The sequence below is a fragment of the Myodes glareolus genome, chromosome X (genome assembly GCF_982192425.1).
Source record: "Myodes glareolus chromosome X, mMyoGla1.1, whole genome shotgun sequence".
Lineage (NCBI taxonomy): Eukaryota > Metazoa > Chordata > Mammalia > Rodentia > Cricetidae > Myodes > Myodes glareolus.
Window position 1 is genome coordinate 21,064,492 of NC_142053.1, and position 144,179 is coordinate 21,208,670.

A 144,179-nucleotide genomic window follows, 5' to 3' on the forward strand; every position below is an offset into this window, starting at 1 on the left:
GGTTACTCGGATTCTTTATCACACACGCTTAGGAAAAAAATGCCTTCACAGAATAGGCAATCAAATATTCCTGGAGGTGCTGAAGTGATTAAGTGCACACACTGCCCTTCCAGGGGACAATCAGGACACTTAAAACCACCTGTAACTCCATCTCCAGGGACATCTGACACGCCTGGCCTCAGTGGGCATCTGCAGTGCCCGCAGATGGACACATACATATAATTTTAAAAATTCAAATAAAATTTAAAAAGAAGCAGTTGTGTGGGGCTGTGATGACACACGCCTTTAATCCCAGCAATCAGGAAGCAGAGTCAGGCAGATCTCTGTGAGTTCAAGGCCAGCCTGGTCTACAAATTGAGTTCCAGGATAGCCATAGCTACAAGGTGAGATCCCGTCTTGAAAAACAATCAACCAAACAAAAAAATAAAAACACAACCAAAACCAGTCAACTGTTGTGGGACAATGGTATGTACCCTGTTACTTATATTTTAAATAAATGCTAATTAGCCAGTAGCCAGGCAGGAAGTAGAGGCAGGGCAAAGAGAATAGGAGAATCTTGGGAACAGGAATGAGTGAGTCTGCAGTCGTCACCCAGACACAGAGGAAGCCAGACACAAAGCAAGCAAGATGTGACTGCCTCGTCGAAAAAGGTACCAAGCCACGTGGCTAATACAGACAAGAATTATGGGCTAATATAAGCTCTAAGAGTTAATAAGCCTGAGCCAATAGACCAATTAGTTTATAATTAATGTAGACCTCTGTGTGTTTCTTTGGGACTAAATGGACTAAATGCAGGACCGGGCGGGACAGAAACCTCAGCTAAAAACCAAACAAACAAAAAGAAACACTTCTTGTGCCAGAAGTGGTGGCCCACACCTTTAATCTCAACACTCAGGTGACAGGAACAGGCAGATCCCTGTGAGTTCTAAGTCAGTATAGTCTGCAAAGTGAGTTAATGATCAATCAGGACTACACAGTGAAACCCTTTCTCAAAAAAAAAAGAGAGAGAAGAAATAAAAGAAAAGAAGAGAAATACTCATTGAGGCTAGAGAAATTGCTCAAAGGTTAAGTGAAATTACCTGGCACAAGTGAGAAGGAAACACGGAACACACAACAAACCTGCTCAGGAGTTTATTAGAGGGGGTGTGTACAGGCCTACGGAAGTCAGTGTGCAGAGAAAGAGAGGAAGATGGCACATCCAGCTTTTAAAAGCTGCCTAGCTCATGTGCACAAGGGATTGGCATGGCTACATCATACGCAGATGACGGGGCTCACGCATGTGCAGAAGGGCTTAGTTGAGTCATACGTGGATCACACAGGGCCTTTTAACATCCCCAGGGGCCATTAGGCACTTCTGCCTGAGGGCTTGTATGCACCGCATGACCCCCTAGAACCCCAAAGTATCAGCCTTATTTGACTGAAATCATTACATTCCACCCTTTTGTTTATTATAAAAATTTGGGGATTTGGAGGTCTTTAATGGGTGGGAGTGGGGCATCATCTCTCATGGCTACTTCCTGCTGATTTTGTGGGCCACGGAGAGTTGAGATGCTTGAGCACGTCCTGGGGTGGCTGATTACTTTTGTGTTTTTTCCAGTCTCTGTGGAACAGGCTGGCTGACAGCTTGGACCTCGCAAGATACTGGAAAGACAAAAAAATTATGTCTGGAAAAAATTTTAGATCCCGGTGAGTAAGGGAGGAGAGTCCCAAGATGGAAAATAGAGGGTTTTTTTGGGTGGGGGGAGAGGAGGGAATTTCCCAGGGGTTCCTGAGACTAGGAATGATAAGGGAAGAATTAAATGATACTTATTCTGGGCAAGTCTGGTCCATTTAGATAGGTCCAATTGGCTTCCTGGAGCTTATGAAAAAAAATGTTTGAAAAGAAATAAATTATAGACATATTAAAAGCTTATGATTACGATGATATAGTGTTGGAATGGAAGACAGTGGGGAAGAGGGAGGAAAAGAAGGGGTGCTTATTGGAAAGGGGAATTACTAGACCCCTTAATGTTTTACCTGAAGCAAATCTTAAGATATTCGTTCTCTTTAGCATCATGGTATTACCTTAACATCCAGGAGACACTGCTGCAGTCAGTGATAAACCTGTTATGTTAAAGTCTGTTTTGTGAGTTTTTGGAGTTTGGAGCTGTGAATGTCCCTAACTTCATTGTTTTCTACCACCTGGGCTTTTGACAGTCCTTGTTCCTCCAGCTCTATGTTTAATGATGGTCCCTGTAATAACAGCTGAGTGGTTAACTGGAAACTTAAGCATGACATTGGAGATGTGGAGAAGTTGGTAAAGCAGATTGGAGAAAGAGGAAGAGGGAGAGTATATAGAGTTTTGGCACAGGAAAGTTGAGTACGGTGATGAGACTTATTTTTCTGGAACTGGAGAAAGAGTAGCTGATCTTGGTACCCTCTGGAACTTAAGGGAGAGGAGCCCTGTTTGAGTTACCGGATACAAGGGAGTATTTTGAGCTGGAAGAATAAAAAGTTTAAGATGCATGCAACAGGTGAATCAGTGAGGAAGTCCCTTGAGCTTGGCAGCTGTGGGAGTTACAAAAATTATTTTAAAGGGGCCATGCCATTTAGGGGAAAGGGATGAGGGGCATTGGTCTGAGGGAGAGAATAACACCTGGTCCCCTATTTTAATCAGCGGTGGGCATGAATTAACACATGGTTGAGGTAACGAGTAATCGGTAAAATTCCATAATAGGGAGCGAAGATGGGATAACAGCGGAGTAAGCAGGTGATCAGGAAGGGGAGAGGTTTTAGGTTAGAGGCCAGGGGTTAAAACTGGCCTCCTATACATGAGTTCAAAGGGCAAAATGAAAAGGGGGCTTTTGGGGAGAGCCCTATGCCTAAGAAGGGCCAGGGGCGAAAGTTTAACCCAGTCATGGTGAAGCTCCTGTGACATCTTAACAAGAACATTTTTAAGGAACAGTTAGTTTGTTCTACCTTCCCTGAAGACTGAGGGTGGTATGGGATATGAAAATGCCAGGGAATGTTAAGAGCCTTAGACAAAGTTTAAGAAATCTGGGAAATAAACTCTGGGCCATTATCCAACTGAAGAGAGGTTGGGATTCCAAATCGGGGGATAATTTCCCGGAGATGAACATCGTAAACTGTCTGGGCCCTCTTGTTAATGGTGGGAAACGCTTCAGTCCACCCAGACATGGTGTCCACCATGACCAGGAGATATTTAACTCATCTGACTGTGGGCATATGAGTAAAATCAAGCTGTCAGTCAGTTCCTGGAAGGGAGCTCCTGACCTGGTGGGTGGGAAAGAAGAAGCTAGGAAACAGTCTTGAGAATCCACTGCTCCAATTCCTTTAACCTGTGGTGCCTAACCTCCGCTTTTTTAATATAAAAAAGAGATGGGAATATAATGATCTGTCGTGTCCCTTTAAGAGACAAGACACATGCACTCCCTCTCCTGTCTGCCTAGGTGAGCTGATCTTCAGCTTCCAGCCTGAGTTCCTCTCTCTTTTCTGTCTCTCCCCGCCAAGAGGCAACTTCTGCCTTGCTCCATTCTCCCCACTTCTCCTCTCTCCTCTCTGTCTCTCTCTGTTCTCTTTGCTCTTTCCCCTTCTTTCCTTACCCTGCTCCATGATTTCCTTCCTGAATGGGACCTCAATCTGCCCAAGTCTGCAAGTTCAAGACCTCAGAGCCTTATTGTGATCTCTACTCTATCATTCAACAAGGCAAAGTTTCTTTCTAAGCGGCACGGCATAAACCCACTTCCCAAGCTTATGAACATCTCTATCATCTCTAATGTGGGGGACTCCCCTAACTCGCCATTAGTGATTAAACAAAGTAGACACCTTCAGGGACATGTGCCTGTACTAATGCAACTTCGGAATATCCTTTTCTTTATTTACAGTTAAAAATTTATGAGAAAACTGGGCATGTACAAGAACATACGTACTCTCCCCAAAGTGCCTCTCTGATATGAAAATGTGTAGGCCTCCCTCAAAAATTCCTTACCCTTCCTGTGTCAGAAGAGCAGCTCCTCAGCCAAGATTCTCCTGCCCTCCTCGCACTCTTTTGTCTCGGCAGTGCTTGTTTCAGCTCTGCGAATCCACCGTGTTCCGTGACATTGCTAATGAGCCTCTTGAAATTTCAACTTCTCAGCCAACCGTATTGTCATGAAGTTTACATTTGAGTGAGGCAGAGAGAGAATACAACTAATAAAAACATATTAGAGGCTGGCTTCTGCCATGTAGCATTAATGAAGGTAACTGACATCTCCACGTGCAGCTAGAATGCTGTGCAGGACTGACAGTGTTAATACAGGAAACACTTTCTGGGGCTCTGGGAGCCTCAGTGCGCTGGGAGTCACCTAAGTTCTAAGAGCAGGACCAGTCAGCATGATTTTCTTAGTACTTGTAATGGAAAACGTCTCCCATTGGCTCATGTATTTGAGAGCTTGGTCCCTTTCTGGTAGCATTGTTTGGGAGGGGAGGTACAGAGGATTAGCATGTACAGCCCTGCTAAGAAGAATGTCTCTGGGGTGGGAGTGGCCTTTGAGAGTTCTCAGCTTCCACTCACTTCCAGTTTGCTCTCTCTGCTCCAAACTGGCCTTGGAAGAGGCAAGCTCTCAGCTTCCCGACCCTGCCATTCCTGCTCCCACATTTCCCTGCCACAGCGGACTCTTACCCCTCTGTAAAACTTTCTTCCATAAGTCACCATTGGTTGTGGTGCTTTATCACAGCAGCAAAAAGTAACTAATACAGCGCTGGTCCACTTTCAGTGCTACAGGTCCGTGTCCCGAGAAACGCTTGCTCAGGTGCAAATATTCTCAGTTTTCAGAAAGTGTTGATTAAATTGTAAAGGAAAGGTAGTATATCCATGTCATGCCCACCTACACAGAGCCTGAAATCAATTGAGCACAAGGGCATGATTTAGGTGGTCCAGACTGAGTTGTTGTTTGTTAACCTTGACTACTAATGCTGGCATTCAGGGTTTGTTGAGTGCGATAATAAGGCATCCTTGGTTGCATCCCTTCCACAGTTGCAGCTTAAGTGTTCAGTTAAAGTAGCTCTCGATCACAAACTTTAACTTTCTGGCTTTGACTTTGCCTGTAAACGAACTACTGTGCTTGCGTACAGATGGTGCTGTTTGTAGTTCTGGAAAGTGAACCCAGAACCTTATACATGTTAGGCAAGGACTGTACCACTAAAGTACACCCTGTTGTGGATTATTAGCTAAAGCTGTATTATATTCGTTTATGTTGTGGAACATTTGCTTAAAGATGCAAAGATATGTTGCATTCTTTTGTGTTGCTTTTGTTTGACTCTGCGAAGCCGTATTACTTTGCTTGTCTAAAACACCTGATTGGTCGGTCTAATAAAGAGCTGAGCGGCCAGTTGCAAGGCAGGAGAGGAACAGGCAGAGCTGCCAGGCAGAGAGAATAAATAGGATAAAAAGAAGAGATCAAGGATTGAGAAAAGGAGGAGAAGAGGAGGCTAGAGGCCTCCAGACATGAAATAAGAAGGAAAGAAAAGATATATAGAAATAAAGGTAAAAGCCCAGAGGCAAACTGTAGATGGGATTAAGAAAAAGCTAAGGCCGGACATTCATAAATAAGAATAAGTCTCCTTGTATATATTTGGGAGTTTGGTGGCATACCCCCAAAGAGTAAAGAGTGAAGAGTGAAAAACAACCAACTACAGCCGGGCAGTGGTGGCGCACGCCTTTAATCCCAGCACTGGAGAAGCAGAGGCAGGCAGATCTCTGTGAGTTCGAGGCCAGCCTGGTCTACAAGAGCTAGTTCCAGAACAGGCTCCAAAGCTACAGAGAAACCCTGTCTCAAAAAACAAAAACGAACAAACAGAAACAACCAACTACGACCCCCTCCAGCCTTTTAATTTTTTTTTTTATTTGAGACTGCAGCTATGTGTTCCTGTCTGTCCTGGAGCTCTCTATATAGACCAGGATGGACTCAAACTCATAGACATCCACTTGCCCCTGCTCTCAAGTACTGGGATTAAAGGTGTGTGCCACTATACCCAGTTCTTTAATTCTTTTAGCACTGTGAATATCATGACTGTGTGGTCCATGTGCTCAGATAAAGAATGTAATTGCGACACTCACTCTAGACTGTGATTTCTAGTCACAGAAATCATTTAGAAAAGGAAATGACCACATCATCTTAACTGCAGATGAGAGGACATATATAAAAAAATCCATGATGTTTGACAAATATTTACAAATCAATTAAATGTCTGTTATTTTTCAAAAAACCACTGATGTGCTATGGAAATTGGTGGCTACTAATTCAGCCAATGCACACCACATAAACAAACGTGCATTGTTGCACTGCCCCCATCGGGTTACTTAGGATATGGAATAGGGTACCCTTTCCTGACTTAAACTTCACAACCAAAATTTCTTGTGGGTGAACAGGAAGTCAGGGTATTAGATGTGCTGGTCTACTCCAGTGTAGAGCTGGTTCTGTAGAATCTTAACGAAGAGCGGGCTCATAGCTCTATGAAAAGTTATGTGTCAAATTACTGTTTCTCTGACCTTTTTAGGTGCTTTTACATTTTGAAAAAGCAAGTTCCAAATCATCCTGATTTCTATGAAGATCATAAAGAACCTGCCAGATATATAATGCCAAGAAAAATTGTTGACATCTTGTCCAAGTACAAACTAAACTTTGCTCCTCTATTTGCATATTCAGCAGACAGTGAAAATGTAAATTTTGGAAATCAGACAGTTTTAGAACTGAAAATAAAATGTCACCAGAAAGGGCAGTCAACTTAGGCAGGACTTTCAAAAATCCTTTACTACAACTCTAAATTAATTGAAATCTAGTTTTGATTTTACAATTTCATGTTAGTTCTGTACTTTAGCATGGTTACTCTAATTGAAAGAGCAAGTTCGCTTATGTGAAATGTGATCTTTAAATACCATAGGATTCTATATATGAATAACAGGGCATGGTGAATTTATGGATACAGAGGAGCTATTGAACAAATAACTGATCTACCAAAAGCAAAAAGAAGATACCTAAGAACAGACTCTTTTGAAGATGTATAAAATAATTCCTATAAGCCTAAAAACCCATTTGTTGTGACGGCCAATACTGATTGTCAGCTTAGCAGAATTTAGAATCCCTGAGGACACAAACCTCTTGTCAAGCTATGAGGATATTTTGAGATTGAGGTGGGAAGACCTCCCATAACTGTGGGCTGATCTAGTCCATGGGTTGAGGTCCTGGACTCAATTAAATGGAGAAAGCAAGTTTGTTGGCACATGCTTTTAATTCCAGCTCTGGAGAGGCAGACTCCCTGTGACTACAAGCAAGTCTGGTCTGCCTAGCGAGTTCTGGGCTAGCCAGGGCTACACAGGGAAGAGGAGAGAGAGAGAGAGCGCGCGCTGAGTTGTATCATCAGTATTTGTCTTGCTCCTTTTCCTCCTCGACTGTGAATACAGTATGAGCATCCCGATGCAATGCCTTCCCCGCTATGACACATGGTACTCTCAAACTGAAATGAAATAAACTCTTAAGTTGCCTTGTCACAGCAGTGGCAAAACTAACACCTTTAGTGTTGGGGATCAAACCCAGGGACCGTAAACATACTAAGCACATGCATTACCACTGAGTTACACCCAGGCACCCCAGATCCTGGTGGCTTTACTTTGTAAAATCTTTTGATTTCATATCCAAGTGCTTTTAGACTACCGGTCAACTGTGAGTGAATTTTTGGGTACAGGGGAAGGTAAGATCCAGTTGAACTCATTCACACAGGCACTTCCAGTTGGCCCAGCACCACCTGATGAAAATACCATTGCTTTTCATTCACTGAATTGATTTGGCAACATTTATAAAAATCAATTGTTTGTAAATGTGAGAGTTGATTTCTGTACTCCCAGTGCTATTATATTGATTCATGTACGAAACTTATGCCAATATAATTAAATATTATGCTTATTTTTTGAGGCAGGGTTTCATGTAGCACACGATGACTTCAAACGAATTATGTGCTTCAGGATGACCTTGAACTTCTAATCTTTCTGCCTCCACCTCCACAGGGCTGATATTACAATCATGTACACACACCTGGGTTTTATATTTATTCAGAGGCTATGATAAATGGGATAATTCTTTTCATCTATCCATCTGTCTGTCTGTCTGTCTGTCTGTCTGTCTATCCATCTATGTGTAGATCAGAGAAAGCAACCCGTGGGGGACCCATTCTCTCCTTCCATCAGGTGGGCTCTGGGGATCCCCTCAGCTTGCAGGGGAGAGCCTGTCATCTGCTGGGCCATCTTGCCGGTCCATCCTGGTTTCATAGATAATTACTCACAGGCCTGTCAAAGCTGCATAGTGAAAATCTGACTCAAGAAAAGTATAGAAATCCTTGTGAGTTTTATATTTTCTGTATTAATTGCTCTTTAGGTGTCAAACAACCTGGTAATCCTGGGACAAATTCCACTTGGTTAGATGTATTCTGTTTAACAGGTTCCTGGGCTCAGTTTGAAGGTTGTCATATTGAGGGCTATTTTTTTCTATTTTATCACGGTTATTAGCCTTTAGTCTTCATTTCCTGATATGTCATTGTCTGATTTTGCTGTCAGAGCAGTATGAGCTTCTAATTTTTGTAGAAATGTGTGAAGCTCTCTCTGAAGACCTGCTAACACTTATCTATGCATCTTTCTTTGCAGTAACTTTCAAACGAATTTGATCTCTAACTACTGAGTGCATTTAGATTTGTTTCTGTTCTCTCTTCCTTCAGTTATGGCTCATGACTTTCTATTAATTTCTCCATTTCATCTAAATCATCAAATTTGTTGACATTTTGATTGTCTGAATTACACCCTTAGACGTCTTTGTATATCTGCAAGGTTTGTGCTGACTTCTTCCCTCTCACCCTTGTTTTCGGCATGCTGAGCTTCCTCACTTTGTCCAGTGTTTTCATTTTTCTTGAACATGGCCCAAAAAAATCCTACCATTTTTGTCTCTATTGGGTTTTCTCAATTATTTTTCTATTCTCAATTTTGTCAGTTTGTACTCTTATTCTATTCTTTATTTCATTAATGTTGAGTCTACATTATCCGTTTCTTCTTGCTTTGTGTTTGGTTCGCTCCTGTTGCTAGATTATTTATTTGCGTCTTCATTTTCATTTTTACTAGTTTTAGTTTTTGCTGTAGCTCAAACCAAGGGCATCACACATTCCAGGTAAAACTCTCTATTACTGAGTTATATCCTCACTTTCACTTGAATCTTTTTTTTAATTGCAACTAATCATTTTATTTTAGTGTATACACGTGGGTGCACATGCGCTATGGCAGCAATGTGTGGAAGTCAGAGGACAACAAATGGGAGCTGGTGGTTTCTATTTACCATGTGTTTCTGGGAATCTAACACAGGGCGTTAGATTTGGAGGTGAATACCATTGCCCCCTGAGCCATCTCGCCAGTCCTGAATCTTGCCTTTTGTTGTTGTTGGTTTTATTTTATTTTATTTTTTATGTGCTTGGTGTTTTACCTGAATGTATGCCTGTGTGAGGATGTCAGATCACATGGAACTGGAGTTACAGACAGTTGTGAGCTGCCATGTAAGTGCTGGGAATTGAACCTGGGTCCTCTGGAAGAGCAGTCAGTGCTCTTAACAACTAAGCTATCTCTCCAGAACCTGCGGTTGTGTTTTTATTTTGTTTTCACACAGTCTCAACATATATCCTTGGCTGTCTTGGAACTTACTCTGTAGACCAGGTTAGCCTCAAACACATAGAGACCCACCTGCCTCTGCCTCCTGAGTTCTAGAATTAAAGGTAGGCATCGCCTTATTTGGCCCCAGAATCTTGGTTTTTTTTTTAGATTTGCTTTTTTATTTTAGATGTACTTATTTGATATGTATAAGTGTTGTGCTTACATGTCTGTGTGTGCACCTGATGCCCATCAAGGTCAGAACAGGTGTCAGAGTCTCCGGAACTGGAGTTACAGATGGTTGTGAATCACCACGTGGGGTCTAGGAACTGAACTCAGGTCCTCTACAAGAACAGCCAGTGCTCTTAACCACTGAGCCATCTCTCCAGCCTTGAATCTTGTTTTGTTTTGAATGTAAGTATTTATACCTATAAAGTAAATCTTCCTTTAGCCATAGCCCCTAAATTTTAATAGGCTATGTCTGCATTTCCATTCATCTGAAAGTATTTTACAATTTCCTTTGTGGCTTCTGCTTTGTCTCATTGTTTACTTAGGAATATGTTGTTTAATGTCTACATATTTGTGTCTTTTCCAATTTCCTTATGTTATTAATTTCTAACTTCATTCCCTTGCGATCAAAGAACATACTCCGCATGGCTTCAATCCTCTTAAATATATTTAAAGTACAGCTTATTTCAAGACTTAACATATGGTATATCTTGGAGAACACTCCATCTGTACTTCAAAAAATGTGTATTTTGCTTTTCTGCAATAACTGCTAGTTTATTTATTGCACTATTTAAGGTTTCTATTTCATCTGGGTATAGTGGCATACACTTATGATTCTAGCCCTTTGGAATCAGAGGCAGGAGTATTGCGAGCTCAAGGCCAGCCTAGTCTATATAGCTACATGGTAAGAGTCAAAACACTGAGGGCTAAGGACTGAACAGATGTTCCAGCAGTTAAGAGCACTTGCTGTTTTTGCAGAGGTCCTGAGTTTGATTCCCAGCACCAGTAACAGAAGGTTTACAATCATCTGTATCTCCAGTTCCAGGGCATCTAACAGTGTCTTCTAGCCTCTGGGGGCACCAGGTACATGTAAAGTGCTTGTATGCATGCAGGAAAAGTGTTCATATATATAAAATAAATGGGTTTTTTTTTTGGTTTCTCAAGACAGGGTTTCCCTGTAGCTTTGGAGCTTGTCCTTGAGCTTGCTCTGTAGACCAGGCTGGCCTTGAACTCACAGAGGTCTCCTGCTTCTGCCTCCCGAGAGTGCTGGGATTAAAGGCCTGCACCATAACTGCCTGGCTTAAATAAATCTTTTAAAAAAACACAACAAAGGTGTAGTTTAATGATAAAGTGTTTGCCTTGCATGTTTAAGGCCTTGTATTTTACCCCTATCACTGAAAAAATAAGATTTTTATTTCCTTGACCCTTCACTAATTTGATACATCAACGAGAGTTATGTACCAAAATCTCTGACTCTTCGATTTGTACATCTCCCCCGTTGCCACTGTTAGTTTTTTAAAAGCCATTTCACCTTTAAAAAATTTCATTTAATTTTATGTGTATGTGACTGCATGTATGTATGTGCACCGAGTTCATGTAGAATACTTCTGAGGTCAGAAGAGGCTCGAATCCCCTGGAACAAGGAGTACTATACTAGGTGGGTCTGAGCTGCCGTGTGGGTGGTGGGAACTGAACCTGGGCCACCTGCAAGAACAAATGTTCCTAACTGCTGAGCCATCTCAGCAGCACGCATTTCATCTTTTTTGTTTTGTTTGTTTTGCTTTTCAAGACAGGGTTTCTCTGTGTAGCCTTGGCTATCCTGGAACTTGCTCTGTAGGCCAAGTTGGCCTCAAACTCAGAGAGCTGCCTTCCTGTGCCTCCTGGGTGCTGGAATTTTTAAAAAAATGGCATCTGCCACCACTACTCAGTTTTCTTTTTCTTTCTTTCTTTGTTTGTTTCTTCTTTTATTTTTTTTTGCTTTTTGAGACAGGGTTTCTCTGTAGCTTTGAAGCCTGTCCTAGAATTCGTTCTGTAGACCAGGCTGGCCTCGAACTCACAGAGATCCACCTGCCTCTGCTGGGATTAAAGGCGTGCGCCACCACTGCCCGGCCCTGTCTTGTTTTTTGATTAGCATATATTGGTTATACATATCAAAGTTGTCAATACATCATGTCTGTGGGATTTACTTCATGTGTTTTGGTACCTTGTGGTGGATATACACATGCTTATATTCAATAGAGGTTTTTGGTGGATTGACTTTTTAAATTAACATGTTACTGGAATTAGCAGGGTCAGATCCTGGATCCTGGCAGCCCAAACAAGCCGGACTCAGCCACTCGTCCTCAATAAGTCTATTAAAGAGACAAATTAATAGTGAAAAGCAATAAAAAAAAGATTTATTCGATGTGGTCACACTGGGAAGAGGAACAAAGGGACCCAGTAATTCCTCAGTTCCATGTCTGGGGACCTGAAATGAGGTTAATGGCGAGAGCCACGAGTTTGCACAACTAGGAATTCTTGCATGGTCTAGTTTCATCCATCGTTAGTCCGTCATTGTCTTGGCTCTTTCTCTTCTGCAGGGTGGTCTGACAAGTTATCAGAACCGTGTGACAACTTTTACTGGAAGACAAGTTCCTCCTCTGCCTGGCACTAGGCTTCCAACCCGTTCCTTCTCTCAGCCTAAGACTCCTAAGGAAACTCTAATTTCTTCCATTGTTTCAAGAGTCTGATAGCCAAAGGGAGGGACACGAGTGTCTCTTTAGAATATCCTCCTTCTTGCCAGCCTGGTTAAAAATACACAATATTCTCGACTTTTGATGTTGCTGTTGTTTGAGATGGGGGGGGAGTCTTCTTTTATTGCTCAAGCTAGCCCTAAGTACCTGTACTCAGGAGCAGTCCTGCCTTAGCCTCCCTAGATGTGACCACAGGCACCAGACCCTGTGCTTCCCATGGCGTCTTATCCATCTGATGTCAGCATCTCTACGGCAGCATTCTCCTGCCACTACAGCTTTCTCCTGGCTGCCGGGTACAGGATGCACCTTTTTTCATCCATACTTATGTGAATATGTTTCTGGCCCTGTTCTGCTTTGTTAATTTATTTTCCTTTCTGTGCACACCATATTTCTAAATGGTTATCCACACTGTTCTTAATTATCTGTGAGAATTCTTTCTGTATTTCAGAAGCAAGCAGCCCCTTTGTCGGCTACACAGTGACAGTATAGTTTCTCACTTTCTGAGCTGTTTTGCATTCTCTCCATAGACTCTTTTAAGAAATGGAATTTTTCCAATTTAATGGAGTTTCATTCATTCGCTTTGTCTGATGCCTCTGTTTTTTTAAGCAATTGCCCCTTTGCCTATGTTGCCCACAAAGGTGGCCACCATCAACTTGACATTACCACTACTCTCAGACCTTTCGTGAAGCTGAAGACAATGAAAAAGACCAAGAGACTCATCCCCCACCAGTCAGATGGATATGTCAAAATGAAGTGCAATTCCTGAAAACCCAAAGGCACTGACAATCGGGATGCATTGATGACTCAAAAGCCAGATCCTGATGTCAAACACCAGTTTTTGGAGCCCCAAGAATGCAGACCAGTGACTTCTGGGAGCTCCCGGTTCCTTGTGTCAAGGAGCTGAAAACACTGCTGCTGTACAGCAGATCTCACCGTGCTGAGTTTGCTCATGTTTCCTCCAAGAACTACAAAGCCAACAGGGAACTGAGCAGGTGAGTCGGCCACTAGACTGACCCATCCCTACGCCAGGTTGTGCAGTCTAGGAAAAGTAGACAACTCAAGTGCCTACTTATTTATTTATTTATTTATTTATTTATTTATTCTTAGATGAAACCACAAAAGTTACTCTCTGGAGAAAGAAAGAATGTATCCCTTCCGCCAAGGCCATGAAGATATTCTCTTTGGTTTTATTTATTTATTTATTCTCGTTTTACATTTGAAGCTGATATTTGTGTGTGATGTGAGGTAGGGGATAAATATCCATTTATTTAAAATTATAAGAGTAGCATCTATTGGATTTATTTCCCCACATTTTACTTCATCAACACCTTTGTTATAAACCAAATGTCAATGTGTGCTCACGCGTGCACGTGTTCAAGTGTGTGTCCTTCACCTGAGATCTTAATCTGTTAATCTTTCTGTGCTACCTGGTTTAATTGCTCCAGATTTATAATTACCCTCAATGTATTACAATATTATTTTGTGATGTCACACAGATTTGAATGATTGGAGAAGAGGACTTGGAGTTAACAGTTTGAGAACGGCTGAGACCCTGGGTTGGGAGGGGCACTTTCCCTTTCCCTCTTCTGTGCCCAAGTCTCCAAATAAACAATAACCAGCTGTTAGGGAGCAGGCCAGATAGTGACCAGGGGACAGAGGAAGGAGGCAGAGTCAGAGCTACAGTGAAGAAACAATTGTGTGGCCAATGTCCAAGACAATGGCTGAATGAGTTTGCTTTCCCCTCTGGGCTTGGATAAATTATAGAGATAAGCCATTCTTGCCTGGAGATGAGGCTCAGGGGAGAAGCCATTCTTTCTCTTTTGTTCCAGAGCATTTGCATCCATCCCAGCTTTCCTTTACCTTAGGGGAGAAGGGAATAGTTGCTTTCCTGAATTACAATCAGGCCCGGGGCATCAAATTCTGGATCTCCCCCCCACCCCCCCCCCCCCGTGCTATTATGGGATTCCTTTTAAATTTAAATTTAATTTTAACATATATTTATTTGGGGTGTGTGTGTGTGTGTGTGTGTGTGTGTGTGTGTGTGTGTGTAGTACGCCACAGCAAATATCTGGGTTGTTTCTTTCCTTTGATCAGGTAAGTTCCAGGTCAAGTCCTCAGGCTTAGCTGCAAGCACTCTTCCCAGCCGAGTCATCTTGCTGGCTCTATCATGGCATTCTTTAAGTCTTCTCTGAATGCCTGAAATGAAGGTAGGTATCTTTCAACAGCTACTTCAGGGGGAGCTGCATGACCTAGTGATTCATCATCAGCCACAACTTAGGTCACCCACGGTCATTGTCTTCACATCTTTAGGGCTGCCGTATTGGTTTGTGCTGCACCATTATGCAGTGCTGGTAACCATCTCCTGGCTCTTTACACCCACTGTCCAGATCATACCCATGGCTCTTGCCTACCCCTCTAAGTCTTCTCAGGCAGCTGCTTCCACATGTAGCTTACGAAGCAGGTCAGCTCCAGATGGGTCCGTTCTTCAGAGTGTGATGAAACAACCAGGAGCTTGGTGGAGCAGACACCTCCATGTGCAGTTTGGCATATCAAGGTTCTGGTTAAGAGCTTCCATATAGTGGTTTACAGCTTGGGGGTAGCCCTTTTCTGAAAGTATTGGCCACCACTGTTCCTCTCCAAAGCAAAGTGGGAGTTTAGGTAGACCACCAGTTCTTGCTCCTTCCATTTCTTCCTGCCTGATGCCATTTCTTTAGATTCATTTGTTTTTATTTAACGCATACGAAGGTTTTGGCTGCATGAGCATCATGTGTATGCAATGTCTGAAGAGGCCAGAAGAAGTTTCAATCCCCTAGAACTGGAGTTACAAGATAGTTGTGGGTGTTAGGAGTTTTAACCTGCATCCTCCAGAAGAGCACTTAATGCTCTTAACCTCTGATCCATTTCTTCAGCTCCCTGTGGCCATTTCTTGAGAAAGTCTGGGGTTTAGAGCCAGAGACTTGCGGCAGAAGAGGATGGCATCCTTGTACTTTGCTTCTTTGTTTTAGGAACTGCCAATCTGAGCATAAGCCTCGGCAATCTAGCCATAGTCTTCTCTGCACAAGGACTTTCTCATTCAGCACTAGGTATTTACTATAGTCTTCTTTCTTAAAATACAGCACTGCATCACTGGTGATGCAAGCCATCTTGGTTGAGTCTACATCTCAACTCTGTTCTAATGTTTCAAGACAGTGAGTGACCTTGGGGTGTAAGTCAGTTGGTAGAGGGCCTTTCATCAGGTAGGCAGCTCCTGAATCTCTTTTAATGCCTGCTTCTTGTTCTCTGGTAGAACATTGTCTCTTAGCTCTAAGTTGGTCTCCTTTCTTGGGGAGGAGGAGCAAGCAGCAATGGTACCACAGCTTCTTTCTCCTCATCTGTACTGTCCAAATCAACCCCGGAAAGCAACCCAGAATGCAGGGTCCAGGACCTTGTAGTCTCATGCCTAGGTTCAAAGGCCTGTTTTGTTTTGTTTTGTTTTTACATAATTCTTTATTGAGTCTTTGGGAGTTTCACATAATGCACCCAAATCCCACTCTCCTCACAGTTCCTCCATATCCTCCCTCATCCCTGCAGCATCACCCCACAAAAGAAACACTGCCCCCCCCAAATCAATTAAAAATAAAACACACACAAAAAGCTACCTCATTCCTCTATCTTTCCAAAACCTCTTCATTCATCCAAGTGGCATCCGGAACTGTGGTGTGTCATGCAGTATATATACGCTTTTGTCCAATCAGCCACACCTGCAAAATGTTCATTGCAATGAGTCACTGGTCTGGTTCAAGGCCTCCGACACACCATCATCACTGACCCCTCGCCAAAACTCCTCTCAGGTATCCTATGTTGCTGAGTCATGGAGATCCGGCGGTTCTCATTTTGCAGGACCAGTTTCGTCACACACCCCAGTAGGTCATGGGTGGGTAGATTTTAGGGTGGGCCAACCCAAGACCCAGGATGTGGGTCTGGGTGGTAACTGAGCTGGTCATTATGGTCACTGCGACCCCCCCCCCCCCCAGGTGAGGGTCAGAGTCAGCTCTCACAAGCCCATGGTGAGAGACGGCCTGTTTTGGAATACCTCTGTCATTTCCAGGTGGGCAGGATTACCAAGAAGCATCCTGATCCCAGGGGTCACTTTCTACTGAGTCACATAAATCAGGCATGTAGAAATGACTCAAGAATTTTCCCTCTGCCAACAGGGCCTCATATTCTGAAGAGCCTCGTTAGCCTGAGGCTCGTAACATGCTTTTATGTTCTCCTCATCGGTTCGCTCGGCTTCTTCACATTGCATTAAGGACTCAAGAATTGGACTGCTTGTGGTGGTGTTTATGTTTAATCCCAGCACTGGGGAGGCAGACATAGGCAGATCACTGGGTCACCGTGAATTCAAGACAAACTTGGTCTATATTGCAAGTTTCAGGACAGCAAGGGCTACATAATGAGACCCTCAAGTCAAAGAAAAGAGAAGGAAGAGAAGGGAGAAGAATAGTAAAATTCAATGTAATACATACAGCTGTAATTGTAGTATGCCTAGAGCAAAACGGGAGTCTGAGCTAGGAGGCTCCCTAGAGGCTTGCAGGGCCAGAGCAAGATGGGATTCTGAGATAGGAGACTTCCTAGAGGCTTGCTGGGATGGAGCAAGATGGGAGTCTGAGATAGGAGATGCTCTAGAGACTTGTAGGACTAGAACAAGATATGAGTCAGAGATAGGAGACTCCAGAAGCTTGCAGGTCAATTACCCTGACTCACACAGCTGCAAACAAGAGACCCTGGCTCAAACAAGGTGGAAGGCGAGGGAAACACCTCACCTTTGTCCTTTGATCTCCAAGTGTGCACCATGGCATGCACGAACACAAGCATGCACGCTCACAACATATGCATGCGTATCATAGGAAAAGACGAAAAGAACTCAGGAGTTGCTGCTTTTGGCAAGTAGCACTGGCTCCAGTCAGACTTCTGCTCACCAGTTTTGCTGACATTCCCATACTGCTTCCGCTAGTTCTCTTTCTTGGCACCAACTGCAGGGTGATTGCTGCATGGCTTGTGGTTCTGGGAACCTAGTTCAACTGCCTCAGAGTAGCACTGTAATGCATGGTCACTGTCATTGGCAACCAGGACATTTTTGCCTTTAGCTCATCCACCTGCTTCACAGCCTTGCCCAGAGTCCCACTGAATCAAATCCACTAGCTAATACTGTTCTTTTTTGATATCATGTTGGCTATTCTTGGCACTTTTCATTTTCATATTAATAATAGAATCAATGTGCCAATTTTTATAAATTAGCATGTGTTAACTGTATATATAAAATAATGAGATTCATTATGGCAGCTTCATAGTTTCATATATAAATATACATACTTGAATCATGTTCTCAGTTATCTCCCCCTCCCTGACTTCCTTCTACATTCCAAATAATCCCTTTCTGCCTTCATGTCTTTTATTTTTATTTGAGATGCCACATGAGAATAAACATATGATTTTTGTCTTTTGGAGTTTATTAAATTTAATTTGACATTGTGATCTCTAGTTTATCCACTTTCCTGCAAATGATATGTTGTATTAATGGTTGAGTAATACTCCATCGAGAACACACATTACATTTTCTTTGTCTACTCATTTGTTGAGGGACACCAAGGCTAAAGATGTTGAATCATTTTTTTCATATTCTTATTGCCCATTTATACTTTAGAAATTTGTCTGTTCAGTTTATTTGCCCATTTATTGATTGGATTACATGCTCTTGGCGCTAATTTTTTAAAAAATATTTTATTTATTTATTTAATTATTTATTTAGTATGTAGGTGTGTATATCTTGGTGTGAGTGCATGCACATGCGTGGGGACTAGGTATGCACCTGTGCACATGCAGAGGGTAGAAGACTGGTGTCCTCCTCTATCTCTCACCACCAATTCCTTAGTTTCTTTGGGACAAGGTCTCCCTCTGCATCTGAGGCTTGGCTTTTCTAAACTAGGCCAGAAGTCAGCAAGCCCTAGAGGTCCTTCTGTCTTCTAATTTCATAGACTTTGTGGTTACAGGTGTGTGTCAGATGTCCAGCTTGTTACATGGATATGGAATTCAAACCTTGGTCCTCATGATTACACAGGAAGTGCTCTTACTTACTGAGCCATCTCTCCAATCCTGCCTAACTTTTTAATTTGTTTACATATTCGGTGAATACCTAACAAAGATTCTCTTCTATGTAAGTTGTCTTGTTAACATTCATTTATTTTTTTTGTGGGCAGCGGAATGCATATACCACATCAGCAAGCATATGAAGGTCAGGAATTAACTCTGTCCTTCTACTGTGTGAACTCTGGGTTTGAACTGGGTCTTTAGATTTGGTAGCAAGTTCCTTTACCCAATGAGTGAGTTATCTCAGAGGCCCAGAGAAGATGCTTTTTCATTTGCTACAACTCCATTCATCAGTTCTCACCATTATTTCTTGAGCTAGCGGTGTCCCATTCAGGATGTCATCTTTTGCTTTAAATTGAGACAGTCTCATGTAGCCCAGGGTTGCTTTCTTTTTTTTAAGATTTATTTGTTTGTTTTTTGTTTATTATGTAAACAAGACTACATGTATACCTACAGTCCACAAGAGGACATCACATCTCATTACAGATGGTTGTGAGCCACCTTGTGGTTGCTGGAAATTGAACTCAGGACCTCTAGAAGAGCAGTCGGTGTTCTTAACCCCTGAGCCATCTACCCAGCCCTCCCCCCCAACACACACACGTGCTTTAAACTCACTATCTAGCAAAGGTTGGCCTTAAATTCCTGATTCTTTCCCCTCTACCTTCCTAGTTCTGACAGTACATATGTGCACCAGTATGCCAACTTTATGTGGTTCTGGAAATGGGACTCAGGATTTTACACATATTTGGCCAGCACTCAATCAATTGAGCTCCTCCTGCATCAGCATCTTGACATGTCTGTCTTGTGTTTTCCACTAGGAGTTCCAATATTTCGGACCTAACTGTGGCTCTGTGGTATAACTTAAAACCAGAATTTGATGTTTCCCTGGTTAATTGAGCCTTCTACCACTATAAAATGTTCTTCTGTATCTCCAGCAATGCTTTTATAGTGTGACAGTTTCACCAACTTTTTCAGGCTTTAGTGTATACTGAAGGTACCCCTCTCCATTCTTTGCCTTTCAACATTGTATTTAAGATAGATCTTTTGTATGCTGTGTGGAGTAGTTGGGTTTTATTTTTATCCTGACAATTTGGATTGTTTGATTGGCATGTTTAATATATTTACATTAAAAATAGTCTTAGTGAGATAGAATTCAGATATTACAGGATTCATAGGAAGTGTACAGTTCAACATCTTTCCACGCATTATGAGAGCTTCAAGTGCATCAGCAGGCTAAATTGCAGAATTTTTCATTATCAGTCTATTCACATTGAATTAAATGAACAGCACTTAGGCTTGTTTCTCAATGGAAGCCCTTTGTTGTTTCAAAAAGATCTTAAATTGTTCTTCTGATTCAGGACCTTGGATTAATCCAATCTTATTTATCAGCCTGCTGCACGGTTCCTTTTTCAGAAACATAGACCTATTCAAAAAGCTTTAGGATCGTCTTGCTTTTGAGTATTCAATATTTTCTTCCAAGTTTAATTTAAAATCTATGACCTCCATAAGCTCATAGATTTAAATGCTTCATCATTCGGGAGCAGTGCTATTTGAAAGGATTAGGAAGTGACCTTGTTAGAGGAGTGTGTCACCGGAGGTGGGCTTTGAGGCTCCAAACTCCAGGCTAAACCCAGAGTCTCTCTTTTTCTCTGCCTGTGGACCAGGATGGAGCTCCCAACTACTTGTCCAGTGCCATTGCTATGTGTACTGCCATGCTTCCTGCCACGATGATAATGGACTAAGCCTCTATAACTGTAAGCACGCCCACAATTAAATGCTTTCTTTTATAAGAGTTGCCTTGGTCATAGTGTCTCTTCACAGCGATAGAATAAACACTAAGATACTCTCTAAATCAACACGATTGGCATACACATGAACTCACAGAGATTGAGGCAGTGTGTCCAGGGCCTGCACTGGTCTGTACCTGATGGGGACTTAGAACTAAAAGGAAAAGTAGACAGGCCTTCATCCCTAACCCAGAAGCTATTTCCAATTGATAACCACTTGAAAGTCAAAATTTAGTTTCCTCTGAGGGAGTCTCACTGGGGAAACAAACTGCTCTTAAGAGTAGGCTGCGTGCCCACTGGTAGATGGCCAGCGGAAAATGAATTCAATGGTGTCTGTGGAGGATCTTTGGCTCATACTATCACATCAGGGCTTTTCTTTTTCTTTTTAAAAAATTTTATCTTGTTATAGTCGCTGGTGGTGTACGCCTTTAATTCCAGCATGTGGGAGGCAGAGGCAGGTGGATCTCTAAGTTTGAAGCCAGCCTGGTCTACAGAACTAGTTATAGGACAGCCAGGGCTACAAAAAGAAATCTTGTCTCCAAAAACATATATAAAATCATATTATTCTTTATTGTTATTTTTATTATATATATAATATATTTTTTCTCTCCTTTTCCCCACAGGTCCTTCATGTATACATTATGACTTTCAATTTAGTATTTTTATAGGATTCCTGAGCATGTGAACAAGTAACTCTCTGCTCCTCGCGTCTTCTCTTGGGCTCTTTTCCTTTCATTTGTTTGTTCTGTCCTATTCCAATGTGTTAGGTTTTGTTTTAGCTTACTATGTTTTATTTTATCATTATTATTATCCCTTAGAAGCCTGTTTGTTTTCTAATGAGAGACAGACAGAGGATGGGTCCAGATGGAAAGGGGAGGTGGGGAGGAACTGGGAAGGAGAGGGAGCCGTAGTCAAGATATATCATGTGAGAATAAAATCTTTCTTCAATAAAAGAAAAAACTCCTTAGACCTTCTCCAAAGGCCTTGGACCTTCCCCAAAGCAATGTGCCTTACCCTCTCTGAGGAATGGATAGGGGTAGGGGGAGATGGAGGGAGTTGGAGGAGGGGAAGGAGAGGTAACTGGTTTTGGTATGTAAAATGAAAAATATAGTTTGTTTTCTTAAAAATAAATGGGAAAACCCCCAATTTTGTGTTTGTGTACGTGGGAGCCTGGAGACCTGCATTGTATGCCTGCTTCAATCAGTCTTTACCTTGTTTTTGTTACATTTATTTGTGTGCTTGTGCGCATTCACGAGTGCACACCTGTGTGGGGGCGGGGACAGGAAGAGAGCAGCTTTCAGGGGTTGCTTGTCTCTTCCCACCATGTGGGTCCTGAAAATCAAACTCAGGTCGACAGACTTGGCGGTAATTGCCTTAACCTGCTAAGCTATCTCACCAACCTTTCACCTTAGCTTTTGAGACAGGGCCTCTCACCAAACCGAGTGTTTGCTGACACAGTGTTGCTAGTGTGCTGCCCAACAAGGCCCAGAGCCCAAGGGTTCTCCTGACTCCGCTTCCCCAGGATTGGGGTTACAAGTGAGCACCTCTTTGCTCAGCTTTTGTTGTTTTCTGAGACAGGGTTTCTCCGTGAAACAGCCCTGGCTGTCCTGGAACTTGCTCTGTAGACCAGGCTGGCCTCGAACTCACAGAGATCTGCCTCTGCCTTCCGAGCACTGGGATTAAAGACGTGCACCACCATCACCCAGCTATGTGCTCAGCTTTCAGGTGGGTGCTGGGGGTCTAGACTTAGGTCTTCCTTCTTACATGTCAAGTATTTTACTGACTTAGACATTCTTCTAGTCTGCCTTTAAAAAACTGCTTTGAGACAAGAACTCAGAGACCCCAGGCTGCCACTGAACTTACTATGTAGCTGAGGATGAATTGAACTGGGCTTTCCACTTGTAGCTCTTGGATGCTGGAGTGGCAGATGTGTGGTATCACCTGACTGGAAGATATTGGGAGGCTGTGTATGGATGAGGGCAGGAGTGGCGGGTTAGAAGTCTCTGTCCTTTCCTCTCAATTTTGCTGTGAATCCTAAAATCGGTCTTCAATTCTCTTTTTAAAAAAAACTAAACAAACACAAAGAGGACACTGACTGCATTTTCTAGAACATTTCTATCATAATAGATACTGGAGCGAAAGCAATTTTCCCGTAATTGCCACACCAACCCTCTGAAGTGGATACACTGCACTGATGAGAAGCATCCCTGCACTTTAGAGAGGGGAACTAATTTGCCCAAGGTTACCCAGCTCGCTAGAGGCAGAATCATGCTATTTCCACCATGCCCTAATGCCTCCCCCTAAGTATAGACCTCAACCCGGAGAGCCCGCTCATCATGTGGAAGGCCGCAGCACTGAGACCAGCTGTGTTGACAGCAAATGGGAACCGTAATGAAACGGCTGGAGGCATCGCCATAAATATGTCCTCAATTTTAACCTTAATAAACTGTAGAGAGTTTTGAGGTAGGGAACAGGTGCTAGTTTTAAGACCTGGCCTGCTGCAGCTTTCGAAGCTAATTCGTTTTTCCCCCCTCTAGTTACTCTTAGGATGGTTGCCTTTAAGTAAGGAATGGTAGTGTTTGCCTGTAATCCTAGGATTTGGGGGATGGAGGCAGGAGGATTTCAAATTTCAGGCCAGCCTGAGTTATATAGAGATACTCTGAGTCAAATTTTTTTTTTTAAAAAAAAAAGTCTTTATGTGTGTGTACACGCATGCATGCTCTCCCTCTCTCTCTTGCATACATGTGTGCATGTGCTCACCCATGTAAGCATGTGTAGGGGCCGGAGGCTGAGTCAATGCCCAGCGTTTTCTCACCTCTGTTGCTCTCCACCTGATTTTTTTGAGATGGAGTCTCCCTCAGAAACTGGAGATCACTGCTGTTTTGTTAGCTAGATGGGTTGGCCAATGAATCCCTGAGATCTGCCTGTCTTCATCCCCCCAGTGCCGGGGTAACAAACAGATAGGTACAACCACACCCAGATTTTATGTGGGTGCTGAAAATCTGAACTTAGTTCCTCAAACTGTGCAGCAAACATTTTATCTACTGAGATGCCTGTCCAAGCCAAGATTTCTTAATATATGTATATATATATATATATATATATATATATATATATTGAGAATTTCATACGTGAGTAGTGTATTTGACCATTTCCACCCCTTTCCCTCCTCTGGCTCCTTCTGAGTCCTTCCACACCTCTCAGATTTATGACTTCTTCTTTAATTATTATTATGTTTCATTTATACATCTATATTCATGTGTGTGCATGCACACGCTTGTGTGCATGTCTGTATTTGTGTGTCTGTGTGTGTCCACGTGTGTGTCTGTGTGTAAATGTTTGTTGTGTGTATGTGTATGTTCTGGGTTGACTATGTGGGGTTGGATAACTGACTCTTCTCTCAGCAACCACTGACTGCCTGTTGCTCAGCATTTAGGAATGGGACCTTGGGAACTTGTGAGACACCCTCCTCTCATCAGCATTGTGGATGCTACATATAAAAATTACAGGGACTTTTCTTTCATTGACAGTTGGCATTCTGACTGGGTTGAGATGGAATTACAATGTAGGTTTTATTTGTATTTCTTTTTTTGATGACTACAGGTCAGAACATGGTCCAAGAATGGAGCCATATAAGGAGAATTCTGAATGCTTGTGAGAAAACTCCAAGACACTAAGACAAGGGTCTTATGACCTCAGTTTCTTCAAAAACACAGAACTCTTCTTGGGATATGCTTTTCTGTCACTCCTAAAAGTAGCAGACAGGAGTGAGTTTACTTCAGATTATTTGTTAGAACTGGCTATTGTTTTTTGTTTATATGCCTCTATGGGAAAACATGCTTTTGCCTCGTGCAACTTGACCTTTGCATGTGACTTGCCCTTCTATCTGTACACATTATTCATATGACTCCTCTTAACCCTCAGAGGATAAATTGTCTGATGCTTTAAATAAAGTTGGCTATTGCATGAGACTTTGGTCCACCTCATTTATTGGTTCCATTCTCCCAAGTTCCACCTCCTCTAGAGCAAGAAATTTGAATACATTTCCATTTGTTTATTAGCCATTTCTACTTCTTGTTTGAGAACTGTCTGCTCATTTCATTAGACCATTGGTTGATTGAGTTGCTTGACTTCTTTAGTTTTAAAAATATTTTCATGTTTACTTTATGTATATGGGTGTTTTGCAGGCATGTATGTCTGTGTATTTCTTGTGTGCCTGAGGTCCAAGGACATCAGAAGAGAGTGTCAGATCCCCTGGAACTAAAACAGGAGTTATAGATGGTTGTGAGTCACTATGAACCAATCCCTCCAGGTCTGTAATTTCGTTTTTTGAGTTCTTTGCATATTCTAGGTATGACTCCTCTTTCAGATGTATAGTCTGCAAAGACTTCCTCCCATTCTGTTTGCAATCTCTCCACTCGGTTAATTGTTTCTTTTGTTGTGCTTAAGATTTTTAAACTCAGAGGATTCTATTACTGGAGACAATTGCATGAAGGGAATCAAGTCAGCTTCAGAAAGACTAATGTGCCATATTTTCTCTCATTTATGTCTCCTAGATTGTATGATACACAAAATCATCTATGTTCAGATGAACAGAAAGTACAAATAAAATGTCTAAGGGAACAAAGAGCTCTCCAATGGAGAGAGGATGATAAAGAAAGAGACCAGAGTAGCAGAGTGTGTAATGAGAGGAGAAAATGCTGAAAGCACATGATATGTTTGCATGCAAATTATTTTACATAACAATGTAATAAAATTTAACAGGAAAAGGAGGGGTTCAGACTTTTAGAATGATGGGTGGAATGGGTGAGTCTGATCAGTCAGATCTAGGCAGAATGTGAGCTCTGGAAGGTTCTGATTCAGTTTGGATCCCTCTTGTTCCACAGCAGTTCCTTCCTCAGGGGACTGTAAGGCTTCCTGCAGTTCTCCCTCTATCAAGTCCTCATGTTCTTTGAGACCCTGGTAGTAGCCATAAAAACTTTGCTACGATTTTCAATTTTATCTGTTAGATTTTCGTGTGGTTGTGGGACAATGGTCTTGTGCTCTGCAACGATTTGTCACTTGTACTGGTTTAAAAAAATGCTGCTTAGCTAGTAGCCAGGCAGTAAGTACAGGCAGGGTGACCAGAACAGGAGAATTCTGGGAAGAAGAAAGACTCAGTCTGCAGTCATCACTGAGACGCAGAGGAAGTAAGATAGAATGCCTCACTGATAAAGGTACTAAGCCATGTGGCTAACACAGACAAGAATTATGGGTTAATGTAAGATGTAATAGTTAGTTAACAAGAATACCTGAGCTAATAGACCAACCGATTTATAATTAATGTAGATCTCTGTGTGTTTCTTTGGGACTGAATGACTGTGGGATTGGGCAGGACAGAAACCTCTGTCAGCACTCATGTAGCATCATCTTTATCTGTCTTTCTGTCTCCACCCAACTTATTCTCCATTCTGCTTGCAGACTAGAAAATAAAACATGTGCCCCATCACCCTGTCCTCCTGCTTGAAGTGGTCACTTTATGCATAGGTGTCCAACCTTCTGACATTGCAACAGCAGGCCATCATCTACATAGTTCACACTGCAGAACACCACCACCAAGCTAAACAATAAAAATTGCAGCCAGGTGGTGTGGTGGCACAGGTCTCTAATCCTGGCACTCGGGAGGCAGAGGCAGGCAGATCTCTGAGTTTGAGGCCAACCTGGTCTATATGAGTTCCAGGTCAACCAGAGCTGTTATACAGAGAAACACTATCTAAAAAAGATTACAAAGAAATCTCTAAGTATATTAGGTAAGTTTATAATCTTGTGTTAGGCCATATTCAGCCCTGTCCTGGGCTGCATGGACCCATGGGATCTATCTACAAGGTCCCGTGTGTCTGAGACCCAGATTAGTGTTCCCCTTCCAACAACAGCATGCCTCTTCTTTCAGCCTACAGCCCAGCATGCCCAAACACATAAAACTAAGTCAATCCAAAAAAAAAGAAGAAAAGAAAAGAAAAGGAAAATAATGGATGTAAGCTACATGTTTTAGATTCCTGTATGGAAAATGGAACTGGCTTCACTAACTGTTATTGCAGATATTTAAGCACTAGTTAGACAACAATTCAGTGAGCACATCACAAGGGGCATTGTAGGCAAACATGGATACTCCCGAAGACCCTTAAGATCGGTCAGTTCTTACAGCATCCATAAGCAATGCTTTGCTGTGTCCTAGAGAGAGACAGCCTTCACAGTTCTTCATCAAATAGTACTTGGAACTGAATAGAATGCAGCCAAGTGTAGGTAACTTTGTTTGTATCACAGCTATTTACAAGTAACCACATCATTTTAATCCACCAATCACTACTCCACCTCCTCTACTCCTGGATGTAATTTCAGACCAAAATGATGGCTTCAACTTCTTGTGCTACAGAGGCTGAGGGAAGTCTGAAGAGTTATTACAGAAACATTCAAGATGTTCCTGAGTTCTTTTTAAAACCAGAGTAATTTTGGAAGGAAAATATTGTCTCAAAATGTTCCTATCTATCTATCTATCTATCTATCTATCTATCTATCTATCTATCTATCTATCCATTCATTTATTTTTATTTTTATTTTTGGTTTTTGAGACAGGGTTTCTCTGTGTAGCCCTGGATGTTCTGAAACTTTACTCTGGCCTCAAACTCACAGAGATCCATCTGACTCTGCTTCCAGAGTGCTGGAATTAAAGGCCTGTGTCACTTTCACGTGGTTAAAATGTCCATCTAAATTCAGGAGTGGCTCCTGAGACTAAAATCCAAGTTTGGCTGAGTCTTTTTGTTTGTTTGTTTTTTAAGACAGGGTTTTTTCTGTGCACCAGGCTGACCTTGAACTCACAGAGATCCACCTGCCTCTGCCTCCTGAGTGCTGGGATTAAAGTCGTGTGACACCACCACCTGACTTGGTTGAGTCTTCTTCAAGAGTTCAAAATGATTAAGAAAGCTCTTAATTTTGTAGATTTTTATAGACTATGGCTTAGGAGTTCATAAGCTGTGACTACTACATGGAGAAAACGTGGGCCAGGGATTTTGACTTACTAAATGACCCAAAGACCTGCTTTTTGTCATTTGAAATATAGTGAGAAGCACAATGAACCAAAACACATGGTTTCACAGAAAAACGTATGATGCTTTATTTTCATTACTCCCAGAAAGAGTAATGCTCCAAAGAGAAAAAACATTCTCTTGTAAATATAACAAATAAATGAATAGATAGCGACTTGACTGCATCTTTCTGATGGGGTGCTTAGCTCATGTCCACAAAACCAATATATAGCAAGACAATGCTATTTTGTTAATTCTTTGAGAATTCATACTGTGTAATTTGATCATACTCATACCCTACTCCTCTCCCCAATTCCTCCTAGATCCACTTCCCATCTTCCCACACCATTTGTGACTGAGCATTCCACTGACGCTTATTCTTGAAATCTGAACAGTTATGAATTTTTTACATTAACCACTGACCTGCACAAAGAAACTTCACTGTTGAGGTCTTAGCCCAAATGGGGTGCAATATTTGTTTACACTGAAAAGATGTGTCCTTGCCTAAGGTGCCTGCTGATTAGCTTAATAAAGAGCTAAGTGTCCAATATGTAGGCAGGAGAGAAGAGGCAGAACTTCTGGCCAGAGAGAGAGAAACTGGAGGAGGAGTCTAGGCACGTAGTTTGTCAGCAAGCCCAGAGAGGAAACAGGAGGTGTGGGATGGGAGAAAGGTAATGTCACGTAGCAGACTATAGATTAATATAACTAGGTTAATTTAAGCTTTAAGAGATAGTTGAGAACAAGCATAAGCTAAGGCCAACCTTTCGTAGTTAATAATAAGTATCCGTGTTGTTATTTGTGAGCTGGTGCCCCATAGAAAAAAATCAGATATACCCAAACACCTAAGTATTCTGTGAGCACAGAGATAAGAATTTAGAGGATTAGTGTCCATTTAGCAGACTCATAGTAATAGATTCACCTGGGTCCTTTGAGGTTCTCAACTATAAGTTCTGGGGCAGATTTTCAATACCAGGCATGTGCTTCCTTGTAAACAGAAGTTTCTGTTCTGCCCAGTCCCACATTTGTTCACTCCCAAATAAACACACAAAATTTATGTTAATTATAAACTGTTTGGCCTATTTCTCAGGCTTATTACTAACCAGCTCTTATGACTTAAATTCACCAATAATTCTTGTCTATGTTTAGGCATGTGGCTTGGTACCTTTTCTCAGTGAGGCATTCTCATCTTGCTTCCTCTGCAACAGGCTGGTGACTCATTCTCTGTCTTTTCTCTTCCCAGAATCCTCCTAGCCTGGTGGTCCCACCTATACTTCCGACCTGGTTACTGGCCAATCAGCATTTTATCAAACCAGTATGAATGACAAATCTTTACAGTGCACAAGAGCATTAGCCCACAGAACTTCCAGTTGTAGAATTAGCCTTAAATCCAATCAGAAAGTGTTGGTTGCCCTATAACATTCACACCACTGCTGCGTCAATGGGCATCAATGCCACACTGGTCACAATTGGAGTTCACAAGTTTCACAGCCAGGTAAAACTACTGATGACTTTTCTCCTCCAGTAGCCGACACAGCACCTTCCAGTACCATGAAAGCTAGCCATCATGCAGGAAACTTGCTGGTCAGCACCAACATGGCTTTTTCATGTCCTGTGACCAGAGTGGGTGGTGTCTTCCACAATAGTGCTGTATTATCATGGTCTGGCAAAGAGCAATGACAATACCCTGTATTGTCTGGGGATCTTCAGGACACCCTGCACCAAGAATTTGAAGAAAGGTATCCCACATCTGACACTGGGCTTTTTATTTGGCAGCCTATGGATTCTAGGAGGAACATCATCCCCAATGTAGGATAGCTCTAATTAGACTCACTTACATGAATATGAATGATACCTACTATATGTATGAATATATATATGTGAGTATGAAGCTTATAAAATAGTAGTTTCCATGTGACTTTTTCAAATATCTTTAGCATTAGTTTTACATTCCACACCCCCTCCTCCACACTACTCTCCCATCCCTTTCCCCCACTTAAACCTCATTTCACATCAGTCCCCTTTTAGATGGGATATTTAAACCATATCCACAAAACCACTATATAATAAGGAAATTATTAATTGTTTAATTATTTTGTTTATTATTCTTTTTTAGGGGTGTTTCTCTGTTTAACATCCCTGGCTGCCCAGGAACTTACTGTGTAGACCAAGGTGGCCTCAGACTCACAGAGATCCACCTGCCTCTGTCTCCTGAGTGCTGGGATTAAAGGCGTGCACCACCACCACCTGGCTATTTATTATTCTTATTCATATGTATGCAATTGTGTTTGAGTGCAGGCACACCCATCCGTGATACATGTGGTGGTCAAAGGACAACTTTGTGGCATTGATTCTCTCCTATCCTCTTTTCATGGGTTCCCAGGGTTGAACTCAGGTTGCCAAGCTCATATGGCAAGCAGTTTACCCGCTGAGCCATTTCCCTGGCCCTGTAACAAGGCATTTTAAATGCTTCTATGACATTGATTACTTTCGCATATATATATATATATATATATATATATATATATATATATAAAAGAGATTCAGAGATCTGGAGAGACGGTTCAGTGGTTAAAAGTAATTACTGATGTTGCAGAGGACCAGAGTTCAGTTCCTAGAATCCACATCAGGTAGCTCACAACTGCCTAGAACTCCAGTGCCAAGGGATCTGGTACACTCTCTTTTTAATTTAAAAAAAAAAAGTTTTATGTTTGCCTGTTTAGTCCGCATGTATGTAGGTACATCACATGCATGAAGTGCCTACAGAGGGCATCACATTTTCTGGAACTGGAGTTACTGCCGTGTTGGTGCTGGGAACTAAACGCTGGTCCTTTCCAAGGGCAATAACTGGCGTTAGCTGCTAAACACTCTCTCCAGCCTCTAAACCATTTTTTTTTTTTAGATTCAGTGATAGTAAAATCCTTCAGTTTTTTTGTGGTTCTGGTGGTGGTTGTTGTTGTTGGTTCTCTGCGTGTGTGTGTGTGTGCGTGTGCGTGTGCGTGTGTGTGTGTGTGTGTGTGTGTGAGTGTTTAAAATAGGGCCTTTTGTAGCCCAGATTGATCTTGAACCATTACAAAGCCAACACTGGTCTTGAAGTTGTTTTGTTCTTCCCACTTTTACTCCATAAGTGCCACCACATGGAGTTCATGCAGTGATTCAACTCAGGATTTTGTGTGTGTTAGGCAAGCAGTCTAATAGAGCCATACCCTCAAGGCCATCCTGCTCAGTTTTTGAAAATTTTGGGCAACATACTAATCACACTTAAAATACTATATATTCTTTATTTATTTATTTTAAAAATATTTATTTATTTTTTATTATGTATACAATATTCTGTCTGTGTGTATGCCTGCAGACCAGAAGAGGGCACCAGACCCCATTACAGATGGTTGTGAGCCACCCTGTGGTTGCTGGGAATTGAACTCATGACCTTTGGAAGAGCAGGCAATTCTCTTAACCTCTGAGCCATCTCTCCAGCCCCTCTATTTTTTAAAAAAAATATTTTTTTTACAGTTTGTTTAACTTTATTTTATGTGCATTGGTGTGAAGGTGTCAGATCCCCTGGAACTGGATCTTCAGACAGTTGTGAGCTGCCATGTGGGTGCTGGGAATTGAACTCAGGACCTCTGGAAGAGCAGTCAGTGCTCTTAACCATTGAGCCATCTCTCCAGCCCCAATACTATATATTCTTAAACTGTCCCAAGAAAATATACTAAATACCTTTATTTTTAAAAAAAACGACTTTTGTGCTGGGTGGTGGCGCACACCTTTAATCTCAGGACTCAGGAGAAAGAGGCAGGTAGATTTCTGTGAGTTTGAGGTCAGTCTGGTCTACAGAGAGAGTTCCAGGACAGCTAGGACTATTACACAGAGAAACTCTATCTTGAAAAACAAAACAAAACAAGAAAAGAGTTTCTGTGGCAACAAATTTATTAATAACTTGATATGCATATTCTATGATAAAGTAAAAAATGTTAAGACATCATATTGCAACCCATATAATTCTTATATAGATAATACATATATAATTTATACATAATTGATTATACATTTATTATATAATTATATATAATAGAGTTTATATATTTTGTATAACATAATAAATATTTATATAATTGTTTGCAAATTAAATTGCTTATGGCTCAAAACAGTGGGAAAGACTTTATCACCAGGAGAGTGACTAGATAGTTTTGAGGAGCGGTAGCACAGGGTGACAGGATCCAATAAAATTGGGGTAATCGCTCTCACGGGTGCATTGGTAGAGCACTTAGACAGCATGCACAGGGCACCAGGTTCCATCACAAACACCACAAAAAGACAGACAGACAAACAGACTTTTATGATGTTGACTAAACTTAAAACAAATGATGTAAGAATTATTTGATCTCTAGATGTATTTGCCATCAGTGTTTATTATAATTTTTTAAAAGCCCAGAGAGATAGCTCAGTGGTCAAAAGCACTTGCTACTTTTTCAGAGAACCTAGGTGCAGCTCTCAGTACCCATATGTTGATTCACAGAATCTGTAACTCCAGTTCCAGGGTACCTGACGCCTTCTTCTGATCTCTGTGAATAGTAGGAACATACATGTTGCATGCACACAAAACACTCATACACACAAAAAGTGAATAAAAAAATAAAAAGAGGTGAATTATTAATATAGACTGCACTGTAGAGAAACCTTGAAAACAGTATACTGAGAATGAGAAGCTAGGCTCAAAAGGTCACACATGGTGTAATTTCATTTATATGAAAAACTCCAGCTAGGCAAATTCACAGAGACAGAAAATAGGTTCGTGTCAATCAGCGGCGAGAATGGGTTTGTGGGAGCAGGGTATAAAGAATGCTTGCTTAGTGGATACATGGCTCCTTCCTGTTCCAATATGTGGGAATGGCACAGAGGTGTGCTTGAACAATGCAAACGTACAAAACATTATTGAAGTGTACACTTTGAAAGAGTTCACTTTAAATGATATGAGCTTTGGCTTAATAAATAAAAGAGACCAAAATGGAAGAAAACAAACAGTTCAGTGGAAGAGTTCAGTTCCCGTGTATCGGTTTTTTTATTAACTGTAAATGTGGGTGAATCTATTGAAAGACCCAAACTGGCAGAGTGGGTAAATGAACATGACTCTTTACAAAAGCCCACTTCAAACATGCTGATATTGGCAGGTGGGAAGTGAAAGGCAGGGAGTCATATGCCACCTAGTCACTGAGCAAACAAAGCAGGAGTAGCTATATTAAAATCAGATAAAGTCAGCTCCAGGGTGGATATTCAAATATTACCGTGGATGAAGACATACGTTGTATAATGACAAAAGGTTCAGCATACCAAGATGACACACTGATCCACAGTATACCTCAAAGAGCAGGGCTTTGAAACGCAGGAAGCCAACACGGACAAACTTTAAGGAGAAATAAACAAACCTGCGGTTCTGCCTGGGCTCTTTGGCAACTGCAGCAACTGCTAGGACTATTGGGTCGACTTTCAGCACACACGCAGAACTGACGAACATCCCTGCAGTCGGCAGGAAGACATCTCCCTGTGGACAGTCATGTTCATGAGCCAAGGAGCATAGGTGGCCTCTGGAACCTGGAAAGTGTAAGAGCTTTCGAATGGAATAAAGCCCTGTTCTGTACAACCTGGCAGGACCTGTTTCAGACTTCTTCTTGTGCATGTGGAGGAGTCATTTTCTGGACTGCCATCCATGCGCCTTTGAGAACAGGATCTCTTCTTTGCCTGGAGCTCATCTACTTGAATAAACCATGCAGTGGTTCCGTGAAAAATGCCTCCTATGGTTTCTAGTATTTGAGCATTTGGTTCCTAGTTGGTGGTACAGTTTGGGGCGGTTTAGGAGGGAAGGCCTTGCTAGAGGAAGTATGTCGGGGGTAGGTTTGGAAACTAATAGCCTTATACCATTTCCAGTGCTCTCCCTCCCCTTCCTCCTCTCGTTCTCTCCCTGCTTCCTGCTTATCCTTGAAGATGTGAGCTCCCATCTTTCTGCTCCTGCAGCCATGCCTGCATGCTGGTTGCTGCCACGCCTCTCTGCCAAGATGGAGTCTCTGATCCCTCTGGGACCATGAGCCAAAATATACTCTTTCTCCCATAAGTTGTTTTTGGTGATGCTGTTTCATTCCTGCAATAGAAAAGTAATACAGACTGTCTGCCCAGTGAGCCCTGGGGATCCTCCCTGCTCTACCTTCTTGTTGCTTGGCTTTTAAGTGTATGCACCTGTCTTAGTGTTCTACACCTGTGAAGAGACACTATGGCCATGGCAACTCTTCTAAAGGAAGGCATTTAATTGGGGCTGCTTTACAGTTTCAGAGGTTTAGTCTGTTGTCACCTTGGCAGGACTTTGAACTTCCATATATCAGACGTTAAATCTGCATTGTTTTAGCCAACAAGCCTGGAGCAACTCTTATATAAGGCATAGCAAACTAGCCCAATCGCTGAACAACCGTGTCTAATGCATTGCCCAACAACAACAGAGCGTGCTTTCTTCTGAAATGTGCATGGCACACGGACCAAAGTCAACAAGAAAATAAATCATGAAAATCACTAAAAACTCTAAAAAATTGCAGTCATAATGGTTTTGTTCTGGCAGAAGAGATCCAGGACTTTGCCTCACACTACCTTTCACCATCGGCGGGGGGGGGGGGGGGTGTCTGGTATTAGGTTTCAAGCCTGTCTGTACTGGTTTCATACTAAAAATCAGCAGAAAGATAAAAGGAAAATTTCCAAGCTCTTGGCAACTAAACAGTGTATATCTAAACCTTCCAGCTCTGAGAAGGTTCCGAAGACATTTCACTGAGCCAGTGAAATGCGACACATCCATGTTTGTGGAGGGCAGCTGAGATGTGGCTGAGAAAGAAACGCACAGCAGCAAGTACTCAGAAGAGAGCTCTCCACCCATGTTCCCCTCCCAAGATTCTGGGAAAGAAGAGAGAAGTAAGCTTCAAGCACGCAGAAGAGGAAGGAAATAATAAAGCAAAGAACATGAACTAATGAAATTGAATAGGACAAAGCCCACAGGGAAAAATAAACTAATCAAAAGTAACATGAATCTGTACTGGTTTTGTTTTTATTTTGTTTTTTGAGACAGGGTTTCTCTGTGTAACAGCCTCAGCTGTCCTGAAACTTGCTCTGCAGACCAGGCTGGCCTCAAATTCAGAGATCCGCCTGCCTCTGCTTCTGAGTGCTGGAGTTAAAATCATGTGCCACCATCACCTGGCTATGAATTTGTAATTTTAAAACCCCCGTAAATGACATTCCAAGGTCCAGATGTTTAGAGAATTAACACAATTTCTTCTGGAAGATGGAAATAGATGAAACATTTCTTCTTCTTCTTCCTCTTCCTCTTCCTCCTCCTCCTCCTCCTCCTCCTCCTCCTCCTCCTCCTCCTCTTCTTCTTCTTCTTCTTCTTCTTCTTTTCCTCCTCCTCCTTCTCCTTCCCCTCCTCCTCCTTCATTTTGATTTTCCAGGGTTTCAGTTTTACTATATAAGACTGACTTTCCTGGAACTCTCTGAAGACCAGGCTGATCCCAAACTCAGAGATCCGTCTGCCTCTGCTTCTGAGTGCTGGGATTAAAGGCTTTGCACTGCCACCACTGCCTGGGTAGAGGCGGGTAAGATTTTTAGACCAAGAACACATAATGTGGTACAAAAAAGGAAGGGAGAGGGAAGGGGAAGAAGGAGGTGGAAAAAGAAGGGAAGAAAAGGGAGGGGAAGGGAAGAGAAGGGGGAGGGGCACAGAAGGGTTGAGCTGGCCTGGAACTAAGATAGTGGCTAAGGTACTCTAAGAAACTCTTTCAACAAGCCCAGGGAGTCAGGAGGGCTAGACAGTGCATGCTTTTGATACTAAAAAAGGAAAATACATATTGAAGAAGGCAGGCAGAAAAGGGTTTCCTTATCATCCTTGTATCTCAGTTCCAAGCACTGTAGAGCAGGGAAGGGTGCCACCCCTTGGGGACAAGAGAGAGTTGATGCAAGCCTTAGACTTGAAACCTAACCAGTAGGCCAGTGAGATGGACCCACATGCTGAAGGGAAGACTCTTGCAAGTTGTCTACACACACACACACACACACACACACACGCGCGCGCGCGCGTGTACTTGCACAAGAACAATCAATAGGTCAATATAACAATTTTAACAGAAATTTTAAAAATTTAAAAAATTTTAAAATTTAAAAATTTTAAAAATTTTAAAAGAAATCTTGTATCGGGCCCACCATAGGGAAAGCTGGTATCAGACAAAGCTCTCAGATCATTACTGCAAGGCCTTGCCGTACCAAAACTTGCAGACATTGCTTTGGGAACTGTGTTAGGTCAAGTGGTGTAGAGAACACTTCCATCCTCATACCCCAGGAAGCAGAGCTGGTGCCAGCCCCCCTGTCGTGAGAGCACTTACATAGATGCAGAAAATGTGGTAGGCCTTTTGTATGAGTAGAGCTCACTGGCAGAGAATCTAAGAGGCTCCAGAATCAGGGTGAAATCTGTGTGCCTGGGTCCCAGACTTGTCTTTTCCAGCCTTGGAGGTGACTGAAAACTTTTGCCCTCCTCCTGAGACTGTGCAAGCCCCTCGGATGTAAGATATCCGTGTGATCTAGCTTGACTTTGATCTTTGTGGCCAAGACATTTATGTCCGTGGCACATCCTTAACCTCAGGTAGGTCAGCTATTCCAGGCCAGCGCTCATGAACAGGATTCTGGATTGGCTCCAGCACCCGGCAGAGAACTGCACTCCAGTGGGAAGGATTAATGGCTCAGCCTGTTCCCATTGGCTGGGGCATGGGCTTCAGTGCTCCACTGAGTGAGTGAGGGCCTTACTGTCATGAGACTCAGGCACAGTTCAGCTTAGCATCAGCTCCAGTGGCCAAACGTCTGTTTTTATCCATGCTACCCCGACCTCGGGGAGCATAGCATGGTTCAAGACCCCATATCGTGGGAATAGGATTAGGTCATAATCAACAGATTTTGTTCTGAATTTGCTCCTGGGATTAATGAAGACTCACACTGGGGAGAAGCAAAGCCCCTCATTCCCAGGCTTACCTATGAACAGAGCCTCTGGCAGAGCTCCAATGTCAGGGGAAGACATGTGACTTTAATTTCTCAGACCTCTGTTATAGTTAGTATCACTTGTGGCTGCTTGCAAGGACTGAAGCTCAGATTCTCAGTTTAGCAGTAAGCAGCCCCTAGAAATATGGTCCTCGCCTGATCACCAAAGCTAAAGGCTACATGGATGGTGTCCTAATGCAATATTGAACTGATTTTGTAGGCTGTAAGCTTAGGATATGGTGCTGCTTGCTGGGTTTGGTGGCCACCAGTGTGACTTGGGAGCCTGGACTAGTCTGTCTCCAGTGGCCAAATCTAGGTAAAATTTTCAGAGCCTGATTCGGTGACTGCTGATAGTCATCTGGGCATATCCTGACCCTAGGGATTATGGGAACAGACAAGTCTCTAAACACTCTCCTGTGTTTTTCTGTTTACAACCATAGAGAACCGGAAACAAACCTGGGCTAGGATTACCTTCTAGCATTGAAAATGTGACCACAGGGCAACAGGCGGCTATAGGCAAATCTGGACCTTGGCGCCACCTTGTGCTGAAATAGTGGAATTGACTATAGTCTCAGAGAAGAGTTGCCTGCTTAAAATTTCTGAGAAGACAAAAAGGATATTAGATTCTTCAATGTCCAGATGATGTCACATGTCAACATTGTGAATATCTTTTGAAAAACTATGGAATCATGCAGCAGTCAAAACAATGCGCCAGGTACTGACCAGGCACGAATCCGCATGGCAGAACTTTCAGAGAATGTAAAATAGCTGCTTTGGGGATTGAGACTAGGAATAAATAATAGAGTGCTTGCTAGCATGTCCAAGGCCTTGGGTTCAATTCCCAGCACAGCAATTAAAATAGTTTTAAAATGGATAAAACAGTTGTTTTAAGGAAACTCAATGAGTGCAAAGAGAAAATACAAACACTTGAAAATTTGAACAGGAAGTCTTAAACTGACAAATAGATTCTACTAATAAAGAACATGATAGAATCAATAGCAGGATTGATCAAACAGGAGAAATAATTTATCTATTTATTAAATATTACTATTATTATTTGTGTGGGTTAATGGTTGCACATGCACACTAGGACACGTAGTTATGTCTCTTCATGGTTTCCCAAAGTTCATATATTTTCTAATTCCTCATTGTTCTTCACTGAATGCTTCAATTTCTTTCATTTGCTTGCTTTTGGTTTTGGTTTTTGAAACAGAATTCTTTGTGTAGCTCTGGCTGTCCTGGAACTCACTTTGTAGACCAGGCTGGCCTTGAACTCAGAGATTCACCAGCCTCTGCCTCCTGAGTGCTGGAATAAAAGTCATGCATCAGCACCGCTTGGTTATGATCCAATTTTTTAACCTCATCTTCCATCCCACACTGTTTTCACCATGGTCCATTCTGTTGTTGGTAAGGCTTCCCACTGAGTTTTTGGTTTTTTGGCTTATTGAGTTATTTATTTCCAGCGTCACTTCAGTTGGCTTTCATTTAGCAATTCTAAACAGTGCATTCTGCTCTCATAGTTTGCATCAGCATTAGCATTTCATCCAGCTTCTGTTTTCGGGCTTCTGAGTATATTCATATCCTCTTGGAGTTATTTGACACAGGCATAATCACTCTCTTGAATTTGCTGTCTGGAAGATCTTCCAGGTCGTTCTCATTGGGGTTCGTTACTATGGCATTAATCATTTTGGAAGGGGGCACGTTGACTTGGTTTTTTTTTAAAGTTGTTTTTGTTAAGCTGCACATTTCTCTACTCCCCCCACCTCTGTCTACCATTTCCCGTGACCCCGTGCTCCCAATTTACTCAGGAGAGCTTGTCTTTTTCTCCTTCCTATGTAGATCCACGCATGTTTCTCTTAGGGTCCTCTCTGTTGTCTAGATTTTCTGGGGTTGTGGCTGGTTTTTTCTTTGCTTTATGTATGTCCAGAAGCCACTTGTGAGTGAGTACATATTATATTTGTCTTTCTGGGTCTGGGTTTCCTCAGTCAGTATGGTTTTTTTTCTAGATTCATTGACTTGGTTTTTGGTGTTGCTTTTGTTTCTGCACTGGGGCTTGCACATGTGATGAACTTTGCTTGCCATGCCTTTCTTTTTGCTAAGATCACCTTTCTTCTTTCGGTGTAGGCATGCACAATGTTTGGGGGGTGGCTGCTTTGTGAGAAGGTGAGATGTTTTCTTTCATGGAACTGGTACTGAGAGCTGAAGGGTTTTTTTCCCTAGGCTTCTGTTAAGAGTCTGCTACTATCCGCAAGAACAGGCACTCTCCAAAGCTTAGCCCACTTTTGCTGGTCCTCTACTTTGCTGACTGCTAGTGTGACTTGCTGTACCCCAAGTTAGTGCTGGTCAAGCTGGGTCTGGAGGCAGGAGAGCTCGAAAATCTGGGCCTATAGTCCCGAGGTCTCTAGGGTCACCACAGACAGGGTATACCTGCGAGTGTTGGGAAGGAAGATCCCAGAGGAGACGGTGGCTTATCGGATAAGAAGCAGGGATCCCAGTATGAGTATGGAGACTAGAGATCCTGGAGGAGTCAGGAGGACTACGGTGTAGGGCAGTAGCATAGTCAGAGCTACTGCCTATGGGGTCAGATCCTACCTGATGGCACTCAGAGGAGGAGGGGAGGGAAGGTCCAGGGAGCCTAGGAGGTCTATGGGCCAGGAAGGAGCAGGCCTACCTGATGGAGTAGGGAAAAGGAGTCCCAGAGGATGTGAAAGAAAATTTGGTTGATGTTGGTCTTGGTTTCTTGATAATGACATTGAGAACCCAAGAAATGAAAGGAAAAGTAGACAAGACTATTTTAGGCTAATATGTTTTGGCACCGAAAAAAAGGCAGAGTGGAAGAACAACCTATGAATTGGGAGACGTTTTGCCTGCTATGTGTTTGATGAGAGGTTTGTGGGAAAATTAGGAAAGGTGCTATTTCAACTCTAAGGCAAAACAAAACAAAGAGCAAACAAAAATGCAGCTATTGTCCCCTCCCCTCTAAAGAACAGTTTTAAAATGGGAATGGGGGGGGCAACTTAGCCGTTAAGAATACAAGCTTTGCAATTATGAGGATCAGAGTTCAGACCTCAGCACCCACCCATGTAATAAGCCAGATGTCCCTGCAAATGCCTGTAACTCCAGCTCGGAGGATTGCTGGGATTGGCTGGCATTCAGCCACACTGAGACACAGAAGTCAAAGTTCAAGAAAAGACACTGACTCATAGAAACAGGTAGAGAGCAGTGGAGGATGCTCAGTGCCCTCTCTGACCTCCACACACATGTACAGGCAAAAGCACAGTTGCATGTGCCCCACCATGTACAAACTCAGAGACACATATAAATAAGTACCCAAAAGTTTGTTAGGATGACTGTGGTTAAACAAAAGCAACAGAAAAGAAAACATAGCGAGTATTGCTGAAAATGTGGAGAAATTTGAACCTTGCACACTCCAGGCAAACATGCATAATGGTACAGCATTTCTAAAAATGATATGAACATTGTTCAAAATTAAAATTAATTGAAATTAATACTAACGTGTTCCAGGTGTCTCACTCGGTATATCTACAAAGGAACAGGGCTGGAGATCATAGCAAATTCCAAGCAATGGCTTAGGTTTGCCTGCAACTCCCTAAAGCTGTGCCCAGCAACTGTGACAGCTGCAGACTGCTCCAGCAGTTTGCAGATGGCTATGGCTCAGTGGGGATGCTGGGGGCTTCCTGTATAGACATTCTCAACCACGTGATGTCCCTCTTGGTTCAGGATTGAGTTTATCTGGGGCTGTGGGACGGTAGGTGCCACGTACTTTGTTCCTGTCGTCAAAGGGCCTTCATGCTCTGAAGCATCTATAAGGGCGTCTCTTCTCCCTCCAGCACGCTTCCTCAAACACTCCTATGGGCTAGCAATCATGTTGCTTTGTTCTGGTCCTCTTTTATGGAGAGACATGCAGCAGACACTTCTCATCAGCCACAGTGCTGATGACAGCTCCTGCTTCATTATTTCTTAAAAAGGCTTTCTGTCCTTTTTCACCCCTTTCTGGAATTTCTGTGGTGTATTGCTTAGTTTATTTCTTAAAGATCCTGTAGACTTTCTCTCTTTGTTCTTTTTTTATTTTTTTTTACTCTGACTAGATAATTTTAAAATAATCTGTCTTTGAATTTTCTCACTCTTTTTCCTCATTGGTCTTGCCTGCTTTAGAGGCTCTGGACTGAATTATTCTATTCATTTGTTCTATTATTCAGTGCTAGAAGTTGTCTAGTGTTCTTATGTGGTTCACATTTCATCTTGCTGACCTCCTTTAGTTGTGCATGTGTGTTGCAGAGGTGCAGGGATACTGCACATCATGGAGACCCAGAAAAAAATTACAAAGACGTTCTTTAATAGAACTATTCTAAATTATTCGTCATGTCAATCTTAGATCTCCATGTGGATTAAGCTGCATTATCAACTTGGCTGATTTGGAATCACCTAGGAGACTCTAGTATTGTGGGATATTTGTACACTGTGTGAAGATGCATTGCTGTGATTGGTGTAATAAGGAGCTGAATGGACAATAGCTAAGCAGGAGATGTAGGCGGTACTTCCAGGCAGAGAGAGGACTCTGGGAAGAAGGTGGCAATGATGTTACCAGCCAGATGCATCAGAAGCAGTATGGGCAGTATGGATATGAGGTAACACGAAGTGGCAGAATGTAGATTAATATAAATATGGTTTGATTTAAGTTACAAGAATTAGTTCGGGGCCGGGTGGTGATGGTGCACACCTTTAATTCCAACACTCGGGAGGCAGAGGCAGGAGGATCTCTGTGAGTTCAAGGTCAGCTTGGTCTACAGAGTAAATTCCAGGAGAGGTTTCAAAGCTACAAAGAAACCCTGTCTCGACAAAACAAAACAAAAACAAAAACAAAAATAAAAAAGACTTAGGAACAAGCTTAAGCTAAGGCTGAGTTTTATACTTAATAATAAGTCTCTGTGTCATTTTGTGCAGGTTGACAGTCCTGATGAAAAAGTATGGCTATGAATCTAGGCGTACCTGTGAGGGTATATGTCCAGAAACATTTGCCTGGGGATGGAAGACATTAAGGAAGACCCTCAGTGTGTGTGGTAGCATCATGTGGGTTGGTGACCGAAGAGGGAATGAAACAGAAATGCTGGCATCCATACTTATCTTCTGTCTGACTGTGCATGACCCATGACCAGCCACTTCACACTCCTGCCAGCGTAGCTTCCCTGACAGGATAGATTTTGCCCCGACCCGTGAGCCAAACAAATCCTTCTCCAATTAACTTCCTTCTTGCCAGATCACAGTGATGAGAAAAGGAACTAGTGTATTTTTTTTTCCAAAAAAGCTTTTTCACATGTGTTTTTTGGAGGATTGGTGTGCACATCTGGACATCAGTGGACAAGGTCCTCAACCTTGGCTGCAAGTGTCCTTAACCACTGAGCCATCTCACCAACCCTTGAATTTCTTTAATGTTAGCTGATTGAGATTTATTTTGTTCCATTGGTAATATAATGCTGTGTATGAAACTTAATCCATAATGCAATCACGTCAATACAGTTAGATGATTAGATCATGGGAACTCTTCTCCCATGAATAGATTAATATTGTTATTTCAGAAGTGAGTTCATTATCATGACAGTGGTATCATAGAAGCAAATTGGGCCTGTTCTTATACTTTTCCTAGCATGCATGTATGGCATCATTAGACATGAGGTCCACCCCCAGCTTTGTACTCCCCAGCCTTTCAAATTGTAAGAAAATGAGCACGAAAGTTCTGGCTCAGGAGAAGAGATAGAAGAACTAGATACAGAAGAGGAGGCAGAATTAGCCAGTGGCAGGGCCATGAGGTCATCCCAAATGGCCCATCCGCCTCCTTATGAGCTGCGCCCTCCCCCAACCGCCCCTTCGGCGCCTCCTTATGAGGAACGCCTTGGGCCAAAGACCTTTTCATTTATCCCTGACAAGGTCAAGAGAAAGTTACACTTGGCCTTCCCCATTTACGAAGGGGAAAACAGGTGGGTGCATGCGCCTGTGGAGTACAACCAAATAAAAGAGTTAGCAGAGTCAGTCAGAAAGTATGGAATGACAGCTAATTTTACCTTAGCCCAGTTGGACAGATTGGCCTCGACTGCCATGACTCCGGCGGACTGGGAGACAGTTGCAAAAGCGTCGCTCGTCAGCATGGGTCAATATTTGGAGTGGAAAGCCCTATGACACGAGGCAGCCCAGGAACAGGCTAGAGCTAACGCTCAGGCCTTAACTCCAGAACAACAGCAATGGACCTTTGACCTCCTGACCGGGCTAAAGAGCATCGCACAGAGAATGGCCCTCTCTGAGAGTTATGTCGCCCTGCATAAGGGTTTCCTGCCACATATTCCCTTTCCCCCAAAAATTGCAGAGGGCAGGCCGGATAAGTTCCAGATGTCATGAACCTAGGGGCAGATTCCATGCAAGCCCATTTTAATGTTTCCGCTTTGGGAAATGCGCCCTCTATCTTTGTCTTCTGAGGGAGTTGCCTTTCTACACAGAAGTAAAAAAGGGGGAGATGTAGAGGACCGCAACCACATACTCCATTACAAGATGGCGCTGGCATCCGGTTCCACCGCCAGGTGAACTAGGTAACTCACACGTGCTTGGTAATTTTCCACTGCTGCGTCCCCACCTACTCCCGAGGCATCACCTGGGATAATGGACAGCGGGCCAATCCAAGGGTGACACGTCCGAAGCGAGAACTGTTTCATATATATAGGGATGGGTTCCCTCATATCGGGGTCCCCACCATGTTAGCTTATGCTCTCTCTCTCAAGATGCATTAAAGCTTCTCTGCAGAAGAATCCTAGTGTCCCGCATGGTTCTTGCTGGCGAGACGATAGCATGGGGCAAGAAATAAAGCTGTATTCTTCATAAATTACCCCATGTCCACTATGTTATTACAGAAGCACAAAAGGCAAGAAAATATGTCTCTTATTCTTTAAATTTTGATAGCTTAGCTTGCTGTCCACACATCTGAAGAAATGGTGTGGGTAAAGTGAAACAATAGTCCTTTGTACTCAGTCCAAAGCACTGATGCTCAGTTTAGTGCTTATTTGAGACACGGCAACTTCCTTTCTATTTTTTAACATTGTGTGTGAATGTATGCAAACATGGTATTGGTACCTTCCAATGCCAGAGAGACCAACAGACCCTTGACTCTGGAGTTACAGGCAGTTATGAAAGAAATATCCAACATGGGTGCTGAGAATCAAAGCCAGGTGCTGTGGAAGAGCAGCCCACACTGTTAGCTGCTGAGTCACCTCCGCAGTTCCTATGCCAATTAGGATTATTAGATTATTATGGGATTAGATTATGGGATTCTTGCCAGGCGGTGGTGGTGCACACCTTGAATCCCAGAACTCAGGAGGCAGAGACAGGCAGATCTCTGTGAGTTCGAGGCCATTCTGGTCTACAGAGTGAGTTCCAGTGCAGCTAGGCCTCACAGAGAAACCTTGTCTCAAAGGACAACAAAGAATTATAGACTTCAGGGTATTTTGACCGAAATGTCATAGACTGTCCTTATTACTGAAGGGAGACATTGTCAGAAATTTTTATACTGCTTTCTTGCTGTCAAATTCAGTTAGAACTGGTTTTAAATTCCTGCTGTGGAGATAGCTATGCTTAGAAATAAGTAGAAGAATGAGGTAGAAGTGTTTGTCTCTCACTTAACCCTTCTTTTCATAAATAAAATACAATAAAAATTTGCTCTTAATTTTTATTTCCTTTGGGTCTGTCTCTGTGTCTGTCTGTGTGTCTGTGTGTACATGTACTCGCAGGAGAGGAGACCCATGTAGGCCCGAAAAGAGCATCAGACCCTGTGGAGCTCTAGGTACCGGTAGCTGGGAGCTGCCTGATGGTGAGCACTGTGACTCCACTCAGGGCCTCTGCAGGAGCAGCAAGTGCCCTTAACCACCGACCACTTCTTCAGTTCTTCCCTCTTCATTTCTTGAGTAATGCCTATGTGGATTGTTGGTTGTCACAGAACTCTTGCTGCTCAGGTGCTTCTAGCTCATTTTGACACAAACAAGGCACTTGCAAACAGACTCAGTGACAAAGGGACTTAGCTGCAGCCATGTCAGAACTTGGTAGCCGAGCGTCTAGGACCAGGAAACATTGTGTACTCGTGGATAAAGATCCACCCAAGGCTCCAATCCAAACAGCAGGAAGAGTGCAGCAACAAAGAGAATTTGACTACCAAATAATTCTGTGCGGGGTTGTCAGGAGCAAGCTCTGGATGTTTCAAGTACAGGTAATGTTCACACTTGTGTTTCTAGTCTTTTCAATACACTCCCTAAGAAAGGAAGTAAGGCGCTACTGAAAAGGTCTAGAAACTAAGGTGGTCAGGGCAAGAACTTCAGAAACCCAGGCCACTACCACCCTCAAGAAACCCATTAAAAATGTCAGGCAGTGGTGACACATGCCTTTAATCCTAGCACTCTGGAGGCAGAGGCAGACGGATCTCTGTGAGTTCGAGGCCAGCCTGGTCAACAAAGTGAGTTCCAAGACAGCCAAGGATGTTACACAGAGAAAGCCTGTGTCGAAAAACAAATAAATAACAAAAAAAGGCAATACAAGCAACTTGTAACTTAAAAGTGATCTTCCTTATTCATCAGCTGCTACAGTTGCTAAGACTCAACTTCTTTTTTGATCATGTCCTAAACTATTTTATCAAGATTATTGTAGTCCATTTCTCCTCCCACAGTAAGCTTCTGTTTAGCTTTGAATTTGAGCTTTGAGGCCTTGAGAAACTATACTCTGAGGGCTGGAGCTAGAGTGCTTACCCAGCAAGCAAAAGACTCTGGGGCTCAGGTTCTCAGCATTCCATAAAAAGTCAGCTACAGACCTACAGGGTTCTCCACTGTTAGAGCACATACAGCATTTGCAACAGACCTGGCAGCCACACAGCAGTCATCTGTGACTCTAGTTCACCAGGATCTGATGCCACGTTCTGACGTCCGTGGGCACCAGGAATGCACATGGTGCACATGCATGCATTCAGGCAAAATACACATACACATTAAGTAACTAAAAATGGACAGAAACAGACTCTTATAAATACGTACATACATTCCAACCCAAGGAGAAAGCTGCGTTCAGGATGTGGTGCTAGGAGATGGTTGTTTGAAGAGGAAGTCGAGTTTCAGTATCCGACCTGATACCTGTAAAGATCTAACCCTCATTATTGCCTGGTTTGGGGATCTAGAGTTCTATGTCCCCTGTCCTTGGCTAGGAACATTCCATGACATTCCACATTTATAAAAACTCGTGCTATGTCACTGCTCCTCTGCTTCCTGGTATCTGACTTCTCTTTCAAATTATGATAGACCTAATGTCTTGGTGACTGAGTCATGATATAAAGTATTTGTTTATGATTCTTTACCACTTAAGAAAAAGAAAAACACATCACTCCACCACACAGTACATGCTTCTTCATATGCTACAATAAACGGAATTCTGTCAGATGGCAAGCTGACAATGTGAGATAATTGCTACTGAATTGGCAGGAAGCCCATCAATATTCCCAACAAATAAGTGAAGTAGTGATTTTTTTTTTACTGATTAGCCTAATAGTTGGCAGAAATAATTACACAGAAACCTAAGTCTTCATAGTCTCTCATTTCGGTGTAAAAATAAATGCCATAATCACAAGCCTATGAGATTAAAATCAGCAACTAGAGCATTTGAACTGACGACATTGCGTTAATCCTCTTTATAGAGCAGCGATTTTTATAAATGAGATTCAGCTCCTTGCCAATAATAGGATGGGCTCCTAGGCTCGCCAGTATTGGAACTAGACATGAAAACAGCTTTTAGAGAAGCCTATACCTCTGATAACCTTTGCTTTCAACAGAAAACAGAAAGCATTGTGCTTTCCCCAGAAAGATCAGAGAAAATGTACTACTAAATTTCTGGAGAAATTGACAAATTAATTCACCGAATAATGCTACTAAAGCTTATGCTGCAGGGTCCTAGAACATACTCAACTCAATTATATGGTAGGACAGGATGTAACTTTATATTTTCCTAGGATCCTCAGTTATAATTTGTTAGTGGATACACTGCATAAAATAGATTTAAATCGTGACAAAGAAAAGAGAAAATTTTGTGGGGGAATAAGAGAGTAGGAGGGTTTTTTATGTGATCAAAGTTATTCGTTCAAAATAGCTTTTTTTATAACTGTGTGATATTTATGTAAGCCCCATGGTGATAACAAAGGGAACATACCAATGTTAGATACACAAGAGATAAAGGTATGGGTACAGAAGACCACCATATCACAAAAGCATGAAAGGATACAAAGGATCTATAAAAAGACAATGAATAAAATGGCAACAGCAAGCCCTTAATAATATCCTTGAATGTAAATGCATTCAATTCTCTGATCAGGGGACATGTGAAGTGATTGAAAGTATATAACAAAAAGACACAACTACGTGCTATCTACAAGAGTCTACTTTACCTTTAAGGGCATGCAGAAACTGAAAGTAAAATGATGGAAAAGGATATTTATGCAAATGGAAACAGAAGGAGAGCTTGAGAGACAGCACTTAGACAAAATGAGCTCTAATTCAAAACTTGCCACGAGAGACAAAGATGGGCAGCCTATAATGTTAAAAGGTTCAGCTCACCAGAAGGATATAGCAGCTATAAATGCATATACACACAACACAATAGAATCTACCTATATTAAGCACTAGTAAAACTGAGGGAGATATTGACAACTATGCAATAATAGTAGAAGACTTTGATACTGGGCTTTCAACAATGGATGGATCTTCCAGACACAAAACCAATAAGAACATATTGGACTTGAGCTATATTTTAGACCAAATGGACCAAGACGACATATATAGAACATTCAGTCCAATAGCAGCGCAATCCACATTCTTCTTAAGTACACACTAAATATTGCTCCAGAATAGATCATATGTTTAGGCCGCAAAACAACTCTTAGTTGATTTAAGAAGACTGAATTCACAGCAAGTAGTGCTAGATATCTATCAATAGCAGAAATATTGGAAAATTCATAGAAGAAATGAAGCCATGTATTCCTGAACAATCAATGGGTCAAATAAAAAAACCAAAAGGTACAAGAGGTTAAATAACAATACCTAATTAACAATAAGACAAATGAATGTGAGATATAAAAATATCAAAACCTATGGGATGAGCATAACACTGTTTACGACACGGGTTCTATTATTAAGTACCTACATTAAAGTAGGCTCTCAGGGTGAGGAGATAGCCCAGTGGATAAATTACTTGCTGTGGAAGTGGTAGGACCTGAGTTCGGATTACTAGGACCTGTATGAGGCGAGACATGGCAGCAAGCTTTTTTCTCTAGGAAAGATGCTTAGCAATCCCTGTCCTAGTTGCTTTTTTTTCTGCTTTCATAAAATACTAACCAGAATCAAGTTGTGGGAGGAAAGGGCTCTTATTTGCCATCATCAAGGAAAACCCAAGCAGGGACTCAGAGCAGGAACCTGGAGGCAGGAACTGAAGCAGAAGCTGTGGAAGAATGTTGCTTACTGGCTCGCTCCTCACGGCTTGTTCAGCCTGCTTTCTTATACAACCAGGAGCACCAGCCCAGGGATGACACTGACCACAGTGGGCTGGGGAAACTGTAGGCTAAAAAAGGAAACTTTTAAATCCCCTTCCCATCCCCACTTCCTGTGAAAATTATAAAGTACCCTTATGCTGCCACATGGACTAAGCTCTCTTCAAAGTCCCTGCCATCCTGCTATCTGCCTTTCTATCTATGGCATCGATATCTCATCTTACAAACTTCTTAGTCTATCTCAGTATATCCCTTGAATTTCAAATCCAGAATTTTTTAGGGCCCACTGAGTTAACGTGTATCCACCATATCTGGTGTACCACCAGAGACCATGGCTCCCTCAGAGTTTGTCAGCTTATAGTATGTACACAAAAATCATCTATGGGGAGGAGAGATACATCAAAAATGGGTATAACCTGAGAACTGTCTTTTCTGGGATCTAACATTCACAAAATAGATAATGTAAAAGAAATGGAAAGGGCCAGCAAGATGGCACAGACACTTAGGCACTTGCTACCAAGCCCGAGTTCAATCCTTGGGACTCATATGGTGGGAGGAGAGAACTGACTCCTGAAATTGGTCCTCTGACCCCCATACCTATACCATGCATGCACCCCTCCCACACTAAACAAAGAAGCAAACCCATAGATAAATAAATAAAAGTTATTTTAAAGGATTTAGAAGAAATGGATGAATTCCCAGATACACATATATGGCTGTTTATCAGTCAGTACTCTCTAGAGAAATGAGCCAATAGGGGTAGTGTGTGCATGTGTGGGTGCTAGTGTGTGCACCCACACATGCACACACATGTGCTTCCAAGCATATATTATGAAAAATTGGTTTACTCTCCTGATTTTGTAAGTAGAAGTCCTACAATCTGCCATTTGTAACTTTGAGACCTGATAATGCCAATGACGGATTCCAGTCTGAGTCCTAAGACCTGAAAACCAGGGGAGCCAGCAATAATCCCTGTATAATGGAAGGAGGTAGCAATGGATCAACTAAACTGAGAAGGTTGAAGTCCTCATGTCTCTACTGTTTTTGTTCTATTCAGATCCTAAGGAGACTGTGGAATTCCCATGCATACTGGGGAGAGTAATGACTAAACCTATTCAAATGCTAACATTACGTGGGTGCATGCCCACAGGAACATCATGACATGATGTTTACTATGGAAATTCTATGATGTAATCAAGTAGGCAAATAAAATTATCTTAAAGATTAGAGAGATGTCTTAGTTATTAAGAGCCTTGACTGCTCTTCCAGAGGTTCTGAGTTCTGGTCCCAGCAACCACATGGTGGCTCACAACCATCTATAGTGGGACCCAGTGCCCTCTTCTGTCATAAAGATGTGCATGCCTAAAGATGTGCATAAAGAATACTCATATACATAAAGTAAATAAATAAATCTTACAAAATTGTCTTAAAAATCCACCCTTTTCTAGCTTGATACCCATATGTATCCCATTAAGTCATGATCTCCAAATAAAAGGTTGTAAATTTACTTCCTACATTATATTCAGTTAAAACATGGTGACCCCTTGCCTAAAAGAGGTGGCAAAATTATCAACTAAGATTTATTTTTTCTTGATAACCCATAACTCAAATAATACAATATTAAAAAGCTTTACTAAGGAATGGGCAGTGGTGGTGGTCCATGCCTTTAATCCCAGCACTTGGGAGGCAGAGGCAGGCAGATCTCTGTGAGTTCAAGGCCAGCCTGGTCTACAGAGAGAGTTGTAGGACAACTAGGATTGTTACACAGAGAAACTCTGTCTCTAAAAAAAGAATTACTATGGAGCTGGAGATATAACACAGTAGTTAAGAGCACTTGATGATCTTACAGATAACCCACATTTAGTTCCCAGAATTCATATTGGGTGTTATATAGCTGTCTACCTGTAACTCTAGTTCCAACATCCAAAACCCTTTTCTTGCCTCCTTGGGCTCTCTCTCTCTCTCTCTCTCTCTCTCTCCCTCCCTCCCTCCTTTCCTTCCTCCCCCTCCCCTTCTCTCTCCCTCTCTCTCTCTCTCTCTCCCTCCCTCCCTCCTTTCCTTCCTCCCCCTCCCCTTCTCTCTCCCTCTCTCTCTCTCTGTGTGTGTCTGTCTCCCACATACACACACACACACATTCTCACACACCAATAAATAAAAATATAAACCACTTTTAAAAACAGTACTAAAAGATTACAATATATCTTTGTTACAAGATGCATAATTGACAGAAAAAACCAAAGATGCTCATACATAAACTAGGTGACATAAATGCATTCCTAACTGTTAATGGTCAGAATAGTCTTCATTTCTATAAATGACTACTTGGTTATCGCTGGTATCCATGACTACCTTCTCCCCACTGTTCTCTGTTCCTTTTGACTTCGGCAGATACCTCAGCTGAACACAATTCTTTACTTAGTGGAGTAACCTGAATCTCCATTCTGAAGGGTCTCTTTAGAAGTCCTTCCTGGGTTTGGTTGCCTTAATCTCCCATTTACCCTAATCCTAGGACAAGGAAACGTAAGCAGGTGCAAAGAACTACCCATCCTTCAGGCACACTTGGGTTTGACTGCGGAATAATGGTTTGATGTCATCTCAGCTAACACCATAGTTTCTCCCTGGTGTAGGAGGTCCTTCTGTCTGTGTGTTGCTTTTATTGGTTAATAAATAAAGAGACTGCCTTGGACTGTTGATAGGGCAGAACTTAGATAGGTGGGGAAAACTGGACTGAATGCTTGGAGAAGAAAGGTGGGGAGAGACATGCCATGGAGCTGCCAGAATCAGACATGCCAAAACTTTGCCAGGAAACCACTACCACATGACGATACACAGATTAATGGAGATGGGTTAAATTAATATTTAAGAGCTATCCAGTAAGAAGCTAGAGCTAATGGGCTAAGCAAAGATTTAATTAATATAGTTTCTGCGTGATTATTTCAGGTCTAAGCTAACCGGACAGCCAGGACGAATAAGCAGCCCACTACACCTCCCTTAGCATGTTGTCTCAGATGGATAAGGAGCCCCAAGTAGGCAGCTAAACTTTTTTTCTTCCCGGAGACAGGGTTTGTCTGTATAGTCTTGGCTATCCTGACAATCTGTAGACCAGATTGACCTCAAACTCAGAGATCTGCATCTGCCTCCTGAGAGGAAACAGATTCAAGGGGTGTGCCACCACCACCAGGCCTGCTCACCATTTTTTAAATTAATTATTTTGGGACTAAAAATTTGGCTCAGCAGTAAAGAGCACTTGCTCTTGCAGAAGATCCAGGTTCAATTCCAGCATCTACCTGCTGTCTCAGAACTATCCATAACTCCAGTTCCAGGGGATCTGACACCCAGTTCAGACACTAGGCATATACATGGTATATGTAGGCGAAACACTCATATACATAAATTAAAATAAATAAAAATTTGAAAATATGCATTATTGGTATGTGTGTGTGTGAACACTAGTGTAAATGTGCCATGGTGTACAAATGGAGGTCAAAGAAAAAATATTTGTTGCTGTTATTCTGAATTTTTTTGAGAGACAGAAGGTGTCACTATGCATCCCAGGCTGGCCTGGAAATTGATATGTAGACCAAGTTGGTCTCGAACTCATAATATTCTGCTTACCTTAGCCCCTGAGTGCTTAAATTAAAGCCATATTTCACCACACCCAGACACATGTTTTTGTTGTTTTGTTTTTTGGAAACAGTTACGGCTGCCCTGGAACTCACTATGTAGACCAGATTGGCCTTGAACTCACATAACATCCTGTCTCTGCCTCCCAAGTGCTGAGATTAAAGGCATGTGCCACCAAGTCCGGCTTTCAGAGGACAATTTTTACACGTGACTGCTGTTCTTCTGCCTGGTTGAAGCAGGCTCTTTGTTATTTCTGCTGCATTGCGTACACCAAACTGGCCTTCAAGATTCCTCGTGTGTCTACTGTCCCTTCTTCCCACAGGAGTCCTGGAATTACAGATGTGCACCACTGCATCCAGCTTCTTCATTTTGAAATATGGGTTCTAAGCTCAGGTCACCAGGCTTGCATAGCTAGCATATTGGTCATCTGATCCATCTCACGTCCCCGAGATAACAATTTTAACGTCCCATTAAATGGAACACTCTGAGTCAAGACAATGGAGGCCCCGGGAGCTGGAATTATGAGCTACATAGCACTAGTGCTGGCAGCTGAACCTGGGTCCTCAGCAAGAGCAGCAATCCCTCCAGCTGTTCTAATTATGCATTCTAAAAACTAGGGAAATAACTACAGGATGGATTCAGGCACTCTTTAAACTCATTGTGAGGTGGAATTGGGTGAAATTACAATCCTCTTATGCCTATAAGCCTGTGCTCTGACCGATGGACCACAGTGATGTTTTAGAGCACATGGAACTAGTGTCTATGTAGATTAAGTGCCTACTAGTCCCCCAATTCTAATTGTTTCCTTTCACCCAGTGTACAGTTACTCTGGAGAATGTGTATAGGTACGTCCCTTTGGAAAAGGAGGACAGATGAAGGCCATACATTTTCAGTAGTGTGCCAGAGTCCTTCAAAGGGTGAACCCTAAATTCAAAAGGTTCTGTTCTAAATGCTCTGGATAGGACTTCTAGTGCTATATAGAATAGACATAGCAAAGGTATCAACTTGGTCTTATTCTTTTAAAAAGAGACTTGTTTTTATTTATGTGTCTGTATGAGTATTTGCAACATGTGTTTCATGGGATTGCCCATGTGTTGGATCTACAAGAACTGGAGCTATAGGCAGTGGTTGCAAACTGTCTGATGTAGGCACTGAATTTTGGTTCTCTGCAAGACTCTTGAGCAGCTGCTATCTCACCAGGCCCAGCTTGGTCTTATTCTTGGTCTTAGAAGAAAAGCTCTGGTTTCTGCCATTGATCACGATGTTGGCTGGGAACTTTTCATATATACCCCTGTAATTGTTTGAATGAGAATGATCTGATTTTTTATGTTTGATTACTTGGTACCTAGTTGGTGGAACTGTTTAGGAAGGGTTAGGAGAGAGGTTTCAAAACCTCAGACCATTCCCATTGCACTCTCTCTCTCTGCCTCCTTCTTGTGGACCAAGATACGCTCCAGCCACTTGCTACTATGGCTTCCTTCTACCATCATAGACTCTAACCTTGCCGTAAGAAGAATAAACTCTTTCTTCTATTAACTGCCTTGATTATAGTGTTTTTATTACAGGAATAGAAAAGTAGTAGAGTCAGCCCTTTCTTAAGCTGAAAAGTTTTCCTTCTAGTCCCGATTTAAAGAAAGTAGTTACCATAAAATGACCATAGATCTTGTCAAATGCCTTTTCTACATCTAGTGAGGAAATCAGGTGAGTTTTAGCCTCCATTATAATGTAGAGTCATTTTCACTGTTTTGCATATGTTGAGCCATCCTTGAACTTTGCTTTGTTGTCCATTGCTTTCTATCTTTTTTTTAAAAAAGTATGTGTGTTTGTATGTAGAAATGTGTGTGTTGTATATATGCATAAATGTACAACATGCACACATATAATGTGTATATATATATATATATATATATATATATATATATATATATATAAAACTCAACTCATGAAATCCAGTCTTGTGTTTATAGGTGTGTGTAGGTATATGTGTGTGTGAGGTGTATATGTAGGGGTGTGTGTGTGTGTGTGTGTGTGTGTGTGTGTGTGTGTAGGTGTGGGGGACTGCATATGGAAGCTAGAGGACAGCCTCTGGTGTCATCCTCCGGAATACTGTCAGCTTTCTTCAAGACCGAGTCTCTTTACTGCTGCAGAGCTCACAAATTAGGGTATTTTGATTACTCAGCAAGCTCCAGAGACCTTCCTAACTCTACCTCACCAGCACTTGGAGCCAACACGTGCCCCTTCCCCTCATGCTTGTAAGACAAGCACGTTATTGAAACTGAGCTATCCTTCAGTTTTACTTGATGTCTCTTAATTGTGGAAATCAAACCGCTTACATTATTGATAGGGAAAGACGTATTATTTCATTACTTTTTACCATTTGCTGACTTTAAAAACTATATATATTTGTGAGTGTATACCCAGGAGTCCTTGGAATTCAGAAGAGGGATTCCCAGGGACTGATGTTGCCAGTGACAAACCATCTCCCTACCTTGCCTGTATTTTTGCCCATTTTCACTTTTTTTTTTACTGTATTCTTTTGCCTCCCTAATTACTTTTGTGTTGAGATACTTTGGCAATTAAAACTTACTGTTTTTGTGCATGGATGGTGTGTGTGTGTGTAGGTCAGAAAATAAGTTTGTCCGGTGGGTTCTCTATCTCCACCTTTGCATAGGTTCCAGGGGTCTATGTCAGTCTAGCAGGCTTGTGCAAAGAGCATCACTTCCTGCTGAATAAACTCATCAGTCCTTGATACACTGAAAATTACTTTTTTATTATTTAAAAATTTAAATTTAAGCCTGGCAGTGGTGGCACACACCTTAAATCCTAGCCCTCAGGAGGCAGAGGCAGACAGATCTCTGGGTATATTATCCTTTCATCCAACTTCAAGAACTAATTTATTATTACTAACTGCTATTAACAGGTATCATGGTGGTGAATTCTGAGTTTTTACTTATATTGGAAAGTCTTTATCTGTCTTTTATTTTATATGTATGGCTGTCTGCCTGCATGCATGTCTGTGTACTACTTGTGTGTGCTTGCTTACCCATGGAGGTTGGAAGCAGGCCCTCCTGAAACTGGAATTGCAACTGGTTGTGAGCTGCCATGTGGGTGGTGGGGATTGAACCTGTGTCCTCTGGAAGAGCATCCAGTGCTCAACCACTGAGCCATCTCTCCAGCTCTTATTTGTCCTTCTCTGCCAAAAGACAATTTTGCTGGATATAGCATTCTCCAGTGACAGTGTTCTTCCTTCATCGTGTGTCGTTGTAATACGATATTGCTGTGTCTTCCTGGCTGGCTTATTACTCACTATGAAACCCAGGCTGGCCTTGAACTCATGACAATCCTCTTTCCTCTGCCTCCTGAGTTCTTTCAACACTTTAAATACATAATGCCACACTTTTGTAGACCAGAAGGTTTCTGCTGAGAAACCCACAGACAGTCTTACAGAGTCCCTTTGTTCACGAAGAAGTTACTTTTTCTTGGAGCTTTCGAAATCCTCTGCGCGTTGATTTTGACAGGCTGATTTAAAGTGCCGTTCAATTCATCACATTCTTGCTCTGCTGGCTTTCTTTGGTCTAGGCGACTGCTTCATTCCCCAGATTTGTGCAGTTTCTTTGAATGAACTTTCTGCCCTTTCTTGCTGTCTTTGGAATATCTTTGAATGCATCCAGTGGTTCTATAATTGTCATCATCTCTGCTTCATTAAGATTGTTTTTTGTTCCAGCACTTGGGAGGTAGAGGAGGCAGATCTTTGTGAGTTTGAGGTCAGCCTGGTCTACAGAGTGAGTTCTAGGACAGCCAGGGCTGTTACCCAGAGAAGCCCTGTCTCCAAAAACCAAAAAAGAGATTAGTTTTTGGAGTCCTGTGTCATTTTTGAATGTCATGTTTTTACATTTCTTGATTTTTCTTTATAATTAGTGTTTACATATGTTTATTAAAGTTTCCCAATTACTGAACTGGCATGGTAGAGGAAAGAACTTTATTTTTTATTTAATTTTTTGAGACAGGGTTTCTCTACAAGGCTCTGGCTGCCCTGGAACTCATGCTGTAGACTAGACTGGCCTTGAACTCAGGGATCCACTTGCCTCTGACTCCTAAGAGCTAGGATTAAAGTGTGCACCACCACCTCCTGGCTGGAAAGTACTTTTATCATTCAGTTTAAATAGAGGCTCTGAACCCTTCCCTATGCATCTAACTTCTCAAGATATTCCCCATCCTACCCCCTCAGCTCTTTTGTGTGGTTAAATTTCCAATTAGAGGGATTTGCTGTTGTTTGTCTAGAGTTCCCAATATATTGTACGAAACAAGTGACCCTCCAGAGCACTATATTAGGTGACCAACACAACACACAAAATAACACAGATTTTATAACTCCCTGTGGTGGTCTCATGCAGTACTGTAGGTCTTCTGAAGTACCTGCTTGACTTACATTCTTACTTCTGCTCAGCGAGGTGTACTGGGGTGGCAGGGGCTCTGGTTTTGTCAAGAAAGTGACAGATGGGCCCAGGTTCTATGGAAGGTAAATCAGGCAGCCTTTGAGAAACTGGAGAGCTTGGTGCCTCCTGAGGGAGGAGCTGGGATGTGAGGGTTTCAGTCACTTTCTCTTAGCATAAGGAAGACGGGTAAATAGTGGCTTCACTGGGCCCCACTTTATGGATACCTTACTGCCAAAATTCCTTAGCCTGTGCTCATTTTCAAGGCAGGGTTTCTCTATGTAACCCTGACTGTCTTGGCCCTTGCTCTATAAACCACGGGGGCCTCAAACTTGGAGATCCACCTACCTCTCCTGCCATGTTTTGTTGGCAATCATCTAAGTCAGTGTTTTTAGTGTAAAGTTTCATAATCATCATCGTAATGGATTTGAGATAATCTTATTATCCTAAAAAATCTTTACATATTTATAGACCTAACTGATTCACCTTAGTCACTAAGCCTGGTTGACCGGAGTCTCCTTTCTTGAGACAGAGGCTCTCTCCATACAGGCTGGCCTCAGTTTCCCTGTGCTGAGATTACAGGTCTGTATCATTCTTCCTGGCTTACAGATCTACTTCCTATCTTTCTCTCTGCTTGCCTTTTTTGACATTAAAAAACAAAGAGGTTCTAAAATATGTGCTATTTTGTGTGTGGCTTCTTTTGCCTAGTGCAGTGTTCTGAAGGTCCACTGATGGTAAATCACATACTGGCCGTTGATAAAAAAACAAATCTAAGTCTCAGGGCACTGTCCAGAATACTGTTTTCTTTATTCACTCAACATTTGATAGATATATAATTTTTTTCATATTTTGGATAGTATGAGTCATGCTGCTTTGAACACTCACAGGCAGGATATGCTATGATCGATTGCTTTAAACGCTTACTCATCTTCTTCTTTAGATGGTCATATATTTTATTTCATGTGATAGACTCAAAGGAATGGACTCTCGAGGTCACATATCAGGTTTATGTTTAATTTTTAAGAGACTTCTAATGTTCTTCCAAAATAAGTATGCCGTCACACATCTGCACCAACAAGATAGGAGGGTTTCAGTCTCTCTGTATCTTCTCAAACATGTACTGATTTATTTTTGTGATGTTTGATCAAACCCAAGGACTCATATATTGTTTGTAGTGCTCTACCACTGAGTCTTGTTATAATCTTATTTTAAATTATCGACATTGGAGCTCACGAGATGGCTCAATGGTTAAGAGCATTTATTGCTCTTGAAGAGGACCAGGGTTGATTCCAGCACCCATATAGTGACTCATAACTGTCTGTAACTCCAGTTCCAGAAGATCCGATGCCTTTAAAGAAAATCCTTACCGATTTTCTCCTTTACTTTAAAACTGACTCTTTATAAAACAATTGGCTTCTAATATATTTTTTAAGACTTATCTTTTATTTTTATATTATGCATACACGTTTCTACATGTATGTATTGCACCACATGTATGTTTGGTGCCCACAGAGGCCAGAAGAGGGTGTTGGGCCACCTGGAGCTAGAGTTACAGATGGTTGCAAGCCTCCTGATGTGATTGGTGGGGACTGAACCTGGGTCCTCTCAGCACCGTATTCTTTCTAAGCCTGACGCTTTTATCCAGTGCATTTTCTCCCTCCTCCCTTCCCTCCCCCCTCATTTCTTTTTTTAAAATTGCACTAATTTATTTGTGTGTGGGAGTGGGGTGGCCAGAGGACAACTGTGGGGGTCATTTCTTTCCTTCCATTACGTGTGTCCCAGGGAATGAACTCAGGGCATCAGTTTGGCAACAAATACCTTTAGCAGTTGAGCTATGTCGCAGGCCAGTAATATGTTTCATGTTTCAAATACAGGGATCTTTTCCGGCATTCTGTTTGAAATTATTTCCTCCCATTTTATACGCTGTATTTTTACTTTATTTTTTAGGTATACAGACTATAGATGGACTAGGTTTGATTTTTCTTGGCAATATCTACAGTCTGGAGACAGTAGTCACAGTGAGGCATCACCTCATTTCTTCAGAAATGGTTATTATAAAAAAGAGTAAAGAGTGGAAGGGAGGATGTGGAGGAAAGGGAACCCTTACACACCGTGGGTGGGAATGTAAATTAGCACAGCCATTATGGAAAACAGTATGGAGGTTGCTCAAAACTCAAAAATAGAATCACCATATGATCCAGCAATTTCATTCCTGGGAATATAGCCAGAGAGAATAAAAGCAGTCAGTCAAGGAGAAATCATCTGCATCCCCACAGCTATTCCAGCCCTAATCACAATAGTCAAGAAATGGAACAGGGACTTGTGTATGTACGCCTTTAATCCCAGCACTCGTGGGTTTGAGGCCAGCCTGGTCTGCAGAGCAAGTTTCAGGACACCCAGTGCTACATTGTAACACTGTGTCTCAGAAAGGAATGAAGAAATAGAAAGAGTCTAAGTCCTATTAGCTGATGAATGTATACATAAAATATGGTGTATATGTGAAATCTTATTCAGTCGGGAAAATGATGGAATCTTGTCATTTGTCACACACAACATGGTTGGAATTGGAGTCTGTTGTAAATCTTACATGATCTCACTTCCATGAAGAATCTAAAAAAGGTGATCTGCAGAAATTGAGGGTCAATTAATAGAAGAGACTGGGAGGATCAGAAGGCAAAAGTAGATAGAGGAAGGTTGGTCAACAGGCGCTGATTTACACTTAGACAGGAGCAGGAAGCTCTGGGGTGCTCTTGTATATTTTAAAAAGCTAAACAGCGAATTTTTAATGCTGTCACCATAAAGACAGGGCAAATATTTGAAGATGCTATTATGCTATGTACACTATATACATGTATTGCAACATCACGTGGTACTCCATTAATAAATGTAACTTTAATACTTTGTGTATCAGTTAGAAAAAAACTACAACAACCTGGCTAGGGTCGTAGTTCAGTTGTCCCATGCTTGCTGGGTATGGACGCAGCCCTGGGTTTCATTCATAGCATCACTTAAACTGTCGTGCCAGCACTCAGGATGTGAAAGTAAGAAGATCAGAAGAGTTCAAGGTCATCCTTGACTATATAGCTAGTTTAAAGCCACCCTGGGATGTGTGACATCCTATCTCAAATAAATAAATAAACAAACAAACACAATGGTATACATGAAAATATTTGGGAAGAGAAAAGCACACATATTGATCAACATTGTGAACTGCACCTGGCTCGGGGTGCAGAGGAAAATGTCCACAGGAGTGGTCTAAGCCTGGAGCTTCGGCACCATTCTCTCACAAAGCAACTCATCGTGGGAAGTGACTCCCAATCAAAAGCTGCTAAAGGAGTCTGCAGGAGACCGTGTAGTGTGTTCTACTTTTGGGGAACAAATGAACAATAAAATGTATTTACATAAACACATGGAGAACGGAGAAAACAGGGAGATAGAGGTAAGAGAGTGAGACTTGCTAATGTGTGCCTTCTTATACAGTTCTTATTTCTGGATCGCATGAACACACTCACTTATTTAAAAAATACAAAAGACAAGAAATGGTTTCCTATGAGGAGGGGAGATCTAGGGAACCATTCAAGAGACTGATGTTTTATGTTGTAAGGATATTTGGCATGATTTGCGTTTTTGAATGTGTTTGCTTTGTAGGAGTAGTGAATTGTGAGCAGAAGAATTTAAGAGTAATGAAGTGATCCAGGCATGGTGGCCTTTAATCCCAACACTCTGGAGGCAGACAGATCTCCGTGAGTTCAAGGCCAGCCTAGTCTGCATAGTGAGTTAGTTCCAGGTCAGCTAGGGTTACATGGAGGGACTACATAGAGAGACCCTGGCTCAAAAAAATGTACAAACAAATGAATAAACAAGTCAATAAAGCAAAGGAAGAGGAATAAAGTACACAAGAGGCAGAGGCAGAAAAACAAACAGTCACCTAGCTCAAACAGCAGAGACTTGCAGTTTAAAAACTCTGGTTTTAGAATTAATAAACCGAGATGATCTGACTTAGCATCAGCCAAAATAAATCAATTACTTAAAATCAATACAATTAATTTTTTCTGATCCAGAGATTCCAAACCAGGATCTGACAGAGACAGTAGTGCTCTCATGTTCATGACAGTAACCTATCCGTGGAAGCAACCGAAACCTCCATTGATGTAGGAGTTGATAAAGGGTGGCAAACACACACAATGAGTTCTTGTTTAATCTTACAAGAGTATTTAATGTTATATGATAACACAGATTAACCTTCAGTAAAGTCGGCTAAATAAAGTAAGCCAGGAAAACTCAATGTGGTATGACTCTGTTCATATGAAGTAGGGAAAATATTTAAACCCATAGACTCAAAGAATGGCATTTCACAGAGACCAGAAGAAAGGCAAACAACATGTCCCTAATCAATGGCCATAAAAGACTCTACAACTTTGTCCTTAGGTCCACAGTCATGTATGCAAACATCTTGAGAATAGTTAAGGGTGTGGATCTCATGTTCTGTGTTCTTGATGCAGTAAAGTAAAAAACACATTTAAAAAAGAAAAGGGTACCTCAATGTTGGCTGTCATCATAAATTTATTAATTAATATATAGTTAATGACTTTCCAGGTGACATTTTCCTGCCTTCTAAATTAAAAATATTTCATATAATAAAATTATATGCCATTATATTTTTGTTTTTTCATTAACCAAAGTGGGATTAGTTCTGATATCTTTGGAATACTAGTTAAAAATGTAGCATTTCCTGCATTGTGGTTTCTGAGTAACGAGGCCTTGCCTGTTTATCAAACATCTATTTGCCTCTTTTCTGTCTTTTGTGAACCTATAAAAAATTGATTCCAGGACAGCCAAGGCTACACAAAGAAACCCTGCTCAAAAAGCCAAAAGGGAAAAAAAATTTGAGGGTTTCGTTTCTTGTGTATCTGGAAATTTGATGTGAATTCTACTGACTCTCACAATTGCTTTTGGCAATATAGTCAATTTTATAATATTGGCTTTATTAAACTTGTAACATGGATGCTATGTATGTACATTTATGATTAGGTGTGGTGTTTTCAGTGGCTTAGTTCTATTCTTGAGAGGGCTAATGATAATTTGTATTTTGTCCTCTGAGCAGACATATTAGTAACTGAGATGCAGGTACAGTATTGAAATGGATAATGAATAATTCCAGGAGACAATTTGCATTCTGAGAATTAAGAATTGACTTTCTGGGTTTTCTTTTTACACACCTAATGCCTGAAATGGGTTAAACACTCATTTTCTACATGATTGTTCTATTCTTAAAGATGTGAAAATGTGTTCATGCAAAAACTTACACATGAATGTTTATAAGCGTATTATTCAGATTAGTCAACAAATAGACTCTTCCAAATGCTATCTAAAACTACATAGATATGCAAAATGCTTTGTCTTACATACAAATATTATTTGGGCATAAAACCAAATGCACTACTAATAATGCTAAAACATGGATGAACCTTGAAAATACAATTCTACATGAAAGAAGACATGCAAAGAACACACATATAGTGTGGCTCTATTTACATCAACTATTTATCATAGGGAACTCCATGCAGAAAGAAAACATGTTGGTGGTTGCCAGAATTGGTATGGAATTTCCTGTTGAGGTAATGAAGTGTTCTGATAATTGAAAGTGGTGATGGATGCCTGAGTGTTTTAATACGCTGAAAATAATTGAATTATAAATATTAAGTGACTGAGTTGCCTAACATGTGATTGATGTCTCAATAAAACTGTTACCAAAAAAGGAGAAAAAAACCCAATTGGCACCGATCTAGTAAGAATACAGGGTTGGAAATTATCTGAATAATTGTTGTATCTTCCTGGGAAATATGACATCTAGTGCTTTCCTGCACATACCTAGAAATCAGGATAGCTGGATTCACATCCTCTCTGGCTCCTAGTTTTAAGCCCCATGGATTTTGAAGGCTCCACAGCCACAGTTAGTTGGCCAAATACTTGACTGTCTGTAATATTTCAGCTGGAGCTGGGAAACACTCAAGTTTACAAATTGATCATCTATAGCTCCAGCTAGATAAGCCAATAGAAGGGGCCCGGAGGAGCTGAAGATATTCTTTTTGGTTTTGTTTCATTATTGTTTTATTTTGTTTTTCAAGACAGGGTTTCTCTGTGTAACTTTCGAGTCTGTCCTAGAACTCACTCTGTAGACCAGGCTGTGCCTCCTGAGTGCTGGGACTAAAGACATGCATCACTACCTTCTGGCTGAGATGAAGCTATTCTAAAGAGATAACTGCATCTCTAAGTTTGACTATCAGACTATGGAAACAGTGAATCCCAAAGAAATGGAAATTTTCTCCTAAGGAATCTTATTCTGGGAGAAAGAAGGAAGGGCCTTAGCCTTTGATGGAACTTGTCTCCAGGGAAGAGATTTTCCCACAGTTCTACAACTTGTCAGACCATCTTACCAGATGAGACTGAAGCCCGGACTGTATTGGATCTGTGGTGGGCGGGACCACACCTGGACTGGGACCGCTTAGATATGCATATCTTTAGCCCTCCGTTTAACTTCAGTCTGACTTCGGCACCCCAGGATAGATGTGGAGTGTTCGCTGGATCTCTTTGTCCTTCTTTCCAATGTGGCCACATTGAACAAATTTCACGTTGAATAAATCTCATTATTAATTTGGTTCTTGTAGTTGGCTTCCTGAAGACAGGTGTCTGAACCTGGTTTGGGACACAAACCATGATCTTCAATTTGATCACAAGCTCAGTGTTTATTGTTTAGGGACTGAACCCAAGACCTTGCGTATGTTAGGTAAGTACTCTACGATTAGGCTATACTTCCAGTCCTATTTGAGTCTTTTAAGGATTTCTAATCCTTATTAAATCACCCTTTGTCCATAGTCAGACCTCTTTGATGTAGTTGTGTCTCCTTTTTTGCACATTGCAATACTGTGTTTTTGCCATCCTTAAAGTTTATCCTCAGAGATCACGCAGCCAAATTACAAAGCAAACAAGCAAAAACCATCCAACAAACAAGCAAACTGATCATAATGTTTGAAGGAAATTTAGGGTTTTGTGTTGAATTCATAGTTCTCTTGGGTCTCAGATGCTCCACAGGCTACAGGTGGGACCATCTTGTTGATGTTTCCAACACACAGCAGGGTTGTTTTCCATTCATCTTGTCATAAGTGGAAAATATCATAAGTTAAAAGTACACTTGTAGGGCTGGAGAGATAGCCTGGCGGTTAAGAATGCCTGTTTTTCTGTCAGAGCACCCGAGTTTGGTTCCTAGAATTACATAGGGTAGCTTGGAGCAATTTGTAACTCTGGAGATCTGATACCCTTTTCTGGCCTCCACCGACACTTACACTCAAGCACACACCCAAACACATACACATAATTTTAAAAGGTAATAAAAAATTTAAAATACACTTAATACATTTAACATAGCAAATAACATAGATTAGTCTAACATGTTTTGAACCTGTTCAGAAGATTTGCATCAGCCAAGAGTCGGCGCAAATCCTCTAGCACAAGCTCTGGTTTCTAATAAGCGGTGACTGCCCCCTGGAATTTACTGCATCCTGTACTACAAATGGAAAACAATGGCTGCACATATACTCAGAATTAACATACACAGCAGGAGATACAGATGGACCTTTTGTAGATACGGTGGGATGTCGAAGCACAACATCCAAAAAACAAACAAAAAAAACCGCCTTAGCAACACAACAAAACCCAGTACAGTGTAGACTCAGCATGGGTTGTTTCCCATCAGAGTTCTGTGGCTGACTGAGCTGCGGTTTGCTGTTCCTGCCAATCATCATGAAGGCGTGTGATAACACACATCAACAGCCTAGGAAAAGATCAAAGTTCAAAATTTGAAGTAGGGCTTCCATCAAATGTGAATGCTTTCTCAATGTGGCAAAGTCAGAAAGTGATAACTCAAGCCCTTGTAATTTAGGGACTTTGAGGGGCTTCCAAAAGTACTGTTTTCAGATTTGAGGATGGGTTTGGCTTACTTCTAGAAGGCAGGGCATATGACTGGAGGAGACAAAAGTACTCAGCACTAGCCGGAGAGAACTCCTTATTTTCACTGAGAGAAACCCCAAGTATTTGTGAGAACATTTTTAGGGGATACAAAAGTACTGCTAAGTCCAGCTGACTGGGCCAGTAGAGGTGTTCCAACAGACCTGTTCTCTTTTGTTTTCTGTTGCCACGATGAACACCATGACTAAAAGCAACCCGTTCAGAAAAGGATTGATTTGACTTACGAGTTACGGTCTGTTTTCAAGAGAAGCTAAGGCAGGAACTCCAAGCAGGAGGTTGAAACCAAGACCACAGAGGAATGCCGCTCCCTGGCTTGTGTTCAGCTTGCTTTCTGTGCTGGTTTGAATGAGAATGGTCCCCACTGGCTCTTAGATTTGAAGGCTTGGTTTCTAGCTTTGGAACAATTTTGGGAAAGATTCAAAAGTGTACCCTTGTTGGAGGAGGCATTTCACTGGAGGTGGGCTTCCAGGTTTCTAAAACCCACACCAGAACCCGTTTCCCTCTCTGCCTCCAACTTGCAGATCTGGATGTAAACTCTCGGCTACCCCTCCAGTGCCATGTCTGCCTGCTTGCTGCCTTTCTCCCTGCCATGATGCTCATGGACATACCCTCTGAAACTAAGTAAACTCCCAATTAAATACATTCTTTGATAAATTGCCTTGGTTATGGAGTCTCGTCATAACAGTAGAAAAGTAACTTATACAGCTCACCTGTGTAGGGATGGCACTGCCCACAGTGGGCTGAACCCTTCTACATCAATTAATGATCAAGAATATACCCGGCTGACATATCCACAGGGCAATTTGATGGACGCATTTCCTCAATCAACGTCCCCTACTTCTAGATTTGTTCAAGTGACAACAGAACTAAGTAGAATGAAAACTTCTGCTGTATCCAGGTTTCCTTGGTCTTCACAGAGCTCTGCTTCTGAGTGAAATGACCTAGTGCTGTAGAGAATTTTAAATCTGACTCCTGTCAACCATCCTCAAGTCCCCTACATGTGCAGGTTTCGCTTTTAGTCCTTTCCCCAGGATTCTGGGTTCTTGACACTGATGCCTTGGAGAATTTCTTCCCCTCATGAGCAGTTGTGACCTCTGACTTGTTCTAACTAAAAAAACACAGTAGGGATGGTGAGAATATGACTTTCTATCTTGTAAGCTGACTTTCTCTGCTGCCTTCTCAGAGTGTGCGATTTGATGAAGTAAGCAGCCATGCTGGGGAGGACTGTGTGACAGAAAAGGTGAGAGGAGACTCTGGCTAACAGTCAGTGAGGAACTGAGGTCTTCCATCTAGAGCACAGGAACTGAATTCTCCTGACCACACCATGAGACCTTGCGAGTGGATTCTCTCCAGTTGAGCTTCACCCAGCACCATCCAGGACCTCGATTGCAACTCTCTGCAAGACCCTGAAACAGACATCCTAGCTAAACCTGAAGCTGTGAGGCCATAAATAGGGGTGTAGCATGTGTGTGTGTGTGTGTGTGTGTGTGTGTGTGTGTGTGTGTGTGTTAGAGTTTTCTGTCAGGTGTCTCCTCAGTAACTTTATATTGTTTTTTGGTTTTGTTTTTTTGGAGATAGAGTTTCTCTGTGTAGCCCTGGATGTCCTGGAACTCGCTATGTAGACTAGGCTGGCCTCGAACTCACAGAAATTCGCCTGCCTCTGCCTTCTAAATTCTGGGATTAAAGGGGTGTGCTACCAATGTCTGACCCAGTTGGCCTAAGTGGTTTGGTTAACGGGTTCCAGGATCTTCCTGTCCCTGCCTCGCCAGTGCTGGAATGACAGGGTGCCTGCCTTTTATGTGGGGGTTGGGAGTCCAAAGTCAGGTCTCCATGCTTACTCAGCAAGCACTTTATTGAATGAGTCATTTCCCAAGCTCCAAACCTGCTTTTTATTTGGGATGGAGGTCTCACTATGTTGGCTAGGCTGGCTTAATGATTCTCCTGCCTCAGCCTCCTGAGCCCCTGGAAGTACAGAGATATGCCATGGTGTTTAGCTTAAGCTGATTGGAAAAAAGTCTTGGAAGGATACTTCCTGGCTCAGAAAGTTTTCTTTTCTATCAGCCCTGGGGAGGGGACTGATCATTACATGTACCAGCAAAATGGGTACAATAGATGAGACAAACACTTCCTTTAAAACAGGTTCTAGAAGCAAAAGCATTTTGCTATTTGTGTGGGGAGTCTTTTGCCTGCATGAATATCTTTGTATTACATGTATTCAGTGCCCCTGGAGGTCAAAAGTTAGAGCTTCAGATCCCTAAGGGATGGAGTTACAAAGGGTTATGAGTTTCCACGTGGGTGCTAATGATTGAACCTGGGTCCTCTGGAAGAGCAGCCAGTGCTCTTAACTGATGAGCCATCTCTCCTGCTCCTGAAATGAAGTGTTCCTAGGCTTGATGAATTGCCTTGGGTTGGCTTTAAAGTTGTTCACTGGGTGTGGTAGGCAGGGGTGGGGTGGACTATAGTTGAGACTAGCTAAGTTATGTGTTGGTGATTATTGAAGCCAAATGATAGGTAGACCATTATATTTTCCTTTCTACTTCTGTGTGCACGCTTGAAATTTTCCATAATAAAGAAAACCAGTTTCTAAAAGGTCACACTGTTCTGCACTGCTATGTAAACAGTGAGTGTTTCCAAAGCCACCAAACTGAACTATTATACAGACTATTGACATTCAAACTAGATGAGATTGAGATTCTTGTACTTGGCTTGAGATGAGATTATTTTTTAGCAGATGCTGTTTGTATTTGCAAGATATGATGTTGCTAGTTATTCATTTTGAGGAATGGTCAGGTCGGGTCCAAGACTGCAATCTTTTAAGTTTATTTTGATTATTTAAGTTCTGTGACCTTAATGGCTCTATTGATTGACAATGGCTTTGTACAGATTTAAATACAAAAAAATCACTTATATAGTGATGATGTAAACATAGATACATACACAATATAGGCATTATGTATATATTTATGTATACATGGATATATATTGCATCTACATTATATATATATATATATACGTATACATAAACAGTAGCATACAAAAAACTGGAAATTATAACACAAAAAGAGAAAGCAAACTAATTTCAATAGAAAATTCCCAAACAGGGAAAACCTAGAGCAAAATTAACTAGCTCTGCATTCCTTAGAACCAGCACATTCAATACAGCAAAGACAAATATACCTTCAATTTAGAAAAAGTTTCCTTTTTGTCTTTTAAAACTACTTCATCAATTTGGGGCTGGGGAACTGGAGAGAACAAACTTGGTGGTGAAGAGCACTGGCTGCTCTTTCAAAGGACCTTGGCTCAGTTCCCAGTACCCGGACGGTGGCTCACAACTCCAATGATAGGAAATGTGGCGCCCCCTTCTGGCCTCCACAGGCACACATGCAGTTCAGTATGTACAAGCAGGAAACCCACACAAAATAAAATAAATAAATCTTCACTGATCCCCTTCCCCACTTCCCCTGGCCAGAGGATCAAAACTGTATATTGGGAGAAAACTCCAAATTATGTGTCTAGTAGACTTGGAGCACATATAATAGAACAGGCTCTGTATTGAGAATGAGGTTTTGATAATTATTTTATTCATTATAACTAGAAGAAAAAGGAAGTCTTCTTGCAGAGTGTCGTTTGGGGTGATACACACATTTAAATATGGACAAATCTGGATGTGCAAGCCTAAGCCTTGTGCTTGCATTTCCAGAGGCGCTTCTTCCTCCAGGCTTCAGAGCACTGTCCATGGCCTCACTGGGCAGCTCCACATTGCTGAGGGAGGGGACAGTCTTAGAGTATGGTGGTTTGTTTGCTTGTTTGTTTGTTTGTGTGTTTTTTTGCTTTTTGGTTTTTTGAGACAGGGTTTCTCAGTAGCTATGGAACCTGTCCTGGAACTCACTCACATAGACCAGGCTGGCCTCGAACTCACAGAGATCTGCCTGCTTCTCCCTCCTGAATGCTGGGATTAAAGGAGTGGACCACCACCACCCAGCAGAACACGTTCTTTTAAGTAAAAGGCATGGTATCTGCTAAGAATTTGGGAAATAACCACGTGCTGCTGCTGAAATGAACAGCATTGTCGGGATCACGTCGGAAAGCACTGATGAATGTTTGCATATGTTTCAGCAACCACACACAAACTCGGTTTCAGTGGACTGGGCATTTACTTCAATACAGACACAGACATGTATACTAAGCTTCCTGTATGCTTGTGTTCACATAGGATCTCGTTCCATGTTTCATATTTTTACCTGTTTCCAGGATAGTTGATCATTATCATGGAATTCTTGTCCAACACAACATTTTTTATTAATTATTTGGGAGTTTCATACAATGCACCCCGATGACACTCACTTCCCATTCCCCCCAGGTCCACCCTCCAAACCTTGTGTCCCTCCAAACAAGAAAAAAAAATGCATCAAGTCCAATCTGAGTTGGCTCTATCCTCACTGGAGCACAGTCAACCCCACAGCGGCCAGCCCCTTAAAGATAACTGAGTCCTTCCCCACCATAAAATGAAACCCTGGCAAAAGCTGCCTTTGTTGCTGCTATTGTTTAAGACAGGTATCATGCTGTAGCCAAGGCTAGATTAGCTCATTATATAGCTCAGGCTGGCCTCAAACTCAGTATTCTACCTGTCTCAACTTCCTGGGTGTTGGGTTATAAATGGGTAAACCACATGTGGAATACACAGCTTTCTTTTCATGAAAATATTTATCTTATTTTTATTTGCATGTGTGCATGAATGTGTGTCAGTGTCTGGGTATGTGCACATAAGTGCATGATATGCTAGCACCTCAAGTGTATGGAGGGAATTGACTATCTTTTTGTTTGAGACCAGTTTCAACAAAAATACCAATGAGTTCTTAGATTTAGCATGTTTAATAAGACAAATTAAGATTTTGATACAGCTAAATACTATTAAGAAACACTCTAGACCAATTAAAAAGCGTTTTCCCACCCCTGGTGACCCCCCACTTTTTTAATTAGGAGATACTATAGACATAGAAACATGTGTAGCACAAACATCTGCTTGCTTACCATTATCTAATTGTTGAATGAACTCTCTTGACTGAAACTTGCCCAGGGATATACTCTTCCTTAACCCTTTGCTTACAGAGGATATGATCCTTTCCCCCCAGGTGTTTAAGACATGGGCATGTAGGATTGGAATGCATGTACCGAAGCTGGGTAAGTCTGGAAAATGGGGAAGTATTCACCTAAGGCAGATGTAATCATCTATCCTGTAGCAGAAGCACAGACTTTAATAAAATTAATAAAAAGGGAGGAGTATGTGGAGGCCCAAAAATGTGAGCCGATTTCCACCTTGTCTGAAGGTCAGAGAGTTTTAGTTTGTTCAAACTTGTTGACAAGTGTGGCTACACATCCTGACCTAGGGTGTGGTTACTTGGTCTTTTGGACCTTGAGATGGCCCATGCAGGTAGATCCATTCCACCCTGACCAATGGTCAGGATATTCAAGCATGCTTCTGCTCCTTCTTTTGAGATAGGGGGTTTGACCTTGGGAGTAGCTGCCTTCAGGATACTTGGTCTAGAGTGGGTTTGCTGCCTAAGCAACAGAATGCTAATGACTTGATGTCTCAAAGTATTGAAGCAAGTAACTGTTCTATTTGTCCTTTGTAGCATGTCAAAGCAGTCTTTTGTCTTCCCCCTGTTGCACTGGGGTATAAAAGTGTATGGAAAATTAGGCACAGGTGGATTTCAGTATTCACTGGAACTCCCTACCAATACTGTCCTATATTTTCACTAGCATCTTCACTCTCTTTACTATTTTTCTAACCCTAGTGCCCCTATCCTGGTAAGTGATATCTTTGTCAAAGTTAGTCTCCAACAAGTATTATTATTAAAGTTATTTCATTCAAAACCAGGAATGGTGGATTATGCCTATAATCCTAGCACTCAGGAGATTGAGGCAAGGGAGCACTGTGAGTTCAAGGCTAGCCTGGGTGGGCTACATAGAGAGTTCTAGGTCAGCTTGTGCTAAAGTGTGAGATCCTGTCTCAAAAATTTTTATTCAGGGGGCTGGAGAGATGGCTCAGAGGTTAAGAGCATTGCCTGCTCTTCCAAAGGTCCTGAGTTCAATTCCCAGCAACCACATGGAGGCTCACAACCATCTGAAATGAGGCCTGGTGCCCTCTTCTGGACTGAAGAAAGAATACTGTATACATGATAAGCAAATAAATAAATATTAAAAAAAATTTTTATTCAGGTTCTCATTCCACTAATACTATCTTATATGTATGCTCTGACTGTGTGTTTTGGTGGGAAAGAAAGGAAAAAGTACTTAAATCCCAGCTTCAGGGAGGACACATTGAAGCAAGGGCTTAAGGATAGGGCCTCTTTACACTGAACTGAAATTGCCTTTTAAGTACAGAATGATTGGGCAGAAATGATATTAATGGGAATGAAGACAGCTCCATATTCCATTAGAGTGCTTTGCAGTATATGCTCATTTTTGCTTTTCATAGGTTATTAAGAGTGTACACTCTAACTAAAAAAGTGCTTTCTTGAATGAAGATGTTTGGTCAAAAGTGAGATCCCAGTCCTCTAACACCCCTGTATGCAAAGAGACTGGAATGTAATATTGAGTTGGAAGCCTGCCAAGTGCTTTGTGCTTGGATTCCAACTCCCAGCCTGCCAAACACTGACCCCACAGGGTATTTAAACTCGTGCCAGAAAGTGGAACACGTGGTTTTGGGTTTGCTCGTGTGTTCCCCCTGTCTTCCCCTCACCATACTCTCCTGGCCACCCGGGAGTGTGCCGTCTATTAAACACGGGCATTCAATTTGGTTTGATGTGGTCTGATTGGAGTTCTTTTGTGTTGGTGAAGTGGCTTGTCTTAAGGTTTTTTTCTAATAGTTGGAGTGTTCCACTGAAAGGGTCCATTTTTTCCTGCAAAGCTATATCATGAAAAGCAAATATACTGCATTTATTTATTAATGTCATTTTGAAGACAATTTTCACTTCTTTTTATTTGTTTGCTTGTTTGTTTTGTTTTGTTTTTGAGACATGGTTTCTCTATGCAACAGTCCTAGATGTCCTGGAACTCACTCTGTAGACCAGGCTGACCTCTAACTCACAGAGATCCACCTGCCTCTGCCTTCTAAGTGCTGGGATTAATGGTATGCACCACCACCGCCTGGCTTCCTTTTATTTTTTTCTTTTATTGAAAACATTTTTTCATGCAATATATTCTGCTTATGGTATACCCTCTCCCTACTCCTCCCAGTTTCTCCCACCTTCCCTCCCATCCAGATCCACACCCTTCCTGTCTCTCTCTAGAAAACAGACTTCTAAGGAATAATAATAGGATATAATAAGATAAATCAAGACCAAACAATCTAGAATATGACAAAATAACCAAACAAGAAAATTATTTTTTCACTTTTTATCATTATTTTTCTCTAAAAGGAGGCACAAACCGTTCCTGCTCATTCATAAAAAAATGCATGTTTTGGGTGTCAAGCTCTAGATTAAGCACTATCAACTATTCAAACACATCACACATGGATCTTCACATGAACAGATATTTATGTCAATGTAGAACAATGCATAGACCTCATGTAATATGTAGTTCAGCTTCCTGCCTTTTTCGCTCTTGCATCCTGTCACTCCCTTTCATAAATACTTATCCCTCACATGTATCTTGCACCTTAAGCTCAGATTGGATGCCTGCTTCCAGAAAGCCCAACCAGCAGCAATTGGCACTGTCTGTGTCTGAGAAAGCAGCCAAGTGGGTATGCTCTTGGAAGCCCCTGGATAGCAGGTAGGTGGTACATAGCTAGCTTCTGGCAGCAGGCAGCTGGAAGTCATACACTTTTCAAAACATTCTCAAGAGGTGCATTGTAAAAGTCCCAGTGGTTGCAACATCTAATACATTTGAAATATTTTAAAAGAATCTGAACTACATGGCTAACAGGAGCAGATAGTTACAGTTAATGAACACCTGAAGAGAATAGGCAACTGATAGCCAGGTTGGAAGGCCAAGGCTGCTTTGGTTATACACAAAAGGATTCTCTTGTCTCCTACATGGAGAGGGCAGAACTTTATAGTTAAGATTGGCTTGACTTTGAGGTTCAGCATGCAACCAAAATAAGGCTGTTGCTTTGAGAATTTTTTTGACACCCTGACAGATGACACAGGCCATCCAGGCGTCTGCTCAAAGAGGCTTTGAATCTTGTAATCCTTTGAAGAAGAATAGAATCAGGTATTTAAACTCTTGGTACCAAGTTGGTGGCAATGTTTGTAATGTCTGGTGGAAGTATGTCACTGGGGACAGGCTTTGAGAATAAAAGGCCCTTTCTACTTCCAGTTTGCATGCATCACTTCATGCTTGATTTGATGATATGAGCTCTCAGCTTCCTGTTCTTGGCACCGTGTTTGCCATGATTTGTCTTCATTATGGACATTATTCTTCTGGAACCATAAGCCCAAATAAACTCTATAAATTGTTTTGGTCACAGAGTTTCAAAACAACAACAGAAGCTGGTGTAGTGGCACACACCTTTAATCCCAGAACTCGGGAAGCAGAAGCAGGCAGATCTCTGAGTTGGAGGACAGCCTGGTCAACAGAGTAAGTTCCAGAACAGCCAGAGCTGTTACACAGAGAAACTCTGCCTTGAAAAACAAAACCAAAAAGCAACATGAAAAAAAGCAACTAATACAAACCTTTAAGCCAATGAATATGAACTACTTCATCTGTATTAAGACCAACTATCCTACTGTCTCCCTGAGGGAAGATTAAGCAAAGGCCTTTTTCTACAAAACAATCTTAAGTTCACTTTCAGGACCCCTCCCACTGTCCCTTTCAGTATGCTAGTCAGGTTATGTTTAAGTGTTATAAATCTGGGGATGTGCTGGACCTTATAGGCAAGGAAAGGGATTGTGCTTCAAAGAAGATGAAAGCAACTAGCATGTACCTGCAGGAGACCGGGTCCTTGGTGCATGCAAATATGTCAAGCAGGAAAGGTAAGAAGAATTCTAGCACTGGGAAAGTACTAACTCGGGAGTAATTTTCTGAGCTACATGGTGTTAAAACATTGTCCAGAACCCCAGAAAGTTGTCAAATTTTTGAATGGGATAGTGCCTAGCAGTAAGAAAAATGGGATAACTTATGATGAGTGAAGTCAAAATGTTAGAACTGCTGTGGCAAATAGCATAGAAGGGGAAAAAGACTTCAGAAAGTAGGCCTACTAGAATGGATGTTGCTAAGGACAATCATATTGAAAGATCAGATTACTAAGAACAGCCTGTAAATCCACTGTTTAACAAAAGTCACCAGTAATGCTTGGAGATAGGGTTTCTGGTATCACTGAAAAAATCTAGGGGTGAACAGGTTGATGAGTTAGCTTAATGGTATGTTGGGTGCCTATATTTTCAGCTACTTAAAGAGGCTGAGGCAGGAAGATCTCTTCAAGGTCTGATGCAAGATTTCCCTCTGTATGCTGGGAATACCGTTGGTTAATAAAGAAACTATCTTGGCCTTGTGCAGAGTAGAAAAGAGGTAAGCAGATAAAACTAAACTGAATGCTGGGAGAAAGCAGACAGAGTCAGGGAGAAGTCATGGAGCCACTGCTGGTGACAGACATAATGAAACTTTGCTGGTAAGCCACTGCCACGTGGTGATACACAGATTAATGAAGATGGGTTAAATTAATATGTAAGAGTTAGCCAATAAAAAGTTAGAGTTAATGAGCCAAGTAGTGACTTAATTAAGACAGTTTCTGTGTGGTTATTTTGGGAGACTGGGAAGTCAGGAAATGAACAAGTGGCCTCCCTACAACAAAGGTCAATCTAGGAAACAGTTTGCTGGTTAGTTTTTGTCAGCTTGGTACAAGACAGGTTCATCTAGGAAGAGGGGCCCTTAGTTGAGAAAATGGCATCATCAGGTTGGCATATAGGCAAGTCTGTGAGGGCATTTTTTTGATTAATGATTGATGTGGGAGGACCTAACCCACCGTGGACACTGCCATTCCAGAGCAGGTGGTCCCAGGTTGTATAAGAAAGCAGGCTGAGCAAGACATGAAGAGCAAACCAGCAAGGAGTGTTCCTTCATGACCTCTGCTTCAGTTAAGTTTACTTGCTTTTAACTTTGTAATAACATCCAAATCAGAGGGTAGGTTATGGTGCTTATTAGCCAAGAGCCAGGAGCTTTTATAATAATTATAATATAAATTATAGTAATAAAATTATTGTAGTGTTATATATTATTTTAATATTAATAAAATATAATTTGCAATTATAATGATAAAATTAAGCTTATATAGATGCCAAAGGGAGCCTAACTCAAGAGAATTATAGGGATGAAGATTAAAACATGGTATCTCTTGGGGCATAATTTATTGGGTTATTAGCTTGTAATAACAGAAAAAGTCTAGAAAGTCAAGGACAGACACTTCAATAAGCAGTTGTGACCTCTTGTACATTTTCTAAATCTGAGCCAATTTACAGTCCAAAGCTCAGCAGAGGATGGGATCAGCATCCCAAGAGAAAAAAAGTCTTCCTTATGTCTGCTTTTTCCTTCTGCAAATATGCTTCTGACCATTTATTTGAGTAACTTTTCACTGAATAAAGCAAATACTTGGATGTTTTGAAGTGTATTGGAGATATATTCTGAGCTGACATAAGTATTCAGAGACCCATTGCATCATTAATGCCAACTCTGACAGTAAGAATAAAATGAGACCAGGTAATTAAGATATGGCGTTCTGGTCAAGATCCACCTCAGAGGAATTCCACTTGGTGGAAGAATCTGTTGTCATTATCCCATTCTCCAAGTGTGCAATTAGGTGGTTTTTATAGGTATTTTGTGACTTTGGCTAGTGACTTAATATCTGTTGCAGTGGAGAAGGCCAAGTGGAAGTCTCTGTTACTAAACCACCACCACCCCTAGTCAAGACAGTAAATCATCACATCCCCTAGGATGGGTGTGTGAACAGATCAGTATGATCTTTAAGGAAATAAAGCGATGTAGGAGTCCCTTCTGTATGCTGGGATTACCATTAATGAAAAAAGAAATTGTTTTGGAGCTATAGCAGGGCAGAACTTAGCTATGCAGGGAAAACTAAACTGAACACTGAGAGAAAGGAGATAGAGTCAGGGAGAAGCCATATAGCCCCGCAAGAGTCAGACAGAACTTTACCCGGTAAGCCACAGCCATGTGGCAGTACACAGATTACTAGAAATGGGTTAAATTAAGATGTAAGAGTTAGCCAATAAGAAGCTAGAGCTAATGGACCAAGCAGTGATGTAAATAGTATGGTTTCTGTGTGATTATTTTGAGTCTGAGCTGCCAGGTGGCCGGGAAACAAACAAGCAGCTTTCTTTTCAACTATAATGGATGTAGGAGTGGTGTTGGCATCATAGCGCCGTGGAATGTTCAACTCTTGTGTCTGTAAAAGCTAGAAGGACCCTGGAAGGTGACTGTAGACTCCTATAAGATTGACCATGTAAGCCAGTTGGTGGTGGTGCACACCTTTAATTCCAGCACTTGGGAGGCAGAGTCAGGCCGATCTCTATGTGTTCAAGACCAGCCTGGCATACAGAGTAAATGCCAGGACAGGCTCCAAAGCTACAGAGAAACTCTGTTTCTAAAATTAAAGATTGATCAAGCAGTAACTGATGCTACCACAGGCAAAACTGTACTAGAGGGTATCTTGGTAAGAATAGTTAGAAATCCATGCTATGTAGCTACTGATTTGGATTTGGTGCCTACTACCTGCAATTCCAAATTTAGGAGGTTGAGGAGCTTTGGTTCAGCCTGGGCTATATAGAGAGACCTTGTCTCAACCAGTTAGTTCTGGTGTGGTCATGCATAACTGTAATCCCAGAACTCAAGAGGCCAAGGCAGGAATCTCAATGCAATTTTAAAACCATCCTGAGCTACATTCTGAATTCAAGCCTGGTGCGGGAGAATTGTCTGTATTCTGTCAATCATGTTTTAAATAAATGCTGATTGGCCAGGCAGGAGGTATAGGCAGGAAAAACAGACAGGAAGTGGAAATGATGCAAGGAGAGCAGGAGAATTCTGGGGAGGAGAAAGTTGATTACTCGTACTCCTGCCCAGATCACCGAAGCAGCAGGATGTGAGCTGCCCCACTGAAAAAGGTACTGAGCCACATGGCTAACATATATCAGACAAATGGGTTAATCAAGATGTAAGAGTTAGCTAATAAGTAGCCTGACTTAATGGGCCAATCAGCTTTATAACTTACAGAGATCTGTGTGTGATTTTTCTCTGGGACTAAACAGCTGAGGGGCCGGGCAAGACAGAAATCCGAACAAGCAGGCCCCTTCATGTTACACAAGCCCAGGTTGGGCTATGAATGAGACCTTACTCAAGAAATAAGTAAGTAGATAGATAGATAGATAGATAGATAGATAGATAGATAGATAGATAGATAGATAGATTGATAGATAGATTGATAGATTGATAGATAATGGCAGGATATGTAGAGTGCTAGCTTATTATGCAGGAAACCCTAGGTACAATTCACAGCACCACATAAATCAGAAGATTTCAGCACTTGGATGAGGTGGGGTGACTCAAGAGGATTAAGAGTTCAAAGTTATTCTCAGGTATATAGTGAGCTGGAGGCTAGTCTGGGATACATGAGAAAAGAGAAAAGTTGCTATTTTAGTGAAATAGAAAAAAGTATGTATTTACAGTTTTGCCTCAAAGTTATATTAGCCCTCCAACCCATTTTCATATTTAGTCTGAAGAATTACAACTCTATATATTCTGGAAATATTAACCTATCACATTGATGATGTTTGGATGATCGTGCCAGGAAGTAGGTAGCATGCTACATCTTAGAGCACACATGTACTTTGAGTGTGGGAGGTAGATTCCAAGAAAATTCAGAGGCTTAGGAGAGCCATACAATTTTTAGCAGTCTGGTGGTCAGGGCCATAGTGGGGCATTCCCTCGAAAATAATGGACAGAGTCTTGCACGTTGTACCCCCACTACAAATAACAGCTTCAGGTGAGCCTTGTTGGGTTTCAGAGGCAACACATTTCATTCCCACGGGCTCTACTCCATCCTTTACACCAGGTAAAAAGGAAAACTGCCAGCAGTGTCAAGGTCCAAAACTGTGAAGGGCTTTTTGGCAGGTCCAGACAGTCGCAGGACACATGCAAATGGAGCTGTCATGAGCTGAGTTTTATCGGAGTCATTCCTTCGCAGAGTAAGGGGGATCTATTAATAGACCACCACTAGATGAGAGGGGCTGGTCAACAGTGACCATGAGCAGGGGTACAGGGCTTGAGAGAACTGCGATATCATACAGCCTAGACTTGTAACCGACACTACCGGTCTACACTGTCCCTCCTTCGGTCCATGCCTATTGCTTTGGGAGACTTTGATATTAACTGTAAAAAGATGGCAGACTGCCAGGCAGTGGTGGCGCACACCTTTAATCCCAGCACTTGGGAGGCAGAGGCAGGCAGATCTATGAGTTTGAGGCCAGTTTGGTCTACAATGAGAGTTCAGGACAGCCAGGACTACACAGAGAAACCTTGTGCGGAAAACAAACAAAAAAGATGGCAAACCTTATTTTATAAAGGTTGGATCAGTATGAAAGTACAAATTAGGGGCTGGAGAGATGGTTCAATGATTAAGATTGCTCTTCCGGAGGACCCAGGTTCAATTCCCAGCACCCACGTGGCAACTCATAGCTGTCTATAATTCCAGTTCCAGGGGACCCGACACCCATGGCAAAACATCAATGCACATAAAAATATAAATTTTTTTTAAAAGTACAAATTAAAAATGGACAGTGGCCACTGTCACCTTCCCTCCACTCCTTTATCTCAAGAAGGTCATCAAGCCCTCATTCAAGACTGCTCTTATCTTGGAAGCCAAGGACATAGAGAAGATTCTGAACAAATAAGGAAACAACACCCTCACTGGTTTATTTACTATTGGATCATACCCTTTTGTCTTCTAATTATATTTTCCCATGACTGTTCACACTTCATCCAACCTAAGCATAAAAACATACAGGCTTCCTTGCATCTTGCCATCATTTCCGAAAGCTCCTGGGCCACATGAAACTTATATTAAACAAGCTTATATGCTTTGTCTTGTTAATATTTTTTATTTGTTGCTGTTACTATAGGAGCTTTAGCCATGAAGCTAACTATGAGCAAGCAAAGAGTTCTCTCTACACCATCCAGGACCATAGGACCTGGTCTCCTGAGAGGCTGCATCTTCACTAGGGATATACTAAGAGCCCTGCCTAAGTTCTAAGTGGTACCACTGCCAGGGGACCTTGAGGTCCTTGAACCTCAGGAGCAGAAGAGGTGTCCCTGAGTAGGAATACTTTACCTTGATTATCAGGAATGTGTGGCTGCTGTCTTAGCAGTGGGACGGGGAGAAAATCTGTGTGCCCCTTGAGCCTGACTTGGCACTCTTGGGCTCAGTGTGATTATAAGCAGATCACTGCAGCAGCTCCGGCATGAGAAGGGCGTAATGGTCAGATGGTTGACTCCCTTCACAACGAGGGTCGAGGTCAGGCCAGCTAGAAAGCTACCAAAGCCAGCAAAGGGTTGTGGCTACGGGCAAGAGTGTCCCAAACTAAATAGTAGAAGAGGCAGGGGAAGTCTCAGCCGGTTCTCTGAGATTAGTACAAGAGTGAGGCCTGAGTTCTTACAGTAATCTCAGACACCTGAGAGAGCGGCCTGCAGGGATCCGGAAGGAGCAGTGCAGAGGTGTTCACGGAGCATGTACTTCAAGAAAGGGCTAGCTGCGGCACTGAGAGTCAAGTTCACAGAGGAGGAATCCAGCCCTCAGGGACTTCGAGCTTTGCCTTATCTGGAGCGAGCCACTCAGTACCAGCTCACATCCTTCCAGAAGCATCCTGTATTTGGTGCCCCTCTGCTAGCCATGTGCAAGTTTCCCATCTCTCTCTGCTCAGTCTTGCTTTCTCCCTCTTTCATTCGTGATTGTTGATTCCTAATGAACATCTGAATCTCTAGCGCCACCTTAATTTCTCCTTACCAGTGGACCCAACTGGGAAGAATCTCAGGCCGATGAGCAAGAGCCCTCTTGCCAACAGCAGTTCATTTCTTTGAAATGAATTTGTTTTATATGTGTAGGCGTGTTTTGCCTGTATGTATATGCATGCACCACATGCCTGTCTGGTGCCTTTAGCAATCAAAAGAAAGCACTGGGCTTCCAGAAACTGAAGTTATAGGTGGTTGTGAGCCACTATGAGGGTGCTGGGGACTGAACCCGGGTCCTCTGCTAGAGCAACGTGTGTTCTTAACCACTGAGCCATCTCTACAGCCCCAGGAGTTTTTATTAAACATGTCTTAATGTATACCCAAAGGGACTAGCCCATGTTTGGGGTGGAAGTTCTTATGCTACATACAGATGTGTGTGTGTGTGTGTGTGTGTGTGTGTGTGTGTGTGTGTGCAGTATTCATTACAACCACATAAAAGTAAATCACATATTTTGAAAAGTTGATTATCTCAGAACCAGAAATGCCCCTCAGGCTCTCTGCTGACATAACTCACATTTATAAATGTCAAAAGCAACTCTCCAGATTTTGTTCTACTTCAACATACGAAGGAGCGATGTTGCTTTTGTACAAACTCAAGTAAATTTGCAGTGAAAGAAACCATCTTGTGTTGTAATTGAAAACATTTAATAAAAGATCCTGAAGCTGGGCAGTGGTGATGGCACACGCCTTTAATCCCGGCACTCAGGAGGCAGAGGCAGGTGGATCTCTGTGAGTTCGAGGCCAGCCTGGTCTACAAGAGCTAGTTCCAGGACAGCCAGAGCTGTTACACAGAGAAACCCTGTCTCGACAAACAAAACAAAACAAAAAAGATCCCGAGATATCTTTTCCAAGAATCACTTCAGAGACTGCAGAAGCGACGCAGCAGTTTTGCATACTTGCTGTTCCTGCAGAAGACCTCAGTTCTGTTCCCAATAACCCTGTCATGTGACTCACGACAGCCTGCAAGTTCATTTCCAGGGGATCCCATGCCCTCCTCTTGCATCTTTGAGTACTGCTGTTCAGACGCATATAGCCAAGCACATGCACACACATACACATAGCTGGAAGTAAAACAAATTGTAAAAACAGATGTAAATAATGAGCAGGAGATGATGACTTTGCTGCCCCTGAAAAACATACCAGGAAGCCGAAGGAAGAGTAAGGGGAAAACATGCAAATGCTCTGCGTAATTAAACCATCCTGAGCAGCAGGGATCTTCACATTGTTGTGGATTTTTTTCCCCTCAGAGCTAATTAGCTTTCAGTGACAACACTTCAGAAGGAAAAGATTCCAAGAGAAGAAAGTAAATATTGTATGAAAAATGATGAATAGTTTTGAATAGTGAAATATCAAGACCCACAACACTACAACATAGACTCATCAGAGTCCTGGTTGCCTGGTTGGTTTTTGGGTTTTGGTTTTTCTGCCAGTGCTGGCACAAAACTTACAGAGCTGTTGATTTGGCTTCATATTTCCGTTGTTTTTAGGTTGCTATCATAGTTGATCACCACAGAACAGGATGCTCTCTCCCTCATGTAGATCTACTTACTTAGCACACATATACATGCATGTGAACACACGTGCACACATGCACATATGCACATGCTGCTCATCCCAGACACTTATGAGGTGGATAACTCAAGCTGAGACCAGGTTACATACAGTATTAACCAGTTTGTATTACAGTACAGTCAGTTTGTCTTTGAGAAAGTTCGACAACCATTAGGATAACTGAATTTGACTCCTTTAAAAGTACAATATGATCTAATTTGATAGAATAAGTATTGTAATTGAATGCAACAGGCTGGGTTTGAACCCTAGGTCTACCACTTACTAGTTGTGTGATATTGACTAAATCCCGGTTTCTTCATCTGAAACATACCTGGCAACCAGTGCACAACACACAAGTGCAAGGCATGTATAAGGACTTAAACAACACGTTATGTGTGAACTTTTTTTTCTGAGGTGACATGAACAAATGCCTAGGCCTCAGGTAGAAAATCAACAACAGAAACAAACAAATGATTCCACCCATGTGCAGCTTGGTGAAATAATGATTTTAACCAAGGTTGCTTATAGTAGCATAGGTGAGGGGGGTGGCTACTTACAGAACAGGTGTGACTTGTTGTGGCTATACCGCTAAAGAAAATGTTTCTGTCTCACAGGAAGTACTGTCTTTAAATCCCTGAAGAAAATTAGGGCCTCATGAGCTCCTTCTCTATTTCATGACAGAAAGTCAATGGGCCCAGTGCTGTACAGGTCTTTTGCAAGTAACCACATGTACTCAGGGCTCTAAATCACAACACCCATTTCAAGTCAGGGGGCACTGTTCCTGTTCCATGGCACACATAATAAAATTTTGCAACCAGGATATGCCCAGTTATTCACAGGTAGCCAGAGGTCCTAGTGACATAAAGTGAATCTCTCAGGTTTTTTCCACAGGTGTGGACCTGTTTTGATGTCAATGGGCATGATATGAAAGGCGAAGGAAATGCTTCAAAGATAGCTCAGAATACATCCTGAGAGAAATGGGTATGAACCCAGGGTACTAACTAACTATCCAATGAAAGCAGCTTGAGGAAGGAAGGGTTTATTTTGGCTCACCACTCAAGGGTAGGTATAGTCTATCATGGCAGAGAAACCACGGTATCAGGAGCAGGGAGCTGCTCACATAACAATCGCAGTCAGGAAGCAGAGGGAGAGGAATGCTGGCGTCCATCCAGCTTTCTCTGACTTCTTCAGTTCAGGACTCCAGCCCATGGAATGATGCCCCCTACATTTAGAATAGATTCCTCACCTCAGTTAAACCAATCTAGAAGTTCCCTCAGAGATATGCCGAGAGAGAGAGGTTCGTCTGCTGGTTAATTCTAGATCTTGTCAAGTTGATAATATTAACTATTATATCTAGTCTCCCTGGAAGTGACAACCTGAGCCAGTGAAATATAGGGGTCATCAAAAGACTGAATAGAATTCGAGGTCTGTGTGTGTGTGTGTGTGTGTGTGAGAGAGAGAGAGGGGGGGGGGAGGGATAGAGATAAGAGAGAGAAGGCTTGGGACACTACAACAGCAGTTTCGACCTCTGAAGCAGGTAGCCAATCCATTAACACTCAGTGCGGAAATGAGGGTCCATGTCCAGTACATGTCTAAAATATTCAAAGTACAAATAAGAAGACAATGATTTATTCATTCTGCGCTGAATGCAGCTTATTAGTGGGTCCCCAGCTGTGCAGCTCCTTGTGCTAAAGGGAAACAGAAAACACTATAATAATCTCTCTTGCCTCTATGCCATTTTCTCCGACAGCTTTTTCACAATGGAGAGCCAAAGCAGAGCCGTCTCCTCTTGTCTGGTACTCTGCTTACCACGGCTGGGGCCAACCTTCCACAGCCTCCACTAGGGGCTGGGTACATTCTGACTCCGGAAGTTTCAGTTGCAGGAAGTATCCAAACAGGCTGTCTAGCAGTCATTGCTTTGGATTAAGGCTTCATGTAGTAATAAACTCAAAACTCCCTATCACTTGTTCTGCCTTCCCAAACATACAGCTAGACCACTGATACATACGCCAGATGACGGCTGGTGTACCGTCCAGAGAATGCAGTTACAGGAAGGGTAAGGATACCAAGGAGGAGAAGACAGATCGGCTTAGCCAGTTTTCCTCTGCCAGTTAAGATCAGAGCAACAACAACAAAGGGGACTTGTACTGATTCTTTGTGATCGCTGCTCATCCTCCCATCAACACCACTCATCCTGTCTTTAAGATGAGGAACCCAAGTTGCCAAGTTCCTATGGATTGCAAAGTGGCTTGGAAGCCTGTATGTTCAGTCTCTGGTGCTTCTTTGGAGAGAGGCCCAACTGTGGTGTTTCTCTTTCATGCCTGTCTTTGAAGCCAGACTGCTTGCAACAGTGTTTGCTCACTATTACCACTGATGCTTCTTAGGCAGATTGTTTCCAGAAGAAAAAGAACTCTACCAAAGGTCCACTGGTACGGGCAGAGTTTATTTTTCTGCTTTTGTCATCTGGAGCCCGGAGTTGATGGCCTGAGAACATCATGCTTTGATCTAGCCGGAAAGGAGCAGGAGTTGGAAGTCACAGTCGGTTTCCAGAAGAGGAACTTAAGTGGGACTTGAAAATCGAGCACTGCACAGCATCCAAGACCTTTTAATTCACTGCTGGCAAGAGTCCTCTTTGAGGCAAAATGAAGCCTGCACATTTATATTTTAGAAGTGGCTCTGCCTCCTGCCCCACGGGCAAGTCCTATTGCCAGCTCCTTTCTGAACACTTTCCTAGCCTCGGGGCCAGAATTCATCGATCCTCCTCTCGGCTCTAACTGCACTCTGCGCTAGTCCTGCTACTACAGCTCTTAGCGCTTGGTTTTAGCTCATCATGCAAATAAGGTCCCTGAGGTCAGAGAGACTTGTTGTATTAATAAATCCTCTGATTCCCATATCCCCAATCTAGCACATATTGTACAACACCATATCTGAAACCGTACTGATTGGGAGATATACCATTATTTCAAAAATGACTTAGAAAAAGTACCAACAACTCTATTGTGACACACCATTAATTTAAAGTTGTATCCTAAATCCAGGAGAGTCAAGGGTTTTGGAAAGCATGCCTTAGAGTACATGAAGTTTGGGGGCGGCAACAAAGGCTCAGCTTACCCAAATACCTGAGTTTGGAGTCCCAGAGCCCAACACAAAGCAAGGCATAACAGCTCATGCTTGTAATCCAGCACTGAGAAGCAGAGACAGGAGACAGCCAGGGTCTTGGTCAGTCTAGTCAGTGACATTGTGAGCTCAGGCTTGGTGAGAGACCCTGTCTCAAAAAACAGTGGAGACCAATAGAAGGCAACTATCATTGACCTGTGGCCTCCACATGCATGCACACACATATGTACCCACCCCACACACATACACCACACATACAACTAAAACATTTCTAAAATTAGTAAGGAGCTATAATAATAAAAGCTCAGTAAAATTTTATAGAACCAGAGTCCTCAGTGGAGCCCATTCCAATAATGCTGACAACTCAGGTTCCCTGGGAAAAGAATGAGGACTTGGTGGTATTCGGTGTTTCCATTGCTGATTTCAAATTCTTCACACAACAAACTAAAGCAATGAGTGATCTAACATGCCACCCCCAATTGGAAAGGTAAGATAGAAGAATTTGAAATTGAAGGTCAACAAGGGCTATACACTAAGGCCCCATCTTTTTTTCTTTTTCCTCTCTCTCTCTCTCTCTCTCTCTCTCTCTCTCTCTCTCTCTCTCTCTCTCTCTATATATATATATATATATATATATATATATATATATATATATGTTTTTTGGTTTTTTGAGACAGGATTTCTCTGTAGCTTTGGTGCCTGTCCTGGAACTAGCTCTTGTAGACCAGGCTGGTCTCGAACTCACAAAGATCCACCTGTCTCTTCCTCCCAAGTGCTGGGATTAAAGGCGTGCACCACCACTGCCCAGCTGAGGCCCTGTCTTTAAAAAAAAAGGAAGGAAGGAAGGAAGGAAAGAAGGAAGGAAGGAAGAAAGAAAGGAAGGAAGGAAGGAAAAGAAAAGAAATACATTAACTCAGTGGTAGTGTGCTTGCCCTAGCCTAAACAAACCTTGGGTTTGATTCCTAGCACCACATACACAAAACCAGAATTCTATTGAATGGAGGATCTTGGTGGTATAGGACAGTGTGATGGCTTGGCATGCTATCACTAAGGAATGAGTACCTTTGTAGGGCAAAGACAAATGAACTTTTAAGGGTGTGTTGAAGATTAAATACATTCAAATAGGGCAGAGGACTCCTAGTTTCCTTTCGCAGGTAGACCTTGGTGGGAAGCTGGAGTGACCACTAAAGCCACAAAGCATCTCCTTTGCTTTGAAGCAGGCTACCGGTACCTGCATTACCTTTATCGGGACTAAGTGGGAAAGCACCAACATTAATATCATCCGATTGAATCCAGTCTTCCTCGGCCAGGCAACCTTGCCTAGCCTCTGGGTCAGCTTAGTTTGCCTCCATTCATTACCTTCCCTGGTCTTAATGAATAAAGAAAACGAAGAGAAAGGAGAAACAACCTCTTTTACTTGTTCTGCAGATCTGCCAGCACAATGTTTGGAAATGTTGAAATAACATAAAGAGCCCTGCATACACCTCCTTGGGTGCGAAGTACAGGAGCCCCCAAATATTAGAGTTGATTGTGTCTGATGCCTCAGTAATTTCACCTCCTCACAGGTACAGTTAGTTACACTTTCGAATAAAAATTCAGTTGAAGTCACTACCTAAAACATCAGAAGGAGGGAGAAGATGAACAAGGAAGTCAGGACCACGAGGACCCACTGAGATGGTGTGCCTGTTCTAATGGGAGCTCACCAAATCCAGCTGGACTGGGACTGATGGAACATGTGATCAAACCGGACTCTCTGAATGTGGCTGACAAGGGGGTCTGACTGAGAAGCCATTGATAAAGGAGCTGGAACCTATTTCTACTGCACGTACTGGCTTTTTGGGACCCTAGTCTATTTGGATGCACAGCTTCCTAGGCCTGGATGTAGGGGGAGGGCCTTGGACTTCCCACGGGGCAGGGTACCCTGCCCTCTTTTAAGGAGGGAGGGGGAGGGAGGAGGGTGAGTAGGGGAGCATAAGGGGAATGGGAGGAGGGGAGGAAGTGCAAATTTTTGAATGAAAAAAAAAACATGAACGGAATGTTTCATATGGGATGCCCGGGTTGGCGTTGGACCTCTATGCTGCAGTGATCCTGCTGTTCTTGCCTCTGCGGTGATGGAACTACAAGCCCATGCCATCATAGCCAGCCCTGAAGAGCATCTGCTCTCTCATTTTATATAACAGGGCTTTTAGATCTAGAAGGAATTAGTCAAAGGGAAAGCAAGTGCTAGAAATGAGAGTGTCCCGACTCCCAGTTTGGGCATTTCTCACCTTTCTGACAGTATCCCACTCCCATAGCCTGTGATTACATTTGATTCATTTGGGCTTAAAAATGCCCCAATACGGTGCTAGAGAGATGGCTCTGAGGTTAAAAGCACTGGCTGCTTTTCCAGAGGACCTGGGTTTGATCTCCAGTACCCACATGGTGGCTCACAATGTCTGTAATCCAGTTCCAGGGGATTTAATGCCTTCTTCTGGCTTCCATAGGCACCAGGTACATATGTGGTGCACAGATATTTGTGCAAGCAAACCACCCATACAAATAAAATTATTAAAATAATTAGAGATTTCTGCTGTGGGAGCTCCTTCCACTCCTTCAGCCAATAGCCTTTAAGATACCAGCCCACTTGGGCGTGGCCTCTCTGGCTTAAAAATAAAGCTGCAGTAACCACGCTCTTTCTCTCTGCTTCCGACTACCAGATGCTTTTCTTGGTCGTGCAGGGGGCTGTTGTCTAGGACGGTGATCTGTAAGTTTTTCCCTTTAAATAAATAACCCTTTTATTAATCATAATTCCAAACTGGTGTGGGATTGTTTTGTGACTTACTCCTTTAGATTCCCCGTTTATATACAGCACATTGACAAAACACCATGGCTGGTGAAGTCACAGGTCTTGGCGGAGATCCCACAGCCACTCCTTTTCTAAACCAGTGTGACCCCAACTGCACTCTAAATGCTGTACTTAGAGTCACGGAAAGCTGCACTCCTCACCATCAGAATGCAGAGTTGAGGAGCCCAGTCCCAATGGATACATCTAGAAAACAACTCCTGAACCTAAGGCTCAGGGCACATTTTGCCAGAGGGGGCAGAAAGATTGTAAGAGCCAGAGGATTGGGGTGTTTTCTGTGAGACTGGGTCTCCTAGGAATGTTCAAATCTACACCCATAAAGTCTCACCAACATGACTGCTTAAACATGTGATGAACAAGGACAACAGGAATAGAAATACCAAGATGCACTGGGGAAAACTCAGGAGGCCGCAGCTCTATACAAAGGACTACAGCAAACTAAGGATGCTCAGAGTGGGAGAAACAGTCTTCCTCTGGGAAGAGCAAACCAACTGGTTATCCAATACCAAAAGCATTTGAAACATACATACAAGTAGCATTATACAGACTAAGCAGGGTATATTACGCACATACATATGTGCGTATGGGTATGTCATAACAATGAATGAAGAAAGAGGCCATGAATTTGAGAGAAAACAAGACGGGTCCATGCGAGTGGGTTTAGAGGGAGGAAAGGGTAGAAAGAAATGATGGTTTTATATTATAATCTCGAAAAATATCGTGCAAGTAAGTGCCTGATTGCCAGAAATCTTGATGGCCAACACCCACCAGCGCAAAGACTCAACTGGGCCATTATTTTCACGAAGGCCACAAGTCGCACAGTTTCACTCTTTGTAGTGAAAGCAAATTGGCACTTTCTAAGCCCCTTACAGGGGTGGGTGACGACCTAAATCAAGCCAGCACACTAGAAGTTTGTCTAAATGACATCTAACACCTTCCACAGCAGAACTAGCTCAGTGACAGAAGACAGGCAAGGAGCTTGGAGAATTCCCCCTGGCCGAACTCCGGAAGAACTATGTAAACAAAACGCCCCCTGCTGGCCAGCCTAAGAAAATGCAGGAGCCATGGCTGAGGCAGGCCCTGTTTCTAGCAAAGGTCAGAACAGGGACTCTAATCATTTTGTAGTCTATGGGAACTGTGTCCAAGTCCAAGGAAAAAGCACGGGGCAATCAGCAGGGGAGACTGTGTTCCCGAGATGTTTACATGTGCCTAATTAAGGTTAGACCCCAAAGAAAGCAGATGCCTTTTTGTCCTGCTGACTTTGACCAGGCAACTACAAAACTCACAGGCGTGTTTTATGCTGATATGTGTAAACAAGATTTTATTATTCACACTGCTTACCACAGATGGGAGAACATTCATGTGCCAAGGACATGGCTAACAAGATCATACAATGAGGCTGATGACTTGGGTTCGTCCATGATCTGGTAAATCCGTTTGGGTTTCTGTCCTTGTTTTGTTTTAGTGATATTATATAGGCACCCATATAAAAGAAATTTCAGAAGTTTCCATTCGGATTCTCAAAATGAAAGAGAACACAGACGCTTCAAAGTTAACATCTGTATACTTTTGTAGGTATTCTGATTCACCACAAAGACTGTAAGCTATCAAATACAGTTTAGCAGGACACAAAGACATAGTACGATAAACATTGATTTGGCTCAATGGCTTGCCCAATGAAAGGCTCTTTCCCCCCTTATGTTTAAAGAGCATTCCCAGTAAAGTGGTCAGCAGTACGCGATGACCTTACCACAGAAGCCATGTGCCTTCCGAGCAACTCCAGGGCTCTGCTGTTCTTCGCTCGCAGGCTCTTCTCAGCTCTCAGCTCACTCTTGATGGCACCCAGCTCTAAGTGGATCTTTTCCACTTCCAGCTCATAAAACAACTTCATCTCTTCTCTGAGGAGCGCTGTACTCAGTTCAGTCTGACGCTTCAGTTTCCTGACAGAGTCTTTCAAGTCTCTGTTCTCTAGATTCAGCCTGTACATGACTTCTTTGGCTTGCTGGAGCTCTTCGGTTAAGTTTTTTACGTTTGTCGCTTTTTCAGTCAGGTCGTTTTTTAGAGCTTGCAGTTCCCAGTCATTCTTTGAAGCAGCTGCCCCTGTTTCTTGAAATTTGACAGATTTCCTCGAGGCTTCCTTTCGAGAATTCAAAAGTTCTTTTTCTGCATTTTCAAAATCCTCTTCGATCTCCCGGCATTTCAGGTTAAGTTCTCCCAGCTCTTCATTCAGGAGGTGCAGGCGGAGTTTTGGAGACATTGCTTCCGTCCATTTCTTCTTGGTGACTTGTGCTGCTTCCGACAATTCCTTCTTAGTCCACGCAGAGGCACTCTCCCTTCTGTGAGAACTTTCCTTGGTAGCACTGTCCAGATTGAGAAAGTCCCAGAAGACAGAATTTGTGTTTGCTACATTCTTTGACGCGTTCATCCTTGTCTCTCTTAAACTGGGGTCTTGGTCTCTTTCCGCTATCTGGGAGTAATAGTCTTTTCTCATACATTTATTTCCTTCTTGAGCATTTCTGCTGGAAAAGTTAGAAACTCTCCCCATCCTCCCGGATTTGTCTGAAGATGTTTCTTCGGAGAAAGACGGAAGAAGAGCAGCATCTTCTAGGACACAATGCTCATTTAAAAAAGGAGTCAACTTATTGTCTTTCCAGTGCTTTCGTCTAGCATCCATTTCGTTGGGCACCACTTTGGTTTCCTGAAAAACAAAATTGAAAACCAATCCAAATTATCTCTATGGTTAGCCCAGTCATAGAAAGAACTAAGAAGGCTGGTTGTACCTAAAGGCGCCTGGACATTTGAGGGCCAGCTCGCCTCAAACTAACAGAGTAACTTGGACCGCCTTTTCCTCATTTGTAAATGAAAAGGGCTAACGGAGCTAAGGTCTGTGAACACCTGCACCTCGAAAATTCTTCCATCCCATGAAACAGAATCAGTAAATGAAATATTTCGTTTTTCTTTGTAGACGATTCTGGGGTAAGGCAGCTGCGTGCACGAACACAGACTGCTTTACGATAATAAAGAGGTTATTTGGGAATTACTAGGCAAATATTGGTAAGACCCTTTCCTTCAATGTGCCTTCCTTGTGCCTCGTTTTCTCGGGCAGAACTACTGTTTGTTCACTCCTTAAGTGACTGAAACTTCAAGGCTTGCTGCGACGTGATCTGCTTCTGGTCCAGTGGAGCGGGTCGACTTCCTCATGCCTAATTCTGCCAAGTGCCCTTCTGCTTTGACCTATGAATTCCTGCTAGTCCAGTCTTAGAACTTGCCTTTAGGGAAGCCTACCAAGCATATAGAATTCTCTGTTTGGAGAGCGATTTTATAACGAGCTGCCATATCAACCATTGAAAATATTAATGCTATTGAAGGTGTTTTTCTTATGCAGTCTCTAAGTATATTTTTTTTAGGTGAAAACCTAGCCTACAAAATCACAACCAGCATCCAAGTTTAGAAACATTAAAGGGCAATTGCTGTTGGCGTGGTAGGGAGCACACACTTTATAACCTGAGCATTCCCGGGAGGTACGGGCACACGGACCAGGAGTTCAAGGCCAGTCTTGGCTACACAGAGACTTTGAGATCAGCCTGACCTTCATGAGATCCTCGTCTCAAAAAACAAACAACCCCCCACACACACACACACAAAGGCTAGTTAATCAGGGCTGGAGTGTAGCTCAGTGGCAGAGTGGTTTTTTAGTATGTAACAAATCTGGGGTTCCATTCCCAGAGCATGGTGACAAACCCAGACAAGAAATTCATGGTGTACATTCACCAGAATCATGGTTTCCCTCGAGAAATTCTCTTTTCTGACTTCTCTTATTCTCCCGGTCACAATCCAGCATCTACGATATGCCTGTCCTGGAATGGAATGATGATCAGAATCTTGGTCTCTCTCCTTTTTAGAAATATGAACACGAGTGATTCAAGTAGGCGACGATATGCGTGAGGGAAAGGGACAGAGACCAGAGGAAAGAGAGAAGGGTTAGCTTGTTTGCCACATCTTTCAAAAATCAAAATTTTACCAGAGAATTTTGAAAAAAAAAAAAAGGCTTGCCATGGTAGCAAGGGTAGCGAGAGATGACTGACTACCGCCTGTCTGCCTGCCTGTTTTCACCTAATTCTGCCTGACATTAGTGGTGGGTTGGACTGGAAAAGAGGCCAGCTGTGCCCAGTTAAGGTGAGGCCACTCACTTTATACCTGGGCATGCCAGCAGGGAAACATCTAAGATAGAGCTGTGGGTACGGATAAAAGTTTATGTAGAAAAGTCTTCATTAATAATTTTAATGTTGCGGGGACTGGAGAGATGACTCAGTACTGACTGCTCTTCCAGAGGACCCGGGTTCAATTCCCAGCACCCACATGACAGCAGCTCACAACTGTTTCTACCTTCAATTCCATGGGATCTGACACCCTCACACAGACTTATATGCAATCAAAAACCAAAATCACATAAAATAAGAAATAATTTTAACTTTACTTCTCAGATGCATACACACACACACACACACACACACACACACACACACTTTCAGTTTTACCCTATTTTTCTTCCCCATGCCTCTGTAGAATTTCCTGAGTGTCTGGAAGGATTTATCTTTCAATGAATCGTAGAAATCCAGTATTCTATCCAAGAGGAGTCTATTGATTAAATAACTGTGCTACATGAGCAAGGCCATGTAGCCTGTGGTCATAAAACTGAGATCCTATCTCCCAGGTCAGTGCTTGTTCTGAAAACCCCCTTTCTTCATCCACTAGGTGTCATTCTGCAGGCTGAAAGAACAGATTCCATTGTCTGAGAGCTTAGGTTATCCTTTAAGGAGCCACAAGAGGAGAGAGAAAAGCTGGATGGGGGAGGGGAAGGGAGAAAGAAAGGTCTGAAAGGCTCCCCGGCATTCCTCACCCCAGGCTTCCCCAGGCAGGGTCAAAGGGTCTCCTAGATGCTCCCTTTTCTCTTTCATTGGCAAAACAGCCTTTCAGGACTTGTTCCCACGTTTACATAGAGCTGAGGACTGTCAGCAGCCCTGTCTTCAGGGCTGTTTGCTTTTACTGCAGAACAAGTGTGGCGGGAGGATTTTGAGCCAAGACAAGGAATATGCTTTAAAAATAATGGCATCCCCCACTCCTCCCTGGCCCGGCAGCCATTTTGTTCTTAATCAACTCCACAAGGTAATTTGCCTCAGCAGAACGGGAAACCATTATTGAAAGTACAAACATGGCCTTCCAGCTGGGCAGCGTGCACATTTGCTCCCGTGTCGACTCAACTATACATTGAACTTTGAAGGACCCAAGAGAAATGAAAAATTCAAAGAATCCAGTCAGAATTCAGACAGGAAAAAAAAAATGAAGTCACGACAAAAATAACATTTGAGGTCGTCCACAAAAATTATTCCCTGGAAGGCCTTGGGAAGACACTGCTATATTATGCAACTGTATCTACGTTTGTGTCTGGTATGGATTAATAATGAGCTTCTGATAATTCTAGCTAGTTTCCCACCTGAAAATACCTACCATTTATTCACTGGGGAATATTTCGTGTTGGCAAAGTAGTGGGGGCATTTTTGTGCAGTAAGGGATGGCTTGCCTCAACTATATATATATACACAGAATATATATATATATTCAAAACATTTCGATTTGTTACTTAATGGCAGCTCTTCCTTGAAAAATCCATGTGGGGTATGTCTGATATCTTTCCCGAGCACCTCCCCTTCTGTTAACCTCTGTACGTAGGACTTGTGTCAAGACAAGATGTCTTAAGTAAACTAAGAGGAGGAGCGGCTTCTAGAGTAGCATCACTTGAAGTGGAGAATTCTACAAATAATATAAGCTGATGGTAGTGGCGCACACCTTTCATCCCAGCCCTCGAGAGGCAGAGGCAGATGAGCTCTGTGAGTTCGAGGCCAGCCTGATCTACACAACGAGTTCCAGGACAGCCAAGGCTGTTACACAGAGAAACCCTGTCTTGAAAAACAAACAAACAAACAAACAAAGCTACAAAAAAGAGTTTTGGAATCGCCGATCAAACAAACTGAGAGTGAATTAATAGCGTAATGTGAGGCAACACAATATTAATGTTGGGGACAAAACCGAGAGTGATTATTTATTAAGACTCTCAGATTTACCATTGAACTGAAAATACGAGGGGGAAGCATTTCTACCTTTGTATGGCTTCAGAAAATGATATGCTACTGTTTATTGGGAAAAAAGAAATCAATAAAACCACTTCTCTTTCATGTTCAAGGTCAGGCCCAGGGGAGGAATCTTCCATTAAGGTGTACAGGAAACTTAATTATTTGTTTTCTAAAATATTTGTATTTGAAATCATATGCTTTGGGAAAGTTCCTGACACAACCCCAATATGATTTTTGTCCCTCGCTTGTGTTATCCCATTTACATTAGGAAATGGTTTCAAATTTTCAGAACTCTCTTTGTCTAAACATAGGTCTCTTTGTGATCGGAGCTGTTTGGCTTGGCATAAGTAGGTGGGGAGTTACTGGGAAGCAGTTTGGGAGGATGTCAGAGGCTTTGGTTCATCTCACAGAGGTCCCTCCTTCTCAAGTTATATAAACTTGACGTGATGATTGGTGAAGTTCGCCGCCCCCCCAGACACATGCTGAGCAACTTCTGTCACTACTCGCCCCTCAACTTCCCTCAACTGACTTTCCGAGCTGGGGAGATGGTTCTGCAGTTAAGAGCACTGGTTGCTCCTCTACAGGACCTGGGTTCAATTCCCAACACCCACAAGGCAGCTCACAACTCCAGTTCCAGGGGATCCATCGTACTAGGTAGTATGCACGTGGTGCACATGTCTGCGCATGCAGGCAAAATACCCATACACACAAAATGAATAAATCTTTTGAAAAATGCCTCAACTCTCAGTCATCCCTCAGGGATCATTAGGTGAAAACAAAGGACCCCTTTAGCCCAGAAAACACCCTCTCTTTATTCTGGGGGGTTTCCACTCTTTCGACCCTCAGGAAAACTGCTCCGCCAAAACAGGAAAAGAAAACGTTACCTGGCTAAGCATGGTGACACACATCTTTAATCTCAGCACAAAGGAGGCAGGGGAAGGCAGATCTCTGTGAGTCTGAGGCCAACCTGGTCTACAGAGCGAGTTCAGGCCAGTCAGGGCTAAAGAGTGAGACTCTGTCTCGGGGGGGGGGGGGGGGAGTAAGCATTGTAACATTTTTCTATTTTCATTGCTTCCAGGCAGGAAAGAGAGACAGTTCTGACCTAGTTCCTCTAGGATGCCTTCTCGTTCTCCACCCTCTTTTACTAGTTGTAGAAAATCACTAAATAACAAAATGAAGAGCCAAGTGAACTGCGTGCCGTCCAAGTGGATCTCTATGTTTTACTAGCTACTGAAAGCAGATGGAGAGGACAAATCTTGAGAAAGGATTAAGGTTGGGGGGGCAGGATACGATGAGAAAAGCCTATCTATCCTAGGGCTCATCTTTCCAAACTGCTGAAGGCTTGTCTGCTGGGAGCTGCAGAGTCTTAAGGCATAGAACAGAGGTGCTGAAGCTACTTCACAGGTGGTTGATAGCAAATGGCCCACCTCAAGGACTGTGATCCCTGACACCAGGACTGTCCCAATCCCAGTAAACAGGGCTCACAGCTAAATCCACATATGCACATTTCCTGGCGTTCCTAGAAGTTGTAACTCTGGCTATAGGACAGCCCGAGAATTTTCAAGCCAAACTATGAGGAAATTCATTTTCCCACTTTGTACCTGTCTGTCATAGTCCTTTAACATGGGCGAGCATTCAGACCCAGAGCCAAGCATAATGCTCACACTGGTATCTGGTAACACTTGATTTTAATGGAATGATTTTTATTTTAGAAGAAGAAGAAAAGAAAATCCATAGTCTTCTTTCTAGCTTACAAAGTGTTTTGGATGGCATTTTAGGGCAAGGGCTTTAATTTTTCCCTTGAAGTTTGTTTGGCTTAGCTGAAGTCTTCGGGACACTTTTCTTTTGAATGTTTATGTGGTCGTCTTCAAAGCGTCCTGACAGTGACTGATGATTCGCTTACAAAGTTGAAGGTTTCTGTTGGGCAAGACTCTGGGCTTCTCAACTCCCAGGATGAGATAACAGCCAGAACAACTGTACTTACCCTTCCTGAGGTCCAAGGTCTTAAGACCGGATGTCACTGGTCTCCTCCAACTTGAGCTGGAAAAAACAGTCCACCCCACCCCCCCTGAAGCGTAACAGGAAATATAATTTCAAGAAGGTCCAAACCCATGCTCATCTCTGAAATGTGCTTTAAAGTCACACATTCGACACCTACAATGTCCATGGGTCTATCCGCAGTGTGGTACCAGACAGAAGCAATTTCTTTTTGTAAGTTTTCAATACATTTTCCCAACTGTTCTGCCACTATCCTCCTTCCTCAGGCAATACAGATGTCAAGTGGGGCAAGGACCGCGGTGGCACTGTATTCCTCACAGTGTTGACCCAATGAGCCACCGGTGGTGGTGGAGACAGCAGCCACAGTAGCAAAGGACTGGAGCCTAGGCCTGGATTCCCTCCCTCGGGGTGCAGTTAATTTGGGAAAGCACAACAAGGAGAAGTGATCTTGCTTTTTGCTTTCGTCTTTCAGGGCCCTATGGGTCAAGGGTTCACTTCCCTGGGCATGTTCTTTTCTATTGTTTGGCCAGTATGGTGAGAGAAACAAGGTGCCATTGAAAACTGGGTACTGTGTATCAGCCCCAACTCTTTGTTATTAGTGTGAAATTATTCCTTCTTGAAGAAAAGATACGGAGTCACCTGAGTTCCCAAGGCTTAGACTTTATTACTATGGGAGTCACATTCTTGCGATCAAGCTGTATCTTTGTATGCATAGTTTGGGGATTTTTTTTCCTCTGTGAATGATTAACTGAAACTCCTGCCATCCTTGCTTCTATGGGAAAAAAAGGTGACTAGGAATGAGATGTTGCTAGAGCCCCCACTGCAGGTGACACTTTTCACCTTCCCAGTCCTGATCCTGTAGCTGGCGGGTGAATGGACAGGCTTGACCTCACTTCTCCTTCCACAATCCCTTTTCCCACGCCCTGTTTCTTTTTTTCCCAAACACGCGCTAGCTCCAGCCTGGGCTCTCAAGAGAGCAAAAAACCCTGCTGCTGGGACTTCCTTGGTTTTCTGCCTTCTTGCTGGGCGAGTCGGGGGTAAAGAGGGGCGCGCCAGGGGCGCCCGGGATGTCCCTTCCACAGACATACCTGGAAGCGCGGGTGCGGTCTGGAGAGCCCTGTCCACTCTTCCCCGAAACCGGCCACCACCGACAGGCGGCAGACCCTTGTTCAGTGCTAGCCACCGCGACCGGGCCAGGCTGGCCCGGGGCAGAGCCTCTGCAGTGCAGCTCCAGCGCGGGCCGCACTGTTGCCTAGCAACCAGGCGGATGGATTTAAAGGGACCAGGGCACTGAAGGGACCTGGCGGGCGCTGCAGGCTGAGTACTGCTAGACAAGGGAGTCCTGGCCAAGCCAGAGCATTGAGCCTGCCCGGTAGGGCGGCTACCGTGGTGGCTTCAGCCAGGCAAGAAATAGGAAGGCAGGGAGAAGACGCTGAGTCAGAATAGGAAGGGTCGAGAAAGTGTAAGGCAAACCCCATCCACCATAGGACTTTTAGAATGGGTCTGGGAGATGCTCAAAGCTATGTGATCACTGACTGTGGAGAGATGGCGTAGCTGTTGCATAGGGTTAATCCCTAGGTTTCATTTATTAGTTACATGATGCTATGTAGACTTTGCTTTGAAAGATCTAGGTTGGAGTTGGGGTTGCTAATAATGTGGGGGTTGCACCATATCCCCATCCCTATTCCCATGCACACCCTTGCAGGTCAGTACAACGGCATAGCCAGAATTTCTACAATGGACCGATAACTAAGGAATGTGGGGGCACCAGATATAGTCATGAGCAATTCTTTAGAAAGTTGGTCTTCTCTTGGGCCCAAGAGGGAGAAAAGGAAATTATGACTTTGGAATCTAAAGTAAAAGGTGGTTGAAACACACTTTTCAAAGGGACAAGCTAATTTAACGAGACCTAACAAGCGAGTGACTTGGGAACAATACTTAGAGCTCCCTTTCAAAATTCTAAACCTTGAGAACCAGCACTAACAGGTGTTTGGGAGCTGCCAAGGCTGCACGTGGGGGCCCCAAGGCCCAGTTCTCAGGCTGCCTTTTCCTCCTTAGAGAACCAGAGTCAACAGGGGAGAGAGGTGGGAGAAGGAGGTGGAGGTCTCCTGCCGATGTGTGTTTTATTGAAGACCCTGACAGACTGGCCTGTAGGATTCCACAAGCTTCCTGATACTAAATTTTCAAATCGCCCTGGTTTTATCACTGGTTTTCATTATCTCAAAAGGGCTCCACTTACTTTTGCTTGCTCTGCTACCCATCACTAATATAAGGAAAAGTCTTTCTTGATTGCTCTGTGCTTTAACTTCTCATTTGAGCAATGGGAGGAATTGTATCTCATTTGCAAGAGTTGAGTGAAGAGTGAACGAATCATTTTCTTTTTTTTCTTTTTAAGAAAGCCCCTCTTTTTAAAATATTTATTTATTTATTATATATACAATATTCTGTCTGTGTGTATGCCCGCAGGCCAGAAGAGGACACCAGACCTCATTGCAGATAGTTGTGAGCCACCATGTGGTAGCTGGGAATTGAACTCAGGACCTTTGGAAGAGCAGGCAAAGCTCTTAACTGCTGAGCCATCTCTCCAGCCACCCTGAACGAATCATTTTCAAATACCATGTAAAAGATCACAACTCTCATTATCCTACTCCATAATTCCATTACTATCCTGAAATCAAAATACAACTTCACTAGTGAAAGACAGGATGTGGATCGTGATCACACCAAACTTATTTCAGGTGGAGCTGCAAGTCTCTTTAAAGCAATTTAACCTGACTGCTGTATTCCTGGGAGAAAGAGCGACACAGATTACCTGGGTCTGCTGAAGATCTGTTGGAAATTTGATATCCCACGCCTTCGTGTTCTAGAAGTATCAAATGGCAAGCAGTCAAAAACCACGGGGACAGAAAATTTCAGTTTTCAGTACCACAACCGTCTTGGGTGGATATGAAAATCACAAACCAGTTTACTATCCTCTGCAACCATTCCCAGTGCTGAGACAAGAGGGCATTTATTTGATAATAATAGAATCACAAATCATTCAGTGAAGCCTGATCTTTTCATTTTACCTTGTAGAATACTAAGTCCCAGAGAAACAACATAGCTTACGTACTGATCACACAGCAAAGCAGTTCCCAAACCTGAGGTACTCCCAGCAATGAATAATATATACTCTTTTAGGCCTATAATGCATATACATAAGTATCTAGACATTAATACAGGCAATGACAACAATAATAAATAACATTAGTTATATCCCACATTTCATATCTCAGCATAGTTTGTACCTTCGCGGTGAATCTAGAATTTGTTTCCTACTGCTGTGTCTCCATCATTACTCACCCAGATCCTGGCCCTCGTCACTTCTTGACTGGACTACTGCAATCACGGAACTGCTTCTTTGCTTGTTTGCTGCTTCTATTTCTCAGGATTGCTGTAACAAACTGTCACGAACTGTGAGGCTTAAAACAATAAACACTTATTTTACTGTTCTCAATGCATAAAAGAACAAAGCTAAGGTCGTGCAGGGCTGGTTCTTTCCCAAGGCTCCAAGGGAGGATCTGTTTCTTCTAGTCCTGGCTGTTATCAGCAATCCTTGGCCTTCCTTGGCTTCTGGATGCATCATTCCAATCTCTGCTTGCTTTCACAATGTGTTCCCTCTGCATATCTGTTTGGTCTTCACTTGACTGTCTCTTCCCCGAGGATTTCTGCGTCCTAATTTTTCGCCTCTTACAAGGCCATTTGGTAGATGAGAGGCCATGCTAGTGCAGCAAGACCTTTTTTTTTCTCTTTTGGTTTCTCGAGACAGGGTTTTTCTTTAGCTTTGGACCCTGTTCTGGAACTCGTTCTGTAGACCAGGCTGACCTTGAACTCACAGAGATCCGCCTGTCTCTGCTTCCTGAGTGCTGGGATTAAAGGCCTGAGCTACCTCCACCAGGTATGGAGGATATCATCTTAACATCTTACTGTTAGAAAAGATCCAGTTCCTAAATCAGGTCACATTTACAAATATCAAGGGTGAGCCTTTGAACATAGCTTTTAGGAGAACACAGTTTGTCTCAGTGTTCCTGCCTATTGTCTGTTTACATCAAAACCTTCCTACCTTCATTCGTAGTTGGTCCTTGTCTTCCACTCCCACCCTTTTCACCTTGCATCTCCTCCAGCAGAGTGGCTGCTTGCCATTTTGCTTGACTGCTTGCCATTGTTTTAAATACTCTTTTCCAGAGTATCAGCACATCTTACTTCCTTACCTCCCCCGGATTAGATCCTTTTTCTGTCGCTGGAATAAAAATATTCTCCCAAAAGTACGGTAAGGGAGAAAGACTTTATTCTGGACCAGTTCAATAATACATACGCTCCTTCATGGAGAAGGAATCAAGGCGTGGCAGCCTGAAGCAACTGGTCATATCGTATTCACAATCAGGAAACAGAGAATTATGACTGCATGGGGCCGCTCAACTCCCTATCCCTATTTGTACAGATCAGGATCTCAGCTAGGGCATGGTACCACCCACAGCAGATGAGTCTTCCCGCTTCCATTAAAACAATCGAGATAATCCCCTACAGACAAGGCCAGACAATTATCTCTTGGGTACTGATTGGTTTTCTCAATTTGACAAGTAACACTAATCATCCTCCTCCCTCACGTTGTGTCTCAAGTTCCAGTACTTCCTTGGGAGGACCACTTTGACCCTTGTGGTTTCGAAAAATGTGATGAATACTTTTTTTTCTGGATAGGGTATTAAGTGGCCCAGCACTGGATGCATCTTTACTGGACAGCAAGCATTTCTGCAAACTATTTATTGAATGAACCTTGATGTTTGGACCTCTAATGCTTCAGATTTATTCTCTGCCATGGATACTTACCATTCTCCCAGATGTTCTAGTTTTGTCTATGTTAGAAATAGCCATTAACTCTTTTTAAATTTTATTTTTAAAGTTAGTAATGCAAAGTAATGGAATTCATTAAGGCATTTTCATAGCTAGATGGCATTGTTTTTGGTGTATCCTATCCCTCTACACTCTATTGTCCCCCTTTTGTCATCTTGCTGGTCACTTTTCTGCTTCCAACTAGTCTCTCTTTCTACTTTGATCACATATATTCCAATAATCACTTTTCTCATTCCCTCCCCTAAGATCCCTTCTTCCCCTTGCAGGATCCCCTTTCTAGTTTCATGAGCTACACACAGACAAATTTATACACACACACACACACACACACACACACACACACACACACACAGAGAGAAAGAGAGAGAGAGAGAGAGAGAAGAGTCTAGAGTAGACACAAATGAGGGAAATGTGGTATTTGTCTGTGTTTGCCTTGTTTTGCTTAAAGCAATGATTTTCAGTATCATTCATTTCCTCACAAATGCTGCGATTTCATTTTTATTTATACCTTAATAAAGTTCTGTTGTGTATGTGTACCACATGTTCCTTGTCTGCCCATTTGTTGGTGGACAACTAGAATGGTCCCATATGTTTGCTATAGAGAACAGTGCAGCAATAAACAGAATGTGCAAGTATCTCTATTATACCAGGCTCTATTCTTTTGGGCCACCAACCAGCTCCCAAATCATGACACAGAGACTTTTTATTAGTTATGAATGATCGGCCTAGCTTTAGGCTCGTTTCTGGCTAGTTCTTTTTTTTTTTTTTAAGATTTATTTATTATATGTACAGTATTCTGCCTGCATGTATGCCTGCAGGCCAGGAGAGGGCACCAGATCTCATTTTAGATGGTTGTGAGCCACTTGTGGTTGCTGGGAATTGAACTCCAGAAACTCAGGAATTTAACTTCTGGAAAAGCAGCCAGTGCTCTTAACCTCTGAGCGATGGCTCAGATGGCTGAGAGATGTCTCCAGCCCCTGGCTAGCTCTTTTAACTTAAATTAACCAGTTTCTCTTTATCCGCCTTTTGACTCAGAGCTTTTTACCTTTTAGACATTTTAGCTGATGGCTGCCTGACCTCTGTCCCTGGGCATATCTCCCTCATTCTCTCCTCTTGTTCTTCTTCTCTTGTTCTTTTTCCTTCTTTTTGAGCCTAGCTTTCTCCTCATATTTATTTTCTCTGCCTACCAGCTCCATCTACCCCTCCTCTGCCTAGCTATTGGCTGTTCAACTTCTTATTAGACCAATTAGGTGCTTAGGCAGGCAAAGTAAAACTAATGCAACACGTGTATTCATAATTATGTAAATGCAGCATAAACAAATACAGTTAAATTAAAATTTTGCAGCATAAACAAATGTAACCAAGCTAGTTAAAATAATATTCTACAACACTCTGTGGTATGTTGATGTAGGGATGTACCTGGACTGACATATCTGGGTCATAAGATAGCTCTATTTTTAGTTTTTTGAAGAATCTCCATACTAATTTCTATAGTGGCTACACCAGTTTACACTATCACCAACAGTGTGTAAAGGTTCCCTTTACCCAATATGAGTATTTGTTGTTTGTTTTCTTGATGAAACCCTTACTGACTAGACTAAGATAGAGTATCAAATAGTCTTTAATTGTATTTCCTGAATGGTTAAGAATGCTGAACACTTTTACAAAATATTTCCTGGCCAGTTTTAGGTTTTCTTTTGAGACCTGTTTATTCAGTTTATCAACTCATTTATTAGTTAGATTTTGATATTGCTTGGTTTCTTGGTGTTTAGGGTTTTGTTTTGTTTTCTGGAAACAGAACTTCACTGTGTAGTTCTGTCTGTCTTGGAATTCAGGATGTAGACCAGACTGTTCTTGAACTCAGAGATTCACCCGCCTCCATTGTCCCAGAATTAAAGGTGTGCACCACCACACCTGGTTATTTTGTGTTTAGTTTTATAGTTCTTTATATATCTTAGATATTAAGTCCTTGTTTGATGTGTAGCTGACAAAGGTTTTGGTCCATTCTGAAGGCAATCTTCACTTTGGTGATTATTGCCCTTTGTAATAGAGGTTCTGGTAGTGAGGTGAGGGCAACCAAGTTTATTCCATAGGGTGGACAAAGTTATTCCATAGGGTGAACAAAGTTGAACATCTGGGAAAGACAGAAGAACAAGTCACTGAGAAAGTGAAAGCAAACTGCTTTCTTTGGATGGGTGGTGCCCCAGAGCTGGAAGCCCTTCCTCCTTCCTTTATTGGTCCCATTTAGGTACCAGCCCTTGTACCAGTACACTCGCAATGTCTTCTGGGAACTAGAAACAACCGTCTTAGAGAATCCACGTTCGCTTTCCCTGTCTGTCCATGCCCTGCTAACACTCCCTCACACACAGAAGCTTTTTTTTAAATTTTTTTATGATTTATTTATCTTTTATTTTATGTGCATTGGTGTGAAGGTGTCAGGTCCCCTGGAATTGGATTTTCAGACAGTTGTGAGCTGCCATGTGGGTGCTGGGAATTGAACCCGGGTCCTCTGGAAGAGCAGTCAGTGCTCTTAACCGCTGAGCTATTTCTCCAGCCCCGCAGAAGCTTTTTTAAGCCATGTATTCTCCTTTGTCGGTTCTTGGATTGCTTCCCGTGATAGTCGAGCCCTTTCCGGGCTTCATCATCTATGCCTCTATCTTAAAGTGGTTTTCCTATGCGTTCTCCTGGCAGAGTCAAGATTTCAGGACTTATTGTAAGGTCTTTGTTCCAGTCCAGTTTGAATTGGTTTTTGTGCACCAATGAAAGATATAGATGAAGGTCCTATTCTTCTATGTGTGGAAATCGAGTTTGCCCGTTTGTTACAGAGACTGTCTTCTCCCCATGGAAGTTTTATGATCCCTTTGTCAAAATTTAGGTGGCTGTAGCTCTGAACCTCTTATTTTATTGGTCTTCATATATGGTTTTGTGCCAGTACATGCTGAACTTTAAAACGGCAGCTCTGTAATATAATTGGAAATCAGGTATTGTGATACCTCCAGCGCTTTTTTCTTAGCATTGCTTTGCCTACTGGGTGGGGATGGGGGCTCTGTTGTATTTTCATGTAAATCTTTATATTGTTTTTTTCTAGTTCTGTGAAGAATGTAAGAGGGATTTTAATGGGGGGGGAGTTCATTCATTCTGTGGGTCACTTTTGCAACTACAACTATTTGACAAGATTACTTCTACCAGTCCATGGGTTCGAGAGGGCTTACAGTCAGTGTCTTCAATTTCCTTCTTTAATGTCTCAAACTTTTCTTTTTTTAAGATTTTATTTATTTATTATGTATACAACATTCTGCCTTGATGTATGCCTGCAGAAAATGGCGCCAGATTTCATTACAGATGGTTGTGAGCCACTATGTGGTTGCTGGGAATTAAACTCAGGTCCTCTGGAAGAACAGTAAATGCTCTTAATCACTGAGACATCTCTCCAGCCCTCAAACTTTTCATTGTGGAAGTTTTTCACCTCCTTGGAAAGGTTAACTTGTACTTTTTAAACGCTATTGGGAATCAGATTTTTCCACAATTTCTTTTTTAAAAATTTAATTATTGACACACAGAAAAGCGACTAGTTTTTAATGCTGGTGTGTGTCCTGCTACTCTGTCGAATGTGCCAAAGTCAATCAGGAGTAAGAGCGTTCTGGTGGAATCCCTGGGTCTTTTAAATATTGAATATAGAATCAGGTCATCTGCAAACAAGACTTCTTTGACTTTCTGTTTTTGTTTGTTTTTGTTTTTCAAGACAGGGTTTCTTTGTGTCGCCTTGACTGTCCTGGACCTTACTCTGTAGACCAGGCTGGACATGAACTCACAGAGATCCATCTGCTTTGACTTAGGTTTTGAGACAGGGTCTCAGGTATCTGAGATTGGCCTATAGCTCTTCCTGGAGCTCAGAATGACCTTAAATACCTGATCCCCTTGCCTCCAAAGTATTGAGAAAGTTCCTTTCTTATTTGTATCCATTTGATTTCTTTCCCTTATCTTACTCTTATAGCTAAGACTTTGAAAACTGTATTGGTTACTTGCCTTTTGTCAGCTCGGCACAAGCTATAGTCATTTGAAAAGAGGACCCTTGGTTGAGAACACGCCCCCATCAGACTGGCCTTTTGCACAAGGCTGTGGGACATTTTCATCATTAATGATTGATGCTGCAGGGCCTAGCTCACTGTAGGCAGTGCTACTCCGAGTCAAGTGGTCCTGGATGGCATAAGAAAGCGAACTGAACCAGCCACTAGGAGCAGGCCAGTAGGCAGCACTCCTCCCCATGGCTTCTGCATCAGCTCCTGCCTCCAGGTTTTTTCCCTGCTTGACTTCCTGCCCTGATGTCCCTTCGCTGATAGACTGCTACCTGAAAGTCTAAGATGAGATGAACCCTCTCCTTCCCCAATTTCTTTTGGTCATGCTGTTCGATCACAGCAATAGAAACCCTAACTAACGCACACAGTGTGTTGAACAAGAGCAGAGTGACATCCCTGTCCCAGTCCTGATCATAGAGGAAATGCTTTCAGGGTTCTCCACTTAGTACAATGTTAGTTATAGGTTTGTCGTATTTACACTTTATTATACTGAGGCATCTTTCCATTCCTGTTTTCAGAGATTTTATCATTAAGATATGCTGAACTTTGCTAAAAGCCTTTTCTACATTTTCTCAGATCCTACATCTATATGAGCCCCTCTATTTTTCATATACCTCATTCAAAAACAAACTATGAAAAAATTCAGAAACAAAATTCAGCTGTCTTCTACTTATACTAAACATGTCTACAGAAATGTAAGATAATGCCAGTTTATTCCCTAAAAATTTTGTTTTGGAAAAAACTATTTAATTTAATTTAAAATTTTTCTTTGTTTTGTTTGTTTGTTTGTTTGTTTGTTTTTCGAGACAGGGTTTCTCTGTAGCTTTGGAGCCTGTCCTGGAACTAGCTCTGTAGACCAGGCTGGCCTCGAACTCACTGAGATCCGCCTGCCTCTGCCTCCCAAGTACTGGGATTAAAAGCGTGTGCCACCACCACCTGGTAGGAAAAAACGATTTTATAAAATGTTCTTCACATTAACATGTGTTTTTGTTACCTTTTAGATGACAATACATGGTGTTTTCATTTCTCAATTTTACCTTCTAGTCTGGCATGTATCAATAGATACAGTTCTTGTAGACCAAGGTTGTTTAACATTTGCAGTAAGTTTTAACAGTTTGAAAGTATCGTGGAGGCTGGCTATGTAGCTCAGTTAGCATGGTGGTTGCTTAGCATATACCAAGACATGGTTCCATCTGTAGCATCACACAAACCCTTGTGCTTGTTACTCTAGCACTTGGGAGCTGTGGGAAGGAAACAGAGTAGCTTGGAATGCAGAAGTGTAAGAACTCCTGATCTAAGATGTACTCAGGAGGGGCATTGGCAGATTATCATTTACCTTCTATTTCCAAATGTTCTCTAAAATGGTTGTTCCAATGTAAACTCTCACTTTTATTATGTTAGAATGCCTGTCATTCTCAAGATCCTTGTCAGGATTTTAGAATTGTTTCAGACTTAAATTCTGTTTATGGCTGATAGGAGCAGAATCAGGGAGTGGCGCTTGAGTCGGCATGGCTCTGAGTACTAGTGAGATTGTATACTTTCTATGTGTCTATTGGCTTTCCAAGTTCGTATCTTCTTTCATATTCTCATATTCCTGTTTCTATTTTTATCCAGTTCTTGAATGAGTTATCTTTTCACATCATTTAAAAATAATTTTTTGTTTATTATTTGACAATTTCACATATGTATATGTGGGATTTTGATCATGTTCCCTCTACATGTTGTTAAATCCTCTTGATTTAACTTTGGTAGGTCATTTGCATGTGGGAATTCATTCATTTCTTCTGGATTTTACAATTCTTCAGAATATAAGTTTTCAGTGTATTCACTAATGATTCTTCCCAGATTTCATTAGATTCATTCTTAACTCCCCCCTTCGCTTCTAGTTTTATAAGCTTGGATCTTCTTGGGGTTGGAGAGATGATCTCTATCAGTAAAGAGCACTGGCTGCTCTTCCAGAGGTCTTGAGTTCAGTTCCCAGCAGCCACATGGTAGCTCATAATCGAATGCCCTCTTTTGGTCGGCAGGCACACATGCAGACAAAGCACCTGTATATTTTAAAAAAGGACAATTTGAATCGTCTCACTCTCCTTTTAGTTAGTTTGGTTAGGGGTTTGTCAAATGTTGATCTTGTTTAATTTTTACAAATATCAGCTCTCTGGTTGATTTCATATTTTTTCTTTTAGCTTCCATTTCATTAATTTCTGCCTCGGTTTTCATTATTTCTTGCTGTCTGTTTCTGTTTGGATTTGCACTGTTCTTGTTTTCCTAAGACCTTGAGGTTCATCATTAGATTATTTATTTGAGATTTCTATGATTTTTAAGGTGTTTATTAAATTCCAGAGAAGAGCTAAAAAATTTACTGAAATAGATAAAACACAGGATAAATATTTTAAAAGTTTACTGGTAGATGTGATTGCTGACCTAAAAGAGGATACAAGCAAAAAGATTAAGTTGGTCAAAACCCTTTCAGAACTGTGTTAGCTTTTCCCAATGACTGACATAGTGCTTCCATTTTCATTTGATTTGAGGAATTTTTATATGTTCTCCCTGATTTCTTCAGTGACCTACCAATCACTCAAAAGTGTATCATTTAGTCCTCATGTATTTATGTCTCTAGTTATTGATTTCTAGTTTTAGTCCACTGTTCTTTTATAAACACAAAAGATTGTTCTAACCATTTTGTATAAAGATTTGTTTTGTAATCGAGAAGGTGCCTGTGTTAAAGTACATGGATTTCTGAAATGAGGGTATATTCTGTACCTGCAGGATGAAACTGTCTGTGTATATCTGCTAAGTCTGTTTGTTCTACAGAATTTTTTAATTGATTGATTGATTCCTGTTTGGCTTGAATGAGTGGGGTAATGAAACCATCTGATGTTTTGTGAACATTATTGCTTGCTTTATGAAATTAGAAGCCTCAATATTTAGTGCATATATGTATTTACTATTGCCATTTCTTCTTCTTCTTCTTCTTCTTCTTCTTCTTCTTCTTCTTCTTCTTCTTCTTCTTCTTCTTCTTCTTCTTCTTCTTCTTCTTCTTCTTCTTCTTTTTGAGGCAGGGTTTCTCTGTAGCTTTGGAGCTTGTCCTGGAACTCCCTCTGTAGACCAGGCAGGCTTTGAACAAAGAGATCCCCCTGTCTCTGCCTCCTGGGTGCTGGGATTAAAGGAGTGTGCCAGCACCGCCTGGCATTGCTTTATCTTCTTGATGAATGAGTCTCTTTATTAATAAATAGTGGTTTTCTTTATATTTTCTGAATACTTTTGGTTTGAAGTTGACCTTATCAGATCTCAGAATAAATTCCAGCTTGTTTTGCTTCCATTCATTTGATAGAATGCCTTCCCTCCTTTGACCCTCAGAAGTCAGCCAATCAGTCTGTGTCTCTTTAGTGGGGAGCTGAGACCATTTCATCAAAAGTTATTATGGTATAAATGTTTAATAGTTTCTAAAATTTTGTTGGCTGTTTTTTTTTCTGGTTGGTTGAACTATTGTTTGATCTTCTCTGTCCCAGTTATCAGTGCTGGGAGTTTGCTGCTTTACTGTGTTGGACATGACGGATTCCTTCCTGACTCTCCTTTGTTCGTCTATTATTTTCATGAAATTTAATGTTTCCTGTGATCTTGTGATTGATGCTGTCTTTCTTCAGTGTGTATTGTTCTTTTATCTTCTGCAGTGCTGGCTTGAGAGTCGTGAACTACCTACCTTAGCTAGCATGTCTCGATGGGCTATTATTTTTCTATCAATTTTAAAAGATAGTTTTGTTGGATACAGCAACCTTGGCGGGTAGGTATTTACTTTCAGGGTTTCAACTACATGGGTCCTTACTCTCCTGAATTTTAGGGGTTTTGTTTAGATAACTGAGGTCTGACTTCTTAAGTGAGTTGACTTTTTTCCTTTACAGCTTTTAATGTTTGTTTCTTTCGCATTTTTTTGGTAGCTTGATTGTAATATTTTGTATGCATATCCTGGGGGGTCCACATATTTGAATGTCTCTACATTTGAACATTTTTCTGCTATAATGTCATTGAATAGAATCTTGACATTTTTAGCATTTATCTTAGTTCCTTCTAACTCATGTGTTCTTTGGTCTTAGGATTCTGTCTCAGAATTCTTCAATGGTATCATTATACTCATTCATTTTCACATGCATTTATCTTCTTACCTCTGTGTGTAGATATGTTCATGCCATGCCATGCATGTGAAGGTCAGAGGACAACTTGCAGGAATCAGTTCTCTCATTTCACCAAGCAGGTCCCAGGAATTGAACTCAGGTCACTGGGCTTGGCAGCAAGCACTTTTACCCACTGAGCCATTTTATTGGCTCTCACTTACCTTTTTATCGTGTTGATATCTGAATATATATTATTTCATCAACATTGTTCTTCGTCTCTGATGTCCTTCCTTCTGCTTTGTGTGGTTTATTAGTAATGATTGCCACTGCAGTTTTCTTTTATGAGCTAAGTATTTCATTTCCAACATTTCTAATTTTTTTCAAAAATCTCAATTTTATCACTGAATTTTTCCTCTATATTATTGAATTTTTCATCCATACTGCTGATTTTCTCAACTATTTTGCTGGATTTCCTCCTTTGTATTGTTGCCTTTTCTTTTCAGGTCTTGAATTGAATTCATCTTCTTGTTTATTTCCTCTTTTTAGTCAGTGTTAATTTTTAAAAATTAATTTATTTTTTATTTACATTGGTGTTTTGCCTGCATGCATGTCTGTGTGATGGTGTCAGGCTCCCTAGAACTGGAGTTACAGACAGTTGTGAGCCACCATGTGGGTCCTGGGAATCCAGGTCCTCTGGAAGAGCAGTCAGTACTCTTAACCACTGAGCGATTACTCCAGCCCAGTTCATAATCATTTCTACCAGTATATTTTTGAAGTCTTTATTAGGTATTGTATATTTCAGTATCTGTGTGTTCCGTAGCTATGGGTATTTTGAAGAGCCAAATGGCTTTATTGTTTCATAGTTCTTTGTTGTTGTTGCTTGAGACAGAGTTCTGGGTGCCCTGGAACTCACTCTGTAGACCAGGCTGGCCTTGGACTCATAGAACTCTGTCTGCCTCTGCCTCCCAGAGGGCTGGGATTAAAGGCGTGTATTGTATTACCACTGCCAGGCCTAGCAACACACTCTTCAAGGCTCAATCCCACAGTCGTACTCAGAGAGAAGAAAATGAATGTCTGTATAAACATCAAACCATACAAGACTTAGAAATACACTTAACACGAACTAAATGTCATCAATACATCAGAAATGACCGCAAAAAAAGAAAATGGCAAGCTGCTATACAAGATGCTGCGCAGTTAAAAGCTACTTAGTTTATGCATGGGGATGGTACATGAGTGAGGTGAAGAGTAGGGAGAAGGGAGAAATAGAAGAAAATCTAAGTAAAAGGTAAGAAGAGTAATAGTAATAATAATAATAATAATAGAAAAGTATGCTGTGGAGAGAATAATGAAAGAGCAAGATATTAGGAAGAGAAAAGGAAAAAGATACACTTGAAGATTTCTCAATAAAGAGAAGTTTTAGAGTAAAATTACATCAATGTAAGATGGGGAATAAATTTAAGAGTGTTTTTAAAAAAACTAAAAGTCAAATACTACTACTAGGAAGAAACAACATGAACCCAGAAAAGAAGGAGGAAAGGAAGAAGGAGTAGAAGGAGGAGGATGAGGAGGAGGAGGAAGAAGAAAAGGAGGAGGAGGAGGAAGAGGAGGAGGAGGAGGAGAAAGGAAAACAATGATTACTCCATAATGAAAACAAGTGCAAATATAAGTGAATATATGATGAAAGCAGCTAATTGGTGAAAGCATACTTTTTTGTTTCGAGTCAGTGTTTCCAGTGTTTCTCTGTGTATCCCTGGCTATCCTGGAACTCACTCTTATAGACCAGGGCCTGGCCTCGAATGCAGAGATCTGCCTGCCTCTGCCTTCGAGTGGTGGGATTAAAGGTATGTGCCACCACCACCTGGCTAAAAGCATACGTTTGACTACATTGAAATGGAATAAAAAGAAAAGCGAAGAAGCATGAACCCCCCCCCCCAAAAAAAAAAAAACAGAAAAAGAAAAACACTGATTTTTGGAGCGGCTTCTTTCTGAGCTCTTAAAACCTGCATATGGAGTTGAACTTGGGGCCTCTGGCTTTATCTATGGTTTAGGCTGCGGTTGAGCTTGGATAAGACAAATAGATGCCCAATGTCTGCCAAACCTGTCTTCACTTTGCTGGCTTCCCAGCTTTGCGTATCCCTGCCCTCTGCTGGCCACTCATAGCTTTGCAGCCTGGGGACTGGTTAGGTTTTCTTGTCCTCCTGAGACTTTCCAAATCATATCCCAAAGGTGCCTAACATTCCAGCTGTGGGGTGAGTCCCAGTTGTATTTAGAGTGAAGGAAGCAAACAGCACTGAGATAGGTCCAGGTGGAGGGCCTGTCTTTGGGTTTTCAAGGCCCCGAGAGTATTAATCTCTTTGCTGAAAGGATGCCATTGTGAATGCTATATATAACCCTGGAACTTCAGTGTTCTTAAGCTCTACAGCAGTGAGGGGCAGATGAGTGGCTCCAGAGTCTGACCCACTTGCTGACTTGAGACTAAAAGCTCTCAGACTCCAGTGTTATTGAGACCCAGTGTTGAGGAGATCTGCTGCTGCTGTCCCCCGAGGACAAGGCGATCTTTTCTTATGTACTTTTGTTTTTGTTTCTAGTTTTTTTGGGTTGTTTTGTTTATTTTTTTGACACATGGTTTCTGTGTGTAGCCTTGGCTATTCTGTAACTTACTCTGTAGACCAGGCTGGCCAGGAGCTCATAGATGCCTGCCTCTGCCTCCTGAACCCTGGGATTAAAGATGTACCCCACCACCGTCCAGCTCCTTCCACACTTTTCTTGAGTAGAGCTGTTAGCACCTACGTCCCTTGTCTTGACAGCGTCTATCCATGTGGCATTCAACTGCTACTGGGCCTTTTTTGCTTGTTTGTTTCAAAATTCATACAACATATTCTGACCATGGTTTCCTCCCTCCCACCTTCTCCCAGATCCTCCCTACCTTCCCATCTATCCAATTCCACAACTTTTCTTTCTCTCATTGGAAATGAACAGGAAAATAAAACAAACAAACAAATTAAAAACAACAACAACAACAAAGCACAAGAAACACACACACACCAAAACCAGAAACAAACCAAAGCGGAAATAAAAATATACAAGCAAAAGACCTGGGCCTTCTTTTACATGATGGCAGAGACAGGCCAAATTGGGGTTCTCCTACCCATGTCTAGTCAGCATTTCAGACTCTCAGATAGCCTTAGATTTTAAATAAAATGTTTTCTTATTGGTGCATCAGCTGTCTTTTTCTATACAGTTCCCAGGAATTTCCAGCGTTCTTTACAAATACAGTCATTGTTTAGAATTTCTTTTCTCCTGCACACATTTATTTCCATAAATGTACGAGGCATAGTCTTTGTAATGGTCATTGAATAATTACATGATGTCATGCAATTACATTACTTGTTTGTTATTTTTGTTGATCCCCACTTGTGAACTACTCAGTTTTCCTTATTAAAATAACATGAAACCATTTTAGGAGGTCTAGGACAAAGATGCGCGCCTCTTCAAAGCCTCTGTTTGCTTTTTTGAGGTGTCTGGAAATATTAACAGGCCAGGGTCTCTTTAAATTTGTGACTAAAGGCTCATTCGTCACTCAGGCCATATGAGTGGGGCCTGCATGATTACAGCTTCTAGATTGTTCCCCACCTGCCCCATATGCTCAGCATTAGTAACTTAATATTCCTCTTAGTCTCACTCAGAGCATGGAGGGAAGCAAGTTAAGGTGCACTGTTTTTAGGGGGCATTTCTTTCTGTGTCTTATAAATGAAAAAGGACTACCATGCCATCTTTAGTGGCTCTCTAGCCTTCTTAATCTACAATTTCTGTGCCTTTTGATTAATTGGAACTCAATGAATTCTTCAGATTCGGCAGCAGATAAGAATGGCTTTGGTACTTTGGTATTTCTGCTCTCAGTCTCTTAAGTTAAACCCTGCTAGTTCCTCACCTTGCCTATCTTAGAGGCCTTTAAATCTTTGTTTTCTCATCAGTCAATCGGTACTTTCTGAACTCCCTCCTTGGTCCATTGCAACAAAGCTTTGGGAGCCACTAAAATTTCTCTTTCTGCAGTCTAAAATAGTCATGAAAGTGCCCCAGCAATTCGACATACTTTTTATTCCTATCTAATTCAACCTCCCCATAGTCTCCCAAATCTGCTTATTCCCTCTTGGAACCAGTCGGCTTCACAACACCTTACCCCCAGCCCCCACCCCCACATCGCCCATGCAATGCCTCATTCCTTGAGGGTCCTTTCATTTTGGCACTGCCTCTGTCTGCACCTCGAAATACTAAGATCTTGTGTAATACTTCGTTTCCTCCTTGGGTGTTTTCTGCCTGCTTTCACTCTCCACAGCAATCAAAGTGATGGACCTTTTCAAGAGGAAAAGTGGATCCCGTGATTTTACTTGGTTAACATTCCTCAGCGTGCAGTGTTTGAACATTAGGTGAGTGCCACGCTGTTTAACATCGCCCGCAGAGCCTTGTATGATTTAACTTCCGCCTGTGGACACATCTTTCCCCTCCTGTATAACGAGGGGTATATAGGCAAACTGACTATTTAGTTTCTCAGGTGTGTCTGTTCTCTTCTTGCTTCAAAGTCTTGATGCATGCTGTTATCTCTCTGTCTCCTTTTTATCTCCTTTTGTTGGACTATTGTGGACTCTTTAGTATCTCACCTTGTCAGGTCGTTTATCAGACGTCTTCTCTGATCACTTAATCCAATAGGCTCTTGTCCTTCTCCTTCATAAAATTTACGATAGCTCAACATTATTCATTGTGGGTTTTTACTTCAGATCTAGTCACAGTAATCTTTGAATACTAAGAACACAGAGATCCCATGTGTAATCTTACCACTCCCTGCCCAGGAGTTAGCACAGTGTTTGACTCAAAGTAGTTCAAGAAACATGTGTCAAAAGATTGCTTGCCCTCCTTTTAAACGGCCTGTTGAAAAGTACAATTACCCTATGTGCAATTATTTCATGGGAAGTACAGAATGAGAATCGAGGACCATGATAGCTTAAACGATAGAAGCACTCAGAAGGAGCACCAGACACGCAGGCAAAATAAGATCAATGAATCTAAAATAGAAAAGTCATACATGCACAGACAATAAAGCTTGGAGCTAAGCTGTGTTTTCCTGATATGTGTTGAACAGACAAAACCAGGACTTTCACCAAGAATTTAGGACATTGTGTTTTTTTTTTAAAAAAAATATTGCTGTCTATTCTTGAATGCTTAAAATATCCACATTTAAAGCAAATAATATCCTACAGAGAGTTATTTTTTCATGTTGTTTGGACTTTTGTTATTTAGGACTCTGAAAACATTTTCCCACTGGCGCACTAGCAGACGCAATGCTTACTTTCTTATGGCCAGTTCACGCTTTCTCTATCATTCATCCTCAGAATATAAATTGCGAGTTACTCTTTGTGGAGAAATGTTTGAGTCTCAAGGACGCAATAAAGAAAAATAAAAACTCTGTCCTTGTGGATCTTTTGGTCACATGACCAAAGAGTAAAGAAATGACAGATAAAGAACAATAAATTGTGACATATGTGACGGTAAAAAACATCAGTCTACAAGAAGAAGAAATGAGGGTGTTTCTATTTTACTCTAATTATGAGTAGCATTTCCATAATACCATATGATTGCCTAAAAATGACTGAGATTAGGTAGTATTTATAGAATGTAGGTACAAGGAAAGACTTTCAACTGAGAAATTTTTATTGAGAACCACACTTTGTTCCCCGTAGTAGTGACAAATAGAGACATGCTCAGTCGCTAAGAAACTGACAAGCTAGTGCAGCCTGAGACAGGGTTTCCAAAAGGAACACAGCTAGAGGAGGCCAGAGGCTGAGAGGAGGGATGGAGACTGGAAGAAGAAAGGAATGAGAAGCCAAGAAGCAAAGCACACCTCTTGCTGATGATATGGATGCCTGTGCCCATTCTTTCGTAGTGGTGCTGCGGATGGAGGTCAGGGCATCCTCAAACCTGTGAGACAAATATTTCAGCCCTGAGCAACATCCCTAGGCCATGATGAGCGGGACAAGATGTTGTTAAAATGCATACCTGCTTTGTTACATCGCTATTTACTAAAGAAAGGTGTATCTTGGAATAATTATATCTGAACTTGCTAAAATTATAAATGATACTTTTATATCTCAAAATACATCAACACTAGGCATATTAATAGGACTGATGACAAGAGGAGGAAGAAAATAGCATAGCCGGGCGCGCAGTGGTGTTTGCTTCTAAGCCCAGCAATCAGAAGGCAGAGGCAGGTTGATCTCTTGAATCTGAAGCCAGCATGGTCTCCATATAGTGAGTTCCAGGTCAATGGGGGTACATAACAAGTCCCTGGTTTTTTTGTTTATATTTTAGACATAAATAGTAACATATATATATATATATATACAAGCAACACTAAAAAGACTGACTCATCATATTGTATTTATATATTTATTCACACTCATCCACACACATGGTGGTTTGAATGAGAATGGCCCCCAAAGGCTCATATATTTGAATGTTTAATTCCTATTTAGTGGCTTCTTGGAGAAGGTGTGTCACTGGGTGTGGCCTTTGAGGTTTCTAATGGTGTAGAAGGTTGTTCTGTATTTGTGTTGCTTTCATTGGCCGAATAAAGAAGCTGCATTGGCCTTTTGATAGAGCAGCCCTTAGGTGGATGGAGTAGACAGAACAGAATTCTGGAAGAAAGCAGAGTCAGAGAGAGAGCCACCATGGAGCCAGCCGCCAGGTCAGACATGCTGAATCTTTCCTGGTGACACCATGGTGGCACACAGATTATTAGAAATGGGTTAAATCAAGATGTGAGAGTTAGCCAATAAGAGGCTAGATATAATGGGTCAGGCAGTGTTTAAATGAATACAGTTTCTGTGTGATTATTTCGGGGTATAAGCTAGCTGGGTGGCGGGACGCGGCCCGCATTCATACAACATTCTAAAGCTCATATCATGCCCATATTTCTTCTCTTTCTGCCTCCCGCTTACATATCAGGATGTAAGCTCCTCAGATATTGTTCTAGGTCTGCCTGCCTACTTGTTGCCATAATCCCTGAAATGATTGTCAAGGATGGTCCCTCAGAAACTTCAAGTAATACCCAGTTAAATACTACATTTTAGTAAGTTGCCTTGGTCATGGTGATTCTTCATAGCAATAGAGAAGTAACTAAGGTAGAAATATGTATTACAAGGAGACATAGACAAATCCACATGTATAAAAATGAGACTTCACTATTCTCTCTCAATTATGAGTAACACGAATAGAAAGAAATTCATTAAGAATGTAGGAAAGGGATTGGGGCAATGGCTCTATGGTTAAGAATAAGTACTGCTCTTGCAAGGGCTTGGGTTGGATTTCCAGCACTCACACATATGGTAGCTTACAATTATCTGTAACTCCAACTTCAAGGGATCTGACCCCTTTTGAGACCTCCCTGTCAGGCACCAGTCACACCCATGTGCACATACATACATGCAGGCGAAATACCCATACAATACAACTTTTTTAAATGTAGGAATTCTGGGGCTGGACAGATAGTTCAGTGATTAAGAACACAAGTTTGTACTTCCCATGTAGATTAGATCTTTGTAAGTCTCTCTTAGGGTCCTCATTGTTATTTAGGTTCTCTGGGATTGTGATTTTTAGGTTGGTTTTCTTTGCTTTATGCTTAAAAATCACTTATGAGTGAGTACATGTGATAATTGTCTTTCTGGGCCTGGGTTAACTTACTCAAAATAATGTTTTCTAGTTCCATCCATTTGCCTGCAAAATTCAAGATGCCATTATTTCTTTCTGCTGTGTAGTACTCCACTGTATAAATGTACCACATTTTCTTTATCCATTCTTTGGTCAAGGGGCATTTAGGTTGTTTCCAGGTTCTGGCGATGACAAACAAAACTACCATGAACATAGTTGAGCACATATCCTTGTGGCACAATTGAGCATCCTTTGGATATATACCCAAAAGTGGTATTACTGGGTCTTGAGGAAGGTAGATTCCTAATTTTCTGAGAAATCGCCACACTGACATCCAAAAGAGCTGCACCAGTTTGCACTCCCATAAGCAATGCAGCAGTGTTCCCTTTTCCCCACCACCTCTCCAGCATAAGTTGTCATCAGTGTTTTTTATCTTGGCCATTCTTACAGGTGTAGAATGGAATCTCAAAGTTGTTTTGATTTGCATTTCTCTGATGACTAAGGATGTTGAACATTTCCTTAAGTGTCTTTTAGCTATTTTAGATTTCTCTGTTGAGAGTTCTCTGTTTGGGTCTGTACTTCATTTTTTATTGGATTATGTGTTCTTTTGATGAGCAGTTTCTTGAGTTCTTTTTATATTTTGGAGATCAGACCTCTGTCTGATGAAGATCTGTTGGTGACGATCTTTTCCCCTTCTGTAGGCTGTTGTTTTGTCTTGTTGACCGTGTCCTTTGCTTTACAGAAGCTTTTCCGTTTCAGGAGGTCCCATTTATTAATTGGGAAGTAGAAAAAGACAAGATCTCCTGAGTAAATTGGGAGCATGGGGATCTTGGGAGAGGGTTGAAGGGGAGGGGAGAGGCAGGGAGGGGAGCAGAGAAAAATGTAGAGCTCAATAAAATTGATAAAATTAAAAAAAGAACACAAGTTTGGTTCTCAACACTCACAATGGGTGGTTCATAACCACCTATAACTTCAGCTCCAGAAGATCTGACAACATCTTCCGGCCTTCATAGGCACTACACTCAGATGCACATACACACAGAGAGACAAACACATACAGTTAATTTAAAATTACACACATGTAGTTTCATTCATGTTATCACAAATGACAGGGTCTCCTTATGCAAGTTGAATAATATTCATTGTGTATGCATATCATAGTCCTTTTTTCCATTTACAAGTGCATGGACACCCAGGTTGGTTCCATATCTTGGTAATTATAAATACTGATACAATAAACATGAGAGTGTGACATACTTATTTTGAAATGATACATCTTCAGAGCTGGCTATGGTGGCACATACTTCTAATCCCAGCAATTGGGAGGCAGAGGCAGGAGAATCTCTATGAGTTCGAGACCAGCCTGGTCTACAGAGGGAGTTCCAGGACAGCCAGGACTGTTACACAGAGAAACCCTGTCTCAAAAAAAGAAAAAAAAAGAAAAGAAATAGAAATGATACATTTCAGTATGTGTAGGTTTTTTTTTTCCTGTGCTAGGAATTTTATTGAACTCTGGGACTTGTACATGCTAAGCAGGTGATGCACCACTAAGCCACATCTCCAGATCCTACAGCTCATTTTATGTTAATTATGCATCAATAAATTTGCTCCTTTTTAAAATATTTATTTATTATGTTTACAATATTCTGTCTACATGTATGCCTGCAGGCCAGAAGAGGGCACCAGACCTCATTACAGATGGTTGTGAGCCACCATGTGGTTGCTGGGAATTGAACTCAGGACCTTTGGAAGAGCAGGCAATGCTCTTAACCGCAGAGCCATCTCTCCAGCCCCCATAAATTTGCTCTTGAAAAATATTATAAAAAGAATAAGAATAGTGAGCATTCTGGAGAGCCTCATTCCCCTAAGGGATCGTGCAGGAGAAGATAGTATTAGAGTTTCCTAAGAGGAAAATGTGTGTCTTGAAAGCAAAACATTTTATTACACTAATAAGATTCTCTTGTAGAAATAATTACCTTGAAATTTCAAATAGTATAAAAGGAGATGACATTTTTAGAGGTGTCTGAAGAGAAACATCAATTTGTAAGGATTATAAAATTATTTCTAATGTCAAAAGCCTTTCTTGATATCTCCATTCCTTCATTTAGATTCCTCTGCATTTCACTTTTAAGTTTTTGTTGCGTGTATTTATCTATGTGGGTGCGTGTGCACATGTGCCCCGGTGCTTATGTGGGGACCAGTTCTCCCCCTCTACCATGTGGGTTCAGGGATTGAGTTCTGGTCAGCAGGTTTGGGGGCAAACTCTTTTCCCCAACAGCCATCTCATTGGTCCTCATAGGCATGGATAAGAAGACCACCAGATGAGGTCACTACAAAATGAAGGAAGGAAGAAAGAAATTCTGTGCCACTTTTATAACTTAATCTTGACCTTAGAAGTTCCCATCATTAATGGCGTCTTCTGATATTCTCCCCAAGTTATGTACCATATTCAAGTTGAAATAGAGAGGTTTTCAATTTTCATTTTGTTTTGGCACCAAGCACAGAGTCTTTTAACAGCTTCGTGCTAGTCCTCTGACCGCCACGTCATTCAACTAGCCCGTCATCGGTGAGGATTTAAGTTGTTTGCAGTTGTGAGGTATTTCTCCGGTGCCCTGAGCATTCCTAATCCCGGCTGTTCTTCAAGGCACGTATTTGTAGAGAATCATTTAAGAAGTGGTTGAAAAAGTTAGGAAGCTAAGAGAACAGGGCGGTAGTAGCGTGATTAGCAGCCTGGACCTCGGCCCTTGGGAGATTGCAGGGATTTACTTGCTGGAAACATTTGCCTTTGTTCCATCACAGCCTCCTGAATATGGGAAAGCGCGCTATTCCATTGTGAGTGAGACTAGGCGCTGGAGAATGTTTTACTGGGTATTTGTATTTCTTTAAAGAAGAAGTTTAAAGTTTTGCTAACGTGAACAAAAAAGTGAGTGTGTGTGTGTGCACCCGCGCCAATTTAGGAGCACCCAACTAGTAGAGTAAATGAAGTACACTTTTATGTTACTTGCACTTCAAAAGAAATATAACTTTTCTATTACCTATATAGGCACTACATCTGTAAAGAGCAGGACAATAGGAATACGGTTTTCTGTCATTTAAGAAAAAATAGGTCTGTAATGTGCTGAGGGCAGTCAAACATATGGTGAGAATTAAGATTTTCAGAGGGATAGAAAGGATGGTTTGTTTCTTTCTTTGGCTAAAAGGTTATGACCTGCCATGCACCATGTGACCTGTCAAGACCTACTGACCACCCCCCCCAATTATTCTGTGGAAAATGGAACTCACTAGCTCTTCCTTACGTTTGCCTTTATCTTCAGCTCCTGCATCCTTCCTTATCCCTACTAAAGGCACCAAGCCTAACCAGTCAGCCAAGATGGAAGTCCGAGGCTCGCTTTTATTTTATTTATGATTTATTTATTTATTATCGTTTATCTTTTATTTCTCTGCCCCACTCTAGTCCTCTTCCCCTTCTCTCTCTGAGTCTCCGTGAGGAAGAAACAAGGTCATGTGTGATGAAGTGCCCAGTCAGGAAAATGGCAGAGTTTTCTCCATCCCTAACAACTACCACAAAACCCAACAACCGTTTGCCCTCTTCCCAGGGATTTACTGCCTTCCACCCTGATCTGCTTAGGCTTCTGCCCTGCTTGGTAAATTGTCTACCTGAAGGCATCGGTGGAGAGGACGTTGCCCCATGCAGTAGGCAGGAAGAGTGGAGTTGTCCATGTGGAACACATTCACAGGGGAAAAAAATCCCCTAATCTTTTTACTTGATAAACAGAAAGGATGCAGATGACTTCTCTTCTTACATGGCAGCATTGTTGTTTGCAGCTTTGCTCGTGGAGGAAAATTCGATGGAATGCTCTCCGACAGCTTTTGGAAGGGAGGTCATAAGGCAGGCGAAAGCAGGGCGTCTCAATGGTGGGCAGTGACAGAGAAGTCTATGATCACCACCCCCTGACCTACTTGGAGGCTCTCACAACTCCCCTGCCTTGAAGCTGATTCCTGACCCATGTCTTCACCACCTTCTGCAGGTGGAAATGGAGAAGCTACAGATTCACTTTACGGTGTCTATTATGCTCAGCAACAATGAAGAACACAAATGGCCCACTCCATCAAATAATATTCTCCATTGAAAAAGAAAATATTCTGAGGTTTGGATTAGGTGCTGCTTCGGATTATCGTCGCCACTCCTCTTAGAGGGTCGATTACCTCTGTAGTTTAGCAACCCTTGAAAACACGTGTTCAGTAATAACAACTCCTTCTGGGGATGCTACAAATAGGAGTGTTCCTGGCGTCCGTGTGAGAAGTGTGCATGTATCTCCTTTGACACAAAGGGGAGAAATATTTTGTAATATACTCCCCAGAAGAAAAGAACTCCTTTTAAAAATCATGAGGCTGTAGAGATGGCTCAGTGGTTAAGAGTGCATAGTGATCTTCCAGAGGTCCCAAGTTCAGTTCCCACTATGCATGTCCAGTGGTTCACAACTGACTTGATCTCCAGCTCCAGGGGAGCTGACACCCTTTTCTGGCTTCCAGGGACACCTACACACATGTGGCATTCACACACACACACACACTAAAAATTGTAAAAATAAACTTTTTTTTTTTTTAAAAAAAATCACACTATATACCATTACTATAATTTCTTAGTCAGGTCAAGGAGGTCCATGTCCTTAATCCTAGCACTAGCAGAGACAGGTGTGTCTCTGAGTTTGCAGTCAGTCAGGGATACATAGTGAGACTCTGTCTCTAAACAACAACAGACCCCCCCCCCCAACCAAAAAAGAATTTCCTGACATCAATGATATCCTATCCTTCTGGACTATTGCTTAAATCATATTTGTTATACTCAGGTTTATTAGATAACAACTTTGTTAAACATCAACTTTCAAGCAAGGTTGACGCATTGCACATAGCTGACATGTCTTAATTGCCCAACTCCTTCCCTCCTTGCAAGCCTCGGGGTGTTGAAACTGTGTTGTGTGTCCTCCAGGTTCTCACACCTTGAGTGCTGCCGACTGCATGCGAGGTGTTTAATCTGTTCTCCCTTCTCTCTTGTACATTATGCAAACTGGCGCATTGGTCACGTCTCCTGGATATTCGATCCCCAATGTTCTGCAGCTGCCTTTAGGAGAGCCTTGGCACCCTTATGTCTGGATTGATGGGAGTGTACCCGGAGAAGAAATCCCTCAAAGAGAGTTTTTCCATTTTGTAGTTTGTATTCTGATAAGTGTCACCAAATTATTAAATTGCTTTTCACAGAAATCCTGCCATCTTTACATTCCCACCTGAAATAGATGAGACCTTGCCTTTTCCACCATGACAGTGGCATCTGAAACTCTTTCAGTCTTTGCCAATCTAACACCTGGAAAGGTGTTATCTTGCCAAGTGCTGATCCCATTTACATTTGACTGGAACTGGATTTCATGGTGCTGTATACCAATTTCTTTCTCTACTGTCTCATATGGGTGTAACATTGTGGGACAAAAATTCTCATAAACCGTAGGAACAACCCAAAGCTCCCATACAAGCTAAATCAGTGGACATGTGTCAAGTATCTGTGGAAACTTAATGTGAAGGCCCATGGGCCATGCTCCTGCCTTCGCTTATGAGGGAAAGGGGAGACCAAAGAAATCTTGCCTTTATAACTAGAAAACGGATGGTTCGCCTCATTTCCAAGACTGTTTCGGGAGCATTAACTCTATGCCAAGCATCCGAAAGGCCCTGGGGATAGATAAAGGCTGTGGTTGTTAGCCTAAGGGTTCACAGTCCAGTAAGGGAGGCAGCACACTTAATCATAGTGGAGTTAAAATTTAGAGGAGGGGAGAGGTCACATCAGTTGGAAGGATCAAGACTGGTGTTTTCCAAAGGGCCTTGAAGAATGGATAACATTCCAGATAACAGGAAGGGCAGAAGCCAAGGGTGGAGATGAAGAAAGTCCAGGTCAAGTAATCCTGAGAAAGCCACTTTAGTGAGGCCTTAGATAAAGGCCCTGTGACTACGTGTGAAGAGACCACACGGCTGGACAGCATTTGGAAAGCCAAGCTAGTTAGTGGTTATTTATGACATATAATACTTTAAATATTTAAGAGGAAAAAATTGCTACTTCTATAAGAAGTGAAAAATCCAAATACAGTTATTGCTGTTTTTTGAAATAGTATCACATGGAATGGATCTTTCTAATAGCACTCAATACAATGTATTATACACACACACACACACACACACACACACACGCACATCATCACCATCATCATCATCATCTTCACCACCATCATCTAGCTATGGCTGGCCTGGACCTCACTATGTAGACCAGGCTAGCCTTAAACTCACATGATATATGCCTGCCTCTGCTTCCTTAGTGCTGGGATTAAGGGAATGTACCACCTCACCATTTTAACTTTTGCCATTAATGAACACCAACTTAGATCAGTTTCTGTAGTGTTTGTTCTGCATAGCCCAGCTCAAGAGAAAAGAGAGGAAAATACACTTCCTTCTTGGTTACTTAAAAGTAAATGGCATCAAGGTACAGGGGTTCTTTTTAGTTACAAATACAAATAAGAAAATGTTCAAGCTCAGTAGGAACTTGGCCTCTCACTTCCTTGAGTTGAGTTCTCCTCCAGCTGCAGATACTTCACTGGCAGAAATATGCTGTGGGTTATCAATCAAGAGTCTCTTTTGTGGACTGGAGAGGTGGGGCAATGGTTAAGGTATGGTGCACATACTTGTTCATGCGGAAGACCCAGTTTCAATTCCCAGTACCCAATATGGTGGCTCACATCCATCCATAATTCCGGTTCCAGGGATCCAATATCTTCTGGCCTCCAGGGAACAGCATTCATGTGGTGCACAGCCAGGCACACATGCAAAGCACCCACACACAAAATAATAAAATAAAATTTTAAAAGAGAGTCCCTTGTGTGTACTTTTTTTTTTTTAAAGTAGACTTTCCGCTGCCTTAGCACTTTTCTCCGCATCTCCAGTCTGTGAAATGCGGAGTTCTGACACTAAGGAAAACTACTATCTGGAGAAATAAGCCTCTCCGAAGGGCACCAGGGATCCACAGTAAAATCCACAGTTCACAAAACATAAGGCACTTTCATCAAAAAAGCCTGCAAAGATTAAACAGAGTTCCTTCCACACCAGGGATTTTTAATTATACAAAATGTCCAAGTTTAAGGTAAACCAAAAACTAAGAAAAACTAACCTACTAACTTGCATTTCTCAAGACCCAGGTGATGACCTAGAGTCTGATTATAAGGCATTAAAAAAAAAAAGCTGCTTACCCCGGGCCAGGGATGACTTTATTCCCTGACACCTATTGGCTGCTGAGCTCTCCAGCTGCACGGAATGTTCAAGCCAGGTGAATTACAATGACTTATTTCACAACAGGGAGAAATGAAATCCGAGAGCCTGTCTCCAAAGTGACGTCAATACCCTCCACGGAACACCTAACTAGGCAGACGAGTTGATTCTGAGCCCAAAGCTTTCTTCCTCATGTCATCTCCCTAATGATCAAGTCCTTGCTCACCTGATCGCTCACACGAAGCCCTTTCAGATGGGCTGAATTCTTTATCTGCCATGCTTCCTGCCAGAGCAATTTAGTGTCCTTCGCTCCAATTTCAACCCTCTAGGCTCCTCAAGTCTAAGAGGCAGAAGACAACAGACCTCTCTTCCTTTCGCTCCGCAAGCTATTTAAACTTGTCGATGCAGACCACATCCTTCCTCTGACAGGCAGACTTCCAGGAACTACCCTGTGGTTTTGAAAGCGGAGTATTTTCCATAGCGGGCTGTCTTACTGATTGCTGACATTGTTCGTGTCTTCTGAAACTGTGCCTCGGGGCTTTTACAATGTGCTACCAAGAAAAAAATCAAAGAGCAGGAAACACAAAAACAGGAGTCTCAAACATCTAAAAGTTATTCTCCCCTTCACAGGTTGTTCTAGGTGGGCACTAAGAACAGTGAAAGCAAGGATAAGACTGATTTCTTGTGGTCCCTATAGTGTTTTCTTTATGAGTCTATAAATAATGCAAGAATGCATAATTTTTCACTTTAGAGTTCTGGGAACAGATCCTGCGAATTAAGCATTGTGTAGTCACATTTCCTCACTCAGACTAGCCCTTTACATTAAAAAAAAATTTTCATAAGGGTGGGACTATCCCCTTCCTACTTGGGATTTATTTAATCTGAACTATTTGATTTTTTTGAGAAGTCTTAGAATGAGTCACATAGACTGACAAAGTCATCTGCGTGAGCTCTTGTCCCGGCTGTCAGAAGGGCACTTGGAGCCAGTCCAGGCTGGATGAGGTTGTGTGTGTGTGTGTGTGTGTGTGGGCTCAAGTTTCACAGCTATCTACACTTTGAAATATTATAAAGAAAAGCCATGATTTTTTTAAAATGAGGAATCAAGTCCATTTTGTGCTTAAGTTAGAAACATTTCAACTCTGGTGGAACTCTTCTCCACTTGGAAACAGAAAGATTCCAGGCTGGAGTGTAAGAACCCTGGTTATGAGTTACCGCTGTCTCAGGCAGACAGCGGCCGGAGCTCACACCTTGCTCATTTTTCTACAGGCGCCACCTGCAAAACCCAAGGGGCTGAACACAGCCTCTTCACACTAGTAATTGAACAATTCCAAGGCTTGAAGTTACATATTTCTTGGGGCTCAGAATGAGGGCAGCAGAGAATTCTGCATGTAAGATGGTGTCTTAGCCCTCAAAGAACTTGAGATGTCACTCTCTGGGAAGCATGTTGAAAACAGTAAACCAGGTGACAGTAAGGCGTGACAAGCTAAAGCAGCGGGAAATATTCCTGAACCCCGAATTTTCCAAGTTTAAATTTGTGAAGACCAGAAGCTTTTTGTTCGTTTGTTTTGTTTTCTTGGGGTTTTGTGGGGGGGGTATTTTTTATTTTTGTGTTTTGAAAATAAGGCTGACACCATAAGAGAGGAATTTTAGCAGGGAAGATAAGAATCTCGTAAAATTTATATTAGTAAGTAAGGCTGTTATAGCTCAGTTCTAGAGAGCTTGCCTATTGTGTCAGAGACCGTGGGTTTAGTCTCCAGCACTGGAAGAAAATAAAAACAAGCAAAACGCCCAATATAATTAGTATAAAAAGAGATGATACATATGTGCATCTCCTAAATTCTAAGTAGGAAGCAGTGTGAAATGTTGGGAGCCCTGCAACGTGGGTCACATCTGCAATCCAGGACTTTGAAGACTGAAGCGGAGAATCAGCATAGGCCTGGGTTTCATAGTGAATACGGACAGCCTGAGCTACAGATGGAGATCCTGTAGCAAACAAACAGGAAGTGTTCCCAGCTGAACATGGTAGGTGCCGTGTGTAACTCGGCACAGGTGTGTGGGTTCATGCGGGTCCGTGAAACGACGCCTCAGAGACACCTTGGGAATGAATTTAACCTTTCAGCTGCTGGGGGCTCAGCCCCTGTGATCTGAGGCACTTTCCCTAGCCCTTGGGCATTTTTATTTTTCCCTATGTTTACACCTTAGCTAGAAGATTTTCATATCTCAAAACCAAGCAAACTGAATGAAGTTTCCGACAATACAATACCAAGTGCGAATACCTGATTCATGAGGTACCACGGTTTTCCGGATTCCCTCTAAACCAAGTTTTGCATTGGTTTTGTTTCCATGGGAAACTCTCAGACAAGATTCACATGGGGCAACAAAAGGTATCTGTAACACAAAGGATGGATTAGAGACTGGGTGGTGACTCCGGAGCTAGGCCAGGTATGGCCCAGCGGGGGTTACTTGCTAACCCTCTGGTGCCAGGCCGGCATGAATTTTTGCCACAGTAGTACCAGTCTGTGATCCTAGCATTCAAAAGGCTGAGGTAAGAGGATCACAAATTCAGGGTCAGCCTTGGCTCCACAGTGAGCTCCTGTCTCTAGAAAGTTGAGTAAATATTAAATTAGCTAAAGTCTGATTAGCTGAGTTCTAGTTTAGCTGCATAACCTTGAACAAGTCACTCAAACATGCTGTGCTACAGTTTTGATCAAATGCGCTCTGTCAGAACCCCTTGGTTTCAAACGCTGTAGTTTGGTTGATCTTACTAGCTGCATGGGTGTAGACAAACAGCCCCACACGGACATAAACAGCCTGTTTTTCTGACAGATAGTAGTTGCTACAGGCAACTACCACCGTGAAGGAAAGCGGCTGTGGCCAAATTTGTCACAGATCTGGAGGGCTTGGAGGAGCTGAGGACAAGTTTTAACCTTTGTCGCTGACATACAAAATGCTAGCCAGTTCTCTTCGGCTAGGTTCTAGAGCATGGGACGGGTTGAGGGACAGTTCCATTGATGGGTGAGACTTAGACTTTCTCCATTTGATCTTCCGGTACAGCTGTGGAGCTACGGCTCTGAGGTGGCTTGGCTCAGAAATCCTGGGTTGGAGCCCTGGTCTAGTGTAACGAATGGCCTTGAGAGGTTGCCAGGCTTTTAAGCAGCCTGGTGAGTGGATTGATGTCTTTTCCACAAGGAGGGGTTAGCTCTGTCGAGACTCCATTAGTTCTCAAGGGGATGATGTCGTTATTGGTCCAGCAGGTTGTTGTAAACTGAGTACTGGCACCTCCCTTGGGTCTTTCTCACACATGTGCCTTCCATTTTCTGCCATGAATGGAAGCTTTAGGAGCCTGGGTAGAAAGAAAAGGAATGCCATGCTCGTCGGCTTCCAGAACCAGGGGTTAAAACTGCTCTCTTTTCTTTATAAACTCACAGGCGCTGGCAGTTCATTATAGCAACAGAAAGTGGACCAATACTCTTAGCAAAGTTAAGTGTCTTTAGTTTCCTCCATTGTAAAATGAGGAGACAGTAAAGACCTTAGCTCAGAATTGTTCTGAGGATCTCAAGTGTGTGTGTGTGTGAGATTTACAACTGTGCACACATTAATAAATACTACCTACTAATATGAAATGAACATATAATGAAGCCTTTATTAACAGAGATGGATTAATGACTTGTAAACCCAGGGAAAGCGATATTAACAGCTAATAGCCATAGTGTGGACACTGGATGATAAAGACAGGGAAGGAAGCAGCTGGAATTATTGATGGATGTACTGTCCAATGTGATTCTCACGAGCTACCTGTACTACACAGTGCTTGCAATGTGTTAGATAGCAGGTTCTGAAGCCTCATTACTCCCAAAGGTAAGTTATCACATTATGAGTGTTTATACTGACTGCATGTTCAAATGAATAAATACATATATTAGATACATTGTGTTAAATAAAATATGCTATTGTGCTATTTCACTTGTTTCTATTCATTTATTCATTTATTATGGTGTTGGGGACCAAACCTAGGGTGCTGTTCATGCCAGTCAAGTGTTCACCACAGAGCTACATTGCCAGTCTATTATTTTTACCTTTAAATTTTATTTTAGCCAGGCAGCGGTGGCACACACCTTAATCCCAACACTCAGGAGGCAGAGGTAGGCGAATGTCTATGAGTTCGAGGTCAGTCTGATCTACAGAGAGAGTTCCAGGACAGCTAAAACTGTTACACAGAGAAACCCTGACTAGAAAAACAAAAAAATTGTTTGTTTATTTGTTTAATATTTATGGGTGTTTTGCCTGTATGTTTGTGTGTATTCTACTCGTGTGCCTAGTGCCTGAGGAAGTCAGAAGAACTGAATTCTCTGAGACTGAAGTCATAAATGATTGTGAGCCACCAAGTGGGTGCTGGGAACTGAACTAGGATTCTCTGCCAGAATAACCAGTGCTCATGATTGCTAAGCCATCTCTCCAGCGCCACTTGAAACACTGACACTATTTATGTGACCAGGTTTGATGGTGCTCACCTTTAATCCCAGCACTTGAGCGGTAGAAGACCAGCCAAAGGCTACACAGTGAGACTACTTCAAACAATAAGATAAATAATGTGTGTGGTGTGTATTACCTTTCCTGTGAATGGTATTGCTGTAAAATACTAAAGCAACTCACTGTCCCTGACCTTAAATTGTCTTTATTGATGGTCTCTGACTGAAAGGTAATGTGCCACGTGACTCCGCTCCTGGCACCACGTGACTCTGCTCCTGCCGGTTCTGGTTCCCTTCCTGTCACTTCTCTGTGCCATGAGCTTTCCTCCAAAATTGAAAAGGAGAACTTTTGCCTAGTATTTTTGAGACAGGGTTTCTCTGTGTAATGGTCCTGGCTGTCCTGGAACTCACTTTGTAGATGAGGCTGGCATCGAACTCACAGAGGTTTGCCCGCCTCTGCCTCCCAAGTGCTGGGATTAAAGGTGTGCTCTACCACCACCACCACCAGACAGGAACTCACATTTTATTACTCATACCAGCCCTGGACTTTGACTGTTGACTCCAAACACTGTCGGCTTTGCAGAGTGTCCTTCATGGTGAGAGTCAAGATTCCTGAAATGTTGCTGAGGATGGGACAGGCGCTTGAGCTCTGACTTCACTGTATACCTAAAGTGTGCTCTCACTCACTTTACTTCCTTCATCTAGAACAGAAAGGTAACACAAGGTTATCCAACGGGGCTATAACGTCAGCTGTGTGTATACAGTATTCCGAGCAAAACCTGGCGCACAGCGAGCACTCATGAACACTGTAGAATACTGATCCTGCTTTTGCTAGCAGGGGGTCAGAATGGCTAACTCGGTTTAGAGCTTTTCGTGATAAACTACTGAGGGCATTCTACCTGTGAATGGTAAAGTAATGGAGTCACCAATGATTTCCGGTAAAAACAGCCTTGAAAGTCATTGCTAGTGATCAGTCGGAATGAAAACTGGCCTCATGGAATGTGAAGCAACGGTCGCGGGTTTGAGATTGCTGAGAGGGAGCAAGATGGAGACCCGAGTCATTCCCACAGCCTCTGTAAGGCCCCACCTCAGTCAGAGTATGAATAAGGATAACATGGTCACCATCTCATTCTCAGCTTTCAAGTGGACATCAAACAAGATAATACACACGTGTGGGTGTGCTTTGGGCACAGCTGAGCTGTCAAGCAGGAGCCACAGTCCCTTCTCTCCTCCTAAATACACGAGGACACACTTCAAGTAAAACGCACGCACTTTGGTAGTTGAGAAAAAGCACAGATCGTCTTGCGCTAGATCAAACAAGAAAGGTTTCCTGTGAGACTTGGGACTTGAAGTGACCCTGAAAGAATGTAAAGAGAAAACGAGAGACCATTGGTTTACCTAACTCTCTATGTGTCTGTGCCATGTGGTGAAATTTCAATGCCCGTTGGACAGGTGCAGAAAGAGACTTATGCATAGCATGGGTGCGGTAATGTGAAACCTGGACCTCGGGCTCCCATGCTCTCTTTTGTGGATTATTTTCCAGTATGGTAGATCTGTATGGACTATTTCCACACTAATTCCTGATGGACCTTACTCTCTGAGATCAAATGCTGGGTGTTATCACGTATTCCACAGAGACTGCTGAATACTTAAACAAGCATCATGATGTATGAGGAACTATGCCTTAAATAACCAGTAAAGGAAGCGTACAGAAATAAAGAAAAAAAGTTCACAACAAAGATAAAAAGCCAGTCTCCATTAATCTTAACACACCATCTCGGGTCTCTCTCTAGAGGTAACTAATTCATTACTATCATTACTGCCAGTTAAAAGGAAGCTGGGGGAGAAGAGGGGAAACAGGGAGCAGGAGGAGCGGTAAAGGGGGGCAAATAAGATAAAGAGCAATGACTTATGAGGTGAGAAGAGACCTCAGAGGTAATCTAGTGAGTTGCTTAAAGCCATTCAGCTAGTTAGTGACAGAGCACAGGCTCTAACTGAACTACCTTGATTCTCACCCCAGGTCCCCACTGCCTGGTTTTAGTCATAGTCAATGGGAAGGAAACAAGCCAAATTCCCAGCCTCTGTAGCCTTAGATTCCCAGCCCCTCCCCCTCTTGAGATGCAAAAACCTCTCCCAACAGAAGTTTGAAGGCTGCCTTTAAGCTTCCCTTTTCTTCCCCCCATCACCCCAAAGGCCTTCTCTGTGAGCTAGCTGGGTCTTTACAGAGAAATCCCCTAGAGTTATCTTTATTTACTGGGAGAACATTGCTTGATCTCTTGGTTACATATTTTCAGACAGAGTTAAAGAATTGCAAGTGTTATCTAGTAGTTTCCATAGGGGTCCGGGGAGATGGTAAACATTTAATGTTGAAATAGAGCTGGCAAGGTGGAGAAGAGCTGACGTCTCTGGTATCCCTCAATACAAATATTCGCTCTGGCCACAAGACCAACAACAGAAGTGTCAAAACAGGCTGAAAAAGGTTGTTCTCGGCCATCACATATCTACAATCTACTTGGGCAGAAGGACAAAGCTTGATTATCCATAATGGCCTCAGCAGAGATGTGATAATACCTCACCTCATTAGCATGTTAGCATATGCTATAAAATATGATAATTTTATACTCAGATGAAGGATTCTTATTCTTTCTCTCTATAAAAGGCTGGGGTGGGGATCCAATTCATGACATTCCTTAACAACAATGGGAACTCTGTTTCCACCCTGCTCCTTCCAAAAGGCATTTCTGAAAGCTAGAGATGATGCATTTTAGAAAGTAGACTTCATTTTCTGGTACAATACTTAATTTATTCTCCTTCGATGTCCTGTCTGATGGAATGAAGAAAAGAGGCAGAATTGGAACCGAAATGCTGGAACCGTTTTTACACCTCTTTGAACATGAAGTGAGTATAGAAGACAGGCATAGAAGTGAGCTATCCTTTCTCTTTTGAATTGTATAGTTGAAGAAAAACCTGAGAAGTTATTAGCTTCTGAGGAAATAGTCAACCTGCAACTCATGACTTTGAACATGAAGTTGCATGTCGGAAGCCAAACGTTCATCATAGTCTGGGATTTCCATCTGGAGTGGCGGGTGAAAGGTGAAAACCTGTTCATTTACGGGTTTGCCTGTGCAGTTGCTGGGTTTCTCCATACTCTTGGATGGAGTAGTTTATGTGTCTTCTCAACCTGGCACAGGTTGTAACGATTGTAGTTAAATTGTAAAGATGACCAGAAAATTGCATTTTTTTTCTTCAAAGCCTCTTTCTGTGCTTTGCCTTCACTGGTGAAACCCCAGGCCTTGGCAGTGAGAAATCAGGCTCCCAGGAACCTGAAGAACAGGGATCAGCAGAAAGGAAAAAGAAGGGTAGAGAATCAACTCATACAGCTCACCCATTCGCCCCAAACTCCTGTAGGAAACCAGAGCTTCACAAGATGAGCATCTAAAGTTTGTTTCAAACTGGATCATAGAGCAGGGTGCTTGAATGTCTGCATAGCATGCACCAGGCACTGGCTTTTCTCTGGCACTACAAAGGCAAAAAGAGCAAGACAGTTGTTCTCTTTATTTTGGTTCTGTGGCAGCTTGTAGAGGCACTTTAGATAGATCACGCTTTGGAAACTCAGTTTCTTCATCTGCAAAATGAAGCAGTTAGATGAGATGATCAGTTAGAACTTCCAAAGGACCTCCCTAACGACAGTACTGGTTCCCCTGTCCTTGAAAAGTCATTTCCAGGCTTAATGCTGTCACTTGCATAATTCACAAATGTCATGTCCGAAGAATATGAGACAGTGACCTGGAATTGGGCAAAATCAAAGACCACATTGGCCTTCTTTCCGTAAATGTGTGTTCCTCAATCAAATGCCGGAAGTGTGTCTGTGGATATGAAACCCAGCAAAAAACAATGTGAGATTTAGAAGCTTTGGGTCTTAGTTTCAAGAATTTTAGTCAAACTTGGTAAAGCTGCTGTTTAAGAAAAGTACAGTGTCCATGGAGAGATAATCAACCAAATCCAGAGATTAGTTTGGGGATGGGTAGGTTGAACCGTAAGTGAAATAGTTGAAATTGCAAAAAGCAACTGTCACCCAAAACAACTATAAAGAGGCCACTTTCTTGAGGAACAAAATAGAAAATGAATGTTCTTTACTACGGTAGTTAAATTTCTGACCACAGAAATAAAAATCAAGGAAATAAATGATGCCCTTCCTTGCAGCAAATTTTTAAGGACCTTGCAAACCACAGTTTAAAGAAGAGCACTTGGATGAAGACAGGTAATTAGCTGAGTGAGACAACAAAGGCTTCAAGAAATAAAGCAAAGCAAAACTGACTCTTGCTTTTGTTGGGCGATTAACCAAACTGGTAAGGGCCATTCAATTTCTAGTTTGTTGATTATCCTATTCAGTCTTAGAAAAGAAATGGCTTAAAGGATAAATATAAGGCTTTAGCTACACCTAGTAACCAATAAAAAGGCACTGCATCCACATACCACTAAAAATAATATAATGTGGGAATCAGTACTTCTCTAATGGAACATGACATGATTCAAATACACAGAGAAAGATAACAAATTTGATTTCAGATCAAGATAAAAAAGCCTCCAAGAGTATGACTGGGTCTGAAGGCTGCAACACTTTCAAGGTCTGTATCTTAGTCAAAAGAAGCTGTATACTGCTGTTGTCAAAATCCAATGGTTCCGCACTTTCATTTATGTGTCTCAAAGGTGCAGTTGCAAATCAAATATCTATAAAAGGATTTGTAGATTTTTGCATCACATTCTAAAAATACAGTTTAACCCTAGATATCGACTAGAACTATTTGCCTTGTTCTCCAAAATCAACAAGCAGACTCTATATTTAGTGCCTTTGTTTATTAGCCTTGATATCCTCCAAGGAAACATTGAACTTTGGTCTAGTTAATTAATTATAAAATCATAAAAAGGTTTAGCAAGCAGTAGTACAGTACTTTTTGCAACATATACCAACTTATTGTGTTTGCTTCTTTAAATACTTAAAACACATCCAGGATTAATGTTTTTCAACTCAGCAAGCTGATCCATCTCTTATCTAAACATGTTCACAAATACGCAGTCCATGCCTGAATCGGTTCCACATTTCTTTCCGCTTTTATCTTTCCCGTCTTAATTCATAAAAATGCTGCAGTAAGCAGCAACTGTGGAAATGGCATCACTGAAAGCTGTTTGTCTTGCTGATGTTAATCTTCTTGTTTTTTAAACTTAGGGAGTAGAGTTTCAAGCAGTAAAATCCATTAGTACTTTAAAAACTGTGGGGCGATTTGGGCAGATCACTGTGTTCCGAGAGAATGGGAGCACAGGCAGAGCTCCAATTAGGCTCATACATTACACGGTTTTAAATAATAAACCCCTGTCCTGCCATCTTTGATTTTTTTAAAAAAATAATTAATCTTTCTGTTGACTTAGACATCCTTTTAAACTTTTCAAAGTAAACCGGACTGCACTTGTTTTAATAAAATGATTTTTTTTCTTCTGTTTTTTAAAGTAGAGCCCCTCCGCAGGCTGTGTCTCTTGGAATACTCCCCGTGACAGTGAGTGCTACTCGCCCCGTATTTAGGTTGTCCCAAGCTTCCCCTGAAGTTCTTTCAGGCATCTGAATAATTCAACACATTGCACCGCACCTTCCTATGAAGAGGGAAAAAGGCCAGAGGACAGCTCCACTTCCTTCAGGAGACTGCTAAAGAGTCTCTCTAAGCTTACTAGAAAGAACTACCACGCTGAGGATAAAGGTTATCTTTCAGGAGAACAGGGGAGAAGAAGAAGAGATATGGGGAGAGGTGGAGTGGGGGAGACAGGACAAGAAAGAGGGGAGGTAGAGAGGGAGGCCTTTCCCACATAGGTAGTACAAGGGGGTCAAATTTTGTTTCAGCTGTAGTGGACATGATATTAAATGACTTAAAGCTATTTCTAAATTTTTATTTATTTTGACTTCTTAATCACAACGTTTAAAAACTGTATTGGTGTAATATTAAGAAATAATTGAACAATTTTTAAAACTGCTTTTCTTAGGAAGAAAAATCATTTTGGTGATAAATTTCTGGTGACTGTTTTGAATATAAAACTTGATCATTTATCCTGTTCCATATCACGACATTTTTTCTTCTCTTAAAAGATGTATAATGGCATAAAGGCAGACAAAAAGTAATTTTTAAAAAAGGATTTAAAAAAGCAATGTGTGTAAAACATTACTGGTTTACAGCTTCTTCTTTGATTACAGTATTACAGTCTGCTAGCAATTTTATGGTTTGTAATACCAGAAGTCCCACTTCTAAGATCACATAAACAGGAAAATCAAAGTGTTTCAAACAGGGTGTAAAAATACCTTTAACACTATTTAATCTTAATAGTGAATCATTTTAACGTCTATTGAGTCAATTCCCAAGGTAGGAGAATTAACTTGAGAAAGTTTTTTTTCTATTGATGGGAAGCAGGATATTCTTACATATTTTTAATATTTGTCTACATATTTTGACTTAAAATATTAAAGCTGTAAAAATGCAGTTATTGGTCCCAGAAAACTTGTGTTGGACATACTGCTGAGAGAAGCAATGACCCTCACACTAATGTATTTGCAAAGTGTCACATATTAAACAAATTCATTGTAAGTAAGTGCCAGTACCAGTGCCGCCCACCTCATTTGGCAAAGAGGTAATTTTATTCTATTTAAATTATTCTTGTCATTGAAAACAAAATTTACACAGTAAGAGATATTTGTAAACAATGTAAGACTCTAAGACACACTATTTAAAAAATCAAACTTGGCAAAGATCACTTTTAAAAAGTTTATTTACAAGTGTAATTTTAAAACGTGTATTTAAATACATTGCTATTTCAGAAAGTTGATTCACCTTTTGCTGCCATTTATTCTTCCTAGAAATCTTTTGAGAATGTAAAAATTATTTTTAACTTTTAGCATTTTGATATCAAACTGTATTAAGTGTATGTTTATTCAATAAGTGAAATTTTTTGTTCTTTATCAAAGGATAAATCTGATATTAAATTCACATTGGCCTTATATAGTTAAATATATATTGCTTATTTTGTTTACATGATTTGTGTTGGTGTATGTGCACTATTGAAAAAATAGTACTTAGAAATTCATTATGAACCCCAATTTTTATGTTTTATGAACTTAATTTTTCATATGTAAATTACTTTTTGATACTCAAGAACTAAAAAGAAAATTCTCAGGTTGATTTTTTTTTAATATTTTTACCATTCAAAACAAGACGATTCATTTAAAATTATAAAATGTTTTTAAGTCAAAGAATCTGTACTTCCTAAAAAAAACTATGAAAACAAATTTTATAGAATTGTAGCAAATTCATAGTTCCTGCCTCATGAACAAATAAAACATTTTTTAAAATGAATTATTTTTTTCCTTGGGATCCTATTCTTTTCTTTCTTTGTTCAGTGGGTGTTCTGTTTTAGGCCTCACGAGCATGCACATGGACACACACATACACAAGGCACAAGTAAGCCAAAACATTTTTCAATAGGACATAGAATTTCTGAGGGTACAAGAGACCTCAACTGGAAGAGTAGGTGCAAAACTTTAAAGTAGTAAATACACGTGGAACAAAAGCCCTATTCTAGCTGTGGGAGGAACATAATACTCTTAAATTACTTTCTGGTTTCCATGGGGACCTTTTGTTCTAAGATTCAAATTGTTAAGTTTAAAAGAGCCACTTAATATATTTTTAAAATCAAATGAAAAGATTTTTAAACTAGATAAAAATGTCAATTACTAGTATTGTTTAAAGGTATTGAAATCCAAAGTACTTGACATTGCTGTTCTATGTGGCACAAAGTATAGAGGTGGTTGCAGAAGAATATCCCTCCCCCTTTCTGGTGGAGAATAGCTCAAAGTGTCTCTGTTTGGGGTAGGATACTAGGTTGGATATGGTTTTTGATTTTTGCTTTGTTTGAATCTACTATTAACACAAAATATGGCGAGAACTTAGAGTAGTGCTGAGAAGTCTTGAGCTCATAAAAGATAACAGATTCATCCTCCCTTTGGCCAATTTCCATACCTTTCTCTTACAGAATATCCGGATTTCTGAGTGGGCATGTATGCTGTAGGATAAAAGCATATGCACATAGACGTGTATATGTATTGTGTATAGACACACATTGGTCGAGCTGGGGGTAAATGATGTGGTTGGGGGGGTGCCAGGAATTGTGACCCTTTTATTCCACAGAATGTCAGAGTATTGTTTGTCTCACAATACTGGGAGCAAGCAGGAGCCTGGTGGGAGCCTGGAGTCTTAAGCCTTGAGCTGTGGTCTGGGGGAGGGGACAGGGTTGCAGGGTCACAAGCTCTTAGCTTTTAGCCTCAGCATGACCACAAGTTTTAAAGCAAGAAGGGATCACGTGCTTTTCTTTGAGCTGATAGATGTTCTGACTCTCTCTCTCTCTGTGTGTGTGTGTGTGTAGCACTTTTTTCTTTTGCCTTTTCTGATTTTCTAGCTGTTTTGGCTCATTATTACATCTTTTTTTATAATAGTAAAAGAAAACTAATTTACTTTGCCTATCAAAACGCTGTAGTTTTCTATAACCTTTATCTTGTACTTGCCCAAGAAAAAAACTGAAATGGAAGAAATAATTTCTCCAGCTGGGGAACTTGATCCAGATATTCTATATGTTGCAAACCCTTAAAAAAAAAAGAACAAGAAGCTATCCTGGAAAAGTAATCCTAAAATATCTTATTCCGGGCATTGTTCTGACTTTAAAGGAAGGAGAAGTAGGGTAGAGAGTTGAAAGCTGGTGGGGAGATAGAAAGACTCTGGGAGGATGGCTTGTTTAATGAACTGTTAAAACTTGGAAAATTTTAACTGCCTGGAGTCCCTCAACATGGCACTGAAACCATCCACTTAGTTTCATTTTGGGGAGGCTACATCTACTTGTCTCATACGACGATTTCATCGCTTCCAGCTCCATCTGTCCTCTTAACCAGGATACCTACACTCTGGATGACAAATTGAGACTTCTGGTGACAATGAGATTTGGGGAAATATTTCAAAATCGGAGTAATGGGTCTTCTTGTTTTGATGCTCAAGAAGACATGTTTACTCATTAATCCACTGCTCAAGCTGCAGCTGCAGGACACAATTAATTATGCTAATAGTTTGTGAGGAACGGATGTAAATCCCCTACTCCGCCCCCTTTGGGGGGGTGCCAAAAGGGGAAGGAGACACCCTGGGGTCGGATCACATGATAGTATCTTCGCGCCACTTTCGCAACCCTCCCTTTTTTCCGCTAGGTTTTGCTTGAGCTCACAGGTTTTTATCTTGCTTTAATACGATGTCTCTTAAAGTGGGGTCTGAGACGTCTTCCTACTCCTCGTCTTTCCGTTGCTAGTTATCAATGAAGGTCCAAAGTTGCCTGACAATCTTCGCAAGCCAGATCTGGTGGGGGGCAAACTTCTGTTCACATAGTTTCCAGAAGGCATCAGGCAAACGGGCCAGAGTGCTCTGGAAGGTCTGTTTGCGTGTTTTCGTGAAAGTGGAAGGAAGCCCACCTGTAGGAGTAATTCCCTTGGAGAAATGAGGGTGCTTTGCATCGCCGAGTGCCAAGCTTGTGCCTCCACCGCTGGCCAGGGAGCAGGAGACAAGGCTTTTGAGTCTTTCAGTCATTAGTAATCCGCTCGCCTGAGCCCCTACTGTGTACCAGACTGAGACTCACGTGGTGCTCTTGTCCTGCTTTGAGCTTTGAGTTACCACAATCACCCAAAGCAACAAAATCAGGGAGTAATGGACCTGGCTTCGTTTCTCAGCCCCAGCTCCCCTTCCTCAAGCCTAGCTGCCTTCTAGTGCCCCCCTCTCCGAGTAGTGCCTGCTCAGTACCTTCAGGTTTTTTGGAATCTGGTCACTCGCTCTGCCTTCAAACTCTCCAGATACTCACTGTGCCTGCACCCTCCAGAAAAGTGGAGAAAGTATAGTTTGGTTACCCTGTTTTGCCCCGTGATTTGTTTATTATGTTTAATTTCGTATTGAGTGTGCATCGTCATACTAAAAAATATTTTACTTTTGTACGTGGGGCGTACTCTAGTTTGGGCTTCTAAATAGCCCTCTCTTAGCTGTGGAATGGGGAGAAAAAAGATAGTTGCACTATATCTTCTTGGCATTTGTACCCAGGGACCCCTACCTAATTCATGATACCTGCTAAGAAACTGATTTTGTGGGTAAAGGAAGCGCCCAACAAGTGTGAAATCCTCCTAGTAGTAGCCCAACATGCGAGAGCAAAAACTTTCACGTAGGGAGAAGGAACATGCTGCTTACAAATTTCTTCTCTCCTTGGGCCTTAGGGACACTTTCAATCTAACTGCGACATAGTGCGCATGCGCGCGCGGAGTTGGGGTGGGGGGGGGGAGACACCCGGGTCCCACAGCTGCGTGGGCTTCGTCGCCTATCTCCGGTGGGGGATGGGGCGAGCGCCTCAGGAGCGGGACCGGACGAGGTGGTAGCAAGTGCGCCATTCTGGGCCGTGGAACAGTGGCTCCCGTTTAGACTCCTGGGAGCGCTTGGATTAAGGGCTCCGGTGTTGGGGACAGAGGGCAATGCTGAGCGAGCGGGTTCCGTGGGTCACAGGGGCATGGTGGGCTTTGGCCTGGGCGGGGTGGGGGTTCCGTTTCCTAATTCCTGTGTGGGCTGGGTGGGCGGGGGCGGGCTTTTCCCTGTAGACTATTAAAGGCGAAGGGCGGGCTTTTCCCGAGGATTCAACTTCTGGATGCAGCTCGAGGTGACAGAGCGCTGCCACTAGGCTCGTGGGCGCCAGCAGCGCTGCCCGGGACGCTCGGGGCGTTAGGTGTGCGTGGGCAGCTGGGGCGTGTTTCCTGCACGCGGATCCTCGCTGTTCTTCCTCCGCGGGCAACACGGGGAGTTTTGGGCCAGGAGCGCACGAAAGATGCGCGCGGCTCCCTGGTCCTGGCAGGCGGGACCACAGCGAGATGGTCACGCTAGCCACCTGCCAGGGGCGGGCCACAGGCAGGTCCCCTGCGTGCTTGCCCTGGCTGGGGACTGGATGCACTGGAAGACACCGACCTCCGCTGGCGCAACTGTGATCCTAGACAGTTAACTAAGGTGGGAGGGGATGGGGCACACAGGACTTGAGAACAGTCAAATACCAGAGTGCAATTGAGGGGTGTCAGGCAACTCCTGAGAAAGGACTCCCCTGTTCTCCACTGCTGCCCTGCAGGTTCCTGGAGAACTTAGGGGTGGCTGAATGACGGGGTGCACGTGGAGGGGGTGGGAAAGGACTCCCCTCCCCCTTGGCTTCTTGCCCACCAACCCGAGAATGGAGGGAGAGGGAGGCGTGGGCTTGGCGCGGTTTTGGTGCTTTGAATGGAGAACTGCGTTTCCCATAATGCTTTGTTTCTTTCTCTTTAATCTTGGTGGCCGCTGAGGTGTCTCGAGGACCTAAGCGCGTGGCTTGAGTAACTGGAGCACACCCTGCGCTCCCGGGAGGCTCCCGGACTTAATAGGAGCCGCAGGTGAGGCTGCGAGCAAAGCAGGAAGAAATCAAAGGATCTCCTAAGTGGTAAAAGACTGGGTTCTCTTTACAGTTTTAGAGGTTGGACAGTGTGACTGCCCAGCACACGGGACGTAGAGCAGATGATGGGTTAAAGAAAGGTATTAGCTAGAGGGGGTCTTCTCTGAGGGCTGTGGGGTGGTCTTGCCAGTTTGAGTCGGGTTGGGGAATCTATTTTTAGTGGAGGCAAAAATCTTTAGGTGTAGAAACGCAGTTCAAGAAGATAAGTATTACCCTTATTTGTAAACTAAGCCAATTCATCCCTTATAGAAGACAAATTTTATATTTACTTAATAAGCTTTACGAATTTAACCTTAAAAGCGTTTTAGTGATTAGCTTGGTCACTAGTGGCTGTAAAAAAATCCAGCATTTAAGATATCCTTGCTCATTTAAAGTATTTCAAGTTTTGTGTCCTTGAAGTTTACCCCCCCCCCCCCCCCCGCACAAACCTTATCCCATCGTGGAAGAGGTGGGAGGTGGGGCTTGTGAACCTTCAAATGGTGGCCTGTTCACTCCGGCTGCATTTTCCTAGGTAAGATAAGCACTTGGAAATGAGAGATGTTTTTCTGCGGAAGATAATGACATGAAGCGAAAAAGCTAATCTGACTTCTTTGGGTTTAATGGAGAAAATGGGTCTATAAATGTTTAAAGAGAAGTAGAGCCCTTTGAAATAGATCAAAATGTGACATCTCTAGGCCATCTGTGCATTACATGATGAGTGTAAGGGCCATTTCTTAAAGCAGCTCTGAAATTTCTCTCATTTTCTGTTAATGGGCTGGGGGCAGGGTCTCTTCGTGTAATCTAACACAGTGACTCTCTGTGTAGCACTCCGAAGCTCTGATGAGCTCAAGACTTTGGTACTCATTCTGATTTTCACTTGTATCTTTTCTGGGCTCTGCCTCTTAGAAAATCAGGGTGGGGGCTGGAGAGATGGCTCAGCAGTTAAGAGCACTGGCTGCTCTCCCAGAGCCCCAGGTTCAACTCCCAGCACCTACATGGCAGCTCACAACTGTCTGTAACTCCAGTTCCGGAGGTTCCAGCAACCTCACACAGACATAGATGCAGGAAAATACCATGCACATAAAATAAGAATAAATAAACTATTTTTTTTAAAGAAAAGATAATCAGGGTGGGTGTTATGGGTCTACAGATTTTCTGGGATGCAGATATCAAGTTCTCTTCAATGGAGAGTGAGTCCAAAATCCTCTTACCCTTAGCAGTCAGACATCCTGAAATTGCCAGTGTTAGTCAGGTTCAAATCTGTGTGAATAATTGAAATTATTAATGTTTGTCAGATTGTGTTGAAGCAATAGAGCCTGGCTTGTCCTCGGAGCCAAAGGCAAGCTTGTAAAAATAGGAACTCATAGTTCATTTACCTGTTTCTACTGTGTGTATGTGTGTATTTGCCCAGGTGAGTCTGCAGAGATCTGGAAAGGAAGAGCTGGAGGAAGACTTCAGAGAGCTATGCTACTGGAATAGGCCTTGGCCGTGTCAAAGTGCTTGCAGTGCAGGTAGCTTTTCGAGTTCTACTGCAATGCAGGCACTTCTTACATTACCATGGCGATTTCACCGGTAGCTACTGAACACTAACGTGGTTTCTGCATAGTGAGTTCTTGATGTTTCTGAGCTGCTCCTTATAATGCGTCTCTTGTGTTAAGGTGCATCTAGTGCAGTTAGTGAAGTAGCTTAGAATCTACTGCCCTAGATGCCCCTTCTCACACAGGCTACTTATTAGCCAGCGTTTGGAAAGCATACCTTGAGAAATGATATGAACAGGACAAATTTCAAAGGCTCGTCTTTTGCTCTTTCCACGTTTCAGCAAGAAACAGATGGTGGGGACTCTGTCCAGTGCACCGTTGCACAGAAGGACGAGATTAGATCCTGGTAGTACCAAAGTGCTCACAGTGCAGGTAGATTTGGCATCACTCTACTGCACCGTGAGCGCTTCTAGTACTCTTGGATCAACAAAGTTCTCGCTGCTGAAAATGCTATACAAGGACATTGCTGCTTACGGTTAGTTTTGCAGATCTGCATTTCAGCGTATATGTGAATATATGGCTGTGCAAATCCATGCAAAACTGATTGTGATAATGTGAACCTTTCTGCATCTTTGTGGACACCTTTTTGCACATCTTCAACGCCCATGCCCATTCATCCATGGGTGGGGATTAGTGCCATTACTTGTGTTAGAGAAAAAGTATTGCACTAGTCCCGGCCTGTGGAAGAAAAGAGGGTTTTTAAACCATCTTTTAGTTTCTGAAAGTTGTACGTTTTGCTAGACTATAATTATGAAATGACCTGTTTTGCTGTTATCGGGTGGATCACGATGCAATTTTGACTAGTGTCATGGGAGAAAAATTGCACGGTATCCATCTGTAAACCGCAGGACCTTCATTGGCGGCAGTCTTTAACAGTGCTGAAGTAAGAATGTAAAATCCTTTAGCTAGTCATTGCTATTAATGCATTTGAACTGTAATTTTTAAATGATACATATTTAAAGGTATATTTAAAATAATGATATTTTGGCTGTTTGGTCAACTGGATGTAAATGGACCTTAAATTTACAAAATAAAGCAGATAGATAGATCTGGAAAAAATGACCCCTCTTTTTATTTCTTTCATAATTAGCAGTGTTTGTTTTTCTAAGACAGAGTCTCAGTATGTAGCCCTGGCTGGCCTGGAACTTGCTATGTAGGCCAGGCTGCCTTGGAACTCTCAGAGATCTGCCTGCCTCTGCCTCCCGAGTTCTGAGATTAAAAGTGTGCACCACCACTTCTGGACTTCCAACGTTTTTAGAAGTTATATTTATTTAATGTGTGTGTGTGTGTGTGTGTGTATGTGTGTGTGTGTGTGTGTGTGTGCTCCCTTGCGCGAGTGTATATATGCCAAGTGCATAGAGATTTGAGAGCGATTTGAGAGTTGGGCCTTTCCATTTTGTGGATCTTGGGCCTAGATCTCCGGTTCTCAGGCTTGGTGACAAGTGCCCTTCTCCACTGATCCTAAAATAAAAGTTTTAGGGACGTCCTGAAGGAAAACTTGACTATAGCTGGACATTTAAGTTTTCAACTGTGTAAGGAATCAAGTCATGTGATTTGGAGGGTTTTATTGTATTGGGCCTTTAGTTTTATCACTTGTTAAAACAGTGCCATTCCAGGGGTTGGAGAGATGGCTTAGTGGTTAAGAGCACTGCTGCTTTTCTGTAGGACCTGGGTTCAATTCCCAGCACTCACATGGCAGCTCACAACTGTATCGTGCCCTCTTCTGGACTCTGGGTACCAGGCATACACATGGTGCACAGACATACACGCAGGCAAAGCACCCATACACATAAAATAAAAATAAAATGTCTAAAATAAAAACCCAGTGTCATTCCCATCTCCAGAGACTTGCCTATCAGGTGGGGCCCAAGGGTTTGCTTTTCATAACCCCAGCTTCAGGTGCAGATGGTGCTGGACCAAAGAACTATGGTTTAAAAAAAAAACAGTTATCTATTTTAAGTTTCAGATTCACAAAACTGAAAGGATTCTGGGCACATCTTACCCTACTTTCTCATTCTGTTTCATATGTTCGTGTTAAGACTACCCTGTCCTTGGCAAATGGAAAAAGTAGGCATGTGTTGGTTTTACCTTCTACCAACATGAACACTGGGTTCTCATCAGAAAGGATGGTATCACTATGTGTCATTCTTTGTGCCTTGGAACTTCCCGATTTTGAAACCCTTTTGTTTCTCGCTCATAACAGGTTCAATTTAGGAAGAAGCATTTTTACTGACTTATACTTCAGCTTTGAGCTAGTTACCCAAGCTTTCGTTTCATCATCAGGGAAAACAGTGATGACATTGGTCTTACTCCCCAGTGACTTGTGGCTTACGTTCTCCTTGGGCGGGGAGGAGTGGCTAAGGGCGTGGATTTTAGCTGCTGCTGATGATATGAAAGCTTAATGAAAAGAGATGCAGAGTAGTAAATTCTGTATTAAGTATGTATGATTTTTGAAGTGACTAATGTTTGAGGCAATTAAACAAACATAAAAAGCACTAGCCATTTCCTGTGCTGTCTACTTTGTTGGGGCCTAATTGTAGTTGTTTGATGTGGCGGCAAAGCAAGGGTCTCCCTGCTAATAAAGCAGATCAGTAAAACTGCAGATTAAAACTTATTTATACCACCAAACGATACAAATTTAGCCTGGTGGTGGTGGCACACATCTTTAATTCTAGCGCTCAGAAGTGGATCTCTATGATGTTGAGGTTAGTCTGGTCTACAGTAGTGGTTCTAGGTTAACCTGGGCTACACAGAGAAACCCCGTCTTGAGGAAACAATACAACAACAATAATAATAAATAGAAGCTTATTGTCTCTAGTGGTTCACTGATGGCTAATATGCAGAAAGTAGCTGCAGTTTCCAGTTTTAATAGGCATGTCTCAAGGGCTATGTTCCTTAGGGTAGATCACTCTGCCTCTTAGGAGTCCCAAGGCTTTTGTCTGAAATGATGGCTGATCTTGATCCTAGGGGCTTTTCAAGTCTTGAAAATGGTGGGGTTTTCTTGGGGGGAGGAATTGAGATAGGGTTTCTCTGTATAGACTTGGCTGTTACGGGACTCACTCTCTAAACCAGGCTGGCCTTGGTACTCAGAGGTCTGCCTGCCTCTCCCTCCCTGGTGCTAGGATTAAAGATGTGTGTGTCACCACCACCTGGTGAAAATTATGGTCTTGTTCTTATTAAAATTATACATAAGAGTGGGTCATATGACTCACAGATAAACCCCTTGCCTATCATATGAGAGGCACTGGGTTCCATTCCAAACACCACATACAAGATGTTTAGCCTCATGTTCTTTTTGTGTAGAGCATTTGTGGATGGGGATATTTAAATTACGTATGGGCAGAATTAATAATACACACACAGGCACATGCTTATGTTCTAAGAATTACAGTAAGTTTAGTGGAGTTGCTGCCAAACAGCACACTGCCTTTGAGTTAGACAGTAGTCTCAGAGGGCTCTCAGAGATCATGGATCTCCTAGATGGGTAAGTCAATGTGACGGAGACATTCATTAGACCAATTCGCTGGGACCAAGAGCGACTTGGAAGTTGTGGGAGGTGGCTTTAGAAATTGTCAGTCATCAGCTTTGAAACAAAGCACAGAAAAATAGGTAAAGCTACGGAATGGAGTTTTAGCTGAAAGAATCCTTACTCCCAGGTCATAGTCCAGGTTTATTCTAGCAAGAAAGCAGACCAAAGCAGTGATTTGCTGATGGCTTGATGAGTAACCAATTAGGGGTTGATCTGATCAATTCAAGTTTAGAAGCTGGGACGGAGGCCTCGAACCTGGGCAGGGAATGGAGGAATG

The 144,179-nt window shown here is 42.1% G+C and overlaps 1 protein-coding gene across 3 annotated transcripts; it reads right to left on the reverse strand.

Moving 5' to 3' along the window:
* Window positions 1-15,988: 15,988 nt before the first annotated feature.
* Window positions 15,989-98,287, reverse strand: Ccdc160 (coiled-coil domain containing 160). 3 transcript variants are annotated; one of them, XM_085684402.2, is made up of 3 exons: window positions 95,821-95,948; window positions 88,354-89,301; window positions 15,989-16,139 (listed from the first exon to the last, which is right to left on the reverse strand). In XM_085684402.2, the coding sequence occupies exons 2-3, from the start codon at window positions 89,275-89,277 to the stop codon at window positions 16,101-16,103; spliced, it is 963 nt and encodes a 320-aa protein (XP_085540528.2). In that variant the 5' UTR covers window positions 89,278-89,301; window positions 95,821-95,948; the 3' UTR covers window positions 15,989-16,100. The 3 variants fall into 3 exon arrangements, with proteins under 3 accessions (XP_085540528.2, XP_085540527.2, XP_048306287.2); XM_085684401.2 differs by lacking the exons at window positions 15,989-16,139; window positions 95,821-95,948 and adding an exon at window positions 98,075-98,287 and having other exon boundaries at window positions 87,897-89,301; XM_048450330.3 differs by lacking the exon at window positions 15,989-16,139 and having other exon boundaries at window positions 87,897-89,301.
* Window positions 98,288-144,179: the final 45,892 nt, after the last annotated feature.

Bases quoted from the DNA above. Each gene is read 5' to 3' on its own strand.
- Ccdc160 (XM_085684401.2), bottom strand. From the start codon at position 89,277: ATGGATGCTAGACGAAAGCACTGGAAAGACAATAAGTTGACTCCTTTT.